Source organism: Equus asinus, chromosome 23 (genome assembly GCF_041296235.1).
Source record: "Equus asinus isolate D_3611 breed Donkey chromosome 23, EquAss-T2T_v2, whole genome shotgun sequence".
NCBI lineage: Eukaryota > Metazoa > Chordata > Mammalia > Perissodactyla > Equidae > Equus > Equus asinus.
In genome coordinates this window covers 68389788-68520000 of record NC_091812.1, presented here as the reverse complement: position 1 = coordinate 68520000, position 130213 = coordinate 68389788, and the positions used below count along the sequence as shown (strand labels likewise).

Here is a 130213-nt window from a genome sequence, read left to right as displayed (position 1 = left end):
AATCATTCATTTTCTTCCTTTTCTTAACACCCATTTCTGATTCTGGAAGTGCTTCACATTACTGTGGTACTCACTAGTTGCTTATGACTTCTCAGAAACATTTTGCAATACTGAATGATACATTCTTGTTACATTTGCATGTATGTATGGCTAGATATAACAAGCATTACTGTCATCGCATCAATTATGAAAAATTGTTGATTATAATAACATAATTAGTGATTCTGCTATAATGATGCCCTAAAATAAAATAAATAAATACTTAAAAATAAGTAGTGCAATACTTATGCCTTTATTTTGTTGATTATAACATAATTAGTGATTCTGCTATAATGATGCCCTAAAATAAAGTAAATAAATAAATACTAAAAATAAGTAGTGCAATACTTATGCCTTTATTTTATTATTCATCTCAAAATCACCAGCTCATCATCAGAAAATTCAGACATGTGCAACTATAACTACAGTCAATCATCTTGATCTTTTGTCAATTTTCATCTTCTGAAAAACAGAGCTTCAAACCTCTTTTAAAAGTTTTAATGTCATAAAGTCATTTTTGTCCAGGTAGGATGATAGAGGATGTTTTATCCGACAGTTTGTAAGCTCAATTTGTAACTTTCATTACCTTGACATAAGGCATTTGGCCCTCCTTTCCATTCTTGCCCCGGGCCTCGAAGATGTTAGGGGCAGGTCTGAGCAACTCTAAGGGTTTGGTTTTAAATACCAAGGACCTCAAGATTTTTTAAGGCCTACTGGTTTATTACTTTTGCTCTGGAAATCTTTCAGACTGTTAAGGCCTAAGACCATTAACAGTTTTCTTGTTCAAAGGCATATGTTACTTTCACTTTATTTTCTATTTAATGCTTTCATTGTTTTGGATTTAGCAAACCCTTAGTCTTAAAAATATTCAACAATACAGTCAAGGGGCACAATGACGTTGCATGTGACATTGTAATGGTGAGTTTTCCCATAGAAAAGTGACCATATTTGAGGAAATTATTTAAGGTATAAGCATTTCCCTGGATTTGTACAGCAGCGATCTTTTTTGCAGCCTTTCTTAATAAATTTTCTAATAGACCTAGAAAGGATAAGAAAGAGTAACATCTATTGCAGAATCTCACTTTCGTGGAGGACAGAAAAGAGTCTGGAAGACAGATGACCTGCCCAAGCCACACACTGAATCCCTCTCTCTGTCAATCAGGTGCCATTTAGAATCTCTTTTTCATCTTAGTGGAAGCTCCATAGAAAGAATGAAATACAGACAGAATATCAAGCTACCTGAAAATACTATAACAATGAGAAAAAAGAGGAGTTGAAAATGTTCTCACAATATCCACACTGCCATCATCATCAGAGTCAGAATGCTGGTCAAAGGTGGTCCTTCACTAGTGTGAACAAGGTCAGTATAAAGGACGAAGTTTATGGACGTTGTCACACACAGATGATGCATAGGAGAATTTTCATGTCACACTTCTCTGTTTCACTTGATATTCCTTGCACTTTCTCCCCATTCTAAGTAACACTTCAATGTATTTTTTGACTGTATATTTTGTTGTGTATGTTTGAAAATGTTCTGTGTGATTAAATTTATTTTTTGCAAAACAACTTCTAGTTTCAAAATTCCTGAGCTTTTTTGCATTTTAGGCTGCAAGGGGTAAAGTGGTATCTTCATTCCTTCATCAAAAATTTATTGAGAGCTTGTGCTTAGTCCACAGCAGGCCCTGGGAATTTACTGAGTGCTTGTGCTTAGTTCACGGTGGGCACTGGGAATTAGACGACTGTAACATGGTCCCATCCTCCTCAACACAGGACCAATAAGACTGGGTCCACTGTGTTTATTTAAAAATGTATTTACAGGGGGCCAGCCCCGTGGCGAAGTGGTTAAGTTCACACGCTCCGCTTTGGGGGCCCAGGGTTTGCTGGTTCAGATCCTGGGCCCATCAGACCTTGCTTCAAGGGCATCCCACAAAGAAGAATTAGAATGACCCACAACTAGGATATACAACTATGTACTGGGGATTTGGGGAGAAAAAAAAAAGGAAGATTGGCAACAGACGTTAGCTCAGGGCCAATCTTCCTCACCAGAAAATAAACAAATCAATCTATTTACAATAGTAGTGATTCTGTTTGCAGCTATACATCTTACCTCACCCCTTCTCTAAATAAAAACTAAGCACTGTTCTACTTTAAGATTTACTGTAAAGCTACAGTAATCAAAACAGTATTGTATTGGTGAAGAGATAAACATATAGATCAATGGAAGAGAGTAGTCCTGACATGGACTTCACAAAATATGACCAAGTGATGTTTTTTAAATTGCAGTAAAACATGTAAATTTTGCCATCTTAATCATTGTTAAGTGTATAGTTTTAAGTATATTCATAGTGTTGTGCAATCTCCAGAATTTTTCATCTTGCAAAACTGAAAGTCTATTTTAAAAGATATAAAACTGAAAACCCCTTACACAGTAACTTCCCATTTCCCCTAATCCCCCAGCCCCTGGCAATCAGCATTCTTCTTTCTGTCCCTATGAATTTGACTCCTCTAGGGACCTCATATAAGCAGAATCATACAGTATCCTCTTGTGACTGGCTATTTCACTTAGTATAATGTCCTCAAGGTTCATCCATGTTGTAGCACGTGTCAGAATTTCCTTCCTTTTATGGCTGAATAAATATCCCATCGTATGGGTATACGACCTTTTGTTTATCCATTTATCCATTGATGGATACAGGTTGCTTCCACCTTTAGGCTGTTATGAATAATGCTATGAACATGGATGTGCAAATATCTCTTTGAGACCCTGCTTCCAATTCTCTTGGGTCTACACCCAGAAATGGAATTTCTGGACCATTTGGTAATTCTATTTTTAATTTTTTGAGGAACTACCATGTTTTCCATAGTGGCTAAACAATTTTACATCTTTACCAATGTCGAACAAGCTTTCCAATTTCTCCAAATCCTTATCAAAACTTGTTATTTTCTGTTGGTTCTTGTGAGAGTAGCCATCCTGATAGATGATGTGAGGTGATGGCCAGTTGGTTGTTAACAAAGCCGCAAAAGCTCTTCAAAGAGAAGGGAGAGCCTTTGCAAGAACAGTGTTGGAACACAGGACATGCTGCAAAAAAATGAACCTTGACTAAATGTCACTTTATACAAAAATTAACCAAAATTTCATTATATTTGTAATTGCAAAAAGTAAAATTATAAAAAAAATTTTAAAGAAAACAGAAGAAAATCTTCATGAGTTTAGGCAAAAACTTCTTAACTATGATGTCAAATTAATGATCCATTCAAAAAATGATAAATCAGACTTCACAAAATTAAAAACTTTTGCTATGCTTAATAAACTGTTAAGAGGATAAAGAGAAAAGCCACAGACTTAGAGAAAATGTTTGTAAATGTCTTATCTGACAAAGATTAGTATCCAGAGTATATAAAGAACGCTCAAAGCTCAACAGCAAGAAAACAAAGAGTTTAAGTAAAAAATGAGCAAAATATTTGAGCAGCCACTTGCTCAAAGAGGATATACAGATGGCAAATGAGCACATGATACAATGTGAATATTATGATAAGTGAAAGAAGCCAACCACAAATCACATATTGTATAACTCCATTTATATGAAATAATACAGGTAAATCCATAAAAACAGAAAAGCAGATTGGTGGTTGCCAGGGACTGAAGGATGAGGGAATGGTGAGTGACTGCTTGATGGGTATGGGGTCTCCTTTGGGGTGATAAAAATGTTCTGGAACTAGATAGAGGTGATGGTTGCCCAACCTTGTGGACGTACTAAATGCCACTGAACTGTATGCCTTAAATGTTTAATTTTATGTTATGTGAATTTCACCTCAATTTTTTAAAAAAATGCAGTAGAGGCTCCTTCCAGGTGAGCAAAGGCTTGGAGACCAATGTGTAGATCCAGAAAAAAAGACTGAGAGACCTATGGTGCAATACAGATGTGCAGGATAGGAGCTAGGAAGAGGCCCCTTGGTCAGCTGGTCTCCCTTACAAGGCAAGCATTGACCACATCATTGTGGTGCACTGGAATTGGCCACCCCAAGATACATCTCTTTGGCATGAGGATTATTTTGGGCTGGTTGCTTTTTAAAAATTACAGACATGAGAGAAACTCTGAGAAGTAGAAGTTACTCTTTCTTAAGACAAAAGTCATCCAGGACAGCCCTGTCCCAGCTGCCTAGCAGCAGTCACCACCAGCCCACAGGAAGTAAGAACGCTGGAGTTATGGTCAAGACATCTCCAGGCAGAGGTGGATGCCCCAGAGGCATGACCATCCCTTAGCACGCTCCGTCATACAGCTCTGTGACTGGCCGGGAGAGCCTCCCAAGCAAGCAGAAAAGTCCCAGGATAAAGACGTATGAAAGCCCCATATGTTTAAAAAGAACTAGAGGTCTATAGAAGACCAGCCATCCCTGTACCCTGGGCCTACCCTGGTTTTAACATTGAATGTCCCATGTCTTGGGAAACACACAGTCCTACGCAAGCCAGGCCAGCTAGTCATCTAATTAGAGGTTGTGAGGCAGGAAATGGATTTTAGCATCACCTTCCCCTTCCTGTTACACTGATATCTTGGGATGCTATTTAATAAACCTGATTTGGTTTCTACAAGAAAGTCAGACATTGAGTTAATAGATGCTGTTCATATTTAGTAGTTAAATACCAACTCATATTGATAGTTAAATGGGACTATATACAGTCTGCACATCTATCTTATTTCCATTACACAATGACACCAACTATCATGATGATCTTTATTAGATAATGTCTACTAGTGAATCACTAGGTGGTGAAATACCTTATAAGATACTCCTATGAAAACATTTGTACAAACAATTTTATCCTCCATATAATATCTTGAAAAATTTACTCTGAAATTCCACTACTGAGAATTCTTGGGTTTGGGGGAGGTGGGTGGCACTATCTTTGGAGCTGTTTTATTTCTTATAGTGTCAACGAACTACATCACTCTGAAAAATTGATAAAATCCCTAATAATCTCTCTGGCCATTCAATATTTTATTATCTATAATCTTTCAACATATCTATTTGGTTAAAGTGTATTCATTACTTGATGGAGTGCATATCTGTATGTTTTGGTGATTTATGCTGTATTTTCCTCTGAGTTCATCTTCTCTGCTTTGTGGGTTTCCATAGGGCCAATGCTTCTCAAGTTGGATTATAAGAAACCCTAGCTTTCTACACAGGGTACAACTGGCCATTGGTCTTAACTCAGGTTGTGGCAGTTCCCTTCTATGGAAACAAAGCTAAACTTGGAATTGCACTCTGACCAAAGGCTCACTAACAGCAAATAAATCATAAACTGGTAAGTAGTGTCTTAAAGGCAAACATACTACAGTAATCCACTTTGGGCATTTAAAGGGTCATGCCTCCTGTCATTGTCTTTGTGATTATGAAAGGATAGTAGAAAACAGCTCACTCTTATTTACTAGACGAGGACACTGTGTCCCATGGAGATGAGGGGGCTTGGTCAAAGTGACACTGGTTTTAGTGGCTGAACTTGTGGGAACTGGAAAATAATGGGAACATTGTTGAAGGTTTACAATGGAGTTGAAATCTGGTTTCAAGCCTCTGAGTCATCGTATGAGGACAAGGATTTCATAACTTCAACAGCAAAAATGTTGAAAGAGAAAATGAGACACTTTATTCGGCACTTTATTTTTCTTACAAAAAAATTAAAATAAGAGTAAATGGATGATCTAAGAAAACTGTAAAATACTTTCATAATTTCTTGAAGACTTGTAGTGAAACCAGAATATCTCAAGCTTTCCCAGCCTGTTAGTAACAGCACAACCACATGAACATGAATGTCACAATTCCACAGCTCTGATCGCCATTCCCTAATGCATCTGTTCGTGCTGGCACTCAGTTCCTACCACAGTGTCCCACTGTGCTTGTGGATAAGTCCCCAAGAACACATTGGTGAACTCGAGTGCAAGCCCACCATCCTCTGGGTCTCTCCCTGGTGCTGGTGCACTTTGAGCCCCTCCCTGCGGCCCCACAGCCGCCAGCTGCTGCTGCTCTTCTCCACCCCCTAGATAGGAAGAATTTTCTCTCTCCAGGTCAAAGTGGGTCACCTGAACCCTGATCCTCTCAAAGCCTATTGAAAAACCAAGTCAGTAACCTGAGGCTGTTTTGTTCATTACTCATACACTCTGACAAATCCAATTTGTGAGATAATATCAACTTGTGGTCAGGAACCCCAGGGTCATTCTGCCTCTCTGAATCCTGGCACCACCACTCACTGGCTGGGTGGCTTTGTGCACCATAACTGATCTCTGTATTTCTGTTTCCCTGCATTTAAAATGCAGACAACCCAGAGGTTTGTCCTGATGCACCAATGTCTGTGTATTAAAGCGCTTAGTACAGGCCTGGCATACAGTTAGCTCTCAGGAAACGTCTATTATTCTTTCTGTGTTGAGACTGGTTTACAATTGTGAATAAGACACAGACTTGTCCTCAAGATGCTTGCAGTTTGGTGTGCCAGTTGGGTTTATTTTGACTATTTGTTAACAGATGAATAATACAAAGTATCGTTCTCAAAAAAGATGAAAGTCTACAAAGAAAGAGAAGCTGTTTGGTACACAAATAATTGTAATAAGTACAATAAAAAAGAAGTGTGCACAAGGTAAAAGGTAGCAGACACAGGGAGAGTGACCAGGAGATTTAAATTTTATAGTAATGTAATCCAAGCTACTTTGGTTGGCCTGCATTTCCCAAACTCATTCCATCCGCATCCCTGGCACAGTGACATGTATTCCTAACAGAAAAACTTAGCTTTGCCCCACATCTAACACCTTCCTTTGAGATGTTTTTCAGCTGAGCTGGGCTTCCACCTCAGAGAAATTCCAAGAGCAAACCACTCTCAACCAGCTCTAACCTGACCAGGGAGCCGCGCCTGCACAGAGGGACTTGGAGGGGACCTGAAGTTGCCTCTGGTTCGTTACTACACAAAAATCTCCCCCCCCCCCACCACATAGCTTACTAGGGCACATTTTGTACCATGTGCAGAGTTTGGAGGACTATACATGCACCAACTGTGAAAAGATTGCTCTACGAAAACATGGATACTTTTGACCGAAGCAATTAGGTCTTTACAATATTGAAGTATATCTCTCTTTATCAGCTGTGGATCAAAAGAGGAAGGGGCCAGGTGCATTGGGCATTCTATGACTATCTCAAAGGGTGAGACTTTATGAGTTTTGAAGGGGGTAGATCTGAGATTTAGAAGAACCAATGGCAATGCTTGTGGTCAAGGTATTTGGAGGGTCACTACAAATTTTGCCAACTGAGTCTTAATAATGCCATTGGTGTATTCGACTAAACCAGAGGACTGAAGGTGGTCAGCAAAGTAAAAGTGTTGTGAACTAACCAAATAATGCAGATATGTCAAAGTACCTAACCAGTAAAATGAGTTCCTTGATCACTAGAAGTTTCAGAGGAGTTCCCCAGGTGGAATAATCCTTCCCAAAAGGACTTCAGCCACTTTTAGAAGAGGCAATAGCCTGTCTGCAAGAGAAGGCTTCAGTCCAGTGAGCAATTATACAGACCATGACTAAAACGTATGTATCTCCATGAGACAGGAGCAACTGTATGAAATCCATTTGCCAATCCCTAAAAGGCGATTTTCAACATCCAGGAGCAGCACAAACAGGTTTCCCTGGATTGTGTTTTGGACAGGTGGGACAAGTGAGGCTTTTTGTGGCCTTCTTAATATTCCCCCACAAATATTGATTCATAAATGCTATCACTTTGTCAGTGAACCAATGATTTCATATGTGTAGAGTGGTTAGGAATGGCAATTTTAGAGTCTTTGGTAGGACTGGGTTGTTATTTGGCCCAAACCAGAGTTTTCTCTTTTTATCAAACCAACAATTATTGAATTTCCAACATTGTGTTTCCTTTTCTGAGGCTGATTCTTGGGCCTCTATAGCCAATTTTTCAAAGTTATCATTTGGGGAAATATCCCCTTGCATCATGACAGAGTTTTTGCTGCTGTTGGTTCCTTTAAGGGCTGCATTCCTTGTGGAAATGTCAGCAAGTTGATTCCAGAGTCTTTAGCTACCAGAGAGTCAAATTTAGAATGCCCCAGGTTCTTAATAATAGCTAAAGCAGCAGGTAAAAGTATAGCACCCAATAATTCTTGAACACATGGGCCATTTTTAATTTTCTCTCTGCTGGAAGTAAGGACGCCACATTGCCTCCATGACATTTTAAAATCGTGAGCTACTATGAAAGCGTATCTACTATCAGTACCACTGTTGGCAGTTTTGCTTTTGGCTAGAGTGCAGGTCTGTGTGAGTGTGTATATTTCAGCTTGTTGGGCTGTAGAAGCCAAAGGTAAAGTTGCTGCTTCCATTAGATCAAAGGGTGTTGATATTTCATATCCAGGACAATATTTACCATTCTTGCCTTTTAAATAAGAACCCTCAATGAACCATGAGAAGTCAGTATCACTAAAGGGAGTTCCCTGCAGATCATCAGAAGGGGTCAGGAGGTGATCCATCACTGTTCACAGTTGTGAGGGGCTTCCTCAGCAATGGAGGGGAGAAGAGTAGCAGGGCTGGGGTTATTACACCATAGAAGAGTTATGTGAGGAACAGCTAGCAAAAGGATTTCATAGGCAGTGAGGCAGCTGACTGAAAAACGTTGAGTGTGATGAGAATTCAGGAGAGCTTCTACTGCATGAGCTACAAAGGTGGTTAAAGAGGATCACACAACTATTTTCTCAGTGGCTTTAACTGAAAGGACAGTGGCAGTAATGTCTCTAAGGCAAGGGGGTATCCCCATACCACAGGGTCCAGTTGCTGGCTATAATACCCTATGGGCCAATGGTGTCCTGTGTTTCTGGGTGAGTACTCCAAGGTCATTTCCTTCCTTTTTACATACAAAAGTGAAAAAGGGAATCTGATAATTGGGATGCCCAAGGGCAGATGGGTTCATTAGACTCTGCTTTAGGGCTGTAAAGCATATGTCATTCATTCTTCCTGTAAAATTGGGTCAGGGTTGTCGTTCTTTAGTAAGACATACAGAGGTTTGGCCATTACGAAAAAAATCTGGAAACCAAATTCAACAATAACCAGCTAGACTAAGAAAACGTCACATTTGATGATTAGTTTCCGGCTTTGGGAAACTTAGGACACCATAAAGCCTAGCTGGATTTAAGTGTAGCCCTTGTTCTGATGCCAGATGTCTTAAATATTGATGAGAGTTTGGACAAACTGCAATTTTTCACTGGAAACTTTGTTTCCCTTTAAGGCTAAAAGCCTTAGCAAGTGGATGCTGTCTTTCCGTGAGGAGGTTTGGAAGGGAGAGCAAAGAAGCAAATCGTCCACATATTGCAACAAAGTAGAATCCCTAGGGAACTTGATATCATCCAGACCAGCAGTTAGGGTTTCTGAGAAATAAAAAGGGCTCTTGGTGAAACCCTGAGACATTACTCTCCAGGTGAATTGTTCTTCTTCCAAGTAAAGGCAAAAAGGTATTGGCTAGCTTCAACAGGAATAGTAAAAAATGCACTGCTTAAATCAATTACAGTAAAGAATTTGCTTTCAGTTGGGATGGATGTTAGGAAGAACAGGGTGTTGAAAGATAACAATGTTGTTTACTGGAGGTCTGGACAAACCTCCACCCTTGGCCCTTGGTTTTTCTCACAGGTAAAATAGGAGTATTACACCGACTAGAGCAAGTGATCATGAGGCCCTGAGCCTTGTAATCCTGTGTTATGGGCTTTATACCTTGAAGGGTGTTCTGTGCCATGTCAGCCTATCAACAACCAATGTGTCTGGATGGGCCCCTATGGTTCTTATTATGATTGCAAGATGTCCTTCAGCCATAACCATCAGGAAACTTTGAAAAAAATAACGTTTATTAGTTGTAAGACCTAGAAATTACACAGCACACATAGGGCCACACAGTGAGGTCATGGGGGGAGAGAGAGAGAGAGCATGTGAGCCTGAGGTTCTGCTTTTAATAGGGTCAAGGGTGGGGGCGTAGTAGTTTTACAGGCTCACTCTTCATTGGTGAATTTAAAACGTAAGAGCAGTAATTTAAAGCATGAGAAGAAAAAAAAATAGTCCAAGTGGTCAGTTATTGAAATCAATCAAGATCTCTAAAACAAAGGCCCCTCAGTGTGGGGAGGCGGCCTGGTTCTTTATCTAGTCCTGTGGCTGGCAATGTGTTTATTCAAGATAGCCCTCTTTGCCGTGGACGCCCCTTTGAAATGAATGCCTCAGCAATCAAACCTTAAGTCAGGCACTTGCATTACAAAAAGGAGAACCAAGGCTGCCGCTACAATCGACCCTGTGATGTGGAGGCGGCAGAGTCAATGGAGGACACTAACTGCTGGGTAGCTGATCTGTTAAAGGTCAAGAATAGGGCACACGGTAACCCAGAAAGTACACATCTAAATAGGATTACAGAAGCAAATCCTATCATAATTATACAGGCAATAGTCTGAAATCTAGTCGTTAGCTATTGTCCCAAACTTGAAAGGATCCTTCAATGAAGCTAAGTCAGCGATCTTGGGGGCCCTAGGAATCTGTTCAAAGATTTGCGTAATACTGGGAAATATTTTAGCATCTTGGGCCATCTGGTGTAAGTAGGTTTGAACCTGTCCTGAGTTGCTAGATTGCTCCATATCTCGTTGAACCAGTTTCTTAGTCCTGAGGTTAGATCAGTTAAGTTAAAGTTTGTGTCTCATTTTAGAGGTGGTGATGCAGGTGGGCTCCCAAAATTAGGCCTATGGTACAAGCAATCAGGTATTTAATAAGACGCATTCCTATGGAAACAAAAGAAAAACAATGGCTAATGATTGGAGATGACTATAGTCTAAGTTTCTGAGTTCTGAAGGCAGCCAGTTTTCTAGTTGTTAGGGTTGAAGCATCTTTTGCAGTTTGAAATGTCTCTGATGATGTCATCAGGTGTTCAGGTAAACTTTCCGAGTGGCTTACACAGCAACAGGCACAAAGATTGTCTAAATATGGGCTATTGTGGTGATTTCTCTTAAGTTTATATCAAGTTGTTCAGCTTCAGTTTGCAGAGCTTCAGGAAAATGGTAGCTTTATTTTTCAATGATTCCAAGTCAAAAGTGGGAGAAAAATTGGAAGTATTAGTTTGGAGAGTTGTAGCCAAATATTTGTGGAAACTGGAAGAATTCAGCATCCAGTCCAATTTACAGGTGGGAAACAAAACCTCAAAGGCAATTAGCAGAACTAGAATCTAATATCTACAGTGTGTATTAGAGTTTCTATTGAAACATTAGACCCAGATATTTTACAGCCTTGTAAAGTTAGAAGTTATCCTATAAGAAACTGATGAGTTTTCTTTTCTGTGGTGAGAAAACAAGGTAACACCAAATGTTACAGTTTGATTGCCCTATAGGACATTAACTAGAACTGCATCCAATTTAGCTATCTTATTTCATTATTCATTTTTGTTCTCATTCACTGTAACAATCCTAGTTTTTCAAATTCTCTTTTGAACTTACTTTATGAGTTCTCTTTCTTTTAAATTATTTTATTTTATTTTATTTTTTTGAGGAAGATTAGCCCTGAGCTAACTACTGCCAGTCCTCCTCTTTTTGCTGAGGAAGGCTGGCCCTGAGCTAACATCCATGCCCATCTTCCTCTACTTTATATGTGGGATGCCTACCACAGCATGGCTTTGCCAAGCAGTGCCATGTCCACACCCGGGATCTGAACCGGCGAACCCCAGGCCACCAAGAAGCAGAATGTGCGAACTTAACTGCTGCGCCACTGGGCCAGCCCCTATGAGTTTTCTTATCACTGAGATAAATGAAATATTGTTATGTGCTCACTATCTCTTTGGATGAGAAATAGGTGTTTAACATTTAGAGAATTACATGTTCACAAAGAAATATACACAAGTTCAAAGAAGGCGCAAGGAAAGTGTATGTGATGCAGAAGAGGAGATGAGGAAGACCTGGTGGAGAGGACACCTGTGTTGGGGGGAATGAGAAGAAGCTATTCCAGACAGAGGAGGCTCAGGTATGGGAACACAATGACAGGGGTGTAGAAGGATGCCAGATTATGAGGCTGAGAGGTGGGCAAACGCTAGATACTGAGCTATGCATATCATGCTAATGAGCTAGAGCCTTATTCTGCATAACAACAGGAGACCTTGAGGAATTTTTAGCAAGGAAGTGACACAGTAAGATGGATTTGTATTATTAAGACCAATTTCGCTTAAAGGGAGTATGCATAGGTGGAAGTGAACCCAAAGACAAAGACGCTAAACTCCTGAGAGACGAGAAGCATATGAACTAAGGCAGTGGCAGTAGGATTGAGCAGGCACAGAATGATTTGAGATTTAGAATAAGCGAAGCATGATGATTGCTTGGATGTGGGGGTGGAGAGAGAGGTAGGAGGTGAGAAAAGCAACATGTGATAAATTATTATGAGGGGGCGGCAAGGAGATGGAGTTGACCTATATCAGCAACAATTCCTGCTTTAGGCATAGAGATTGTATCAGGTGGCAGCATGTGCATATCCAGCACGTGAAACAGAGAAGTAGGAAAAGGAAAAAAGTCCTCACATTCCTAACTTTTTACATAGTTCACACACATTGTAGAATAAACTCTGTCTGCCTGGCTCACTCAAAATTCCATCCTTCCTTATGAAATGTTTGCCCACTCAATCTGATTCTGAATCATTGTAGAATGCATAACAGCTTAACATACTTTTTTTCAGAAGGTAAGTCACATTTGCCTTTTAGCCTAGTGCTGGATGGAATGCAAATTGAGAAGATTCAGTAAGGATAGTTCTCCATTAAAAAAAAGCCAACTAAGGTGAATCCTCTGAAACAACAGACAGATATAGAAATAAATACAGATATGTGTATACATGAGAGGGTCTAGAAGCATCAACACCTCAGTAGCAACAAGCATACCCAGCACTCAAACGTTGGTCTCTAGTAAAAGGAACCAGAAATGGCTGATGATAGGGCTGGGCTGAGAAAATTCAAGATAAGATGAACCTGGAGTATCTCGTAATGTCAGAAAGTAACAAAATTATGAAAAAAAAAAAAGATTTCTCAAAAGGACACAGGATAAAACCTGAAAGAGCTCCAAATTTGAACAACAAAAATAAATACCAACAGAGTTCTAGGTTGGCCCTTTTCTTCTCTCAATGCTCTAAAGACGTAGGTCCACCATCTCCTACTGAAAACTCGGCTGTCATCCTTATATTTGTTCTTTGTATATTTCTTGGGCTGTTTTTTAAGACTTTCTGCTAACTACTTTTAAGCAAACTGATTATGATGTGCTTTGGTGTAGTTTTCTTCATGTTTCTTGTGCTTAGGGATTGCTGAGCTTCTTGGATCTGTGGGTTTATAGACTATGAAATTTGTAAAATTTTGACCGTTTCTTCAAACACTTTCTATGCTCCTCGTCATTCTCCTTTGGGAACTCAAATTATAGATTAGGCCACTTAGAGTTGTGACACACAAAATGAGGCACTCTTCATTTTTCTTCCAGTTTGTATTTCACTCTGTTTCATTTTACATAGCTTCTATTGTTGTTTCCAAGTTCACTAATCTTTTCTGCTAAGTCTGAGCTGTCATTAATCCTATCCAATGTAATTTTCATCTTAGTCACTGTATTATATATTAATAACAATGCCAATAGAAACCACAGCAGGATTTTCCTGGAAATCTTCAAAAGATCTGTCTTTGAATTTGCAGATTCTTTCCTCTGTGTGATTGAGTCTGCCGTTGCCTCTACTGCACTTTTCATTTTACTTATTCTTCAATTCCAAAATTTGTTTGATTCTATCTCTTTGTTGAACTTCTTGTTTTGCTCATGTATTTTTTTCTTGATTTCATTGAGTTATCCATCTGTGTTCTCTTGTAGCTCAACAAACTTCTTTAAAACAAATATTTTGGATTATTTTTCAGGTGATTCATAGGTCTCCGTTTCTTTGTGATCCATTACTGGAAAAGTACTGCATTCTTTTCATGGTATCATGTTTCCTTGATTTTTTTGTGTTCCTTATAGTCTTACATTTGTTGACACAAATAACTCAAAACCAATCTATAAATCAAAACTGGGGCGAGTTTATCATGAGCCAAATGTGAGGAACAGATAGCCTGGGAGAGTCCTTCCACAAAGAAATGGAGCACTCCAAAGAAGTGGGAGTGTATAGAGTATTCATATACCATCAAAGAGCATGTATCACACATGATTGAAAAGTCCCTTTTAGGGGTTGGCCCAGTGGCACAGCAGTTAAGTGCACACATTCCACTTCGGTGGCCAGGGTTTGCCAGTTCGGATCCCAGGTGTGGATATGGCACTGCTTGTCAAGCCATGCTGTGGCAGGCGTCCCACATATAAAGTAGAGGAAGATGGGCACGGATGTTAGCTCAGGGCCAGCCTTCCTCAGCAAAAAGGAGGACTGGCAGTGGATGTTAGCTCAGGGCTAATCTTCCTCAAAAAAAAAAAAAAAAAAAGATAATGGACTTAGGAGGTCCCAACTCTTGTCCCCCAACAAAAACAACAATTTAACAACTACTTACCAAAAAATATAGCTCTGGGGAGCTCTGGAGTACAATGAAGAAGCTGTAGGAGCCCAGCAGAACAAAAACACAGGATGTCTGTATAGAAAAGCAGAGGAAGCATTTTACCTGTGACACCCATCTCCTGGTGCAGTAAAGTTAGGCACCAAGAAGGATCTTCTCAGCTGCAGCCTCCTTCACTGGGGGAAAAAGCAAGCAAGAGGAGTCCAGCAGGCTTCACCTGTGCTACAGACAGCTGCAGCTTTTGTCACTGAGGATACCCACACTATTGGCCAACACTGACTGCCACTGATGGAGGTGCCTGGAGTCTGTGCCACTATGCTCCCCAGAGAAGGAGCCACTGCTTGACCCTCTGGTGCTGGAGCCACTCCATCCTCCTCAGCCCAGCGCCATCATGCACACCCCAGATTCTGGTGCTGCTGTGCACATGCCCACATCCCAGACCCCACACACCTGTGCCCAGGACCTCAGCACCAAGAGGGATCCCCTCATCCATAACTATCCCCTGCAGAGGAAAGGCAAGCAGGAGAACCTCAGCATTCTTCACCAAGAACCCCAGCAGCTCTTGCTGCCATCATATACACCTGCAGCCATTTCTGCCAAGGACCTCCCAAGTCTTCACCAATGCTAACCTTAGTTGTTGCAGCTGCCCAGAGTCCACCCTATTACACACACACACACATACACACACACACTCACCCAGAGCTGGAGCTGCTGCACCTCACCCAGCCAGCACACTCACACCTAACTGTAGGTGAAGGTCTTTCATCAGGGAAGCCAGTCTGTATAGTCTGGAAGAGGAGACTACTCCTTCAAACATGCAGCCAATCAATATGATAAAAATGGCAAGCAATAGGATATATTGGAGTATATGAGGAAGCCACTTGGTGCAAAGCTGATTTGACCTAACCTTATTTTTTTCCAAAAGGGCCTGGTGTGACCATTGAGCATGCATTATTTATCTGCTTTAAGCATTTGCTATGTCCCAAAGGCAGGAACAAATGCCCTTAAGATAAAGGTGCAACTTCTCCCACATTAGCATTTCCTTAAGGATAAGCATCTCTCTCTAGACTAGGAATTGATTGCTGTGCTCACCTGTGACCACCCAGCTCAAGACAACTGACCTACTTCCTGCTGTGTCATCAATCACTGTGCCACAGGGCAATCTTGTGACTATTGTAAAAGGGATTTTTTTTTTTTTTTTGAGGAAGATTAGCCCTGAGCTAACATCCACTGCCAATCCTCTTTTTGCCAAAGTGGAATGTGCACACTTAACCGCTGCGCCACCAGGCTGGCCCCCATTATCTTTTCGACATCCATCTCCTATAACATCTTTTTTGAATTCTGAGTCCTAGTGAGTCATTGAACCTGATGGTAGTCTTGGGAACACCTGGCTCCAAATTGTACCATTAAATACCTGATTTTAGTGTAATGCAGCATTAAGTTTACCTCAATTTTAAAATCCAGCTTTAAGACTACATGATTAATTCATTTAAATGGAAAGAAACTCAAGAAAAAAATAAAACCAAAATGAGCAAACTCTTGGATTTCTCCCCTTAAAAAAAGAGCACAGGAAAAAGAACTGTATTAGCACATTCTGCTCTGACATAGCAATATCTATCATCAATGATCTAATGGCATCCTTATCTTGCAATAATTTTAAAATTTGCCTTAGTACAATCACACCTTGTTCTATATATATAGTCATGCGTTGCTTAATGATGGGTTCTGAGAAGTGTGTGTTTAGGCAATTTTGTCATTGTGCAAACATCATGGAGTGTACTTACACAAATCTAGATGGTATAACCTACTACACGTCTAGGCTATGTGGTACTAATCTTATGGGACCACTGTTTATGTGTGGTCTGTCATTGACCGAAATGTCATTATGTGGCACACGACTGTACTGCCAATGTTATAGCAAACTTCGGTATAGGTTGTGATAAAGAAAAAACAAAATTCAAAAACCTCCTTGTTCCCTCTAGAACAACTCCACTGGGAGTTATCTTAAGAAAGTGCCTATAAAATTTTCTATTTTATGGACCCAGGAATCAGAAAACAATACTCTAGCTCATAATGAGATAACTCTTGGATTTAATCACGTAATGACATAATCATTACAATTAAATAGCATGGCATAAAGCATGTATTTACCTTTTTGTTCAGATAACTGTTGAAATAAAACATTCATTCACAAAAGTAGACAAATCACAAGTATACGCTTGATGAATTTTCACCAAGAGTACACATCTGTGTACTCAACTCCCAGATCCAGAAAGACAACAGCCTTGTAGAGACCTCTATGATAGTGATACCATGACTTTGATCACCACAAATTAATTTTTCCTATTTTTTCAGTCATGCAAAAGGAATCACATTGTCTATATTCTTTTATGTCTGGCTTCTTTTATTCAACATCACCTTGTGAGATTCAATGATGTTGTTAAGAATAGTTGTAGTTCGTTCATTTTCATTGCTGTATGGTATTTCATTGTGTAAACACATCATGATTTATGAGATAATGCATATATTTTATTTTGAAAAGAATACATGGACTGCATTACGTTATACAAATTCCTTTGTGTAAAGCAAGTGTCTCAAACCTCAGCAAAACTCACATTTTGGACCGCATAATTCTTTGCTGTTCTGGACTATCTTATCCATTATAGGATATTTATCAGCATCGCTGGCCTCTTAGCAACCTCTCCCTCCCTGGAGGTCATGAGAATAAAAAACATCTCCAGACATTGCCAAATGCCCCCTGGGAAGCAAAATCACCCCTGGCGGAGAACCACTGGTTTCAAGAATGAGACAATTTTCTAGAATCTTGGGATATGTACATGTACCATTATAACATGTCTAATCTTTTAAAAAAAAAAAAAGTTGCTCTTGTTTTCACTTAAATTTAAGGATGTGAGAAAAAATAGTCTACCTAGTCATAAGCAGTGCAACAAATAGCAAAACCCCAAACTATTTCAACAAGGGAGGAAGTCTACATTAAAAGAAGTAACAAAGTCAAAGACTTCTGCAAAGTGTGTGTATTTCAAATATTACTCAACTCTTCCCACAGTCAGTGAGTGGAGACAGAGAATATACAGGAAGAAAGAAAAATAATAGAAAACACAATGAGAGCTACTCTGCTAAGAGCTTTACATTAATTATCTCAACTAATTATTTCAATTAATTATCTGTATGTACATATAAGTAAATGATATGCTTTATGTAATTAATATCACAATAATCCTAATAAGCTAGGTATTATTATCCCAAATTTATAATTGAGGAGAATGAGGATTAGGAAGGTTGAACAACTTTCACAGGGTTCCACAACCTGTAAGTGGTGAAACTGAGGTTCCAGCTCAAGTTGGTCTTTCAATTACTACACACTACCACTTCCTTCTGTTTATTTCTTAAAAGTTGGGAATTAAAGAACTGCAGGTTTTTACTGTTAGATATCTGATTCACATGAACCTCAACTGACAATTCCAGTTAAAGTTCTAAAACCTGGCATAGACATAGGTAAGAACTAGAGAATTGCATCCTAACCCTTGTTTATAATTCTTTCAGGTTGTCACTTGTTCCTTATGTACCTATGAATGTTTCTGCCTTCTAAAACATGATCAACAATACCCATTATACCGTATGAGTCTAGGAAAATGAAGTAGAAAAGACTCCCAGTTTCACAGTTTGAGGCCCTCCTTCTTAACTACGCTGTTTGAAACAGTATTATCTTGGTTTAATTCTACAAGTGTTTACTGAGCATCTCCTCCATTCTGGGCAGTGAGCAAGACCATGGGACTACAAAGATAAGTGAGAGAATTTCCTTGTTCTAAAGAAGTGTATGGTAGGCAGAATCCTAAGATGGTCCCCAAGATTCCTATCCCCTAGTGTGCACACGCTGCATAATCCCCTCCACTAGAGTGCAGGGAGGACCAGTGAATATGATGGGATGTCATTCTGTGGTCAGGCTACTAATCAACTGTCTTTGGGTTAATCAAAATAGAGATTATCCTGGATGGGCCTGAGCTACTCAAGTGAGCTTTTTACAAGAAGGTAATGTGTCAGAGAGATAATTGAAGGAGCAAACTGTTGTGGAGAAGACTCCATGGCAAGGACCTGAGAACTGCCTCTAAGAGCTAAGAGAAGTAGCTGACTGACAGTGAGGAAGAATATGGGGCCCTTAGTCACAGGACCACAAGGAAATAAATTCTAGCAATAACTTGAGGGAATTTGGAAGCAGATCTTTACTTAGTTGACCCTCCAAATGGGAGAGTCAGCTCTCTGACATCTTAATTTAAGCCTTGTGAGACCCTCACCAGAGGACCTAATTAATATGTGCCAGTCTCTTGACCCACAGACACTGAGATAATACATTTGTGCTGATTTAAGCCACTAAGTTTGTGGTAATTTGCCACGTAACAATAGGAAACTAATAAAAAGTATATAATTCATTATACATATATGTACTTTTTGCTTTTTTCTCCCCAAATCCCCCAGTTGCACATTTTTTTTTAATTGTGGGTCCTTCTAGTTGTGGCACATGGGATGCTGCCTCAACATGGCCTGATGAGCAGCACCCTGTCTGTGTCCAGAATCTGAACCAGCAAAACCCTGGGCCACTGAAGTGGAGAGTGCGAACTTAACCACTCAGCCACAGGGCCGGCCCCATATTTTTTTTATAGATTGGAAAATATGTCTATTTTTCTGATTATAAAAGTATGCTATTACATATTCATAACAAAAAATCAGAAATTTATATGAAAAAATATTCTTAATTCTAGAGCTAACTACTGTTAAGAGAAATACTTTCATTCTTTTTCTATTAAAGTTTTTAAAACGATTAAACAATAGTATTGTTTTATAATTTTTCTATGCTACAGTATTTTATGCATATTGTTCTATAATATTTTATGCATCTTTCAAAATCAAAGATAAAAAGGAGCATTTCCCAAACTTCACATCTGCAAGATACTAATCAATGTTTCAAGAATAAAAATTTATGTTCAAGTAAGTTTAGGAAACACTGCTTACTATATTCTCTTCTTGGAAAATCACGATACTCATTAGCATATTAAAACTTGAGGAAATCTGGCAACAAAAAAAGAAAACACTTTAATTTTGTCATTTAACACACAAAGTTATTTCCTACCAGAGGAAGACTCTTCCTCTTGCACACCTATTAACATCCTGAGGAGCATCTTTTCATTAATATGAATTCAAATGATAGAGATATCTTAACCACTCTTGGATGAAACAAGGTAACACACACATCTTTCAGTGAGCGCCATTACCCTCCTAGAGTCTAGGATGTTGAATTAAATTATGTGGAATCCCAGGTCTTTGGCCCCCATTAGTGCAGAATTAATTAGAAGGTAAAGATAAGGGTCTATTTAATTCCTATGGTATAACTATCAACATAATGCAATAAACAATTCATCTCTCAAAAATCACTTTTATGACTCTACAGATCAAGGGACCAGACCTCAGAGTGATATCATCAAATATTATTTACAGTGTTATATTTTTGGCAATGCACCTTAACTGGGATTTTCACAAACTGGTATATATTTGGAGGATAATCAGGAAAGATAACAGGTTCATCTTGGCATTTTAAACAAGTGGAATTAGACATTTCTGTATAGGTATAGAAGGCAGAACCAGAATCAAAGCATGGCTGAAACACGCAGGCAGTCTTTGGCTAAATAAAAGAACATAATTTCAAAAAATGACAGCTATTCATAAAGGTACTGGGTCTGTTTAACACATCCTCTTCTCTGGCTATATTTAAGTAGAGGGTAGGAGACAATCTTCTGGGGTAATTGCCTGCTCTCAATTCAGGGCTGGTGGCTTCTACAATACTGTCAGTCTCCTACTGCAACTAAAGAGTCTCCAGTCAAGGCCAAGAAAGCAGTAAAGTTCCCACAATAATGGACAGTCTAGGTAGATCACTTGAACTCAAGAAAAGAACTTCTGTGTTCCCACAGGAAGGGACAATTTTGGACATCAACGTGCTTTGGGAAGCAATGTCTGAACAGTGAGTGTAAATTAATCTGTAACTCTGTACCCCAAGTGCTATACACTGAATTGTGTCATCTCAAAATTCACATATCAAAACCCTACCCCCCAACATGATGGAATTTGAAAATGAGATCTTGGGAGGTACTGAGGTTTAGATGAGGTCATGAAGGTAGATGGGGGTAAGTCATCATGATGGCGTCAGGGCCCTTATAAAAAGAGACACCAGAGAGCTTGCTCTCTCTTTCTCTCTCATATGAGGACACAGTGAGGTGGCCATCTGCAAGACAGGAAGAGAGTTCTCATCAGAACCAGACCTGCTGGCATGCTGAGTTCAGACTTCCAGCATCCAGAGCTGTAAGAACTCAATTTCTGTTGTTTAACCCATCCAGTCTGTAGTATTTTGTTATGGCAACCTGAGCTGACTAAGACACCAAGGTTATACCAGCCTAAGGCATGAGAGGGTCCTAAGCCAGCAGATACACTATAGCAGGGCACACAAGAATCTTTAGGATTATCTATAACCTTTTTGCAACAAAACTATAAAATGCAAATCAATAATGAACTGATCAAATTTATCCTATTCTCCAGTAAGTCCACCTGGGTGACTTTAATAAGGTGGAAGACATAAAGTCTTTACGGTCTCAAGGTATTCATCTTCTTTTGAAGAGGCACCGGATACTCAAACATCTAACAGGAAAAAATATTCTGGGGGTCAGCCCCGTGGCATATCAGTTAAGTTCACGCGCTCCGCTTCGGTGGCCCAGAGTTCACAGGTTTGGATCCTGGGTGCAGGACCTATACACTGCTCATCAAGCCATGCTGTGGCAGGCGTCCCACATATGAAAAATAGAAGATGGGCACAGATGTTGGCTCAGGGCCAATCTTCCTCAGCAAAAAGAGGAAGGTTGGCACCAGATGTTAGCTCAGGGGTAATCTTCCTCAAAAAAGAAAAAAAAATTCTGAGTATATTTGTACTCCAAACTTGTGGAGCAGGTCCTACCTGTTACCTTACCTTTATAACTAGGCAAATTGCTTACCTTTTGAAGCTTAGGTTGGCGTCTGCAAAATAGGATGTAATATCTCACAAGGTCCTTTTGGGCCCATAATAATAACAACTAACATTTATGGAGCCAGTATTAGTGGTAACTGATTTCTGTACACCATCATCTTACCCAAAGTAAGCTATTGTCTCCATTTTATGGATGAGGATCGTGACTTTGAGTAATTAGTTCATAGTCTTGGTGTTGGTATCATCAAGTAGTTATGGATTAGAACGTGGGCTCGTATGCTTTTTAAGACTGCCCTTTGCACTCATCCCATGGTAAGCTCTCCATCAGTTTCTCTTTAGATTTTGAAACAGAACATCCTGGTTATTGCATATGGCACTCTTGCAGTTCAGGATTCCAGACCAGAGGGCTCTCTTCCTGTGGTCAGAACGTGCCCATCTATATATAGATCTTCCTCCACTTACAATGAAGTTAAGTCCGGATAAACCCATAGCAAGTTGAAAATATCGTTGAGTCAAAATTGCATTTAATACATCTAACCTTTTGAATATTATATCTCAGCGCACCTTAAACATGCTCAGAACACTTTCATTGGCCTGGCTGTGAAAAATCATCTAACACAAAGCCTATTTTAAAATAAAGTGTTAAATATCTCATGTAACTAATTGAATACTGTACTGAAAGTGAAAACAGAATGGCGTCTGGGTACAGAACGGTTTAAATGTATCGGTTGTTTACCCTCCATCGAGTGGCCGACTGGGATCCCACGCTCGCTGCCGCTGCCAGCATCCCGAGAAAGCATCCAACCGCATATCGCCTAGCCAGGGGAAAGATCAAAATTCAAAATTTGAAGTACAGTTTCTACTGAATGCATATGCTGTCGCACCATTGCAAAGCCGAAAAATCAAGTCAAACCATCCTAAGTCAGAGGCCCTCTGTACTTGCTGGGGGCATCAGGAATAGTCCGTCTGGCGGTTTGGCGCCCAACCAAGACCAGAGGCGCCATCACTGCAAAACTCCCCTTACACCTGAGACTCCCCTTGGCTCTGCTCGCCAGACTCAGGAAACAGAAAAGGGCACTGGGACCGCGGGCGATGACGTCGTCCCGGCGCGACGCCAGGCCCCGTGCCAAGGCTGCCGGGACGTGGGGGCGGGGCCTGAGGTGGGCGGGGCGCCGGGAGGCTTCCGCCGGCCGAGCCGGAGGCGGGAGCGGAGCCCGGGGCGGGGCCTCCTGCCGGGCCGGTTTGAGGTGCTGCGGGGCGGGGCGGCCTTGGCCTCCGGACCGCCCGTGGGGCCACTGAGGCCGCTGGCAGCCGCGACGGGTGGCCCCCCGGCTGCGCTCCTCTCCCCGCCTCCTGGGGTCCAGCCTCGGCCGTCCTCACAGCGCTCGGCGTCGCCGCTGGCGCCGCAGCCCGATCTGCAGGCCGCCGAGGGGCGCGGAGCCCATGAGGGCGCGGGCCCCTCCGCCGCCTCCGCGGCGTCGCCGTCGTCCCGGAGCGCCCCGAGCCGGCGCGGGCATGACCGCGGCATGAGCGCGGAGCCGCCGCCGAAGCCCGAGGCGGGAGCCATGCCCGGAAAGCGCGCGGGCGCGCAGGCCGCGGGCGGCAGCTCGGTGAGCGCGGGCGCCGGGGCCGGCGGCGGGAGGCTGGGCGGGGCCGGGTCGGAGCCGCCGGTCGGCCCGGCTCCGGAGGGCGGGAGGGAGGGTGCCCGGCCGCGGCCCGGCCGCGGCCAGCGCCCTTTTCCGGTCGGCCCGCATTCGCCACGACCGGGCTTCCTCGGCTGCCCAGCGGGCTCGACTTGAGGGGGGCGTTTCGGAGGCGCCGGAGCGGGGCGCGCGGGGCAGCGGCGCGGTGCGTCCAGGGCCTCCGCTCGCTGCGGGCCGCTGCCGCCGGCGGATTGGGCGAGCCTTCTCGGGCGTGTGCGGCCTGGGAAGCGGCCGGCGGACCGGGAAGTTGGCGCGGGGCTGGGCAGCGCCTGCCCCCTCCGCCGGCGGCTGAGGAGCGTTCGGGCGGCCTCTGGTTCCAGTTTTGCCGGAGGTTCGGGCGCTTCTGAAGCGCTGGTTCCGTTGGTGGCGCTCAGTTACTTATGATGGAACACCATGGAGAGTCTGTCATTTCTTTTCTTTTCCTTTTTTTTGAGGAAGACTGGCCCTGAGCTAACATCCGTGCCCATCCTCCCCCACTTTATATGTGGGACGCCGCCACAGCCTGGCTTGATATGCGGTGCTAGGTCCCACCCGGGATCCCCGCGGGGAACCGGGCCTCCAAAGCGGAAGTGCGAACTCAACTGCTGCACCCCCGGCTGGTCCCGCGAGTCTGTCATTTCTTAAGGACCTTATTTTGTTGGTCTATTTAGGACATAAAACGTAGAAACGCTGCAGTGAATAGAAAGTGTAACACCAAGGAAACGTTTTTCCAAAGAAAAGTAGAAATTTTAGGAAAATTAAACGTCTGCTTTCGGCGTCAGCGCTTTAGCTCCCATGATGTAGATTTGCGTTTAGAGAATGCTGAAGGTGACGTTCGGTGGTGTGAGTCCCGGCGGTGGACTTGGGGTCGCGGGCGGAGCAGGAGGAGCGGCGGGCGGAGCAGGAGGAGCCGCAGAGCTGGCGCGGTCCTGGTCCCCCAGCACCCAGGGCGCCGCGCTGGAGGACGGCGATGCTGCAGCCTCCCCTGCCCGCGTGCTGCTTATTTTTGAAAAAGCGTTAGGGGTTCCTCACTTCAAAGATAAGGTTTCTGGAAAGTGGGAAGTTTATCTTGGTAGGGGGAGGGAAATTCTATGGAGTTGTTTTTTCTCATTTTATGTTTGATTATGTAAAAAGTGGACTTGTCATCTTCTGTCACCTAAACACAACCAAACTGCTCGCTCTTCCTTCTGTCTTGGAGTTGATGGGCAGTAATTACTAACAGTGGCCAAGCTGGTAACCTGAGAGGTAGCCGCCTTCATCTTTCCCATACCTACAGCATCCAGGATGTTACTAAGTCTAGCCAAGTTTGCCAGGTAAAGATTTTAGGTTTTTATCCTCTTCTCTGCATTACTAGGGTTCAGTTCCTCAGCATTTGTGACTTTGATTGTGACTATCTGTTGAGACTCTTGCTTGCCTCACCGTCAGTTTGCCCTCCAGAGCGTTGATCAAGTGTGATCCGACGTGGAAATATGATCATTACTGCTGGCCTTAAACTTTTTCATTGGCTCCCCTTGGCTTACAGGATGAAACAATAACCTGGGAGGATGAAGCTTTTTAGCATAGTGGTTGGTGAGCACGCTTGGGATCCCAGTCCCGCCTTTTATTACCTGTATAACTTTGGGCAATTTACATAACCTCTCTGAAGTAATAATAGTATTTACCTCAGAGAATTGCGTGGGTTATTGCAACCTGGCCCCTGGTAAATCTTCAATAAATATTAGCTGTTATTGTTCTTATTTCTCAATATTTTTGGCTTTACTGATTGGTCAGAATGTGTAGTTGAATCCTGACTGATAAAACTATTCAGTTCTCTCCCATTTACTAATCTATAGAGGAACTAGAATCTAACCTAAGAATTCAAGTTTCTGATTTTGTGTGCTTAGAGCAGGAACTTTTGAGGGATATTTACTCAGAGAAACCTAGACAATTTCCTGATTCCTTCTCCTGTGGATCCTGATCCCAATTTGAGCTCAAGTGGATTCCTGCCTAGTCTTATCTCTGAAGGTGCATCTCAGGTTCGTATTGATAAACTGCAATGAATAATGACTGTTTTGGTTTTTTTTTAAGATTGGCACCTGCGCTAATATCTGCTGCCAATCTGTTTTTTTTTCTTCTCCCCAAAGCCCCCCGGTACATAGTTGTGTATTTTTAGTTGTGGGTCCTTCTAGTTGTGGCATGTGGGATTCTACCTCAACGTGACCTGACAAGCGGTGCTATGTCTGCACCCAGGATCCGAATGGGTGAAACCCTCGGCCGCCAAAGCGGAGTGTGCGTGCTTAACCACTCAGCCACAGGGCTGGCTCCTGACTGAGTTTTTTTGGTGCTTGCTGTACTTAGTGAGATGACTAGGGGCAGAGTTCAGACACTGGTTCTTTTTGGAATGTGTGGTGGCTGGGAAGGCTAACTAACCCTTTAATCTTATATGTTCGTGTCATCTGCCACTATCCCCAAATTATGCATCTTTCGTGCTTACAGTTTCTGTCTAGTATCAGTTCCAGGTGCTATGTTCTATACAGCCTCCATGACTTGATTTCATTTTAATGTGTTGGAACTTCCTTATAGCTTGATTCCAGCATGCTCATGGTTTCAGCTTCTTAGATGCTACTAATAACCACAGGGAAGACTTCCCATGTATAGGGAATTGGCTGACAACTTTTTTCTGCCTTGTTTGGTAAAGAGATGTGTTGACCTGAATAATAGAAGGGAATCAAATATTTACTCCAAGAGATCATTGCCTTCTAGAAAAGGGAGGTGTGTCTAGCAAAAAAGTTGTTTTCTTGTCCTCTCTTTGCTCTTTCCCTCCCTAATTATGTGTGCACACACCTTGAGATGTTTCATCAGAATTATTTGCATTATCCTTGTGTGCATATTTTCCTATATTATACTTAACTTTCATTGCCAGGTAAGGGAAAAGTCCTTTTGGAGTCATTTACCCTTGAGCATCTGATGAGAGTTAAGGATTTGCTGCAAAGAAAACAAAACTAAGTTTAACATACTATTTCAGGATGTTCATGGACTCCAAGAAGCCACTACTGGGATACCAGTTAAGAGCCCTGATGTAGGGCCTTTCAGGATGCTGTATATGTGATTTAAATGTAATATAAATGTGAGTTCTTAAAAATTTTTTAAGTTTATAATTGTTTGCTGGCAATATATGGAAATAGTTGATTTGAGAAAAAGCTTTTTTATTTTTATTTTTCCTTTTTCTCCCCAGAGCCCCCCTGGTACATAGTTGTATATTTTTAGTTGTGGGTCCCTCTAGTTGTGGCATGTGGGACGCCGCCTCAGGATGGCCCGACGAGTGGTGCTGCATCTGCGCCCAGGATCCAAACTGGCGAAAGCCTGGGCCGCCAAAGCGGAGTGCAGGAACTCAGCCAGTGGGCTAGCCACGGGGCTGGCCCCAAGAAAAATTTTTAATTGTAGTGTTATACATGTAACATAAAATTTACAATTTTAACCATTTTTAAGTGTACAGTTCACGAGTGTTAAATCTATTTACGTTATTGTGCAACCAGTCTCCAGAACTTTTTTCATCTTGTAAAACTGAAACTCTATATCCATTAAACAGCAACTCTCCATTTACCCCATCCCCCAGCCCCTAGTAACCACCATTCTGCTTTCAGTTTCCATGAGTTTGACTATTCTAGATACCTCATACAAGTGGAATCATATGCTGTCTTTTTGTGACTGGCTTATTTCACTTAGCGTAATGTCCTCACGTTTGTTGCTGACACGTTGTCTTCAAGATTGTTGAAGACATGTGTGGCGTGTGTTAGAATTTTCTTCCTTTAAGACTGAATAATACTTCATTTTATGCATATGCCACGTTTTGCTTCTCCATTTATCTATTGATGAGCACTTGGGTTGCTTCTGTCTTCTGGCTATTGTGAATAATGCTGATGTGAACATGAGTGTACAAATATCTCTTTGAGACCCTGCTTTTAGTTCTTTTGGATATCTACCCAGAAGTGGAATTGCTGGGTCATTGCATAATTCGATGTTTAATTTTTTGAGGAACTGTCATACTGTTTCCTGTAGTGGTTGCACCAACAGTGCACAAAGGTTCCAGTTCCTCTATATCCTCATCAACACTCATTAGTTTCTGAAGTTTGTTTTTTGTTTGGATATTAGCCATCCTGATGGGTGTGAGGTGATACCTCGTTTTGATTTTGCATTTCCTTAGTGTTAGTGATGTTGAGCATCTTTCTATGTGCTTCTCGGCCATTTGTTTATCTTCCTTGGGGAAATGTCTATTTAAGTCCTTTGTCCATTTTTAAATTGGGTTATTTGGGGTTTTTTGTTGTTGACTTGTAGAAGGTCTTTATATATTCTGGATATTAGCTCCTTATCAGATACATGCTTTGCAAATATTTTCTCCTTAGGTTGTCTTTTCACTTTGTTGATTGTGTCCTTTGATGCATAGAAGTTTTAAATTTTGATAACGTCCAATTTCCATTTTTACTTTGTTGCCTGTGTTTTTTAGTGTCATATGCAAGGAATCATCGTCAAATCCAGTATCATCAAGCTTTTCCCCTGTGTTGTCTTCTAAGAGTTTTATAGCTTTAAGTCTTACGTTTAAGTCTTTGGTTCATTTTAAAAGTTTGTAATTTTGATGAAGCCCAATATCTATTTTTTCTTTTTTGGCTTATAGTTTTGGAATCATGTCTAAGAATCTATTACTAAATCCAAGATTCACCTCTATATTTTCTTTTAGGAGTTTTATTGTTTTAGCTTATTCATTTGTTTTGAGTTAGTTTTTATAAGGTGTGAGGTAGTATCCAACTTCATTCTTTATATGTAGAAATTCAGTTTTCTCAGTGCCACTTGCTAAATGTGTAAATTGGGCAAACTACTTAACTTCTCTGCATCTGAGTTTTGTCATCTATGAAATAGGGATAATAATAGTTCCTATCTCAAAACATTGTAGTGAGGATAAAGTGATAGTATCTGTAATGTCCTTGATCAGGGTTTGGCACAGTGTCTGTTGCTACTCCTGCTGTTATGGGATAGTTTTTGCCTGGATATAGCTCAGCATCGTTTGTAATAGACTGTCCCTGACCCGTGTCCTTGTCCTTCACAGTGTTTATTTCCATTTAACATTTCACATTCCGTGAAATGGGAGCGGGGATAGCTGCTACCATTGTTCCCAGCATCTAGTTGACATATAGTAGAACTCAACAAATATGTGTTGAATGAATTAATCAGTTGGAGTTGAATATTTTCATTCTTAAAGAATGTTGATAGAGATAGAAATATTTACAAAAACAGTTCTTGTCATCTAGGTTAGCTTTAAGTTGGGTGGTGGTTGGTAAATTAAGAGTTTGAAAAGTTGAGTGAAAAGCAGTTCTTTTACAAATGTTTAATGAATGCTTGGTCTATCCAAAATGGTAACCATGTCATTTATTCAACTATTAATGTAATACTGAGAAAGTTTTTATAGTTTTTGTGGGAAAGTTATTACATGTGGAGAAATAGGCAGTAAATTTTTTTTTCCTCCTTGCCTTCAAATGCTGTTAGGTTGGAGGAAGAAAAGCAAAGCCTTCAGGTATAGTCATTTCACAAAAACTGACAATGGATTTGGACTGTGGGCTGTAGTTTGCCAACCCCTGCTCTAATATTTAGTGGCACTAGTTTTTCCCCTACTCTTTCCTTTCTCTCCTTCAGGATGTTTTTGTATTCTTGTCCACTTACTTTTTATTTTATTTTATTTTATTTATTTTATTTTTACTTTTTATTGAGTTAATGATAGGTTACAATCTTGTGAAATTTCAGTTGGACGTTATTGTTTGTCAGTTGTGTTGTAGGTGCACCCCTTCACCCTTTGTGCCCACCCCCCACCCCACCTTTCCCCTGGTAGCCACTAATCTGTTCATATGGTAGTTCTATTTTTAATTTTTTGAGGAATCTCCATACTGTTTTCCATAGTGGCTGCACCAGTTTGCATTCCCACCAGCAGTGTATGAGGGTTCCTTTTTCTCCACAACCTCTCCAATATTTGTTACTATTTGTTTTAGTTATTTTTGTCATTCTAATGAGTGTAAGGTGATATCTTAGTGTAGTTTTGATTTGCATTTCCCTGATGATCAGCAATGATGAACAGCTTTTCATGTGCTTATTGGCCATCCGTATATCTTCTTTGGTGAAATGTCTGTTCATGTCTCCTGCCCATTTTTTGATTGGGTTTGATTTTTTGTTGTTGAGTTGTGTGAGTTCTTTGTATATTATTGTCCATTTATTTTTAAAGTAAGCTTTATTTTAGAATAGTTTTGGATTTACAAAAAAATTATGAAGATAGCATAGAGATTTTTTCCTATTATTAGCATCCTATTATTAACATAGTATGGTATATTTGTTGAAATTAGTAAATCAATATCCATACGTTATTATCAACTAAAGCCCTTACTTTATTCAGATTTTCTGTTTTTTACTGAATGCCTTTTTTTCTATTTCAGTTTCTCATTACATTTAGTTGTCCTGTCTTCTTAAGTTCCTCTGGGCTCTGGTAGTTTCTCAGACGTTCCTTGTTTTTGATGACCTTAATAATTTTGACGAGTACTGGTTAGGTATTTTGTAGAAAGTCTGTCAGTTGGGATTCATCTGTTGTTTTCCTCATGATTAGAGTGGAATTTAGGGTTTTGGAGAGGAAGCCCACAGAAGTGAAGTGCCATTTTCATTACATCATATCAAGGATACATAACACTGTTGATATTAATCTTCTGTCTGAAGTAGTGTTTGTCAGATTTCTCCACTGTAAAGTGACTCCTTTTCCCCTCTTTCTATACTGTACTCTTTGGAAAGGAGTCACTATCTGCAGCCAACAGTTACGGAATGGGAAGTTATGTTCCACCTCCTTGAGTACAGAGTATCTATGTAAATTATTTGGAATTCCTCAGCACAGGAGATTTGTCTATTCTCTGCCATTTGGTTATTAAATCATAAAAAATTACAAGTATTTTATAATTTGGGTTGTAATCCAATACTGCTTTATTTTTTCATTGCTCAGATTGTTCCAGCTTTGGCCACTGGGCTCTTTGACATACCCCAGCTCTCTTTTTTTGTGCACTTATATTCTGGCACTACAAGATTCGCCAGGCTCTTCTTGTATATTTCCTGCCCTAGTCCTAAGATTACTATTTCTCCAAGGAGCCTTGGTTCCTTTTATTGGAGAATGGTATTTGAAACCAAGACCTGGGCACTAGATCTTGGGCTTCCGGGGTGTCATTGCTTTTAACTCTCTCACCTGACAGGGCAAGGAAATATATGTGTGATACTAGCCTGTGTGTATACACATATCTATAAATATTTTTGTATGTGATGTATCTATGTATCTGTATCCATGTGATGCTAAAATGAGTTCATAATGATATCTCCAACTCTAATCCATTATTAAATGGCTCATTCTGGCTTCCTCCCCTTGTTTATTTGTAACCTTCCACTCTAGTAGTGAGAAAAGAGACTCCCACCATTTGCCGTCTGTTTACTTAATTGTTCAATTCCACTGTATATGTGTAGTGGTTTCAGAATTGTTACCTGTACCCTTGTGGGCAGCAACTTTATCAATTAGAATACAGTGCTTATATGCAGTTGCTTTTGCCTTCAGTCTTACAGACTCTACTCATTCCTAATGTTACTTGGATCACCAACTTTTCCCCCTACTCTCTTCAGTGAAGTTGACTCATGTATCTGTAATACAGTTGGTTTCTTTTTCACATTCTGCATTTCATGCTGGGATTCCCTGACCTCATAAACATTTTTTTAAAAATTAGCACGTACTAGCATTCTTCACTTTTTGTTCTTTGAAGATCTGTGAGTTTTGACAAATGTGTAGTGTCATTTATCTACCATTACAGTATCATACAGAATAGTTTCACTGCCTGAAAAAGTCCCCTGTGCTTCACCTATTTAACCCTACCCCCTCAATTCCTAGCAATCAATGATCTGTTTACTACATCTATAGTTTTGCCTCTTCTGGAATGTCATATAAATGCGATCGTACATTATATAACCTTCTAGACTTGCTTCTTTCACTTAGCAATATGCATTTAAGATCCATCATCCAAAAGTCTCATTTTAATTTGCATTTTTAAATGACATATGTTGAGCATCTTTTCGTATGTTTATTTGCCATCTGTATATCATCTTTGGTTAGGAGTCTGTTCAGATCCCCCCTGCCCATTTTACAATTAGGGGATTTATTAATTCATTTAACAAGAAGTCTGGTGGAAAGACAGTTCCAGGATTGGTTTATTTAGCATTTAAACAGTGTCATCAAGGACCCAGGTGCTTTCTATTTTCAGTGTGTTGACTTTTCTGGGTCTCATGGTCTCAAGATGGCTGTCTGGTTCCAGGCTTCACACACAGTCAGCAATGTCCAGAGGCAGAAAAGCATCAGAGTAAGCCTCTCTCTGCATCTTTTTCTCATCTCTGTTTTTACTATTGCATTTTTTATTGAGATATATTTACGTACCATAAAATTCACTTTTAAAGTGTACAATTCAGTTATTTTTAGTGTTTTCACAAGGTTGTGCAACCATCACCATTATCAGAACATTTTCATCTCCCCAAAGTGAAACCCTGTACCCATTAGCCGTCACTCTTCATTTTCCCATAGCTTCACACTCTGGTGACCACTAATCTGCTTTCTGTCTCTGTGGAGTTGTCTATTCTGGACATTTCACATAAATAGAATCACACTGTATGTAGCCTTTGTTCTGGCTTCTTCCACTTAGCATAACGTTTTCAAAGTTCATCCATATTGTAGCATGAATTGATACTTTCTTTTTCTTTTCACATTTTTAAAATTTTTAAACTTTTTATTTTTTGGAGGAAGATTAGCCCTGAGCTAACATCTGCTGCCAATCCTCTTTTTGCTGAGAAAGACTGGCCCTGAGCTAACATCCATTCCCATCCTCCTCTACTTTATATGTGGGATGCCTGCCACAGCATGGCTTGACAAGCGGTGCGTAGGTTTGCACCAGGGATCTGAACCGGCGAACCCTGGGCCACTGAAGTGGAACATGGGAACTTAACCGCTGCGCCACCTGGCTGGCCCCAATACTTTATTCTTTTTTATGGCTGAATAATATTGCGTTCTGTGGATGTACCATTATGTTTAGCCAGTCATCAACTGGTAAACATTTGGGTTATTTCCATGTTTGGATACTATGAATACTGTTACTATGAACATATGCGTATAAGTTTTTGTATGAACGTATATTTTCAGATTTCTTGAGTAACTGAGTTATATGGTAACTCTGTTTAATATTTTGAGGAACTGCCAAACTATTTTCCATTTCCTTGATCGCTAATGATGTTGAACATCTTTTCATGTGGTTATTGACCACTTGTGTATCTTCTTTAGAGAAATATCTATTCAGGTCCTTTGCCCATTTTTGAACATGGTTATATGTCATTTTATGAACGAGTTGTTAGAGCTGTTTATATATTCTTGATCAAGTCCCTTATTAGATATGAGTTTTACAAATATTTTCTTCCAGTCTCTGGCTTATCTTTTGATTCTCTCGACTGTTTTTCGCAGAGCCCAAGTTTTTAATTTTAATGGCGTCTAACATATCAACTTTTTCTTGCATAGATGGTGTCTTTAGTGTTGTGTATACAAACATGTCATGAAACTAAGGGACCTTACTTTTAGGTCTATGAACTATTGAGGTACTTTTTTCTATTGTGGTAAAATATACATAACATAAAACTTACCGTTTTAGCCTTTTTTTTAAGATTTTATTTTTTTCCTTTTTCTCCTCAAAGTCCCCCAGTACATAGTTGTATGGCATGTGGGATGCCACCTCAGCATGGCCTGATGAGCAGTGCCATGTCCGCGCCCAGAATCCGTGCAGCGCCAACTTAAACACTCGGCCACAGGGCCGGCCCCCATTTTAACCATTTTTAAGGGTATAGTTCAGTGACGTTAATGTTGTTGTGCAACCATTACCATTGTCCATCTCCAGAACTTTTCATCATCCCAAACTGAATTTTATCCCCATTAAACAATAACTCCCCATTTCCTTGCGCCGCCCCCCCCCCCCCAGCCCCTGGCAACCACCATTCTACTTTCTGTCTCTATAAATTTGACTACTCTAGATACCTTATATAAGTGGAATCATACAGTATCTCACCTTTTATGTTTGGCTTATTACACTTAGCATAATGTCTTCACAGTTTATCCATGTCCGTAGCATGTGTCAGAATTTCCTTTTTATGGCTGAATAATATTCCACTGTATGCATATGCCATATTTTGTTTATACATTCTTCTGTGGATGGACACTTTTGTGGCTTCCACCTTTTGGCTGTTATGAATAATGCTGTGAACATGGGTGTACAAATATCTCTTTGAGACCCTACTTTCAATTCTTTTGGATATATACCCAGAAGTAGAATTGCTGGATCATTAGGTAATTCTATTTTTAATTTTTTAAAACCCTGTACTGTTTTTCAGAGTGGCTATACCATTTTACATTTCTACCAACAGTGCACAAGAGTTCCAATTTGTCTGCATCCTTGCCAACAATTGTTATTTTCTGGTTAAAAACATTGTGTTTTTTTAATCGTAGCCATCCTAATGAGCAGGAGGTAATATCTCATTGTGTTTTTGCTTTGCATTTCCATAATGAGTAGTGATGTTGAGCATCTTTCCATGTATTTATCTGTCCTTTGCCATTTTTTAATCAGCTTTTTTTGGTCAAGTTGTAGGAGTTTTTATATATTCAGGGTATTTATGCCTTACCAGATAATTTGAAAATATTTTCTCCCATTCTGTGGGTTGCCTTTTCATTCTCTTGGTAATTTCCTTTGATGCACAAAAGTTTTTTCAGTTTGATTGAGTCCAATTTATTTATTTTCTTTTTCTTTTGTTGCCTGTTTTTTTGGTGTTGTATCTAAGAAATCGCTGCCAAATAGAATGTCATGAAGCTTTTCCCCTATGTTATCTTCTAAGAGTTTTGTGGTTATGGCTCTTACGTTTAAGGCTTTGATCCATTTTGGGTTAATTTTCTGTATCTGATGTAAGGAAAAAAGGTCCAACTTCGTTCTTTTTCACGTGGATATCCAGTTTTCCCAGCACCACTTATTGAAGAGACTGTCCTTTCCCCATTGAATGGTCTTAAGCACCCTTGTCACAAATTATTTGACCATTATGTGAGTGTTTATTTCTGGACTCTCTTATATTCCCTTGGTCTGTGTGTCTGTCTTTATGCCAGTACCTCACTGTTTTGAATAGCTTTTTAGTATGTTTTGTCAGGAGGTGTGAGTACTGCAGTTTCATTCTTTTTCTTCAAGGTGGTTTTGGCTATTTGGGGTCTCTTGAGATTCCATATGAATTTTAGGATGGATTTTTCTATTTCTGCAAAAAATGTCATTGGGATTTTTATAGAAATCTCATTAAATACGTAGATCACTTCGGGTAGTATTGACATCTAAACAGTATTAAGTTTCCTGATTCATGAACATGAAATGTCTTTCCATTTATTTATGTCTTCTTAATTTCTTTCAGCAATGTTATGTAGGTTTCAATGTATAAGTGTTTTGCGAACTTGGTTAAATTTTCCTGAGAATTTTATTCTTTTGGATGCTGTTGTAAATGTAATTGTTTTTGTAATTTCCTTTTTGGATTATTCGTTGTTAGTATATAAATGCAACTGATTTTTGAATGTTGATTTTTTTTTTTTGGCCTGCAACTTTGCTGAATTCGCTTATTAGCTCTAACAGTTTTTTTGTGGAACCTTTGGGGATTTCTATGTATAAGATCTTGGTATTTGCAAACAAACAATTTATCTTTTCTTTTCCAGTTGGATGCCTTTTATGTCTTTTTCTTCCTTAATTACTCTAGCTAGAACTTCCAATACTGTGTTGAGTAGAAGTGGTGAAAGCAGGCATCCTTGTCTTGTTCCTGATCTTAGAGAAAGTTTTTACAGCCTTTCACTATTGAGTGTGAATGATAGATGTGGATTTTTCATATGTGGCCTTTATTATATTGAGATAGTTTCTTTCTATCCCAGCTTTTAAAAAATTTTTTTAAATCATGAAAGGATGTTAATTTTGTCAGATGCTTTTTCTGCATCAGTTGGGATAACCATGTATTTTCTGTTCCTTTCATTTTAATATGATGTATTCCATTGATTGATTTTCATATGTGAACTGTTCTTGCATTCCAGGAATAAATCTCACATGGTCAGGGCATATCCCTTTTAATATGTTGCTGAATGCAGTTTGGTGGTATTTTGTTAAGGATTTTTGCATTGATAGCATAAGGGAAATTAATTTGTAGTTGTCTTTTCTTGTGGTATCTTTGTCTGGCTCTGGTACCGGTAATGCTGTCTTCATGGAATATGTTAAGAAGTGTTCCCTCCTCTTCTTTTTTTTTTTTTTTTAAAGGCAGACTGCCACATACAGCGGCTCATTTGGATGTGTCTAGAGTCTTGGAAGCTTGACTACCTTACGTTCTCCTACAACTGGACCTTGATAGCTTATTTGGAGGTTCTAGCAGGGGGGAGTGCAACTACTTCTATACCCTTGACTGAAGAATGATTGTCCTCTATCTGGGAAGGTCGTCCTTTTTGACCAAGGGTGCAGCTTTGGGAGCGAGGCACATGGAGCAGTGAGGGAGGAAGGGGATACCTGCTTAGCCAGCCAGATTAGCTGAATCAACCCTAGCAATCAGTGGGGTGACAGATGTCACAGCCAGATCGCCCTCACATTCCCTCCTCTTCATTTTTAGAAGGGTTTGAGAGGGATTGATGTTAGTTCTTCTTTAAATGTTTGGTAGAATTTACCAATGAAGCCATCAGGTCCAGGGCTTTTCTTTATTGGGAAGTTTTTGATCACCGATTCGATCTCTTTACTAGTTCTGGGTCTATTAACATGTTCTGTTACTTTATGATCCAGTTTTAGTAGAGTGTGTGTTTCCAGGAATTTGTCCATTTTATCTAGTTTATCCAATTTCTTGGCTTACAGCTGCCCGTAGTACTCCCTTATAGTACCTCTTTCATTTCCAATTTTAGTAATCCAGGTCTTCCCTCTATTTTCCTTGGTCAGTTTCATTAAAGATTTGTCAGGTTTTTTTGGTAGTTTCATAAAATCCACTTTTGATTTTGTTGATTTTCTGTGTTGCTTTTCTATTTTGTATGGTATTTATTTCTGCTCTAATCTTTATTATTTCTTTTCTTTTTCTTTTTTGCATTGTGTTTAGTTTGCTTTTTTCTAGTTCCTTATAGTAAAAAGGTACATTATTGATTTCAGATCTTTTATAATCCTCCTTTGTTGAAGATTAGCTGCCTAATATGTGTGGTTTTATTTCTGGGCTTTCAGTTCTGTTCCATTGATCTGTGTGTCTGTTTTTGTACCAGTACTATGCTGTTTTGATTACTACAGCTTTATAGTATATTTTGAAGTCGGGGATTGTGTGATGTCTCCAGCTCTGTTCTTTTTTCTCAAGATTGCGTTAGCTCTTTGGGGTCTTTTGTTGCCCCATGTGAATTTTAGGATTCTTTGTTCTATTTCTGTGAAGAATGTCATTGGGATTCTGAATGACATTGCATTGAATCTGTAGATTGCTTTAGGTAGTGTGGACGTTTTAACTATGTTTATTCTTTCAATCCATGAGCATGGAATATCATTCCATTTCTTTATGTCATCATCAATTTCCTTCAATAATTTCTTGTAGTTTTCATTGAATAGGTCTTTCATCTCCTTGGTTAAATTTTTTCTTTTTTTTTTAAAGATTGGCACCTAAGCTAACATCTGTTGCCAGTCATTTTTTTTTCCTTGTTTCCCCCAAAGCCCCTCAGTACACACTTGTATATTGTAGTTGTAGGTCTTTCTGGTTGTACCATGTGGGATGCCACCTCAGCATAGCCTGATGAGCAGTGCCATGTCTGCACCCAGGATCCGAACCGGTAAAACCCTGGGCCGCCAAAGTGGAGTGCACGAACTTATCTACTTGGCCACTGGGCTGGCCCCTCTTTGGTTAAATTTATTCCTAGATATTTTATTCTTTTTGTTGTGGTTGTAAATGGAATTGTATTCTTGAGTTCTCTTTCTGCTACTTCCTTATTAGAGTATAGAAATGCATCAGATTTTTTGTAAGTTGATTTGGTATCCTACAACTTTGCTGTAGTTGTTGATTATTTCTAATAGTTTTCTGATGGTTTCTTTAGGGTTTTCTACATGTAAAATCATGTCGTCTGCGAACAGCGAGAGTTTCACTTCTTCCTTTACAATTTGGACACCTTTTATTTCTTTTTCTTGCCTATTTGCTCTGGCCAAACCTCCAGTACTTTGTTGAATAAGAGTGGCAGGAGTGGGTGCCCTTGTCTTGTTCCTGTTCTTAGAGGGATAGCTTTCAGTTTTTCACCGTTGAGTATGATGTTGGCTGTGGGTTTGTCATATAAGGCCTTTATGATGTTGAAGTACTTTAGTTCTATACCCATTTTATGGAGAGTTTTTATCATAAATAGATGTTGGATCTTGTTAAATGCTTTCTCTGCATTTTTTAAGATGATTATGTGATTTTTATTCCTCATTTTGTTAATGTGGTGTATCACATTGATTTTGTGGATGTTGAACCATCCCTGTGTCCCTGGTATAAATCCCACTTGATCATGATGTATGGTCTTTTTGATGTATTGCTGTATTCGGGTTGCCAATATTTTGTTGAGGATTTTTGCATCTATGTTCATCAGCGACATTGGCCTGTAATTCTCCTTCTTTGTGTTGTCCTTGTCTGGCTTTGGGATCAGGATGATGTTGACCTTGTAGAATGTTAGGAAGTGTTTCATCATCTTCAATTTTTTGGAATAGTTTGAGAAAGACAGATATTGAATCTTTGAATGTTTGGTAGAATTCTCCAGAGAAGCCATCTTGTCCTGGACTTTTATTTTTTGGCAAGTTTTTGATTACTGTTTCAATCTCTTTACTTGTGATTGGTCTACTCAGATTCTCTGTTTCTTCTTCTTTCTGTTTTAGGAGGTTGTATGAGTCTAAGAATTTATCCATTTCTTCTAGATTGTCCAATTTGTGGGAATATAGTTTTTCATAGTATTCTCTTAGAATCCTTTGTATTTATGCAGTATCCATTGTAATTTCTCCTCTTTCATTTCTGATTTTATTTATTAGAGCCTTCCTCTTTTTTTTTCTTAGTCTGGCTAAGGGTTGTCAATTTTTTTAATCTTCTCAAAGAACCAACTCTTAGTTTAATTTATCCTTTCTACTGTTTTTTTTTTTTTGGTTTCTATTGTATTCATTTCTGCTTGAATTTTTATTTCCCTTGGAAGGAAGACTGATTTATTTTTGTCACCTTCTTATATCCAGTTACCCACACAAAGTTCCCACCATACCAAGGCCCACCTGTCATGCCATGTTTCTCTTATGTATCATTTGTGTTGGCCAGGGATGAATGATAGTTCAATTAAAGTAATTTATGTTGATGTGAGAGTAAGAAGTGTCTGCATTTCAGAAGAGATGTTTATTAGTTTAAACAGTTTCTCATTGATATATCTAAACATGTAATATGTAAACAGATAGTCTTTCTTTGCAAGATGCTGAAAATAGCATAATAGTGTAAAGATATGTTCATCTGTCACTTAACGACAGAGATATTTTCCGAGAAATGCATCGTTAGGTGATGTCATCATTGTGAGACCTTCATAGTGTGTACTTACACAAACTTGGACAGTATAGTCTACTATACACCTAGGCTATATGGTACTAATCTTATGGGACCACTGTGGTATATGCAGCATGCCATTGTATATGCACAATCTAAAGTGTGTGTACCTGTTTTTATATTAATCAGCACTGCAGCCACACGGATCTCTATCCCAATGGTCTCCATAAATAGAGATTCATTGCCTGGGAAAGAGCACCAAACCACGGAAACTGCAAAGAAGTAATAGGGTAGCCCTCCTGTGCTTCTTACTGTGAGCTGTTTTGAGAGGTTTTTGAGATTCTTGTATGCCATGCATGATAAAAATAAAAGATTCCAGAGGAATAGTTGGGCTTTTTGTTGACATATTCACCCGCTGTTTGGAAGCAATTCCTTTCAAATGTGAGGTGGTTGACTATCAGAATTTTCACCCAAATAATTAGGAAATTATTAGTAAATGCATATAGGCTATTTACTTTTTAAAATTTATTTTTGCCACCATTTCTCCTACTTTTGGGTTTTTTTTGCTGTAGATTTTAAAACAGATTTCAGACATCTTATTTCACAAATAAATATATTGCTATGTATCTCTAAGAGATAATGACTTTTTAAAAAATTATTACTTCAGTGCCATTATTTACAATGGATGTAATTTTTTTTTTTAGGAAGATTAACCCTGAGCTAACTGCTGCCAATCCTCCCCTTTTTGCTGAGGGAGACTGGCCCTGAGCTAACTTCCGTGCCCATCTTCCTCTATGGATATAATTCTTTAGTGTCATCTAATACCCAGTCCATTTTCAAATTTCCATGATTGACTCAAAATTTTCTTTTTTCTAGTTAGTTTATTTGAGTCAAAACCCAAAGTCCACATATTGCTTTCAGTTAATATTTCTTAAATTCTTATAATCTCTATACTAACATAGTTCTCCCTCCATTTTTTTCTTTGCCCATACCATTTCTGTGTTGAAGAAACTAGGTCATTTGTTTCAAAATTTTTTCTACTTCTGGATTTTCTTGTTTAAAAGAACAGAGAAAAGATGTTAGTGTCAGAAGAGATCCTTTTTCCCTCTCACATGTATTCTGTTGAGTGCTTTGTTACTAGAGTGGGGTGAGAGAAGGGCACTTTGGGATACATCATTGAACAAAAGAGACAAAAATCCTTTCCTTCATGGCATTGACGTTTGCATTCCAGAGAAGGTGGACAGTAAACAGAAATGAATGGTAAAGTTTGTTAGAAATTCTCTAGAAAACAATAGAGCATAACAAGGGGATAGGGAGGTGTAGGACTTTGTTGGATGTGTAAGATGTGTGGCTAAGTGTAAGTTGTGTCAGAATGTGGTAGGAGCCAAGGAGGGTGCAACAGAGGAATAACATGATCCCATTTACATTTAAATCATTTAAATTTCATTTAAATACATTTAAATCAGATTTCCATTAAATCTGGCTGCTGTGCAGTGGGTGAAGAAGCAAGGGTGGAAAGCTGCTCTGTAATGTGGGCAAGAGATGGTAGAGGATCAGACTGGGGAGAGCTAGCTAGCCAGAGAGGAGTCAAGGACAATGGCAAGTGTCTGGCTCCAGTGGCTGGAAAGATTGACGCAGACAGCCTCAGAAGGCTTAGTCACAGGCAGAGGCTGAATAGCTGATACCATTTCCATTCTGTATTCTGTTGGTAAAAGATTTGTAAAAACTGGTACATTTTGAAGGTTATGTTATGTTAAAGGCCTTTTGATCGTTTTTTTTTTGAATTGTTAGATGGTTCTTTTTTTCCTCTTAATTTGTACAATGCTTTCTGTTTTGCAAATGTCTTATTTAATGGCATTTAAAACTCCTTATTATTAGACATTGCAAAAATTTAGAAATTTATAAGTTGGATTTTTAATAACAATTGTTCTTGGCTCTTTTTGAAAAATTTTAAAGCTACAGAAAATTAAAAGAATAGTAAATGTTCCCTTCATCTAAATTCAGCAATTAACATTTTGTGACATTTGCTTTAGAAAGTAGCTATGTACCATTTTTTCCCCCAACCTATTTGACAGTGAGTTGCAGACATCAAGAACACCCATGAAATTTAACATTAATGCCCTATGGTTATCTAATATACAGTCCATATTCATGTTTTTTCCTTTTGTCCCCTTTTCATCTAGGATCTAGTCTAGTATCCTCCATTTGGTTGTCAGGACTCTCATCTCCTTTAAACTGTACAAGTCTCCCTACCTTTACTTTTGTCTTCTATGACATTGACACTTTTTTTGAGGAAAATTAGCCCTGAGCTAACATACACTGCCAGTCCTCCTCTTTTTGCTGAGGAAGATTGGCCCTGAGCTAACATCTGTGTCCATCTTTCTCTGTTTTATATGTGTGATACCCACCACAGCATGGCTTGATAAGCGGTGCATAGATCAGTGTGCGGGATCCCAACCGGTGAACCCCGGACCGCTGAAGCGGAAGCGGAGTGCGTGAGCTTAACTGCTATGCCACTGGGCTGGCCCCAACGCTGACATTTTTAGGACACCAGGCCAGTTGTCTTGTAGGATGTCCCACGATGTGGATTTGTCTGATCAATTCCTTATGATTAGCTTTTAGTTAAAGCATGCGGAGGTACTTTTACCTTTTTTTTTCATTAAGATTATGATAGATTACAACCTTGTGAGATTTCAGTTGTACATTATTGTTAGTCATGTTGTGGGTACACCACTTCACCCTTTGTGCCCTCCCCCCACCCCCCCCCCTTCCCTGGTAACCACTGATCAGTTCTCCTTGTCTATATGTTAACTTCCACCTATGAGTGGAGTCATATAGAGTTTGTCTTTCTCTGTCTGGCTTATTTCGCTTAACATAATACCCTCAAAGTCCATCCATGTTGATGCGAATGGGACGATTTTGTCCTTTTTTATGGCTGAGTAGAATTCCATTGTGTATATATAGCATATCTTCTTCATCCAATCATCAGTTGCTGGGCACTTAGGTTGGTTCCACGTCTTGGCTATTGTAAATAATGCTGCGATGAACATTGGGGTGCATGAGACTCTTGGAATTGCTGATATCAGGTTCTTAGGATAGATACCCAGTAGTGGGATGGCTGGGTCATAAGGTATTTCTATTTTTAATTTTTTGAGAAATCTCCATACTGTTTTCCATAGTGGCTGCAACAGTTTGCATTCCCACCAACAGTGTATGAGGGTTCCTTTTTCTCCACAACCTCTCCAACATTTGTCACTCTTGGTTTTGGATATTTTTGCCAGTCTAACGGGTGTAAGGTGATAGCTTAGTGTAGTTTTGATTTGCATTTCCCTGATGATTAGTGATGATGAGCATCTTTTTCATGTGTCTATTGGCCATCCTTATATCTTTTTTGGAGAAGTGTCTGTTCATGTCCTCTGTCCATTTTTTGATCGGGTTGTTTGTTTTTTTGTTGTTGAGATGTGTGAGTTCTTTATATATTATGACAATTAACCCTTTGTCAGATAAGTAGCTTGTAAATATTTTTTCCCAATTAGTGGGCTGTTTTTTTGTTTTAGTCCTGTTTTCCCTTGCCTTGAAGAAGCTCTTTAGTCTGATGAAGTCCCATTTGTTTATTCTTTCTATTGTTTCCCTTGTCTGAGGGGTTACGGTGTCCGAAAAGATTCTTTTGAAGCTGATGTCGAAGAGTGTACTGCCTATATTCTCTTCTAGAAGACTTATTGTTTCAGGCCTAATCTTTAGGTCTTTGATCCATTTTGAGTTTATTTTTGTGAATGGTGAAAAAGAATGGTCAATTTTCAATCTTTTACCTGTGGCTGTCCAGTTTTCCCACCACCATTTGTTAAAGAGACTTTCTTTTCTCCATTGTATGCCCTCAGCTCCTTTGTCGAAGATTAGCTGTCCATAGATGCGTGGTTTTATTTCTGGGCTTTCAATTCTGTTCCATTGATCTGTGCAACTGTTTTTGTACCAGTACCATGCTGTTTTGATCACTGTAGCTTTGTAGTATGTTTTCAAATCAGGGATTGTGATGCCTCCGACTTTGTTTTTCTTACTCAGGATTGCTTTAGCAATTCGTGGTCTTTTGTTGCCCCATATGAATTTTAGGATTCTTTGCTCAATTTCTGTAAAGAATGACATTGGGATTCTGATTGGGATAGTGTTGAATCTGTAGATTGCTTTAGGTAGTATGGACCTTTTAACTATGTTTATTCTTCCAATCCATGTGCATGGAATGTCTTTCCATCTCTTTATGTCGTCATCAATTTCTTTCAACAAAGTCTTGTAGTTTTCGTTATATAAATCTTTCACTTCCTTGGTTAAATTTATCCCAAGGTATTTTATTCTTTTCGTTGCGATTGTGAATGGGATTGAGTTCTTGAGTTCTTTTTCTGTTACTTTATTGTTAGTGTATATAAATGCTACTGATTTATGTATGTTGATTTTATACCCTGCAACTTTGCTGTAGCTGTTGATTGTTTCTAATAGTTTTCCTATGGAGTCTTTGGGCTTTTCTATATATAAGATCAAACAGCGAGAGTTTTACTTCTTCTTTGCCTATTTGGGTTCCTTTTATTTCTTTTTCCTGCCGAATTGCTCTGCCCAACACCTCCAGTACTATGTTGAATAGGAGTGGTGAAAGTGGGCACCCTTGTCTTGTTCATAGGGATGGCTTTCAGTTTTTGTCCGTTGAGTATGATGTGGGCTGTGGGTTTGTCATATATGGCCTTTATTATGTTGAGGTACTTTCCTTCTATACCCATTTTATTGAGGGTTTTTATCATAAATGGATGTTGGATCTTGTCGAATGCTTTCTCTGCATCTATTGAGATGATCATGTGGTTTTTGTTTCTCATTTTGTTAATGTAGTGTATCACGTTGATTGACTTGCGGATATTGAACCATCCCTGTGTCCCTGGTGTAAATCCCACTTGGTCATGGTGTATAATCTTTTTGATGTATTGCTGTATTCGGTTTGCCAGAATTTTGTTGAGGATTTTTGCATCTATGTTCATCAGTGATATCGGCCTGTAGTTTTCCTTCTTTGTGTTGTCCTTGTCAGGTTTGGGGATCAGAATGATGTTGACTTCATAGAATGTGTTAGGGAGTGCTCCATCTTCCTTAATTTTCTGGAATAGTTTGAGAAGGATAGGTATTAAATCTTCTTTGAATGTTTGGTAGAATTCTCCAGAGAAGCCATCTGGTCCTGCACTCTTATTTTTGGGGAGGTTTTTGATTACTGTTTCTCTTTCTTTACTTGTGATTGGTCTATTCAGATTCTCTGTTTCTTTCTGATTCAGTTTGGGGAGGTTGTAAGAGTCTAGGAATTTGTCCATTTCTTCTAGGTTGTTCAATTTGTTGGCATATAGTTTTTCATAGTATTCTCTTATGATCCCTTGTATTTCTTTGGTATCCATTGTGATTTCTCCTCTCTCATTCCTAATTTTATTTATTTGAGATTTCTGTCTTCTTTTCTTAGTGAGTCTGGCTAAGCATTTGTCGATTTTGTTAATTTTTTCAAAGAACCAACTCTTTGTTTCATTGATCCTTTGTCCTGTCTTTTTTGTTTCAATATTGTTTATTTCTACTGTAATTTTTATTATTTTTCTCCTTCTACGGACTTTGGGCTTTGTTTGTTCTTCTTTTTCTAATTCTGTTAGGTGTTGTTTGAGGTTGCTTATGTGAGATTTTTCTTGTTTAGTGAGGTGAGCCTGTATTACAATGAATTTCCCTCTTAGGACTGCTTTTACTGCATCCCAAATGAGTTGGTATGGCGTGTTTTCATTTTCATTTGTCTCCAGATAATATTTGATTTCTTCTTTAATTTCTTCAATAATCCATTGTTTGTTCAGTAGCGTGTTGTTTAGTCTCCACATTTTTGCACCTTTCCCTGCTTCATTCTGGTAATTGATTTCTAGTTTCATAGCCTTATGATCAGAAAAGATGCTTGATATTATTTCAACTCTCTTGTATTTATTGATGCTTGCTTTGTTTCCCAAGATATGGTCTATCCTTGAGAATGTTCCATGCGCACTGGAGAAGAATGTGTAACCTGCTGTTTTTGGATGAAGTGTTCTATATATATCTATAAGTCCATCTGGTCTAATTTTTCATTTAATTCTATAATTTCCTTGTTGATTTTCTGTCTGGATGATCTATCCATTGGTGTTAATGGGGTGTTGAGGTCCCCTACTATTATTGTATTGTTGTTGATGTCTCCTTTTAGTTCTGTTAAGAGTTGCTTTACAAATTTTGGTGCTCCTCTGTTGGGTGCGTAAATATTTATAAGTGTTATGTCATCTTGGTGGAGTGTCCCTTTTATCAGTATATACTGTCCCTCTTTGTCTTTCTTTATCTGTTTTGCTTTGAAGTCTGCTCTGTCTGATAGTAGTATAGCGACACCTGCTTTCTTTTGTTCATTATTAGCTTGGAGTATTGTCTTCCATCCTTTCACTCTGAGTCTGTGTTTGTCTTTGAGGCTGAGGTGTGTTTCCTGGAGGCAGCATATTGTTGGGTCTTGTTCTTTGATCCATCCTGCCACTCTGTGTCTTTTGATTGGAGAGTTCAATCCATTTACATTTAGAGTGATTATTGAAATGTGGGGGCCTACTGCTGCCATTTTATCTCTTGTTTTCCGGTTCTCTTGCATTTCCTTTGTTTCTCATCCCATGCTTTTGGATTACTAATTCAGGTATGTAAATTTCTGTATTGGGTGTCTTCTTATTTGTAATTTGTGTCTTTATTCTTGTTATTTGTTTAGTGGTTACCATATGTTTAGTATAAAACATCTCATAGATGAGATAGTCCATTTTCTGATAGCCTCTTATTTCCTTAAATTAAAACCTTCTATCCTTTTTCTCTTCCCCTTCTAGGTTGTTACTGTCAGATTTTTTTTCCCCCTTCTTTCTTGTGTTGTGAGTTTGTGGTTAAAATGACAGGGTTATATTTATTCTTGCTGTTTCCCTTCCTTTTATCTTTAATGTTTTATTTAACTTTTGCTAACCTGTTCTGATGGAGAGCTGCTACTTCCTGTTATTGTCCTTCTACTTATCTCCTTTGCTCTTGGTTTTGTAGCCCCTTTCCTTTTTTTGATTTTTCAGGAATGAGGGTTTTCCTGAGCATTTCTTGAAGAGGAGGTTTTGTGGCAATGAACTCCCTTAATTTTTGTTTATCTGGGAAAGCTTTTATTTCTCCACCATATTTGAAGGATATTTTCGCTGGGTAGAGTATTCTTGGCTGCAGGTTTTTGTCCTTCAGAGTTTTGAATATATCATTCCACTCTCTTCTAGCCTGTAAAGTTTCTGCTGAGAAATCTGCTGATAGCCTTATGGGGGTTCCTTTGTATGTTATTTTCTTCTGCCTGGCTGCCCTTATTATTTTCTCCTTGTCATTGACTTTTGCTAGCTTCACTACTATATGCCTTGGGGGTTGGTCTTCTTGCATTGATAAAGTTTGGAGATCTATTGGCTTCTGTCACATGAAGTTCCATCTCTCTCCCCAGGTTTGGGAAGTTCTCAGCCATTATTTCTTTGAACAGGCTTTCTGCCCCCTTCTCCTTCTCTTCTCCCTCTGGTATACCTATAATCCTTACGTTGCATCTCCTAATTGAGTCAGATAATTCTCGGAGAGTTTCTTCATTTCTTTTTAGTTTTAGTTCTCTCTCGTCCTCTGCCTGCAGCATTTCTATATTCCTATCTTCCAAATTGCTAATTCTGTCCTCCATATTATCGGCCCTACAGTTCAGTGTGTCTAGGTTTTTCTTAATCTCCTCTGTTGTGTTCTTCATTTCCAGTATTTCTGTTTGGTTCTTCTTTATAGTATCAAACTCTTTTGTGACATAGCTCCTGAACTCGTTGAGTTGTCTATCTGAATTCTCTTTGAACTCATTGAGTTTTTTAATGATGTCTGTTTTGAAGTCATCGTCATTTAGGTTATATATTTCATTGTCTTTGGGACTGTTTTCTGGGTATTTGTCATTTTCCTTCTGTTCTGGAGATTTAATATATTTTTTCATATTGCTTGATGGTGTAGATTTGTGCCTCCACATAGAGATAGAGTTTAGTTACTGCTTCCACTTGTTTCTACTGGCGTGGTGGGGGAACAGCTGTTTATACTGCACCAACCAGGAACCCTATCAGCTGTTGCTAACTGGGCCTGGGCCCCTCCTCGTAGTCACTGTGGTCCTGTGGGGTCCCTCTTCAGCTGTGGGGGCAGTCACAGGGGCCTTCAGGCCGCTGGTGCCTACTGTTGCAGACCTCCTAGACATGCTCCCTCCTTAGGGTCGGCAGTAGTGTTATGGGCTTTCTCAGTGGCCAGGGGCAGGATCACCTGTATTTGCAGCTCTGTCACTGTTGGCGCCCACAAAATCTCACCTGTCCACTATAGGTCACAGCAGAGCTATGGGCATCTTCTGCAGTCTGTGGTTAGCTCACCTAGCTATGCTGCTTTTGTCCCAGGGTCTTCCAGCCTTGTGGTTGCCGGGCGGGGGCTCTCTACTAGTGCTGTGCAGAGGCTTTCACTGAGGCTGCTGTGAGACTGTAGAGTTTCCCCCTGGGCCACGGAGCCAGGCCGCTGGAACTCCACCCAGCCCCAGTCCTTTCCCCCAGGATCTCGGGGAGCCCCTTGCCCTGTCTGGGGGACAGCCGGAGACCGTGAGTTCAGTGGCGGCTGGCCGGCTGCTGCCCTGCCTGGGATTCTCCTCTTCGGGACCCTCCCAGCATTCTGAATGCTGGGAAGAGCCTCTCCACTAATGGCGAGTAGAGGCTTTCCCTGCTGCCAGAACGGGACCCCGGAGTTTCCCCCTGGGCCGCGGACCCAGCCACTGGAACTGCACCCAGCTCCAGTCCTCTCCCAGGAGATCTCCGGTAGCCCTGTACCCCAACTGGGCAACAGCCGCAGTCTGTGAGACCGGTGGCGGCAGCTGGCGGGCTACTGCCCCATTCAGGATTCTCTCTGGGAGCCTCCCGGCGTTGTGGATGCTGGGAAGGGCCTCTTGGCTAATGGTCAATAGAGGTTTTCCCTGCCGCCTCTGGTGTGGGACTCTGGTGTAATCACGGGGCCTTAGGTAGGGCTGTGGTCACCTGTTTCCACCGTCACTCCTCTGGTGTGCGCACCCTCCTGCCCTTGATGTGTGGTGATGTTCTGGGGGCGTCTGCTGGAAGAAAGCCGCTTGCAGGTACTAGGCTGTTCGGGGGTCAGGGTCGGAGAGTTTTCACCTATCTCCACCTTCTCCTGGGGGGAAGTCCGTCTGCCTTCCGATGTATAGCAACATGGGTCTCTCAGGCATCCTGAGATGCTATATGGATATCCTTTGTTAAGCGATGACTGTCCAATTAGTTGTAGATTCGAAGGGAGAGAGATGGTACTTTTACCTTTTGAAGATTTAAAAATATAAGCATAAGAATAGTATAGGTTTTACAAAGTCTTTTCAAACTATCACTTCCAGTTACTACCAAGTGCTAGTTAGCAAAGCATCTGATCCTGTAATAAGCATTGTCACAGAATCAAAGAAGATTAAATTGAGGGGAATTTTAGATTTCATCTCCAGAAATCACAAAGTGCAGAAAACTAGCAGAATAGACACAGTCTTAACACAAGTCAGAAACAGAAAGCTGGATTTTAACACCTTTAGGTAGGGAGTGTGGTTTCGGGTTTGACCTAGTCCTTATTGTTCTTCCCCCACCCCCTATCATATAAATCATCTAGGCTGCCCCTGAAGCTTTTGAGCATATGACCCTGATGCCCACCTCTCTCATTATGTAGCTAGGGAAACTTCAGGCTTCCAGGCCAAGCTGCTGAGGAATACATAGTTAATGAGAGACAGAATAGTCAAGTTCTGGAACTTCAGTCTCTGGAAAACTCAGGTGATTTTCTACCAAAGCTTCAGTGATTTGCACTGATGAAACTTTTATACAGTTTCTTTTTACTTTTTTGGTGTTTGATACCATTTTGGGATAGTGGATCTCTTATATCTCTTTACTGTGTTTCATAATAACTTTCTTCATTTTTTAGCTACAAGGCTTTGGCCGACCGAGTGTATACCATGCTGCTATTGTCATCTTCCTTGAATTTTTTGCGTGGGGCCTATTGACAACTCCAATGTTAACTGTAAGTACTGCTGAACTGGGTCTTTGAGAGCAAAAGAGAAGTTCTTAAGCATATATATGCCCAGGGCTGTATGTCTAGGTATGTTTGAGAGTAACTCTTGACAGTGATTTAAGGCTGCTTATTCCATTGGCTTGTTTCCACTGTGTGGACTGTGAACTACCTGCCACAAAACACCTAGGCTGCTTGTTAAATATTCCTGGGTAGCATTGCCCTTCCACTGAACCAGAATCTTGGGAGTGCTGTGAATGAACTATATATATTTAAGAAGATGGTTAAGATGCCCTAGAGGAAATTATCGCGAAGCTTTATTGAAGTTTGTAACTTACTTTGTATAGATTATAATGGCCTTTGACTTAAGAATATAGTAAATAGGAGATTGGTAAGTACTTTGTAACAATGAAAGTGATGATTATAGGAATGTCCAAATTTCCATTTTTGGTAGCTTAGCTGCAATCATTTCTTTGCAGAGGCTGTACTGAATTTCTTAGCAAGAACTTGGATGTTTGATGTATGTTGTGGTTAGAGGAAGGGGAAATGCTGAAGAAAAGATGAGGGTGTAGGTTTTAGGTACCTAGTGAATATTTAACACTTAATAAAGATATTTTTAAACTGGCCTTAAATTTCAGTTGTCTTAAATTGTGCTTTAAAAATCATTGGTGGTTAACTCTTCCCAATCACCATTTTGCCTTACCAAAGAATTCTTTTGCATACAGATAAACTTTGTTCCCAAATTAGGTTTAGAAAGTAGAGAACTTTAGAGGGTGGCTGTTGGCCTTATATAAGGCTTTGCTATACACTTTTTAAAGTTTTTAATTCTTCTGGCACATTTAAAATACAATTTGATTTAATTAAAATTACAACTTGGATAGAACAGTAGACCTAAAAAGTTGCCTGTTGGTTTTTCCCTAAAGATTGGAACCTGAACTAACATCTGTTGCCAATCTTCCTTTTTTTTCCTTCTTCTTCTCCTCCCCAAAGCCCCCCAGTACATAGTTGTATATTCTAGTTGTGAGTGCCTCTGGTTGTGCTGTGTGAGACGCTGCCACAACATGGCCTGACAAGCCATACCATGTCTGTGCCCAGGATCTGAACCGGTGAAACTCTGGGCCCCTTGAAGCAGAGCGTGCGAACTTAACCACAGGCCCCCAAAATTGCCTGTGTTTTTAATCCTCTGTTTTATTCTTTCTCGTTGTACTGCCTTTTTCTTCTTAATGCTTAACTACAGAAGGTAACTGGTTATTAGTTAATGAGGATACATGGTCCTCATTTTAACTTTCATGAGATCCTGCCTGCCATGTTTATCACTGTGTCCCTGGTGCCTAGGGCTACCTGGGACACAGTTGGAGCTCAATATGTATTTTCTTTGAACAAATAGATGTGTTGCAGTCACACGCACATGCATCCTCGAGTGATTGTTTCTTCAAGACATATTTTTAGTATGAGTATAGACGCACAAAGCCACTCATTTTAAGGAACTGTGTTATTATTTAATTTTTGGCCATAGTTCTCTGAATTCCGCCCCCCCCAGCTTCTTTAGGTTGCGAAGTTAAGAGTTTCAAAATAGTGTTTTTCTGATGCAATCACTTGCCTATAATCTGTTATACTGGTTCAGCAGGTTTCTCAATATAGAAGTATTCTTGTAATTATTCTTTATTTGGTAAGAATTCAAATTGAAATGAAGAATACTTTAGTGTTTCTGATGGCCTGTCGGAAATTCTGAAACCTTCTTCCAGACAGTTAAAATCCTTTCACCTTTTTGACCCTAGATCAGATTGTCATATCCCTTTTATGTTTGTTTCTTTGTTTTTGATGAGGAAGATTAGTCCTGAGCTAACATCCACAGCCAATCCTCCCTTTGGTAAGGAAGATTAGCCCTGAGCCAACATCTGTGCCCACCTTCCTCTATTTTATATGTGGGACGCCTGCCACAGCATGGTTTGATAAGCGATACACAGATCTACAAACCCCGGGCTGCTGGAGCGGGGTGTGTAAACCCAACCACTATGCCACCAGGCTGGCCCCAAGATCCCTTTTAATTTTAGTTAATTAGTTACTTAATTTTAATATGCCCCAGGGACTGATGCACCTTCCTTCTTATTACCCAAAGCAGGTAATTTTCATAGGGTTTATATATCTCTGTTAGACCCTGGAATGCAGTCTTAGAAGCTAGCTAAAATGTTTCTCTGCTGCCTTTTTGCAGTTTCCAAGCAGTTCTGCTGCTTGCAAAAATTTGGTTAAAATAAACATTTATGTGAGAGGAGTAAAGAGTTGTTAGTGTAGGGGAGGAAGACATTTCCTCTATCCAAAGTGGGTTCGTCTGGCCAGAGAACGAATTAAATTCACATGAGACAGAATAGCAAGAGAAAATTAAACAAAGCTTTATGAGGACCATGGCCCAGGACCTTTCTTCCCAAAGGAAGAAAGGGCACCGAAGAAGTGGGGTGCAGAGTGGTTATATACCCCCAAACAGGATATTTCACATATGATTGAAATGTCCCTCCCACAATAGTCACAAGATTGCCCTGTCAGCCCGGCACTTGATGGACACAGCAGATAGTGGGTCTGCTATCTCGGTGGGTGTAGCAGGAGGCAAGTCTATTGTCTTGAGCTGGGTGGCCACAGGTGAGCGCAGCAATCAGTTTCTAGCCTATGGAAAGATGCTTAATCCTTAAAGAAATGCCAATGTTGGGAGGGGGAGGGAAGTCAGTTACAGGAGGTTACCAGAGAAGCACAATAAAATGCAGATTTAAGTCCTTGCCTTCCCCATTGATTAAGAGTTTTTAGAGAGATCTTTACAGATGGATAGGTCCTTTACAATGTAAATGTCTCTTACAAAGGGTAAGTAAATTCTACTTTTCAGTTTCTTTCCTGTCTGCAAAGTAACTAGCCTCAAATAATCATCATGCCAGAGACATATCTTGGGGTGGCCATTTCCAGGTCCCCACATTAGCATTGATGAGGATTTTTAGGCTGGTTAATTTTAAAACAGTTTATGATGAGGATTTTTAGGCTGGTTAATTTTAAAACTACAGATGAGAAGCGGGCTCCCCACCGAGGAGTGGAATTTGCTTGCCCTTTGATCAGAGACAGTTGCATTTGTGAAGGAAATCTCCGTGCCTCCCTCTCTGTGCCAGAAGGAAGGGGGGATGGCCCTATCTCTGGAAACTCTTAATGGGGAAGGCAAGAACTTAAGTTGTTTGCTGTCTGGCAACCTCATGTAACTGACCCCACCCCCCGCCCCCCAAAATCCTCGTTTGTCTTTGGCTGAGGATAATATTTAAGCGGTGACTTCTGCCATTTACTCAATCTGGTTTGATTCTTATCTAAAAGTTGTGGGACCACCAAATAGCTGGACCCTACGGGCACTGATACCGTTTTAACTTTTTTACATATCCTTTGTCTTATAAAGAGGTAGCTCACATACCTATGCCTTAAATTTAGCTCTAACCCTCAACTTGGGGCAGCAGCAGAAGTGGCAGCAGCAGCGGCTCCTCCTGCCCATGGATCCTGTCCCCACGCAGCAGCTCTGCCTGCCCATGGGTCCTGTCCCCATGCCAGCGGTGGCAGCAGCAGCTCCCCATGCCAACAGCATCTCTGACTGCCCGTGGGTCCTGTCCCCACGCAGCAGAAGCTCTGACTGCCCATGGATCCTGTCCCCATGCTATTCTATTCTCTAAATAAAAGAGCACTACTGCCAGATCTTAAGAGTCTAAGAAATCTTTCTTTCGACTCCTCAGCTCACCAACCCCGCATCAGCATCACACTCTGATGTCATACAAGTGTTGCTGAGTTAGTAGGTGTGCTAATCCCCTTTTTTGGAGTTCTTGGTGTTGCTAAATTATGCTACAAGTCCTTTACATTCCTATTTTCCCCAGCCTTTACACCACTTTGCTATTTTCTTTTTTGATGTGGGGGGACTGGTGCACTCCACCTTTTGAAAAGATTTTCCCTGGTATATCCCTTCCACTTTCTGACTTTTGGACGGCGAAGTGGTAAGTTAGGTGATTTGATAAAGAAGGGACAAAATTAGGGTTTATTTCATTACAGCTGGAGTTCATTGATCCTCTTCCTTTATGTTGGGGTTTACTATTGTCTGATTTCTAGTTGTTAGCATCATTAATCCTTCACCCACCATGGTGTAATTATTAGGATAATGGTTCATGTGTGTTCTTTTTTTTTTTCCTCACTCTGACTGGTGAACAGCGCTCTGTCCTGTTTCCATCAAGGTGAGAAAAACAGTCTTGAGATCAGGATTTGAAGATAGAGAACCGTACATACCTATTAATATTTTATCTAATCTTGACTATCTCTGCATCCTAGCACTCCTTAGAACACTCCCTTGAAAGTAGTTTAGAACAATTTACTACTTCTTAGTCATTTTCTCTGTGAGATTTGTTGCCTATCTTGTGTAGCCATGTCCTAGATTACAACTTTAATTTGTTAATTAAGCACCATCAGAAAGGTCTTCACTCCAATACACTGAAGCAGATTTGTAAAGTTGGCTCACACAGTGGCCTTAGCTTCTAATAGTAGTAGTTTGTACATAAAAATGACCTCTTTTGTCTTACATCCCTGCCTGACATTCTACCCTCTAGTCAAAACGTGCATTGCTTTAGAGGGCTTGGTCTCATTTTAATGTAAATAAAGTAGTCTGATTAAACTAATTTAAATGTCTTCAGATATATTTAAATAGAACACTTATTTCAATAAAGATATACTTAATATTAGTTCCTGTGAGCGAAGGATTTTATTCTTGTAATTTGCAGATTTGATTTTGTAAGCTGACCTTCCTGAAATCCTGCTAGAGATTCAAGGACTCAGTATTCCCCACTATGCCATCCTCTCCATATGGTGATCTAATAACGCAAAGAATGCTCTTTAAACATTTTCCTGTCACATTTAATTTTCTTATTCCTTTTTCCTTACTCTCAGAATATGTGCCCATTCATTCAACAGATGTATTCTATCTTGTCGGCCCGTATTTGCTCTGCGGTCCAGCCCTTCTGTCTTCTTCACTTAACCACTGTTTCCTCTTGGGAGTTGGGGTGGGTGGGAGGGGACAGGACTGTTTGGCAGGCATTTTTGACATAATATACAGGCTCTTTGTTAGGTGATTTGCTCTCACATGAAAAGGAAATAAGGTTCTAATTATAGTCACATGGAGACTGTCTTGCTTTCTGGAATCACAAGATGTTCCAGGCTCATCTTATGATTTTGATAGTTTTCTAATGGCATTTTGACCAAAGTACTCAGAACCTGCCCTCTTGTGTGCATTGTAATTATTAAAATGAGGTAGATAGCACTCACTAGAAGTATCTATAATATATAACCACAATGTATTAAATCTTTGCTTTCTCTTGCACGACTATTATGATATAATGAGCATTAACTACGTAGATGCAATGACCTTTGCTTGGAATTTCTTTCTCTCCTATTATTGTGTGTTATATGTTGGAGTCTGTAGCATACTTTTATATTAATAAACTTGTGAATGCTTAAAAAATGCTAGTTTCCAACTTCCCTAATCAATACAATTATAGAAAAAGTTGACATAGAAATATAAAGTAACTGTTGGTGGCTCTCCTTGTCTTAAAATTTGGTATATAAAACATTTGGTGTGCATTCTGATTTTTTTAGCACTTTTAATATATCATCATATTGCCTTCCAGCATCCATTATATCTGATGGGCAGTCAGCTGTTAGTAAGTATTGTTCCTTTTACATCAGGGGTCTGCAAACTGTGGCCCACAGGCCTAATCTGGCCTACTGCCTGCTTTTAAGTGGTCTGTGCACTAACAATGGTTTTTACATAGTTAAATAGTTGGAAAAAATCAAAGGAAGGTATTTGGTGACACAAGAAAATTATGTGAAATTGAAATATAAGTATCCATAAATGAAATTTTGTTGGATCACAATGATGCACATTGAATGTGGCTGCTTTTGTGCTACAATGGCAGAGTTGACTACTTACAACACAGACCATGTACCCTAAAATATTTACTATATACTATATGTCCCCTTACAAAATAAGTTTGTCAGTCCCTGTTGTATGTGGTGATTCATTTTCTTTTCCTTGCCGCTTTAGAGATTTTCTCTTTGTCTTTCAACTGTTTGTGCTATAATGTGTCTAGGAATGGATCTCTTTGTGTTACTTGGGGTTTGTTTAGCTTCTGGGATATATAGATTAATATTTTTTATCTAATTTGGGAAGTTTTTGGCCCTTATTTCATCAAATATTTTTGCTGCACCTTCTCTCCTTTCCTTTTAAACTTGTCGTTATACATGTCTTTGCACTTGATAATATTTCTCAGATCTCTGAGGCGTTCATTTTTTTCCCAAAAGTTACTGTCAAACTTCTGACTTTTAACATGACGATATAAGGAGGTCAACAAATTCTCTCCAAATAGAGCTGGACAAAACAGTCAAAAACAATAATTTCAGTGCTCTGGAATTCAGTGAAAGGCATACAACAAACTGAGAAGCATTTATATATTAAGCTACTGAATGTTAGGCAAGAAAAGTAAGTTTGTGGTTCTGAGCTGTATCCTTCTGCTATAGTAAATTGTAACTGTGAACATAACAGTTTCTGAATCCTGTTAATCCTTCTAACAAATCACTGAAATTCATTCTATTGTTGATGAGCATTCGGGTGTCCAGTTTTGCCTATTACAAATATTGCTGTTGTGATATTTCTTGTATATGTCTTTTGGTGACTGTATACATGTTTCTTATAATATATACATAGGAGTAAAATTGCAGAGTTTTGATCATCTTCAGTATATACTGCCAAAAGTTTCTCAGAGTGGTTGAACCAGTTTACCCTCCAGCCAGCCAGGCTCCACATCTTCACCAACAATTGGTATTTCGTTTTAGCCATTCTGATGGGTACAGGGGTCTTAATTTGCCTCTTCCTAATAATCAGTGAAGTTAACTCCCTTTGCATCTATTTATTGGCCATGTGAATATCTTTGTGATGTGTCAGTTCAAGTGTTTCGTCTATTTTAAATAGTTAGTCTATCCTTACTGTTTGTAGAAATTCTTTATATGTTCTGGACATATGTTCTTCTTTTGCATGTATGTATGTGTTTGTGTGTGTAAAAATGCACATATTTATTGCTAATATCTCTCCCCCTTCCTTGGATTGCCTTTTCACTCTTTTAATGGTGTCTTGTGATGAACAGAAGTTCATCATTTTTATGTAGTTCAACTTATTAATTTTTTCCTTACGGTTAGTGCTTTTTAAAAATCTTGTTTAAGAAACTTTCTTCTCCCTCAAACCTTATTTGCTTTATTTTTCGTGCATAGATCTACCATCCATCTAGAAACAATGATTGTGTTTTCTGGGCTCAAGATTCATTTTGGTTCCATGTGGATGTATAGTTGGACCAGCATCATTTATTGAAGAAAATCTTTTTCCCACTATGTGTGTCAACTTGGTGATAAGTCAGGCAACCATGTATATATGGATTTGTTTCTAGGTTTTGTATTCTAAATTATCTGTATGTCCTGTGTCAGTACCATGCTGTGTTGATTTCTATAGCAATATCTTGATATCTTGTGTAACATCGGTTGCTTGGTTCTTCTTCCCCAAGATTGTCTTGGTTATTCTAGGCCTTTTATAGATCCATGTACATTTTATAATCAACTCTTCAATATTCACAAAATTACTTGCTGGAAATTTTGATTGTGATTGCATTGACTATAGATTAATTGGGGGAGAACTGACATTTTTAAAATATTTAGTCTTCTAATCTATATGGCATATCCTCCTTCTATCTAGTCTTTAAAAATTGCTCTGGATGACTCAAAAACTGTAGGGAGCAAAATGGCAGGGTGAGCTGACCCGGGATTCTCTCCCCTCCAAAATACAACAAAGGATTGGAAAAACTGAATTTCAGAGAATAAATCTAATGCCAACACGTTAGAGACCTACAATACCAAGAAGGCGGAGATCATAAACCTTACTAACAGCCTCGGAGGCGCTGGAATGGTAGGAGAGAACATCACTCCCTCCCCTAGAGTCTGCAATCGCTGCTGCGCCGGTCGGGAAGGAGCAGGGGAGGGGCCGCACGACTGGGGATCATCCAGGACTCTTGCCGCTGGTTCAGTGGAAACCCACTGATGGGGGGAAAGCTTCCATCCGCGGGGACCCCATAAACCCAGGGCCTCGGGAGACCAGAGAACATAACTGATCTGAATCCAGGTTGGCACGTGAGAATAGCAGCCCCTCCCTCCCGGCAAAACCACTGGGCGCAGCCATCTTGCCCCAAGGCAGAGAGCTCATAACATGCCGCTCTCGACCCCCATCTGGCGACAGGCTGTAACTGTAACCGAATTCTACCACCATATGAAAAAACCGCTCCTCTACCATCCAACAATTTATAAAAGCCCTAGAGCAGAAGGAAAACAATAAAAACATAGAATTAAGTCCTGAGGACTTGGAATTAGGTAAGCTAAGTGATAATGAGTTCAGAGCAGCTATAATCAAAAAACTCAATGAGGTACAGAGAAAGAGAGAGAAACAAGCCGAGTTCTGGAGTTACTTCACAAAAGAGACTGAAATCATAAAGAAGAATCAAACATAATTACTAGAGATGAAAAACACAATGGACCAGATAAAACAGAATACGGATTCCCTGAATGCCCGTGTAGACACCATAGAAGAGCAAATTAACATAATTGAAGATAGACAGGCTGAATGGCTCCAGACAGGAAGAAAGAGAACTAAGAATTTAAAAAAACGAGGAAAATCTCTGAGAGATAGTGGATTCAATGAGGAGTGAGAACATAAGGATCATAGGAATTCCCAAGAACGTGGAAAAGGAAAATGGAGCAGAAAGTGTGCTTAACGAAATTATTGAAGAGAACTTCCCAAATCTAGGGATTGACGGAGAAATGTGTGTAGAGGAAGCTTTCAGATCTCTTAGATTTGTCAGTGTAAAAAGACCTACTGCAAGGCACATAGTAGTAAAATTGGCAAGAAGGAAAGATAAGGAAAGAATACTCAGGGAAGTAAGAAAGAAGAAGAGAATAACCCTAAAGGAGCCCCTATCAGACTGTCAGTGGATTTCTCTACAGAAACCTTACAAGCTAGGAGAGAATGGAGTGACATATTCAAAACTTTAAAAGATAAAAATCTTCAGCCAAGAATGCTCTATCCAGCAAGAATTTCCTTCAGATATGAGGGAGGAATTAAATCTTTTCCAGACAAACAAAAGTTAAGGGAATTTGTAACTAAAAGCCCTCCACTACAAGAAATCCTCAAGAAGGCTCTCATACCTGAAAAAAGAAAAAAGGGAGAAAGGGGCTACAAACCACTGACTAGGGAGACCGATGGATAGAACCAGAACAGGATAGCAAATGTTCAACTATAGCATTAGGGTAAAGGTAAGGAAACTACCAAAGCAAGGACGATCTTATCACTCTAACTACAAATTCATAACACGAGTTGGAATAAGAAATGAAAATAATTATTTAGGAGGGGAAGAGCAAAGAGTCTAAATCAGTATTGGACAAGTAAGTAAGAGACCACCAGAGAATAGACTATATTATACACGAGATTCTAAATACAAACTTCAAGGTAGACACTAAAATAAAATACAGAACAGAGTTACAAATCATAAATAAGGGAAAATCTAAGAAACCCCGCATAAGAAATTGCAGTATTAAATGGGTAGTCTAAAGCACACAGGAAAAGAAACACAGGAAAACAAGATAATGAGCGACAGATTCACAGCATTAAGTCCACATGCATCAATAATCACTCTCAATGTAAACAGATTGAACTCTCCAATAAAAAGACACAGAGTGGCAAAAAGGATTAAAGAACAAAATCCAACAATTTGTTGCCTCCAGGAAACACACCTCAGCCCCAAGGACAAACACAGGCTCAGGGTGAAGGGGTGGAGGACAATACTTCAAGGTAATAGCAAGGGAAAAAAGCCAGGTGTTGCAATTCTTATATCAGACCAAGTGGATTTCAAAATAAGATAGGTAAAGAGAGACACAGAGGGACAATATATAATGATCAAAGGGACACTTCATCAAGAAGAAATAACGCTTATAAATATCTATGCACCCAACACAGGAGCACCAAGATTCATAAAGCAACTATTAACAGACCTAAAGGAAGATGTTAAAAACAACACAATAATAGTAGGGGACCTCAACACCCCACTCATATCAATTGACAGATCATCCAGACAGAAAATCAACAAGGAAATAGTGGAGCTAAATGAAAAACTAAAACAATTGGACTTAATAGACATATATAGATCACTTCACCCTAAAAGAGCTGAATACACATTCTTCTCAAGTGCACATGGAACATTCTCAAGGATAGACCATATGGTAGGAAACAAGGCAAGCCTCTACAAATTTAAAAAAAATGAAATAACAACAAGCATCTTCTCCGATCAGAATGCTATAAGCCTAGAAATTAATTACAAGAAAGAAGCTGAGAAAGGCACAAAGATGTGGAGACTAAACAACACACTACTGAACAAGCAATGGATCATTGAAGAAATTAAAGAAAAAAAAATACCTGGAAACAAATGAAAATGATAGCATGCCATACCAACTCATATGGGATACAGCAAAAGCTGTGTTAAGAGGAAAATTCATCGCAATACAGGCACATCTTAACAAACAAGACAAATCCCAAATAAGCAATCTTAAAGTACACCTAACTGAACTAGAGAAAAAAGAACAAATAAAGCCCAAAGTCAGCAGAAGGAGATAAATAATAAAAATCAGAGCAGAAATAAATACTATTGAAACGAAAAAGGCAGTAGAAAGGATCAATGAAACAAAGAGCTGGTTTTTTGAGAAGATAAATAAAATTGACAAACCACTGGCCAGACTTACAAAGAAAAAAAGAGAGAAAGCTCAAATAAACAAAATCAGAAATGAAAGAGGAGAAATAACAACAGACTCTGCAGAAATACGACGGATTATATAAGAGAATACTACGAAAAACTATATGCCAACAGAATGGATAACCTAGAGGAAATGGATAAATTCTTGGACTCCTACAATCTCCCAAAGCTCACTCAAGAAGAGGCAGACAACTTGAACAGACCAATCACAAGGAAAGAGATTGAAACAGCAATCAAAAACATCCCAAAGAATAAAACCCCAGGACCAGATGGCTTTCCTGGGGAATTCTACCAAACTTTCAGAGAGGATTTAATACCTATCCTTTTCAAGGTATTCCAAAAAATTAGGGAAGATGGAACACTTCCTAACACATTCTATGAGGCCAACATCACGCTGATACCAAAACCTGACAAGGACACCATGAAAAAAGAGAACTACAGGCCAATATCACTGATGAACATAGATGCAAAAATTCTCAACAAAATTTTGGCAACCAGAATTCAGCGATTCATCAAAAGGATCATACATCATGATCAGGTGGGATTCATACCAGGGACACAGGGATAGTTCAACATCCACAAATCAATCAACGTGATACACCACATCAACAAACTGAGGAATAAAAACCACATGATCATCTCAATAGATGCAGAGAAGGCATTTGACAAGATCCAACAGCCATTTATGATAAAAACTCTGAACAAAATGGGCATAGAAGGAAACTACCTCAACATAATAAAGGCCATATATGACAAACCCATAGCCAACATCATACTCAGTGGGCAAGAACTGAACACCATCCCCCTGAAAACAGGAACGAGACAAGGATGCCTTCTATCACCACTCTTATTTAACATAGTACTGGAGGTCCTGGCCAGAGCAATCAGGCAAGAAAAAGGAATAAAAGGAATCCAAATAGGGAGGGAAGAAGTGAAACTCTCACTGTTTGCAGACGACGTGATCTTATATATAGAAAACCCCAAAGAATCCATTGGAAAACTCTTAGAAGTAATCAACAACTACAGCAAAGTTGCAGGGTACAAAATCAATTTGCATAAATCAGTAGTATTTCTATACTCCAATAGCGAACTAACAGAAAAAGAACTCAAGAACACAATACCATTCACAATCGCAATAAAATACCTTGGGGTAAATTTATATAATGAAAATTACAAGGCCTTTTTGAGAGAATTGGATGACGACATAAGGAGATGGAAAGACATTCCATGTACATGGATTAGAAGAATAAACATAGTTAAAATGTCCATTATACCTAAAGCAATCTACAGATTCAGCGCCATCCCAATCAGAATCCCAATGACATTCTTTACAGAATTAGAATAAAGAATCCTAAAATTCATATGGGGCAACAAAAGACCCCGAATTTCTAAAGCAATCCTGAGAAAAAAGAACAAAACGGGAGGCATCACAATCCCTGACTGCAAAACATACTACAAAGCTACAGTAATCAAAACAGCATGGTACTGATACAAAAACAGGTGCACAGATCAATGGAACAGAACTGAAAGCCCAGAAATAAAACCACACATCTATGGACAGCTTATCTTTGACAAAGGAGCTGAGGGCATACAATGGAGAAAAGAAAGTCTTTTCAACAAATGGTGGTGGGAAAACTGGACAGCCACATGTAAAAGAATGAAAATTGACCATTCTTTTTCACCATTCACCAAAATAAACTCAAAATGGATCAAAGACCTAAAGGTGAGACCTGAAACCATAAGGCTTCTGGAAGAAAACATAGGCAGTACACTCTTTGACATCAGTATTAAAAGGATCTTTTCGGACACCATGCCTTCTCAGAGAAGGGAAACAATGGAAATAATAAACAAATGGGACTTCATCAGACTAAAGAGCTTCTTCAAGGCAAATGAAAACAGGATTGAAACAAAAAAACAACCCACTAACTGGGAAAAAATATTTGCAAGTCATATATCTGACAAAGGCTTAATATCCATAATATATAAAGAACTCTCACAACTCAACAACAAAAAATCAAACAACCCAATCAAAAAATGGGCTGCAGACATGAACAGACATTTCTCCAAAGAAGATATGCGGATGGCCAATAGGCACATGAAAAGATGTTCATCATCGCTAATCATCAGGGAAATGCAAATCAAAACTACACTAAGATATCACTTTACGCCCATTAGAATGACAAAAATATCTAAAACTAATAGTAACAAATGTTGGAGAGGTTGTGGAGAAAAAGGAACCCTCATACACTGTTGGTGGGAATGCAAACTGGTGCAGCCACTATGGAAAACAATATGGAGATTCCTCAAAAAATTAAAAATAGAACTACCATACGATCCAGCCATCCCACTGCTGGGTATTTATCCAAAGAGCTTGAAGTCAGCAATCCCAAAAGTCCCATGCACCCCCAATGTTCATTGCAGCATTATTTACAATAGCCAAGACATGGAAGCAACCTAAGTGCCCATCAACAGACAAATGGATAAAGAAGATGTGGTACATATATACAATGGAATACTACTCAGCTGCAAAACAGAACAAAATCATTCCATTTGCAATAACATGGATGGACCTTGAGGGAATTATGTTAAGTGAAATAAGCCAGCTAGAGAAGGATAATCTGTGTATGACTCCACTCATATGAGGAATTTAAAATTATGGACTAAGAACAGTTTAATGGATACCAGGGGAAAGGTGGGGTGGGGGGTGGGCACAAAGGGTGAAGTGGTGCACCTACAACACGAATGACAATCATTAATGGACAACTGAAATTTCACAAGATTGTAACCTATCATTAACTCAATAAAAAAAACTGTAAATAACACTCTGGTGCTCGAAAAGAGCACAGTTTCAACATGTTCAGCTGACACTCAGGTAGCAGTTCTCTTTTTACTCAAAGGTTCCCGGCCACTGTGTACTGTCTTTCCCGCAGGACTTTAACGAACCTGGAAACCTGTTGGCCAGGGGCGCGTGTTGAGCCAGGACGGTGGGGATCTGATGGAGCTGTGTGAAAGGTTTGAGGGAAGAGGTGGGGTGAGGACTAGAGATGGACACTGGGCAAAAGAAAGAATTATAGCCTTCTAGAAGCTTCTAGCTCCATTGTTCCTTAGATTTTTTAACGTTACAAACATGATCCTATAGTGAGGGCCACCGGAAAAAACAAAATTCATTTCTACCACTGGGAAACTATCTAATCCAAGTGATACTGCAACTTTTCTTCTAAAAGCCTTGAAAAATATATGGCAGTTAGAAATGCTAATGTTTACACTTCACTGTTTTAATAAAGAGTTGCATATTTTCAACTCAACAAACATAATGAGACTTACTCCATGTTAGACTTTGAGTGCACTTTGTGGTTGCCGAGTGCCAATTCTTGGACTGGCATCCAGTCTCTGCTGAAGGTGTCAGTCATCTGCAGAGAAACAAGAATAAGGTGATGTTTGCAGAGAGCTAATATTCGCTTTAAAAGAATAACCTTTACTTTGAGGTTCTGGTCTTTTTTCTTATGTGTTAAAATTTGAAATATCTATTCTTTTAGAATATAACGATAGCTAATATTTAAACTGATATTTCTTGGTGGTTAAAATGTTGGATATTATTTAGGATTCTTGGTTACAAGAAATAGAAATCAGCTAGGCTAACTTCAACAGGACAGGAGCCTTTTGGAAGAAGATCCCACAAAACTGATAGGAGAACCAATTTCATTAATAATCAAAACTTGCACCCGGGGCTACTTGTATCATTAAGTGTGTTTTCTAAGTTTAGAAAACATGTGAATAGCCAACCTTGTCCCAAACCTGTGGGATATATGTCAAGGAATAGGGCCCTTAATAGGGGAAAAAAAGATTTAAATGAAAATTAAATTAAGTACTATCATGTGATTTGTAACGTGTGACTTTTATGATAATTTTTTGTGGCAAAGCGAAATAAAACACTTAGCTGTAGCCTTGGGAAAAAAAAATTGCTCTGAATAATATTTTATATTTCTCAGTGTAGAGGTTTTTCACTAGATTTATTCATAGGCATTTGATGGTTTTTATGCTATTGTAAACAATGTAGTTAATGGTTCATTTTTTTATTGCTGATACGTAAAACAACAGTTTGTTTTTGTGTTTTGACCTTGTGTGTAATGATTTTGGTAAATTCACTGATTAATCCTAATAGTTTAATCTGTAGATTTTTATACACACGTTCATATCTTTTGTGAATAATGACAGTTTTTAACTTCTTTTTCTTTTCTTATTGCATCGACTATGACAGTGTTGAATAGAAGTAACCATAGTGGGCATCCTTATCTCATGGATGATCTCTGGTGGAGAGCAATGTAAAATTCACCACGAAGTATGATGTTTGCTGTAGATTTGTCTTTGTAGGTACTCTTTATCATAGGAAGGAAGTTCCCTTCTCTTCCTTTGTTAGAGTTGTTTTCATGAATGAGTATTAAATTTTATCAAATGAAGTTTCTGCATATAAGCAGATAATAATTAGATTTTTCTCTTTATCCTGCTAATGTGGCCAGTTATATTAACTTTTGAACGTTAAGCCACCCTTGAATTCTTGGAATAGCTTTCACTCACTTAGTTGTGATATATATATTTTTTAGATATTGCTGGGTATGATTTACTAGTATTTTGTTAGTGTCCTTGCATCTATGGTCATAAGATAGTGGTGTGTGATTTTTCTTTTCTTGTAATGTCCTCATCATGTTTTAGTATTAAGATTTTTCTTGGCCTTATAAAAATTAATTAGGAAGTATCTCTTTCTAGTCTCTGGAAAAGTTTGAATGAAATTGCTGATATTTCTTCTTTAAATGTTTGGAAGAATTTGCTAGGGCTGAAGGGTTTTTTTGTTTGTTTATTTTAGCAAGGATTTTTAATATTTAATTTTTAAAAATGAATTGTGACTATTTAGATTTTCAGTTTCTTCTAGTGTCTGTTTTGTTAACTTGTATTTTTCAAAGAATTTCTTCACTAAATATATAAGAATCTAGTTTATTGGCAAAATGTTGTTCATAACGTCTCCATTCTTTTTTTTTAATGGAGGTATAATTGACATATAACCCTAGTTTTTTATATATATATATATAATATATATTTACTATATAGTATATAAATAATATAATTTATATTAATAATTACATGTATATTAATTTCAGGTGTACATCATGATTCAGTATTTGTATATATTGCAAAATGATCACAATAAGTCTAGTTAACATCCATCACCATACATAGTTACAAAATTTTTTTTTCTTGTGATGAGAACTTTTAAGATCTACTTTCTTACCAGCTTTCAAATATGCAATACAGCGTTATTAACCATAGTCACCATGCTGTACATTACATCCCATGACATGCTTATTTTATAACTGGAAGTTTGTACCTTTTGACCCCTGTCACCCATTTCACCCAGCCCCACTCTCCGCCTCTGGCAATCACCAATCTGTTCTCTGTATCTCTGAGCTTGGTTATTTTTTTTTAGATTTCACATATAAGTGAGATCATACCGTATCTATCTTTCTCTGTCTGAGTTATTTCAGCTAGCATATGCCTTCAAGGTCCATCCATGTTGTTGCAAATGGCAAGATTTAATTCTTTTTTATGGCTGAATGATATTCCGGATCTGTAAATAAATAGAATAAATGTATATATGGAGATATATATTTATATATAAAACACAATTTCTTTATCCAGTCATCCGTTGATGAATACTTTGGTTGTTTCCATATGTTGGGTGCTGTAAATAGTGCTGCAGTGAACATAGAGGTGCATGTATCTTTTTGAGTGAGTGTTTTTGTTTTCTTTGGATAAATACCCAGAAGTAGAATTGTTGGATCATATGATAGTTCCATTTTTAATTTTTTGAAGAATCTCCTTACTGTTTTCCACAGTGGCTGCACCAATTTGCATTCCTAGCAAGAGTGCACAAGGGTCCCTTTTCTCCACATCCTTGCCAACATTTGTTATTTCTAGTCTTTTTGATAATAGCTATTCTAACAGGTGCGATATCTCATTGTGGTTTTGATTTGCATTTTCCTGATGGTTAATGATGTTGAACATCTTTTTATGTACCTATTGGCTATCTGTATGTCTTCTTTGGAAAAATTTCTGTTCAGATTTTATGCCCATTTTTTAATCAGATGGTGGCTCTTTTTGCTGTTAAACTGTGTGAATTCTTTGTATATTTTGAATATTAACCCCTTATCAGGGATATGATTTGCAGATATTTTCTCCCATTCACTTAGTTGGCTCTTCATTTTGTTGATAGTTTCTTTGCTGTGCAGAATCTTCGTTCTTTTCTTCCTCCCTCCCTCCCTCCCTTCCTTCCTTCCTTATCTCCCCTTCCCTCCCCTCCGAGGAAGATTCACCCTGAGCTAACATCCACTGCCAGTCTTCTTCTATTTTGTATGTGAGCCACCATCACAGCGTGTCCATTGATAGACAAGTGGTGTAGGTCCGCTCCCAGGAAACGAACCCTGCACTGCCAAAGTGGAGCACGCTGAACTTAACCATTAGCCACTGGGGCTGGCCCTCCTCATTCTTTTTTTTTGTGTTTTCACTTTGCTTTACTAATTTTATTCTCATGAATACAATAGTTGTTTTTATATATGTATTTTTTATTGATGTCATAATAGTTTATAACATTGTGAAATTTCAGTTGACATTATTGTCAGTCACCATTACCCTCTAGTAACCACTAATCTGCTCTCTTTGTCCATGTATTTGTTTATCTTCCAGATAGGACTGAAATTATATGACATTTGTCTCTCTCTGTCTGGCTTATCTCACTTAACATAATACCCTCAGGTTCCATCCATGTTGCTGCAAATGGGATGATTTTGTCTTTTTTTATGGCTGAGTAATGTTCCATTGTATATATATACCACATCTTTTTTATCCATTCACCTATAGAAGAGCACTTGGGTTGCTTCCACTTCTTGGCTATTGTGAATAATGCTGCAATGAACACAGAGGTGCATAGGTCTCTTTGTATTGATTTCAAGTTCTTTGGATAAATACACAGTAGTGGAATAGCTGGGTCGTGTGGTATTTCTATTTTTAATTTTTTGAGAAATCTCCATACTGTTTTCCATAGTGACTGCACCAGTTTGCATTCCCACCAGCAGTGTATGAGGGTTTCTTTTTCCCCACATCCTCTCCAACATTTCTTGTTTTTTGTCTTAGTAATTATAGCCATTCTAACAGGTATAAGGTGATATCTCATTATAGTTTTGATTTGCATTTCCCTGATGATTAGTGATATTGAACATCTTTACACGTGCTTGTTGGCCATCTGTATATCTTCTTTGGAAAAATGTCAGTTCATATCCTCAGCTCATTTTTTGATCAGGTTGTTTGTTTTTTTGTTGAGTTGTGTGAGTTCTTTATGTATTTTGGAGATTAACCCCTTGTTGGATATATGATTTGGAAATATTTTCTCCCAGTTGATGGATTGTCTTTTTGTTTTGTTCCTGGTTTCCTTTGCCTTGTAGAAGGTCTTTAGTCTGATGTAATCCCATTTATTTTTTCTTTTATTTCCCTAGCCTGAGTAGATATGGTATTTGAAAAGATCCTTCTAAGACCAGTGTCAGAGAGCATACTGCCTATATTTTCTTCTGTGAGTTTTATGGTTTCACATCTTACCTTGAAGTCTTTAATCCATTTTGAGTTAATTTTTTTGTATGTGTATGTGAGGAAGATTTGCCCTGAACTAACATCTGTTGCCAGTCTTCCTCTTTTTGCTTGAGGAAGGTTGTTGCTGAGCTAACATTTGTACCAATCTTCCTCTGCTTTATGTGGGATGCTGCCACAGTGTGGCTTGATGAGCGGTACTAGGTCTGTGCCTGGGATCTGAACCTGTGAACCTTGGGCCGCCAAAGCAGAGCATGCAAACCCAACCACTATGCCACCAGGCTGGCACCTATTTTGAGTTAATTTTTATGTATGGCAAAAGGTAATGGTCTACCTTCATTCTTTTACATGTGGCTGTCCAGTTTTCCCAACACTATTTATTCAAGAGACTTTCTTTCTACATTGTATGTTCTTAGCTCCTTTCTTGAAGGTTAGCTGTCCAATACATGTGGTATTATTTCTGGGCTTTCAGTTCTGTTCCATTGATCTATGTGTCTGTTTTTGTACCAGTACCATGCTGTTTTGATTACTATAGCTTTATAGTTTTCTTTTGAAGTCAGTATTGTGATGCCTCCAGTTTTGTTCTTTTTTCTCGGGATTACTTTAGCTATTCAGGCTCTTTTGTTGCCCTATGTGAATTTTAGGATTCTTTGTTCTGTTTCTGTGAAGACTGTCATTGGGATTCTGATTGGGATTGCATTGAATCTGCAGTTTGCATTGGGTAGTATGGACATTTTAACTGTGTTTATTCTTCCTTTTTTTTTTCTCCCCAAAGTCCCCCGGTACATAGTTGTATATTTTAGTTGTGAGTGCCTCTGGTTGTGCTGTATGGGACACTGCCTCAACATGACCTGATGAGCAGTGCCATGTCCAAGCCCAGGATCCAAACCGGCAAAACCCTGGGCTGCCGAAGTAGAGCATGTGAACTTGACCACTTGACTGCTGGACCAGCCCCCTATTCTTCATTCTTGATATTAGTAATTTGTGGGGGTTTTTCTTGGTCAGTCTTAAGAGTATATCAATTTTACTAATCTTTTCAAAGAAGTTACTTTTGGCTTTGTTGTTTTTCATTATTGAATGTTTACATTTTATTTCATTGATTTCTGCTTTTTTAATACCTTATTTCTTTGGGTTATTTTGCTGGTCTTTTTTCTAGAGTCTTTAAATGGAAGCTTAGAACGTTGATTTCAGCCCTTTTTTGGTTTTCTTCTTCTTCTTCTTACTTTTTTTTGAGGAAGATTAGCCCTGAGCTAACATCTGGTGCCAATCCTCCTCTTATTGCTGAGGAAGACTGGCCCTGAGCTAACATCTATGCCCATCTTCCTCTACCCCATATGTGGGACGCCTACCACAGCATGGCTTGCCAAGCAGTGCCTTGTCCACACCCAGGAGCCAAACCGGTGAACCCCCAGCTGCTGAAGCAGAACGTGTGCACTTAACTGCTCTGCCCCCGGGTCAGCCCCCCTTTTTTGGTTTTCAACTGCATGTATTTAAAACTTTAAATTTCTCCATCAGCATTGATGTAGATATAACTCATGAGTTTTGATATGTTGTGTCTATTGCTTTTAGTTCATTCTTTTTTCTAATGTTCCTCGTTATTTCGTTTTTGATTCCCAGGTTATTGGAAGTATATTGTCTAATTTTTAAACATTTGGGGGATTTTTTAGCTTACTGTGTTGTCAGAGATCATATTATGAATTATTTCAAAGAAACTTTTTCTTCTTCTTCTCCCCAAAGCCCCACAGGACATAGTTGTATATTCTAGCTGGAGGTCCTTCTGGTTGTGCTATATGAGATGCCGTCTCAGCATGGCCTGATGAGTGGTGCCATTTCCACCCCCACCATCCAAACTGGCAAAACCCTGGGCTGCCGAAGCAGAGTGCACAAACTTAACCACTCTGTCACAGGGCCAGCCCCTGTGAATTATTTCAGTTCTTTGAAATTTGTTGAAGCTTGCTTTATATCCTAGTATGTGGTTAATTCTGATAAGTGTTCCATATGACCTGAAAAGAAGAAATATCCTGTGATGTCTACCTGTTCTATCATCTGTTGAGAGAAAGGTATTTCTCTTCTACCTTTTGCATCATGGTTGTGATGAAATTCTATATATTTTTAAACACTACAATACATTGTTGTATCTTACACAGTCAGTGTTCAGTTAGGTTTACCCTAATATTTATCCATTCTTGTGCTCTTCTTCCTCTTTCTTTGTGTATTTCTGTGTTTTCTTCTGTAGTCAGTTCTTGAAGACTTTCCTTACCTGTTTTCTTTTGCTTTGTTTGGTGCTGGTCCCTGTGCAGTGCGTTGTTTTTAAAGCATGTGGCATCTTGAATCTGTTGGAGGACACTTACACTTATTTTAAAGCTCTCTTCTGTTTCCTACCATAATTTGGTTATTTATCAGTAAGATAGATTATCCTTTTCTTTTTGTGTTCTTTTTTGTGGCTTTCCTCAAATTTTTTGTTGAGTTTTATATGTGTATATTTACAAATGTGGGAGTAGATCAGGGATTGTAAAAACAAATGTCTTCTGGGTGTGCAGCTCAATAAATGCATACTCTGTCATTCATACATGGATACAGTTTCACCAAATTAAAGAGGTTGTCTCTTATAAGTAATTGTGTGTTTGGATCATTTTGAGTGTAGAATTGTTTTAGGAGAGGTCAGAGGTTGGTAATGTGAGGATGGAGCTGGGTGCAGCGGAGGATCGGCACTCCTGACCCTTTTCCAGCATAAGGGCAGCCCTGGAGTTGTTGGTGCAGTGTTCACTGGCACTCACCCAACCCTCTGTTTCCCACTGGCAGGAACCATGAGGAAGCCTGTGGGCAAGGAGAGTTTGAGAAGTGTCTGAGGGTTCTCAGCCTTGGTCTGACAGAGTACAGAGGGAGAGGATGGGGCTGAGACAGTGGATAAGTAACTGGAACACCCAGGATCAGAGAAACGTGCTTAAAAATATACTGACTTTTGTGTTTTGCTCTTTCACCATATTTTTGTGATGCATGTGACAAATTAAGTTATTAAACAATTATCATAATGATTTGTATTCCTTTTTCTTTAAAGAAAATTTCTATATCTCTGTATCCTATGAAATTTTTTATTGTTGGATGATTTTTCTGAGAACTATTTTTCTTTATTCTTTATTACATTTTGTATCTTGGACCTTACATGTGGATTATTTTCTTTCTTCCAGAAATCTATTTTTTATATTTCATTAGTTGGAGTCTATAAGTTAAGAAACTCATTACTATAAGTTAGTAAACTAGTTTTTGCTAGATCAAAAACTGTGTATATTTGCCTTTGTCCTCAAAGGACATTTTATTTTTATTTATTTATTTATTTATTTTAAATCAGGGGAGGTCTTTTTTAATTTTAATTTTTTTTTATTTTTTTTGAGGAAGATTAGCCCTGAGCTAACATCTGCTGTCAATCCTCCTTTTTGCTGAGGAAGGCCAGCCCTGAGCTAACATCCATGCCCATCTTCCTCTACTTTATATGTGGGACGCCTGCCACAGCATGGCTTGCCAAGTGGTGCCATGTCAAAGGACATTTTAACTGGGTATAGAATTTTAGGTTGGCATTTGTTTTCCTCATTACGTTGATGATAGAATAGCATGTTCCTTGTTTGGGTTCCATGGTTACTGTTATGAAGCCATCTCTTAGTCTACCTGTTCCCCCTTTGAAGGCAGTCTGTCTGTATTTCTCTTTTTGCTTTTAAGAATTTTTCTTTGGTTTTCTGCAGTTTTATTTTGATTTTGAGTGTGGATTTCTTTTTATACTGCTTAGAATTTGTTAGGCTACTTTAATCTCTGCATTGATGTCTATCATTGGTTCTAGTACATTCTCAGCAATTAACTTGCGAAATACTGTCTCTGCCTCAATCTCATTACAGGACAAGTTTAATTGAACTTGTATCACACTTTATATTAGATCCTCTGTGTCTCTTACTTTCTCTTTTGTATTCTTTTTGTGTCTCCATGCTGCCTTCTGGATGGATTCTTTTGACCTACGTTTGGGTTCAGTAATTCTTTCCTTAACTTTGTCTAATCTTGTTAATCATATCAATAAAGTTCCTAAGTTAATATATTTTTTCTCTTCTGGAATTTTCTTTTTTCCGTCTGCTGTGTACCTTTTTACAGTTTCTAATTCAAAAGTTTCAAGGTTATTTTCTACACCTTGGAACAAAGTAAGCATATTGATTTTAAAGTCTCTGTTGAATAATTCCAAAATGTCAAGTATTTTGAGAGTCTGTTTCTGTTCTGTATTTTTGTTTGTTTGTTGCTATTTCTTGCTCATGATGTCTTATTTCCTTTTGTATCTGATTACTTTTGATTATGTGGTGGTCATTATATTTGAACAAATATATGTATAATTGATTTGAAGCCTAGATGATCACCTTTTCAGAAGTGATTTTAGATTTTTTCCTGCTAGGCATCTGGAGGTGCTACCAGTTTGGAATCACTGTAATCCAGTTTTAAGACTTAAGGTTTCCTGGACTACCTAGGTCACATGAAGCTGGGCTGCAGGTTTATACCTGAGTTTGTATAACCCTTTGGTGGTACCTGCTTAAAATTGTTGGTGATTGAAGGGGGAGCCAGTTAACAATTTATTTTTGCTGCAAACGCTTTTATAGCAAAAGCAACTGAGTGCTGGGCATACGTTTTTAGGTTGTTGCCTTATTTAGATTTCTCCCTCACTATGTTCTTACCTTTTCATACTTTTAGGGTATTTTGCATATTTCATTGATACTTAAAAATTTTTTCAATCCAGAGTTCATCTTATTTTTCTATCCTGCCATTAACAGAGGCAGAAATCTTTGTTTAATTTGCTTTTGAATTTGTCTTGACATTTGTTTGCTTTTTGTAGGTTCTACATGAAACATTTCCTCAACACACATTCCTCATGAATGGTCTCATTCAAGGTGTAAAGGTAAGAACAAATTTTTGGGTGGTTCGTGATGAACCAAAACCAGGAATCCATAGTTTAACTCTGAAAGTTTAAATGGGGCTTATGGAAACAATTATTATTTGTTCTGGAGACCTAAATCTAAATTTTTCGCTGGATTATCAAAGTCGAAATAAAATACAATGCAAATCCACAAAGCATAGAATGGTTTACTGGTAAAAAACAGTCCTTCATTTTTATTAACACGTACATAGCAGTTTAAAAGGGTTTAATTATGTGAACTTTTAATTGCTCTGCCTGTCAACAAGAATAAAATGGGCAAGTGTCAGTGTCTTCTTTTGAGATAGACTTTGAGATTGAGGAAGAAGGAAGCATCAAGATTTACTTGAGTATGTATATTTTTTTCAAGGCTGGTGTTCTAGCCACCACTTTCTGAGTTGTCAAATACTTGACTTAGTTAGCCTTAATTCATTGTTTAAATCTTAATGTGATATTTATCAGAAAAGCTTATAAATAAGAGGTTAAAATATAGTGTTATGTTCCAGTCCTATTTACAGTGAAGTATACAGGTATAGCATCTAATTTGCCCTTCCCAGCTCAGATAATATCAATCTGTGCATAATTTTAGTTTGCGCTGAACAGCATACTTAAGATTCAGATTATGCCCTAGTAATTTGCTGAATTCAGCCGTAGGAATTTGTTGAATTCATAGCTTTAATGAATACTACTTATTATTTACCTATTTCAAAAAGAATTTGGGAATGCTTACAATAATAACATAAGTAAAACAGGGCAATTTAAATAAAGGTTAAAACAAGAAGCTTTTAATATTCTTTGAGAAGAAGAGGAATGTTATCAAGAATCTGGCATGTGGTCGTTTAAGCACCAATTTGTGAGCAGCATAGATAAAAAGAAAAACTAAATAAATGAGAGAGAGCATTGATAAAAATATAATGTAACTATATCCTTACAGTAGATTTTTGGAGAAGCTACTCCATAGATCTTTTGTCTTGTGGACTAATAAAATGTGTTTTAGTCTGGTTCTGCAAAATAAAACTAACTATGTCTATACCCTACAGCCAAGCAGCCTGTTACACTTTCACCTAGAGTCATCCACAATGTTATTCTAAAAAAACATAAAACAAAAAGTATTTGGAGTGATTCAAGGGCTTAGGCAAGGACTTATTTAACTTCAACAACGATTAAACTTTAATGAAGACTTTAATAATTGGTTATTATTTCAGGGATTCGCGTATCATGAAAGAACCCTACAGCAAAACATAGCTCTATTAAGTTATCTTAATATGCATGTGAGTACAGTGGAATCAATACGACTTCAGATTGCTTTAGCTTTAAATCTCTGTTCTGAACTTATTAACTATGTTACTTCGGTTGTATAATTTAACCTCCCTAACCTCAGTTTCATTATTCATGAAATGAGAAAGATAAAAGATCTTTTTAATAGGATGATTATGAGGATTAGATGAGCTAGTATATGTAAAGCTATTAGCACATATTCCATGTGCTAAATAATAAATGTTGCAAAGAAAAATACGTAAAAAACAAAAATATTAGAAGAAAATCTTCTGAAAGAAAAATGGTGGCCATTTTTCTTACCAGTTTGGGGGAAGATTTTCTTTTTTTAGAAAAAGAATTCATAAAGGAAAAGATTGAGTCATTTACATCAATATTTTAACTTTGCTAAGTCCAAACCACGATCATAAAAATTAAAAGACTAATGACAAAATGTTATTTGCAACCTGTGTAGTAGAAGGAGGAATACATAAAAGCTCTCTCAAAGCCATAGGAAAGTGATATCTCAGAAGGGCAAAGGAGGGTGAAAGCTGTCAGTTTACAAAAGATGTCAGTGTAAAAATAAGTTTGTCACTCTTAGGCAATGAATCCTAAATTAAATGCGATAATATTTTCACATATGCATTGGTAGAAAGTTTAAACTGACAAGAACTAGTTCAGTGTGTGGTAAATTGGGTCCCCATGTACTGTTAATGAGAGGATAAATTGGTATAGCTTTTGTGGAAGGCAGTATTTTAAAAGCCTTAAAAATATTCACATATTTTGACAGTAATTCCATTTCTAGAAAATTCTTCTAATCAAATAGAGTTATTCAAAGTTTCAGGTAAAGGACTATTTGTAATAGTAAACATGGAAACAATTAAAATGCCTTAAATTTAAAAGAATAAATATGTTGTGGTACAGCCGTAGGATGTAATACAGGCACATAAAGAACACATTTTTGAAGAACATCATATAATTTTTGAAAGGAAAAGGATATAAAGCTATGCAGTATGATTCCCGTTTTGTTTTGACCAGAATACATGTATATAAGCAGGAGAAAAAAAGAGTTAATAAGAAGGAATCATCTGAAGTTTGAAAGTGTGGATTTATGGATGATTTTTAGTTTTCTTCTTTATATCTTTTGTTCATCTTTGTAGAATTTCTGCAGTTAACTTTTACTTTGTAAGTTTACTATCATAATTCTGTGGAGGAGAAGATTTAGATTGGGGTGAACATCATTAAAGCTTACAAGAGTAAACTGTTCTGTGAATTCTCTGGTTTTAGTTTCTTTTTTGCAGCAGCAGCAGCAGCAGTAGCAGTTTTGTTGAGATATAATTCACATACCGTGCAAGTCCTGGATTTGAAGTGCACATTCAGGGGCCGGCCCTGTGGCCAAGTGGTTAAGTTCTTGTGCTCCACTTGGTTGGCCCAGGGTTTCGTGGGTTTGGATCCTGGGCCATGGACATGGCACTGCTCATCAAGCCATGCTGAGGCGGTGTCGCACATAGCACCGCCAGAGGGACCTACAGCGAGAATATATAATTATATACTGGGGGGCTTTGGGGAAAGTAAGAATAAAAAGAAGATTGGCAGCAGATGTTAGCTCAAGTCCCAATCTTTAAAAAAAAATAATAAAGTGTACATTCATTGCTTTTTAGTATATTCCCAGAGTTGTGCAGCCATCAGCATATAATCAATTTTAGAACATTTTCCTCACCTTAAAAAGAAGTTCTGTACCCATCAGCAGTCACTCCTCATTTCCTCCCAACCTCCTCAGCCTTAATCAAGCGCATATCTACTTTCTGTCCGTATAGTTTTGCTTTTTCTGGACATTTCTTATAAGTGGAATCATACAATATAACAGTCTTTTGTGACTGGCTTCTTTCACTTAGCATAATGTTTTCAAGGTTCACCTGTGTTGTAGCACATATTAGTGCTTCATTCTTTTTGTGGCCAAATCATATTCCGTTGTATGGCTCTACCATGGTTTATCCATTCATCAGTTGATGAACATTTGGGTTGTTTCCACTTTTTGGTTACTATGAATAATGTTGCTGTGAACATTTGTGTACAATTTTTCATGTGGACATATGTTTTCACTTAATCCTAGGTATATACCTAGGAGTAGAATTACTGAGTCATATGGTAACTTGATTTATTTTTATTATGTTTTCAAATTAACTTCTTTCTTAACCCTGTTTTTGACAAGTAGTATGTGTTCCTCATCTCCTAGACTTCTGAAAGATAGGTGGCTGAAGCCTTCAACAACGATTTCTTTTATCTCTACAGTCACTCCCTTGATGATATCATCAGACTTATCACTTTCAACTCTGAAATAAATATCTTCCTAAACCTTGGCCCAGAACTCCAGAATAGTGTATCCAGTTGCCCAATTGACCTCTCTATCTCCTTGTCTGATAGGCATCTCAAAGTTAAGGTCTCCAAAATGAAGCTCCTCATCTTCCCCTGCAGCCTGACCTCCTCACAAGTATTCCTCATTTCACTTACTGATCATGCCATCCTTGCTGAGACCAAAATCCTTGGAGTCAGTCTTGACTCCTTTCTCTTCTACATCCCAAACCCAATACATCAGCAAATTCTGTGGTTCTACCTTCAAAATAGATCTATAATCAAAACACGTCCTCGTTCCCCTTCAGCAGAGATACTCATATACACCAGATTGTCGCTTAACCAACTCCACCAGACCCTGTTTTCTCCTCTGGCAGCATCCCTGTTCTCTTTTCCACCACTCCTTGCTGACCTCACTCCAGCCACAACTTGCTCAGCCTGTGCTTGCCTGAAAGCTTTGCAGGGACTGTTTTTTCTGCTTGGATTGCTTTTCCCCAGATATTGGTGGGCCTCACTTCTAACTCTCAGTTCTTCACCCAGATGTCATTTTTCAGTGAAGCCTTCACTGGCTACTGTCTCGAGTAATGTATCCTGTTCTCATCACTCCCAGTCCCCCTTTTCTGCCTTGTTTTTCTCCAAAGCATTATCATCTCACCTCTGACATGCTATAGATTTTGCTTTATCTTTATCTTGTTATCATGTGCCTTCCTCACTCCTCCTCTTTTAGACTGGAAGTTTCTTGAAGGCATGGATTTTTGTTTGCTTTACTTACTCCTATCCCCAGCACCTAGAACAACAGTTCTTGGCACACAGTAAAGATAGGTGCTCAGTAAATATTGTCATATTAACATTTGTTTCCAGTCTTTCTCTATGGTTGTTTTTTTTTTTTTTTTTTTGAGGAAGATTGGCCCTGAGCTACAATCTGCCACCAATCCCCCTCTTTTTGCTTGAGGAAGATTGTTGCTGAGTTAAAATCAGTACCAATCAGTGCCAATACAAGTTTTCCAAAGAGGCAAGTATTTTGTTAGGTTGTATTTTAGCATCTTAATAAAAAAGTAGGTCCTTCCCATATCTATCATTGTTACTGAGTGTTTGATTTAAATAATATCATTTAATGAATGGATTTGTCAACCAATTATGAGGTAGGCTCTGACAGACGTAAACAAAAAGAAGTTTATTTGGGGTTTGTTAAGACTGCAGCCCAGGAACACAGATTCAAGCAGTACTTGAATTGTGTTCCAGCCATTGAAGGGAGAAGGAAAGTTTTACAGTCATGGCTAACAAACACAAATAAAGAAAAAAGGGAAAGGAATATCTTTTAACAAATTCCAAGTGCAAGGTAGTCATGGAGTGAGGGTCGACTGAAACAATCCATTAAAACTTAGAGATGTAGAAGAGGACTTTGACAGAAATGAGGTCTCTGTCCTGATAATCTTGTCTTTCTTGAGAAGACTTGCAGATGCATTTCAGGCATCTGATGAGTTCAAGAGTTCATCCTGAAGGAAGAGTTTGTTCTTCTCCTCTTCATATCTGCCTGGCTCCATTTTAGTGTCTTAACTTGAGAGACTACATCTTTTTTTCAATTCCACAGATTAAATTACAATTTAAATCCATAGTCTAGAAGACAGTACCATTTTTCTGTAAAGACTGCATTATTTTAAATGTAACTTTAATGCTTGGCGTTCTCATATCCTTTATTTAAAAATGGCATACATTCCATATTTTTTTTTTTTAAAGATTGGCACGTGAGCTAACATCTGTTGCCAATCTTCTTTTTTTTCTTCTTCTTCTTCTCCCCAAAGCCTCACAGTACATAGTTGTATAATCTGGTTGTAGGTCCTCCTGGTTGTGCGATGTGGTATGCCGCCTCAGTATGTGCTGATGAGTGGTGCCATGTCTGTGCCTAGGATCTGAACCAGTGAAAACCTGGGCCCCTGAAGTGGAGCACGTGAACTTAACCACTCAGCCACGGGGCTGACCCCACATTCCGTATTTTAAAGCATTGTGTGAAATCAGAAATCAGAACTGTCCAAAAACTTTCCAGGGTTCTTTGTGTTTAAAGAGTTTTTGTTACTGTTTTTGTGTTGGTTGTTATTTCTACTGTCTTATCCTCTTAAATTTCTTTACATACTTTTCTTGACCAGTTCTATACGACTCAGGTGCTCAGAATTTGCTATTTTGAGAGAATTTTGAAGCAACATGAAACATTTTCTGTTCTAAAATTCATGAAGCTGTCATTGCAAATAATCCATAACCAATCTATAAATCAAAATTGAGGTGAGTTTATTATGAGCTAGATCTGAGGGCTAACCCAAGACTTTCCTTCCCCAAAGAAGTGGGGTGTACAGAGTGGCTATATACTGTCTTGGAACAAAGAGCATACATCACGTATGATCAGAGTGTCCCTTTTATAACTGTCATGAGATGCTTAGCTGCCACAGCAGATCAGTGGTCAGCGGGTCAGTGGTAACAAGGTGAGCATAGAATTAATCCTTAGTTCCCAGGAAGAGATACTTATCCTTAAAGAAATCTCGATATTGGGGGAAGTTACATTCCTATTTTTAAGGGCATTGTTCTTGTCTTTGGGACATAGTAAATATTTAAAGCAGATATACAGTGCTTGCTCAACAGGTCACATCAGGCCCTTTTGGAAAAACAAGGTTGGGCCGAATTAGTTTTAACCCAAATGGCTTCCTCATATACTCCAGTATATCCTGTTGCTTGTCATTTATTTATTAAAGCTGATCATCACAAGTCCTGGATTTAAGCCCTGCTTCGCCAGTCATTTAGATGCTTGTTAAAGGAAATCATCTAATACTTGATCTGTTACCGAATGCCCTAGAATCCGCTGTGGCTTAGAAATGACAAGGTTTGATCCATGGGCATGGATTAATATTTTATTTCAGAGGAGCCAAAAAGCGTTTCTCCTGATCCTGCCTGCCCTCCGTTGAGTCTTTCTCTCACCTCCCCTCACTTCAGTTTACCTGTCTCCTGGCCCCTGGACTTTTCTTCCCAGTGATGTGACCTTGGAAACTACTGTGAGTTGGTTTCCTCTTAAAAGTTCTGTTCAATTCAGCAAACCTCTTTGAAAGTCCTTATTTTACCAAGCCCTGTGATAGCACCAAGAATACAGAGATGAAAAGAAGTCATCTCTATACTCTAATTTCAATTTCTAATCCAATAGAGAAGATAGACAAGTAATTGTAATAGAATGTTACCATATAGGAGTTACATACCAAATGTAGGGGGTTTGTTTTGCATCCCCCAAAAAATGGTGTGATTAATTCTGCTTGAGTAGCTAAGAGAATAAATAGAGGAGGAGGTGCTCCTTGCCTGGAGTTGTGAAGAATGACTAGCAGGTTACAGGGTCCAGGTGTGGGAAGTGCACGCAGGCACAGCAAGGGCCTGTGCAAAGGCCCATTGACACAAAGGAAAGTGGTATCTTCAGAAAACTTAAGTATTGTGTATAGCCAAAGTGTAAGATGTGTATTAGGTGCCAGATTCTGGAGGGTCCTATTTGTATCATATGCTGAGGAATTTCTTAAACGTGTTATGAAAATTCAAATACACAAAAGTAGAGAAAATATAATTAACACCCACATACTCATCACCCAGTTTCATTATTTATCAACATTTTCCCAGTCCTGTCTGAGTCAACCCAGTTTTCCCCCACTTGTGTTTATCTGTCATATTTAAAAGCAAAGTTCACTCATTATTTCACCCATAAATACCTGCTGAAGAATTTAAACTGCACAGTGGAGACCATTGCAAGATTTTAGAGAAAGGATCAAAGAGCTGAGGTTCGCAGCTCATCAAGGTTGCTCTTGGGGGTATGTGGAGGACATATTGGAGGAAGGGAGGACCCAGGTCAGGGACCAGTGAGGAGATGGTTTTATTTAATCTAGACAAGAAATGCTGAAGTGTGTTACAGCAGCAAATGGATAGAGAGTAGTCATTAAGAGAGAATAGTCTGGAAAAATCGCCTTGGGGTGGGGAGGGATGGAGGAAAAAGCTTTGCATGGCTTCTTAGCTAAGGTGGGAAGTATGGGCGTTTGGTCAGGTTTACAGAGAACAGTGTGCACGTTAAATGTCCAAGTAGAAAAGTCCATTTGGCTGTAGATACAGAGCTCAGAATAAAGAGACTGGAAAACTGTCCATAATGTAGGCAGTGGTGGCCGTGTGTCTAGACAGAGCATGTGACGTGAGGACTATGGTACCAGCAGGGTCTGAGGGGCAGACCTGTGGCCACTGAGCCATGAGATCAAACAGTGATGTGAAAGTGACCAGCCAGCGGAGTAACTGGCAAATAGTGGGGAAGCAGTAAATGTGTTTCTTTACTTCCTTTGCATGTGTGTGGTGTTCTGTTTTTTGCTTCCTCTTAGCCTCAATACTGTTGCTCAAGTTGCAGTGTCTCTGTTATTATTCTGTTTGGGGGCTGGTAAAATGAATTGGGGCATTTAGAAAACAAAAATTACAAGTAATTGGAGGATCACATTATAAATCTGACCTTTGCTTCTGTTTTCTTCTCCAGGGCCTGCTGTCTTTTCTGAGTGCGCCACTCATAGGCGCTCTGTCTGATGCATTGGGGAGGAAGCCCTTTCTCCTTGGCACTGTCTTCTTCACCTGCTTCCCAATTCCACTGATGAGGATCAGCCCGTGGTGAGTGGCTCGGCCTTCCACCATCATGACTGACTGTTTTGGGTCACATATTTAAAATACATCTGCAGAGCACTTCTTAACCATTTTGAAGCAGTTGTACCTGTGTTTTCATTTGATCTCTTTGGTAATACTGAAAGCCAGTTTGGGCAGTTGTCTATATGCCCATTTTATAAATGGGGAAATGAAGACATCATAGAATTAAGTCAAAGATAAGTTACTTAGGTAAAGAAATAGAAATACAAGATGTCTTTAAGGGCAACTGCTGTTGCCATGAGGTCAGTTACAAGATTGGGTCCTGGGAGGGGGCTGACGATCTCTACTCCCTTTGCGCACCACTGTGGCTCAGCTGACTTTGCAAATGTGCTGTTTTTGTCAGCTCATTGCTCTGGGATGCCAACAGCATAGTTTATATCAATAGGTAGGAGTCACTTTTGTGTATCCTGTAGTAAGACCAATAGTCTATTCTAAATCATGATGTGAATTTTAATTTGATTTCATTTTTTCATGATAAATAGAGAATATTTAGCATGTAACCAAGTCTATTTAGTTACCAAAGATAGGTTGGAATTTGCTCCTAAGCTGTAACTCAGTTGTTTTTCTATGGTCCAGAGGATGATATTGGCCAAAATTCCTGTTGCTGAGATACTCTTCCCATGTGAAGAACACACCTTAAAATGGAAGGGATTTGTTTTTGTTTTTGATTTTTTGATTTTTAAATGCAAATAGTAGGTTTTCTTTTTTTTGGCTTATATAAAAATATCCTCATTTGATGTCGGCATTTTATTTTATGTCAACAGTTGTCACATTCTAAATTTGTTGGGTACCCATAATGGATCATTTTATTTTCTACCAGATAATGAGTTTTTCTAAAATACTTTTTTGGTATTGAGTCTTTCTGTCTAACAACAAGTCATGCTTTTCCAATGAATTAGGGCTTCTTTAATGTCCTCTCAATACCTTAAAGTTTTTTTCTTTAGATCTTTAAATGATTTTACCTTTTCCCTTCCAGTTTTCATGGTGCTGTGTTTGCTATTTGTATTGACCAATGAATAATGTTAAATAAAAGTGATGATTGTTTATATAAAGGAAACGTCATAATGTTTCATCATTAAGTGTTAAGCTAGCTTTTGGGTTGAAAAATACTCACTCATATTTTATCCAGAGATTTTCTTTTTTAAAATCAAGATTGGATGTAAAATTTTATTAGATGACTTTTTGCATCAATAGAGATCATTTGATTTTTCTCCTTAGATCTATTACTTGGATGAATTGTATTAATAGATTTTCTAATATTGAAACATCCTTATATCCTGGGGTAAACCCTACTTTTTGTTTTATGAGATTCTGTTACCAGTATTTTAACTGGATTTTTTTAAAGCATCTGTGCATATGATAGAAATTTTGGTCTTAATTACATTAATATTTTTTGCTACGCTTTCTGCTTTTGTGTAGCCATCTTAAAGTCATTTTCTGGGCCGGCTCAGTAGCTCAACAGTTAAGTTCACACATTCCACTTCGGTGGCCCAGTGTTCGCTGGTTCGGATCCCAGGTGCAGGCATGGCACCACTTGGCAAGCTATGCTGTGGCAGGCGTCCCACATATAAAGTGGAGGAAGATGGGCACGGATCTTAGCTCAGGGCCAGTCTTCCTCAACAAAAAGAGGAGGATGGGCGGCAGATGTTAGCTCAGGGCTAATCTTCCTCAAAAAAAATAAATAAATAAAATAAAGTCATTTTCTATACAAGTCTTTTCTTTGGCTAAAGCTAGGGAATTTAGAACGTTTTTATTTCTCTGCTGTTGGCTACCTTTAAAACTATAACTTAATCCCCTTATTCTTTCATGTTTTAAATTGCACATACTGACGCTCTTTGAGCAGTGGCAGAATTAATATGTTTCTACTTCTTCCTCCCCATCTTGATTATAATTTTATTAGTTGTCCTTTATATCTTGAAATATACGTATTCATGTATTTTTTTTATTTCTTGGTTTATAATGTTTACATTGTATCTCTTTGGCTCTTTACCTCTCTCCTGGGTAATTAAAATAATCTTTTTATTATAGGTGGTATTTTGCTATGATTTCTGTATCGGGAGTCTTCTCGGTCACGTTCTCTGTGATATTTGCCTATGTAGCTGATGTCACTCAGGAGCATGAGCGAAGTACTGCTTATGGATGGGTAAGATAATAGAGTATGTTTTTTAGCCAGAGAAATAATTAACATTCTATTAAAAATTCACAGGAAAATGAGATTTTTAAATGTTGTAAATATTGACATACATAAAAGAAAATCTAAAGCAATTGAAATAAAAAGGGAAACTTACAAAAAGTTAAAAATAGCAAGATAGGGGGCTGGCCCAGTGGCACAGCAGTCAAGTGCGCACGTTCTGCCTCGTGGCCCAGGGTTTGCCGGTTCGGATCCCGGGTGCGGACATGGCACCACTTGGCATGCCATGCTGTGGTAGGCGTCTCACATGTAAAGTGGAGGAAGATGGGCACAGATGTTAGCTCAGGGCTGGTCTTCCTCAGCAAAGAGAGGAGGATTGGCAGCAGTTAGCTCAGGGTTAATTTTCCTCAAAATAAATAAATAAATAAATAAAATATAAAAGGATTTTAAAAAGATCATTTTTTTAAAAAAAGCAAGATAGAAATTGCTAGTAATTTATTATTGTTTTTAGAGTTGGAAGATTGGCAGGAATGCATAACAAAAGTTATAGGAGACCCCTTTTTGGATAATTGAGTATTAGGCAATCATCTCTAAGTTTTCCATGCATGGCAATGGCATTGTGGTTATGTAGGAGAAGAAATACCCATAGAAGATGGTAGACTGAAGCCCTTTAAGTCAGACTGCCATGACTCTGAGAGCTCCTTAAGTGGTTCAAGGGGGGAAAGATGGCATGTGAGCATGTGTGTGCATGTGTTCAATATGTGAACCTGTTGGAGGATTTATTTGCCAATTCATTACAGGATTGTCAATCCAGTTTAGCTGAGGTTCTTAGGAGCATTTTGAGATATGTTAAAGAATATATAAAATATGCACATGTTCCTTACTGAAACCCCTCCAGTAAACCAAGAAAATGGTAATTCTTTCAGAGACATGGCAATCAGTAGTCATATTAAGTAAGTCAACATTCATTGAGTGATTGTTGTGGTGAAGTCATCCTTCGGGTTTGTTCACCAGAGACATAATGTTGAGCGTTAAGTGAAAGAGGGGTTTAGATAAATATGCACACTAAGCAAGTAGGCTACTTTAAGTTTTAAGAAAGACACAACATTTTGTATAGCATTTGTTGAGATCATAGATCCCAGATACTTTAATTTTCATATTCCACATGATTAAATTGGCTCCTAGAATAGTCCCTATTATATAGTTTAATAGCAGAGATTTTCCCACTAAATTCCTATTATTTCTCACTATTGCTACATATGTATATAATAATGTGTTACTTTTTGCATGCTTTAGGAAACTAAATTGATCTCCCAGGTGCTATACCTGCTTCCATGTACTGTACAGGAAATGGAGGGAGGAAGATTAGGGTATTATAGGTGGGCAGTAGTAGAGAGAGAGTTGGGAGGAGGGAATCCTGAGCACTGAGGGGCCTAACTGAATTGGGCTGTGTTAGGAGGAGGGGGTGGGTCTGCCCCTCTGTCTGAGAGCATCTGCCCTGCTGTGCCATCTAAGTCAGTTATGAGGCTTTTGGCTCTGCATACATAGATTTGTAAATAATAATACTCATTTCTTCCTCTGTTTTGCAAGACTTAAAGATTTCATCAAGATTTCTGCCTTTGCTAATTTCAAGTTTTCTCCATGTCAGTTTACAAATGTTTAAATTATGGAAATACCAGAAAATACTCAGAGCACTTCTTCCTCAGAGCAGTGTTGCAGGGAGTGTCACATGTATGGGAAGGATGAATTTAAAAGTATACCATGGTTTGGAGTACATCTTTTATTAATGAGCATTCATCTCATAGTCAGTCTTTCTTTGTCCTTTACATCTGAAAGAGCTATTGTATCCTCTCTAAATTTGGGGGAATGGTGTTTAGTAAAAGGCAGCCATTTTTATTCAAAACTCATGTATCAAATGTATTCTTATATATTAAACCATTGTTATGTAGATAATAATTTAATTCCATTGTTCTTAATGACCAAATTTTGAGTTATTGAACAATTTTTATCTTGGAAAATGTCCAATTGGTTAGAAGGCAGTTATGATAGAATTAGAAATGTCTTTTTGATGAATAATGAAATAAATGATTGAGTGCTTTCTTCTGTACATGCCATGATCTTTAGATTCTTTACACTTGGAATGCTGTCGGATTATAAAAGCAATTTCAGCTGAAATTTAGCAGCTCTAGGTCTGACTGTACATTTTTGTTGGGAAGATTAATTTGAGAGATTGGAAAATGGCTTTAAGTTCTTGCTCATTATGTGAATTTAAGGTAGTTGTTTAACTTTCTATTGCTGTTTCTTTATTTGTACATTGAGTAGTAGAGTATCTTCTCAATTTACATACAAAAAGGTGGTGAGGAGGCAGATCAGCCACTGCATGGATGCCCCTACCAAGCCCAGCAGCCCAGGCAGGCCACCAGTAAGTGCAGTGCGGACTTGCACATGCAAGAGAAAGCACCCATCCCCTCCCACCTGGTGCACCAGCTTGGCCAGTCAGTCAGAGCAGCAGATTCACACCAGGATGCCTGCACCTGTGTTGGTGACCCACCAAGCAATAGTGATAGACAAGCCCTATCAGCACAACTTCAGAAAACATAGTTCCATGGCTCTCCCCAATCCCCTGCTAAAGTGGCAGGTGGAATCTGCAACCAGATCCTACCGCTATGCAGCGGCCAAGGTTCACTTCATCAAACACCATGAAAAAATACATTAACACTCCAGATCAGCAGGAAAATTATAAGTCTCCAGAAACCAATCCTGAAGTCACAGAAATTTACAATCTAAATGACAGAGAATTCAAAATACTTATCATAAAGAAACTTGACGAGTTACAAGAAAACTCAGAAAGACAGTTCAGTGAGCTCAGGAATAAAATTAATGAGCAGAAGGAATTTTTTGCAAAAGAGATTGAACCTCTAAAAAAACCAGGGCCAGCCCTGTGGCCAACTAGTTAAGTTTGCATGCTCTGCTTCGGCGGCCCAGGATTTTGCTGGTTCAGATCCTGGCTGTGGATATGTGGATATGTCACTGTTCGTCAAGCCATGCTGAGGCGGCGTCCCACATGGCACAACTAGAAGGACCTACAACCAGAATATACAACTATCTATTGGGGGATTTTAGGGAGAAGAAAAAGGAAAAAAAAAAAGAAAAGAAGATTGGCAACAGATATTAGCTCAGGTGCCAATCTTAAAAAAAAAACCATAAATATTGGAGATGAAGAACACAATGAATGAAATAAAAAACAATCTAGAAACCTTAAAAAACAGAGCTGACATTATGCAGGACAGAATTAGCAATTTAGAGGCAGAAATGTAGAAATGCTTTAGGTGGAGGAGGAGAGAGAACTGAGACTAAAAGAAAAAATGAAGAAATTCTCCAAGAAATATCTGACTCAAGTAGCAAATGCAACATAAGGATTATGGGTATTCAAGAAGGAGAAGAGTGGAAGAAAAGAGCAGAGAGCTTGTTCAAAAAATAATAGCTGAGAACTTCCCAAACCTGGGGAAGGAACTGGACTTACAAGTACATGAAGCTAATAGAACTCCTAATTTCATCAATGTAAAAAGACCTTCTCTGAGGCATAGAGTAGTAAAACTGGCAAAAGTCAATGACAAAGAAAAAATATTAAGGGCAGCAAGCAGAAGAGAATAATCTACAAAGGAACCCCTATCAGGCTTTCAGCAGACTCCTCAGCAAAAACCTTACAGACTAAGAGAGAGTGGAATGATACATTCAAAAATAATGAAAGACAAAGACTTTCAGCCAAGGAAACTCTATCCAAGGAAACTATCCTTCAGATATGATGGAGAAAAAAAAAACTTTCCCAAATAAACAAAAGCTGAGGGAGTTCATTGCTACAAGAGCCCCCCTACAAAGATGATCAAGAATGCCCTCATACCTGAAACAGAAGGGAAAAGGTTTACAAAGTCTTGATCAAAGAGATAGACACAATCAAAAAATTGCAGCTCTCTATCAGAACAGGTTAGCAAACACTTTATAACATTAAAGATAAAGGGAAGGAAAGCATCAAAAGTAACTATAAATACTTCATTTTAATCACACACAACACAAAACAATAATTTGTGAGAACAATAACTTAGATGGGGAAGAGGAAAGGGGTGGAACCTGCTTAGACTAATGGAGGTAAGAGGCTGTCAGAAAATGGACTATCTCATCTACAAGATCTTTTATACAAACCTCACAGTAACCACTAAACAAAAAATCAGAGCAGAGCCACAATTCATAAAAAAGAAGAAAATTGAGAAAACCTTCACAGAAAACCACCAAACTGAAGTGACAGAAACACAAAGGAAGAGAAACCATAGAAACCAGAGAAAACAAGAAAAAACAGAAAACAAGAGATAAAATGGCAGTATTAAGCCCTCATATATCAATAATTACTCTAAATGTAAGTGGATCAAATTCTCCAATCAAAAGACACAGAGTGGCTGGATGGATTAAAAAACAAGACCCAACAATATTCTGCCTCCAGGAAACACATCTCTGCTCTAAAGACAAACGCAGGCTCAGAGTAAAGGGATGGAAGACGATACTCCACGCTAATGGCAAGCAAAAGAAAGCAGGTGTTGCCATACTTATATCAGACAAAGCAGACTTCGAGATAAAAAAGACAATGAGAGACAAAGAGGGGCAGTATATGATGATATAAGGAATGTTCCACCAAGAAGACATAATATTTATGAATACATATGCACCTAATGCAGGAGCACCAAAGTACATAAAGCAACTATTAACAGACCTAAAGGGAGAAATTACCAGCAACACAATAATAGTAGGGGACCTCAACAACCCACTTACATCAATGGATAGATCATCCAGACAGAAAGTCAACTAGGAAATAGTGGAATTAAATGAAAAACTAGAACAGATGGACTTAATAGATATATATAAAATATTTCATCCAAAAACAGCAGAATACACATTATTGTCAAGTACACATGGAACATTCTCAAAGATTGACTATATGTTGGGAAACAAGGCAAGCCTCAATAGATTTAAGAAGATTGAAATCATATCAAACGTCTTTTAAGACCACAATGCTATGAAATTAGAAATCAGCTGTAAGAAAAAAAACTGGGAAAGTCACAAATATGTGGATACTAAACACTGTTCTACTGAACAATTTGGATCAATGAAGAAATCAAAGGATAAGTTAAAAATACCTGGACACAAATGAAAATGCAACATACCAACTCTTATGGGATCCAGCAAAAGTGGTTTTCAGAGGGAAATTCATAGCAAGACAGGCCCACCTCAACAAACAAGAAAAATCTCACATACATAATTTTAAACTACACCTAACAGAACTAGAAAAAGAAGAACAGACAAAGCCCAAAGTCAGCAGAAGGAGGGAAATAATAAAAATTAGAGCAGAAATAAATGAAATAGAGAGTAAAAAAACAGTGGAAAGGATCAGTGAAACTTAAGAGCTGGTTCTTTGAGAAGATAAAAAAAATCGACAAACTCTTAGCCAGACTCACTAAGAAAGAGAGAGAAAAGATTCAGATAAATAAAACTAGAAATGAAAGAGGAGAAATTACAATGGATAACACAGAAATACAAAGGATTATAAGAGAATACTATGAAAAACTGTATGCCTGCAAATTGGATAACCCAGAAGAAATGGATTAATTCTTAGACTCATACAACCTCCTAAAACTGAACCAAGAAGAAACCGAGAGTCTGAATAGACCAATCACAAGTAAAGAGATTGAAACATAATCAAAAACCTCCCCCAAAACCACATTCCAGGAATAGATGGCTTCTCTGGAGAATTCTACCAAACATTTAAAGAGGATTTAATACGTCTCCTTCTCGACATATTACAAAAAAATTGAAGAAGATGGAATGCTTCCTAACTCATTCTGAGGCCAACATCACCCCGATACCAATACCAGACAAGGACAACACAAAGAAAACTATAGGCCAATATTGCTGATGAACATAGATGCAAAAATGCTCAACAAAATATTGGCAAACCAAATACAACAATACATTAAAAGGATCATACATCATGATCAAGTGAGATTTATACCAGGGACACAGGGATGGTTCAGCATCTGCAAATCAATCAGTGTGATGCACCACATTAACAAAATGAGGAATAAAAATCACATGATTATCTCAATAGATGGAGAGAAAGCATTTGACAAGATCCAACATCCATTTATGATAAAACTCTCCATAAAATGGGTATAGAAGGAAAGTACCATAACATAAAGGCCGTATATGACAAACCCATAGCTGATACCAACCCTGATATCAGTTTCCCTACATTAAACCCAGCATCTATGGGGTTAAAACCAAAACACTCATTCCCTGCTTACTCCCTGGCTTCCTAGCTCCAGAATCCACTATTCTCCATGGAGACAGACTGCCAAGGACAAGCACCTGGATTCATTATCTGCTCCCCACAAAGAGAAACAGGCTGGTGGGAAAGCTGCTGACCAGCAAGGTCATAGGCTCCCTCTTCTCTGCAAGTAGTCTCAAGGCCAAAGACAGACTGGTGGGAAGGCTCCGACCAGAAAGGCCATATGCTCCCCCTCCACCACCTAAAACCCCAAATAAAAACCCTTCCTTTTAGCTTTTCGGGGAGTTTGGGATTTCAGCATTAGCTGCCCTCTCTCCTTGCCCAGCACTGTGCAATAGTAAAATTCCTATTATTTTCCACTACACCCAGTGTCAGAGATTGGCTTGCTGCGCAGTGGGTGAGTGAACTCACTTCAGGTTCGATGTCACAGCCAACATCATACTCACAGTGAAAACTGAAAGCCATCCTTCTGAGAACAGGAACAAGACAAAGGTGTCCACTCTCGCCACTCTTATTCAACATAGTACTGGAGGTTTGGCCAGAGCAATTAGGCAAGAAAAAGAAAGAAATGGTGTCCAAATTGTAAAGGAAGAAGTGAAACTCTCCCTGTTTGCAGATGACATGATTTTACATGTAGAAAACCCTAAAGAATCCATCAGAAAACTATTAGAAATGATCAACAATTACAGCAACGTTGCAGGGTACAAAATCAACTTACAAAAATCTGTTGCATTTCTATACTCTACTAAGGAACTAGCAGAAAGGGAACTCAGGAATACAGTCCCATTTACAATTGTAACAAAAGAATAAAACGATCTAGGAAGAAATTTAACCAAGGAGGTGAAAGATCTATACACTGAAAACTGTAAGACATTATTGAAAGAAATCGAAGATGACATAAAAAAATGGAAAGGGGCTGGCCCTGTGGCTGAGTGGTTAAGTTCACGTGCTCCGCTGCGGTGGCCCAGGGTTTCGCCAGTTCGAATCCTGGATGCAGATATGGCACGGCTCGTCAGGCCATGCTGAAGTGGCATCCCACATGCCGCAACTGGAAGGACCCACAACTGAAAATACACAAGTATGTACCTGGGGGCTTTGGGGAGAAAAAGGAAAAATAAAATCTTTAAAAAGAAAAAAAGGAAAGAGATCCCATGCACATGGATTGGAAGAATAAATACAGTTAAAATGTCCATACTACCTAAAGCAATCTACAGATTCAATGCAATCCCAATCAGAATCCCAATGACATTCTTTACAGAAATAGAACAAAGAATCCTAAAATTTATATGAACAACAAAAGACCTCAAATAGTCAAAGCAATCTGAGAAAAAAGAACAAAACTGGAGGCATCACAAACCCTGACTTCAAAATATACCACAAAGCTGTAGTAATCAAAACAGCACGGTACTGGCACAAAAATAGATACACAGATCAATGGAACAGAATTGAAAACCCAGAAATAAAACCACACATCTATGGACAGTTAATCGTCAACAAAGGAGCCAAGAACATACAATGGAGAAAAGAAAGTCTCCTCAATAAATGGTGTTGGGAAAGCTGGACGGCCACATGCAGAAGAATGAAAGTAGACCATTATCTTTTGCCATACACAAAAATTAACTCAAAATGGATTAAAGACTTGAATGTAAGACCTGAAACCATAAAACTCCTAGAAGAAAATATAAGCAGTACACTCTGACATCAGTCTTAGAGGCATCTTTTCGAATACCATGTCCGCTCAGGCAAGGGCAACAAAAGAGAAAATTAACACATGGGACTACATCACACTAAAGAGTTTCTGCAAGGCAAAGGAAACCAGGAACAAAATGAAAAGACCACCCACCAACTGGGAGAAAATATTTTCAAGTCATATATCCAACAAGGGGTTAATCTCCAGAATATATAAAGAACTCACACAACTGAACAGCAAAAAACTTGATCAAAAAATGGGCAGAGGATATGAACAGACATTTTTCCAAAGAAGATATACAGATGACCAACAGTTACATGTAAAGATGTTCAACATCACTAGTCATTAGGCAAATGCAAATCAAAACTACAACGAGATATCACCTTACACTGGTCAGAATGGCTGTAATTACCAAGACAAAAAATAATAAATGTTGGAGGGGATGTGGAAAAAAGGGAACCCTCATACATTGCTGGTGGGAATGCAAACTCGTGCAGCCACTGTGGAAAACAGTATGGAGATTTCTCAAAAAATTAAAAATAGAAATGCCATATGATCCAGCTTTCCCACTACTGGGTATTTATCCAAAGAACTTGAAATCAACAATACGAAGAGACCTATTCACCTCTGTGTTCACTGCAGCGTTATTCACAATAGCCAAGATGTGGAAGCAACCCAAGAGCCCATCATGTGATCATTGGATAAAGAAGATGTGTATATATATATATATATATACACACACAATGGAATACTACTCAGCCATAAAAAAGACAAAATCATCCCATTTGCAACAACATGGTTGGACCTTTAGGGTATTATGGTAAGTGAAATAAGCCAGAAAGAGAAAGACAACCACTATGATTTCACTCATCTGTAGAAGATAAACTCATGCACAGAGAGAACAGATTAGTGGTTACAGAGGGGAAGGGCTTGGGGGTGGGTAAAAGGGTTAAAGGGGCACATAAAGGGGATAAAAATTAGACTATTGGTGGTAAGCACAATGCAGTCTATACAGAAGCTGATAAATAATAACGTATACCTGAAATTTCACAATGTTATAAACCATTATGATCTCAATAAAATAATTTTTTAAAAATATGATGAAGATTAAGATAATGGAAAACTCTTTTATGAATGAATGACTTATTTTGTGCAGATACAAGATCGTCACTGTTAGCACCAGAGGACCCTGCATCAGTGCTCCCCTAGCGCCTAGGAGCCCTGGATTCAGCTTGGAAGTGTGATCAGTTGGCTCTGTGGTCTCTAGTATTAGATGGAGGTTGGGGGTGACAGCATGACAGAAATCCACAGCCCAGGGAACTTAAAAAGTGTCGACATCTCTCAACAAATCTTTTGGATTTATTGTTATAGCTTTTTCTCTTTCTAAGAATATCAGGGATTTTTTTTTTCCCCTTCTCAGAGCTAATGAAATGATTACCAAATAATAAAATGGTGAAACAGTACATGTTTTTGGAAGATGAAATCAAGTGTAGTCCCTCATTGGTTTGTAGATTTTGTCATCAGCCCTGCAGAAATTTTTTTCATACCTTTCTCCTCACATCCCCATTCCTCAATTAAAGAAAACTAAAGTGCATGTGTTTTATTTATGGGGACACACAATTTTTATTTCTAATAAGATCATCATTTTTTACTCTTACAGCTTTCCAGGATATCTCCAATTGGCTAATAGTTTGTGAACAAATTCTTAAAACACAATTATTTTAATTCTTTCATTCTTAAAATTTATGTGCAACACATTCCTTTTGTCTTGTGTAAAGCCAGGGAAAGATGGCTGTAGGTATGCACCTGTAGGACCCTTGGGTGAGAACGGGAACATAGGTGTGCCCCTGCAACAGGTGGGACTAAGTGAGAGTGTGCTTTTGTAGGTGTGCACCTGCAGTAGATGGGACCCTTGGTGAGAATGTGCTTTTCCACAGGTCTCAGCCACCTTTGCAGCCAGTCTGGTCAGCAGCCCGGCCATTGGAGCATACCTCTCAGCCAGTTATGGAGACAACCTCGTTGTGCTAGTGGCCACAGTGGTCGCTCTTCTGGACATCTGCTTTATCTTATTGGCTGTTCCAGAGTCTTTGCCGGAGAAAATGAGACCGCTCTCTTGGGGAGCTCAGATTTCTTGGAAACAAGCAGACCCTTTTGCGGTAAATAAAAACAAAACACTTACTTTCCTAAATATCTTTCTAAGCCGTGCAAACAAAAGAACACTTCAAGCATCCCAGCAGTTGTTGATCCATTTCTTTCTCCAGTAAAAATAGAAAAAATTTAATTGCAAGTGAGAGACTGAGGTAGTCTGTGTACCAAGAAATATACAGAATTGATACTTCTTAAGTCAAGCATGTGGTTATCATAAGGGAAAAGAGAAACATGTCCAGTTAATCCCTGATAAAGGGTTTGAGAAGGAAGTTGGGTTGTTTTTGTTTTCTTTTTGCATGGTTGTTTTCATCCTTTTTCTTTGACAAAATAAATGAAAGTGGCTGTTTGAAGTGACTGTTTTCATTTACTTAAATTCAGAAAGGATAAATGTATTTGGTCTGACTAAAGTAGTTATTTTCTAAATTCTTAGTGTACATCCACTTTGACCAGAGGCTTTGAACTTATATTTTTACAGATTGCATGGATTGTTTTCTATAATTTATTTTTTTGCATGAGGAGGATCCCATTAACAACTAGAAAAAGTACTGAGAAGAAGAATCTTCTCTCCCCTTCTCCCACCTTATCTGGTTTGCACTTGTTCCTAAGAAAATTTGTACGGGAAAAAATAATCAGAGATTTGATTTTTGCTTTTTCCCCCCAAGTCTACCTTTTAGGAAAAATACATATAATAGGAAAACTAACTTAGAAATTCTTTTCTAAAAAGCCCCCCCAGGGCATGACCTGGGGGCCCTGCCCATTCTGTTGGTGCATGATGTCAGACATCTAGAAGGAGGTGCTTGGAGAAGGAAACCAGGTGTGAACCCAGCAGTGGGTGAGACAGGGAAACTCCTCTGTGATGGGAACGACTGTGGCTTCCTTTTCAGGGCTGTTGTGAGGGTTACAGTGATTATATGTAAATTAACTAGTCTACAAGGTGTGGACTAATGTAGCAAGGTCTCAATAGACAGCTGCTTTTGCTGTTAGTTAAAATAAGGTTACAGTTATGGTGACTAGAATGCTCTGCAGCACTCTCTACTCCTTAGAAATGATGCACTTTTTGGTCTCCTCAATGATCCTGTATAGAAAGGAATGTAAGAAAGAATTTTGGACAAAATTGTAACATTTAAAAAGTTACTAGTCAGAGAATCTTGTTACTGACCCCATGGCTGGGACCTACTTATTTGTCTACCAGTTTTACAGCCAAGTTGAATATTAACGTTGTAAAGAATATAGTGAATTTGCGTGTAATGAAAACCCCATACTGTTTATGGCTTTAAAGGAGTTATATTATGAATGAAAGAGAGAGATGAGATATTCTTAAAAGGTATCTGGAGCAGTGTTTTTCAGGATCTGTTCATAGGCTGTTTCAGGATGTGAACCAGTATTATTAACAGAGATGAGCAAGTGTTTTTTTAAAAAAAAAAAAAAGCCTGTAATATTTGAAATACATACCTCTGAAATTAGAACTTCCATAGACAGATGAAAATAGATTTAATATTAAGGTTCACGTCCTTTTATCCATTCAATTTTTGTTATCCACCTTAATACATCAAAACAGTGAAGCCAATGTCCCAGAGTAGCAGTGACATTAGTGTGTATTTGCTTTTTATGTGTTTCTCATTCTGCTTATTCCTAGTCACTGAAGAAAGTTGGGAAAGATTCTACCGTCTTACTAATCTGCATCACTGTGTTTCTTTCATATCTTCCTGAAGCTGGACAGTATTCAAGTTTTTTTCTCTATCTCAGGCAGGTGAGTAGTAGATGCCTAGTAGCTTTTGAACAAGAGGAAAATCAAAGGTTGGGAGAAAACAGTGTAGAGAAAAAAGGTGTATATTTGCTTCTGGTTGCAAATGTAGGTGCTGACATACAGTTAGTAGTCAGGAAACCTTTAATTCAGTGATGCTTTAAAATTTAGTACGATGTTTACTGTGGAAAAAATATACAGAATGAGAATTAGCAGAAACAGGATTTATCATAATATTTTAAATCTTTAATAATATCCATTAAATTTCACAGAGAGGTAAAGTTTATTTCAGAAATGCCCTGCCCTGAGTCTGAACACAGCCAGCCTGCTAAGCCATCTTTGGTAGGCCAGAGCTCAACACCACTGTAAACTTTAAGGTGGCTCGCAAACAATAATCAAGATAATCTTTTCTCTCCTCTGATTTTTTCTCTCTTTAAAAATTTACACTTTACTTTGTCCCCCAAAAGGCAATTGACTTAAGGCAATTAAAAGAAAGTTCCTTTTTCCGACTGTTGTTTCAGGTCTCTGGATTGCTGAGACCTGAGTTGCCTTCCATTGCAATCCTGCCTTGGTCTTTTACTGATTTCACTGGAAGTCCTTCTCCTAATGGTTTACTCCACTTTGGAAGGGCAAGCCTCCTCCCAAGATAAATTTCTGTATTTCTGGAGATATTTTTAAATAAACTTGTTAAACTTGCCATCCTTAGAGTTGTCCTAAAAGTATAAGACTGTAATATTTTATATGGTGGCATAGAAGTAAAACATTTTTTCAAGCAGCTCTATTTTGGTTTGGCTCATTTTGGGTGGGTGGATGCTGGAGATTTAAAGGGAAGCGTGGTGAGGTAGTGTGTTTAATGTAGAAAATTATATATGCATTTAATGTAGAAAATAATATAGGAAAAATAAGAAAACTCAAGGAAGAAAGTGAAAAATCTTATCCCTTTGCATGGATGATAAACAACTGAATATTTTCCTTTTTTACCCTTTTTTCTATACGTATACTTATGCCACCACCACCAATTATGAAAAATCAGAAGCATTCTGTTATTTTCTATTTGTGCTCACTTTTAAGAGAGGTTAACACACACATTTTAGTTAAAATTGCATTTGATATTTGTAAATTATATATATGGTGAGGAACTTGTGTCCAGTATATATAGAGAGAACTCTTATAATTCAACAGCAAGAAGACAACCCAAGTGAAAAAATAGGCAGAGGATTTTGAATAGATAATTTCTCCAAGGAAGATATACAATGGCCAATAAGCACATGAAAAGATGCTTAACATCATTAGCCATCAAGGAAATGCAACTCAAAACAATGAGAGACCACTTCCCACCTGCTCAGGTGCCTGTAATCAAAAAGACAAGGATATAGAGAAATGGGAGTCCCTCATACGTCCCTGCGGGAATGTAAAATGGTGTAGCCACTGTGGAAAAGAGTCTGGCAGTTCTTCAAGGTGTTCAGCATAGTGTTCCCAGCAGATCTATTCTTAGGTATATAGCCAAGAAAAATGAAAACATGTCTACACAGAAACTTTTACCCAAATTATTATTTATTATAGCCAAAAAGTAGAGACTGCCCAGATTTCTATCAACTGATGAAATGGATCAATAAATGTGGTATAGCCATACAGTGGAATGTTATTATTTAGCAATAAAAAGCAGTGAAGCACTGATGCATCCTACAACATGGGTGAACTTTGGAAACATTATGCTAAGTGAAAGAAGTTAGGATCATATATTGTATGATTCCCTTTATATGAAATGCTTGGAATAAACAAATCCATAGAGAGGGGAAGTAGATGACTGGCTGAACAGAGGGGTAGGTGGGGGAATGGGACTCCTAATAAGGTCCATGTTTCTTTGAGGAGTGATGAGATCTTCTAAAATGGATTGTGGTGGTGGTTACCCAACACTTTGAATATACTAACCATTGGATTGTACACTTAAAATGATGAATTGTATGATATTTAAATTCTATCTCAATAAAACTATTTAAAATACATACATACATAGATATATGTGTGTGTGTATATATTTACAAATATAGGCTGATAAATAATTCCTAAAGCTACATTTTCAGGTTCTAATTTTTTTTAAAAAATTGCATTTGATTAGAAAGTAATAGAACATTGTTAATGTCAGCAGCACTGATTTGGGAACCAGAGGTTAAGCTCTAGTTCTTTTATTAGCTAGTTGTGTGACTTGAAGCAAGACAGTCATTTATGAAATGAGAAGAATGTATACAGTAGTTTTTAAGTCCTTTTTCTGAATTTTATAAAAGTTCAATAGAGGTCAAAATAATTTAACTTTTTAAAAACTTGATATTTAAAACTTAAAAGTTTTAGGCATTTCAGAGCTGCTGTTAAGGTTAAAAGGCTTAGAAATCATTGCCAGCTAACTTGGGCTGATCATTAGAGTCACCATGGAAGCTTTTTAAAACATACCTGTGCCTGGGTCCAGAGAGTCTGCTTTAATTGGTCTCAACTGGATTCTAGCATCTCATTGCTCCCCTCTTCTCTCTCCCCTTTCCCCACCTTCTCCGTTGTCCACATGATTTTAATGTGCAGCCAAAGTTGAGAGCTACTGACTTTGCTAGTAAGCAAATTCTGTATTGGCAGTCTCAAAAGTCAAATCATTTTCTTCATGTTCTCTCTAATACTTGATAATGTTATATTTGTGTATTGATGAGTTGGGGATGCAGAGGGATAGGAAATAATAGGTAGACCTATAATAGAAAATATTACCTTAAAAGTTAAATTAAGTTGTACCTGCTTGTAATGATTTCTTATATCATGTTTAGATATAAATTACTGGTTAAATGGGTTCAGCTTTCAGCACTGCCTTAATTTGCTGTTGTCAAGGTTTTATGAACTCAGCTATTTTATCCTATGGCTTTAATAGAACATAACACATATTATATTTATAATATCTGTATTACGAAAGAGTTTTCTTTCCGTTTCCACAGGTCATAGGTTTTGGATCTGTTAAAATTGCAGCATTCATAGCTATGGTAGGAATTCTGTCTATTGTGGCTCAGGTGAGTGTCGTTTTACCCATTCTCTGTTTTTTTAACACTTGTTCTGAAATAACTGTAGATTCACTGGAAGCTGCAAAGAATGTTCATGGAGGTTCCCAGCACCCCCACCTCAGCCCCCCTCCTCCCCTGCCATGGTAACATCTCAAACAATATCAGACCCAGTAAACTAACTTGCATATGGTCCATAGAACCATTCCATTTTGAATAGAATGTTGAGGTTATGATTTAGGAGGACTTTAGTACAACCTTTCAGTACTTTTTAGAATACTTGTTGTTACCTCTACTGGGTCAATCAGCAAATAAAAATTTGCTTTTACAGCTACCAACCACAATCTGACTCTAGATAGTACAAAATTAACTTAACCTGGAGAATATTTCCATATTATTTTAATGTTGAAAAGTAAGTAGAAGTGAAAAGCAGAAATAAAAATCAGTAACTGTTTCAACCCCTGCTATCGCCAGGACTGAAGAAATGTGGAAAATCAGTGCATTAGAATATATGTGTTGAGTAAAGAGCATTAAACATTTCCCCATCTGTTACAGTTGTATGTTGCTTAATGATGGGAATACAGTCTGAGAAATGCATTGTTAGGCAGTTTTGTCATGCGAACATCATAGAATGTACTTAAACAAACCTAGATGGTATAGCCTACTACAGCATACCTAGGCTTTGTGGTACTGATCTTATGAACCACCATCATATATGCGCTTCATTGACCGAAATGTCCTTCTGCAGTGCATGACTATATAAATATAGGATGACAAAAAGTAGGGCATATGTTCTTTAATTTACTGATGTGCTTAGGTGCATTCACCATATCATATGGGACTGCCTAGAGGCTATTTCTCTGAAACAGCTACATGCTGCTCTAAAGCATGGTAGCCCAAGTGGAGTACTCTTCTGTGATAACTCTCAAGAAATGAGACGGCTGTGAAACTGTTTACTCAAAAATTAGAATTGACAAGATCATAGGAACGCGTCAAGGCAAAGGCCTTTTATTTTTTGTTGAACTGTATCAGCAAATGTAAATTATGTTAAACTTTCAAGTTGCTCATGATTTTGGTTTGTTTTTTATATTAACTCTGGTTAGTCAATTAGCACAAACTCATCTTTTATCCTGTGCCTTTTCAGACTATCTCAGCTAGTTTTTTAGCTGAGTATATGTTTGTTAAAATCAAATTTATGTCAATCCAACTTTGTGAAACTGTTAACCTCCAGCAAAATCCCACATATTCTGTAAATGTTCAGCAGGGGTTTGCTGTTCACTGGTGGGTAAGTGATTGGTGTTTCTCCAAAGAGACTGAGGCGTCTCCCTCTCAATCATGGTAACTGGTGAATGATCTTTTGGGAAGTGCTAGCAAAGCATCAGACAAACAATCTTCTGGAGACGAGGCTGAAGGCCCCGAGCTCCAGGTCAGTCTGGAGCCCCTGAAGCTCTACCCTTTAGAACTGCATCAGTTCTGCATGACTTCAAAGTCTGAGGTCAGGCAGTGTGCCCTTAGAGGTCCCTGGTCATCATTAGTGGGCTTCCCTCAGAGAGCTTGCCTTAAATCTGTGTGTTCACATGGTTTCTCAGGATTGTCTCCTTTGCTTTACAGACAGGCTTTCTTACCATCTTAATGAGATCATTAGGGAATAAGAATACCGTCCTCCTTGGCTTAGGCTTCCAGATGTTCCAGTTAGCCTGGTACGGTTTTGGATCTCAGGCCTGGTAAGCCTCTCCCCTGGATTCTCGTGAAATAACTGACAGACGCATCTTTTAGAGGAGCTCAAGTTCGTTGAGTGTGATGTGAAGCAAGCAAGGGTTATTTTACTGGTTTGGTGTATTCTGCATTTCAAAAACTGTTTAGACTTAATTTGAGGAAGGGTGGAGCTCGGTGATTTAGTATTATTAGTGAAGATTGCCTTCATCTCAGCAGGCTTTCAGTGAGTTGTTACCTAATTGAATGTGCCTCCTCCTCCAACCCCCCCAAAATTTTATGTCTACTTTTTAAACACATTTGTCAGTTTTTAGGGACATATCACATGTAGTCAAAAACCAAACAGAAAGACGAGGAAAAATGACTGATTATGGCAGAGTTCACTGCCATAATTAGCTCAGTGACTGTAGATAGTGACATAATCTTTATAACATAAAACGTTTGTTAGATGAACACTAAAATCTCTTCCAAAATCATGTGTATTGTGAGGCAGTTATTACTGAGAGCATATTAGATTCCCATAAACAGGAAGGAAGCTCAAAATAAGCCGTATAGAATACAAATAAGTAAAAAGAATCTCAAGTGCTGTTTTGTTATGTGGCAAGTTTCCTTATGTGCCTGGTTACCAAATACCAGAGTTCATATCTCCATTTTAAATATTAGCATTGTTCCTCATTTTGCGTACACAGATGGTTGACATAATTTAGAGAAACTAGAAATGCTTTAGCAGCTTAGTGGTCAGTAGTTAATTATTCTTGTTCTTTAAGATTTTAGTCCTAAGTGCTGAACTTTGGTTCAGTAGCTGATTCAGTCAAACTCATGCCACGTTAAAAAGATTTTGTTGAGCTGAAGGGTTTTTCTTTTTCAGTAAGGGCATATGTGCATGTCGGCCATCCCCAAGGAAGTGTGGCCAAGCAAGTTTTAAGCCCACTTGGGGTCTCACTTTCCTCACACTCATACTTAATACTGACATACACTTAAACCCCTTTCATTGAGAAAAGGACAAAGGTCTAAAGGAAGCAGCCTTGAAAGTCTACAGGATGTCATCCTGAACTTCAGTCTCTGTTTTTTGCATTGGTGGCACATGACACGTTGTTGAGGGGTATCAAACTAAGCAGCAGGAGGGCAGTGTGAAGGTGAGCCTTTGAGAAATAGAAACACAAAAGTGGAAAATCGGTGGGAAAAAGGTATTTATAGACAAGAAACGGTTTTGAACTTCACTGAGCTTATATGGAAAAAGCAGATTTTGAAAGATTTTTTAAATTTTTATTTTATTCAAAATAAAATAAAGAAACTTTCCCAGCCTGTGAAGTGATCAGTATTAACAATGTAACGTATAACCTTCTGGGTTAAAAAAAAAAATCCATTTTTAAAGAGGGAAAAATAAACACAACTTACACGAGAAAACAGAAAGCATTTTGTGCGTTTGCCACTGATTGTACTCTGAACAGCAGGCTCCTTGGAGCTGGCCTACTGCCTGACCGCAGCCTGTCCTGTCATTGCAGGATGATGTGGGCAGCAGGGACCGTGGCTGCCATGTCCAGCATCACGTTTCCAGCAGTCAGTGCCCTTGTCTCTCGGAATGCAGAGCCAGATCAGCAAGGTGAGGTCACTGTCCCCTCACTGTTTTCCTCCTTCAGCTGAGAGGTACCTGTCGGAAGTATGAGCAGCTCTGAGCATCTCTCCACGTCAGCAGAGCAGGAGGTGACAACCATGTGGTCCCTTCTCAACAATCGTACCTATTTACTTTGGCAAATAAGAAAATTCTGTTTTCCTCTCTGCTTTGATCTTATACTCCTATTGTTAAAATCCAGACTCAACAGTTCAGAGTACTAAGAATCGGCACTAGAGCTATCCATTTTCTCTTTTCAGTTTTGACTCCTCTTTTGTGTGTTACCATCAGAATTAACTAGACTTTGATCATATTTTAACAGATATCTGTTAAATAATGATAGACTAGTTAGTCAAGCAGTGAATTCTTTATTTAATCACTAAAATTTCTTTAATTTGGAATCACGTAAAGTCCATTAGCTTAATTTAGGAAATGATTCTTTGAGAGGATAAAGAACAAATAAATCTATGTAGTTGTTGATAATAAGATTCAGAGTGAAAGACAAAATTAAGACAACTATGTGGAGAGTAGCATTCTACCACTTCGTCCTTCTGGTGCCTCTGGCTTCCCTGTCAGGCAGTTCTCACCTCCAGAATTGATCCTTTTCCTTCTCCGTCTCTTAAGATGACTTAAGACTTACAGTCAGGAAGGAGTGAATTTTAGAAGGAAAATGTTTTAAACATCTTAGAGCCCTTTAAAAAGTTCCAATAAAAAATTAGATTGGAAAAGAGAGTTTATTCATTCTATCTGTTTTCCCATATCAGAAATTAGCCATCTTATTCATATCCATTTTTAAATAGTGTCACTTGAGGACCACAGATTCTGTGTGTCACCCTGGCTATGGTAACTTCGCTAGCTGTGCGTCCTTGGGAGGTGTTGTTTGGGGTGAAGGCGTGCGCCATCTGTGGAGATGGGCACTGCCTTGGTGTCTGACAGACACTGTCCTGTCTTTCAGGACATGAATTTTCTTTGGCTCTTTTTATGCTTTCATATATTAATACAGATGTTTTCTAAATGTCAGCAGACAAAATTAATAGAATACATTGTGTTAGATTGAATTATATTTGACCATTTTTGACTTAAAAAAACATCCATTTCATATGGTTCAAGCTAATTTTTTACCTGCTGTCTTAGAAACCAGAGATATCTAGAAATTGACTCTTCTAAGGTTTTCAGTGCAGGTCTGTAGAGAGATGCACATGCAACGCAGAGGTCACCATGAGGGATGGAGTCTGCCCAGAGGTGCCAGGAGCACACAGCATCAGGACTACTGTGGACTCATCTGCGGGCAGGGCTGCAATTGCAGAGGCAAAGAGCAGATTTTTATTGTAAAAGCACCATTAAATGAGGAGGAAAATCTCAATCCACAGAAAAGTGGAAATTGCCTGTAAATGGAGAATATTAAAGTTTTTTTCATTTTATTATTCCCTGTTTATAGGAAGATTTAGCTATTATGGGAGAAATTCATCCCCAAAGGGATTTCAGAAACATCACTGTCATTTCATCTCCTTGTAGATCTTAGGGCAGAGAGTGAGGACAGCATTAAAAGGACATAATGAAAGCAAGAAAACATTTGTGCAATGAATGAAGATATGATGGGTGAGGTCCCTGATCTACTTTCCTCAGCACGGACTACTCGTTGCAGCTGAATCAGTACATACATCATAGTTTGTAAGAAAGTACCGTTAAGTCCCCAATCTCGAGAGGCTTTTCTGAGAAGACTGGCTCCCTTCTCTTTGTTCTGATTTAGGCGTTGCCCAGGGGATCATAACTGGAATAAGAGGACTGTGTAATGGCCTGGGGCCAGCACTGTATGGCTTCATATTCTACATGTTCCATGTGGAACTGACTGAGTTGGAACCGGAATTGAACTCTAACAATGCTGCCCTACAGGTAATTTGGTGATAAGTCTAGTTTTACAACAATTGTGTCTGATTATAGCAAATCTTCTGACCTTAAACTTGGAAAGTGTTATTTGTATAATATTAATATTGTATGTGACAGTAGTAAGTGCTGTGTTCAGTGCTTCTTGGGACTGGGGAGGGATTGTTTCAGTGATTTAATACCTTGTGGAAAGGATTTGTCTTATCTTTGTTCAGATTCTATTTTCACATACACAATTACTCTGATCAGAATGCTGTCCCTTGGAGAAGCCCAGGGCAAATAAAATATGAAATGACCTAACATTCCAGCTAGAAATTGAGCTAGAGTGCTTTTTCTACTATTTCTTTGATATTTCTTCCCTCCTTCTAAGCGGTATTTAGTGTAGATTTCTTTACAAAACTGAAATTAATGTTTGTGTACGGAGTGCATGATCTCAGGTCACAGGATGGGATTAGAGATAAACTCGTGTCGCTTACAGGGTTAGTTAAGCTGTTGAGAAGAGGTGCAAAAAGCAGTGATTAGCTGCCCTCTGTCATATTCCAAACACAGGCTCTATTGGAATTTGCCTTGACACTTAATGAAGTGTTTGCTTATGACAAAATGGTTCTTTTTTTTTCCTGGCATGGTTTTTTGGGTCATCCAGGACTAATTTTGGGTTGAAAAGACTAACCAAATTCTTCATCTCCGTTTGTTTCCCACACCCATCAGGAAGCTGTCATCCCAGGCCCGCCGTTTTTATTTGGGGCATGTATAGTTTTTATGTCTTTTCTAGTTGCCTTATTCATCCCTGAATACAGCAAAGGCAGTGGAATTCAAAAGCATAGCAACAACATCAGCGGCAGCCTGACCAACACCCCAGAACGGGGGAGTGATGAGGACATTGAGCCACTGCTGCAAGACAGCAGCATCTGGGAGCTCTCTTCCTTCGAGGAGCCTGGGAATCAGTGCACTGAGCTATAAACTCAGCAGAAAGGAGGATTCTGCAGATGCTGTCTCTGAGAGCCGGGGGGAGCCACACCACATGAAGACATCATGGTGCTGGAGGGGAGATGCTAGTGGCACCCTTCAGGGCCAAGTTTGAGAAGTGACCCCTTCCATCCCTCTGCCTTCCTTTTCTTCCTCCTATTCCTTTTCTTCCATTCTTTTTCTTCCTGTTTGTACATTAGAACCAGTTAAGATTTGAAATATTTTCCTGCAAATAATAGCAACTCTCAAAGTTATCTGGAATTCAAACTTTGAAACTCAAATAGAAAAAGTCGTAACTCTGGTAGAAAGGATGGCTTTCCTTTAATAACTGGAGTAAGAGTGACAGCAGTCTTTCCATGTCCTTTTCAGTATGAGGTGCAGGACTGTAGTGGGACTGCCATCTCTGGCAAGATTTGTCGTAGAGAATCCTTTTTTATTTTCTTCCTTTCTGTGTCGGGACTGCCCGCTTAGCCTGCAGGTGTCTATGAGTGGCTGCTCCAAGAGTCACTCAGTATCAGGGATCTATTGCCTCTGTTCAAAGGTCAAACAAAATCCTAATCTTACTCTCCTTTTCTCCTCTCAACTTCCTATTCTTGGCTAGAGTAAAATTCAGCATATACACCTCTGGAAATTAATAATATTGATCAGTGAAATCCTTTACCAGATGAAGGAAAATATTCTTATAAATTTAAATCATGAAGAACTAGCAACTCAGATTCCTGGACCTAGTGTCTTGGTCAGATTCAAGGTGATTTTACAGAGGAAAAACACACATCGAGCATTCTGGTGGCAACATAGAAATTGAAGGGTGCTTCTAAGAAAGTTTTCAACAATGTAAACATTCCTAAGTGAGGGTAAGAGTTGTAACTGGATACCAGTGGAGTTTATATCCAAGTCAGACTTATGTAATGTGTTATTACTATTTGCTCATCTCCACCTCTACCATGTCCTACTTCTCAAGCTTTCTCATTCATCACACTCCTGCCTTAACTGCTATGTAATATGCATTTGTTTTCAATCGGTCTTTGTTTCCATCTGTTTATCTGACTTTTGAATCTCATGGGAATATGCACATCAAATTCCTTTTTAAAATATGATGGTTTAGGAAGCCCAGATCCACAGTAAGTGTCTTGCTAATTTTTTGAGATGTTTTATGGACAAAGAAAACTTTACAGATTTATATGTATTTTGCTGCACCAGTAAATGGACCATTAACTAGGGCCCATCTTTAACAGAGCACTCCTTTGAAAGTTTTATAGGTATGAAATATATGTAGATATTTGTAAGGAATTAAAATTTTTTTTTGATGGGGTGCTGTGTAAATCTTGTATTTATAAATGTAATGAAGATGTTGACAGAAAAAAATATATACAACTTTTATAAAGGATTGTGTACTGACTGAATACATTTAAAAGAAAATATATTTTGAAACCTGTTCTGCTATGAACAGAGATAACATATCTTTTTACTATGCTGTTGGTTTTTAAGTTAAGCTTCCTAATGCATAATAAATTTGCAATGGATACTTTTATGTCTTTTGTATTTCTTTAAAGCAAATAGTATCATTGATCTTTGGGTTCTCTTTTGGGCAGTTTCCAACTAAAATAATTTCTTAATCCTTAAGCTAATGCAAAAGATTTGTATGTTTTCAAAGAAGTTTGACTTTTAACAAACTTCTTTCCAAATCTCCCTTCAAACACAGACCATAACTATTTTTTATTTTCTAAAAAAGCAACAGAACTCACAACTAGAATATAGAACTATGTGCTGGGGGTGCTTTAGGGAGAAGAAGAAGAAGGAAAAAAAAAAGATTGGCAACAGATGTTAGCTTGGGTGCCAATCTTTAAGAAAAAAAGAAAAAAGAAAACAACATAAACATATTTGTATACCCATGTTTATTAGCAGCATTATCCACAATAGCCAAAAGGTAGAAACAACCTATATGTCCACTGTTAGATGAATGGATAAAGAAAATATGGTATATACACACAATGCAATGTTATTCAGTCTTAGAAAGGAGGGAAATTCTGACACATGCTACAACATGGATGAACATTGAAGATATTATGCTAAGTGAAGTAAGCTAGTCACAAAAGGACAAATACTGTATGGTTCCAGTTACATGAAATATCTAGTCAAATTCATAGAGACAGAGAGTAGAATAGTGGTTGCCAGGACTATGGGAAAAAGGAAGTGGGAAGTTACTGTTTAATGGGGTAGAGTTTCAGTTTGGCAAGATGAGAAAAGTTCTGGAGATGGATGATGAGGTTGGTTGCACAACAATGTGAATGTACTTAATGCCACTGAAACTACTTAAAAGTGGTTTAAATGTTCAATTTTATATTATGTATATTTTGCCACAATTTTTTAAAAACACTCATGATATCTTTGTTCTATCTTTGTTCAACATCCTTGCATGATTTAAAAAAATTCAACAAATTGGGTATAGAAGAAACATGCCATGACATAACAAAGGCCATATATGACAAGCCCATAGCTAACTTTATACTCAATGGTGAAAGGTTGAAAGCTTTTCTTCTAAGATCAGGAACAGGACAAGAGTGCCCACTCTCACCACTCCTATTGAACATAGTAGTGCAAGTTCTAGCCAGAGCAATCAGGGAAGAAAAAGAAAGAAATGGCATCCAAATTGGAAAAGAAAAAGTAAAGTCTCTGTTTGCAAATGACATGATCTTAGTATACAAAACCCTAAAGACTCCACCAAAAAACTGTTAGAACTAATAAACAAATTCAGTAAAGTTGCAGGATACAAAATCAGCATAAAAAATTAGTTGGATTTTTATACACTAACCACAAACTATTTGAAAAAGTGGAAAATCCCCTTCACAGTGGTTTCAAAAAACAATAAAATACTTAGGAATAAATTTAACCAAAGAAGTGAAAACTCTGTACAATGAACACTATAACTTTGATGAAGGAAACTGAAGAAGATACAAACAAATGGAAAGATATTCCATGTTCATGGATCAGAACAGTTAATACTGTTAAATTGTCCATACTACCAAAAGCAATCTACACATTCAATGAAATCCCAATCAAAATACCAATGGCATTTTTCACAGAAATAGAACAAACAATCCTAAAATTTGTATAGACCCACCAAAGACCCTGAACAGCGAAAGCAATCTTGAGGAAGAAGCAGAAAGCTGGAAACACCACACTTCCTGATTTCAAACTATACTACACAGCTATAAAAATCAAAACAGTATGCTATTGGCATAAAAACAGACACATAGGCCAATGAAACAGAATCAAGAGTCAGAAATAAACACCTGCACATATAATCAACTAATTTACAATAAAGGAGCTGAAAATACACAATGGGAAAAGGATAGTCTCTTCAATAAATGGCATTGGGAAAACTGGATAATCACATGCAAAAGAATGAAACTGGACCCCTATCCTACACCACTCATAAAAAATAACTCAAAATGGATTAAGACCTGAAATCATAAAACTCCTAGAGGAAAACATAGAGAAAAATCTCCTTGCCATTGGTTTTGGAAATAAGTTTTTTGGCTATGACACCAAAAACACAAGTAACAAAAGCAAAAATCAACAAGTGGGACTACATCAAACTAAAAAGCTTCTGCACAGCAAAGGAAACCATCAACAAATGAAAAGGCAACCTGTGGAATGGGATAGAATATTTGCAAGACATATATCGAATAAGGAGTAAATATTCAAAATAAAGAACTCAATAGCAAGAGCCCCCAAATAATCCAATTAAAAAATAGGCAAAGGATCTGAATAGACATTTTTCAAAAAAAGACACACAGATGTCTTGTCCAACAAGTACATGAAAAGATGCTCAACATCACCAATCAACAGGGAAAAGTACATCAAAACCACAATGAGATATCACCTTACACCTGTTAGAATGGGTACTTTCAAAAAAGACAAGAATATTGTGTCAGTAAGAAGGTAGAGAAAAAGAGAACCCTTACTGTTTGTCGGAATGTAAATTGATGCAGCCACTATGAAAAACAGTATGGAGGTTCCTCAAAAAATTAAAAACAGAACTGTCATATAACCCAGCAATCCCACTTCAGAGTATACACCTGAAGGAAATTAAATAATTACCTAGAAGAGATATCTGCACCCCCCCCCCCACCCCCACCATGTTCACTGCAGCATTATTTACGATAGCTAAGACCTGGGGACAACCTAAATGTCTGTTGATGGATGAATGGATAAAGAAGTTGTGAGATATATATACATATATATATAATATTAATATATTACAATATTATTCAGCCACAAAGAAATAAAGAAGAAAATCCTTGCCATTTGCAGCAACATAGATGGACCTTAGGACATTATGCTAAGTGAAATAACGCAGAGAAAGACAAATACTGTATGATTTCACTTATATGTGGAATCTAAAATAAAACTCAACTCATAGAAATAATATATTTGTGGTTGCCAGGAGTGGAGGGGCGAGGGGTAGGGAAAATGTGTGAAGGTGGTCAGATGGTACAAACCTGCAATTATAAAATGAATAAATTCTGAGGATCTAATGTACAGCATGGTGACTATACTTAACAATACTGTATTGTATACTTGAAAGTTGCTAAGAGAGTAAGAAAAAGCTCTCACCACACACAAAAAAGGTAACTATGTGAGGTGATGGATGTGTTAACCAACTTTATTGTGGTAATTATTTCACAATATATAAATATATCAAAAAATGTTATAAGTCAGTTATAGCTCAGTAAAGCTGGAAAATAAATGTCAAAAAAAGGAAGATGTTTATCCAGTAGAGCAAGGCTGAACAGAGTGAAACCCCCTGGCTCCTTAATTGATTTCTCCAGTGGCCTCAGGCAAGACACTTGATTTTCTCTAAGAGGTGTTGGTCTCTTATAGGAAGGACTGTTTTAATGCATGTGAAGATTGATCTTTCTGACTTATGATGTTAGTTTTGCTTATGCATTGGGGTATAATTTTTTTCCAAGTAATTTTATTGAGATTATAATGGTTTATAACATTGTATAATTTCAGGTGTACATTATTGTTTATCAATTTCTGAATACACTTCATCATTCTCACCCCCAGTAGTCTAATTTTTTTTTTTTTTTTTAGGAAGATTAGCCCTGAGCTAACTGCTGCCAATCCTCCTCTTTTCTCTGAGGAAGACTGGCCCTGAGCTAACATCCATGCCCATCTTCCTCTACTTTATATGTGGGACACCTACCACAGCATGGCACGCCAAGCAGTGCCATGTCTGCACCCAGGATCCAAACCAGCAAACCTCAGGCCGCCAAAGTGGAATGTGCACACTTAACCACTGCACCACTGGGCCAGCCCTCCAGTAGTCTAATTTTTATCCATCACCATACATATGTGCCCCTTTATCCCTTTTGCCCACCCCCAACCCCCTTCCCCTCTGGTAACCACTAATCTGTTCTCTTTATCCATGTATTTATGAGTGAAATCATGCAGTATTTGTCTTTCTCTGTCTGGCCTATTTCACTTAACATCATACCCCGAGGTCCACCCATGTTGTTGCAAGTGGTATGATTTTGTCTTTTTTTTGGCTGAGTAGTTATTCCATTGTGTATATATTGGAGTAGAATTTTAAAAGTATTTTATAACTGTGTCTCTAGTATACGTTAATGTATTCTACTTCAAATATTTGGAAACTAATGTTATCTGAGACCTTCGACCATGATCTCTCCAGCAAAGTCAGTCAGCTTATATGGCAGCTCAGAGCTTAAGAAAGAGTGTTCCCAGGAACAAGGCCAATGGCCTTTAAGTCACAAGGCATTACTTCTGCCATATGCACTATTTGAAGTAGTCACAAGCCCATCCAGATTCAAAGGGAGGGGGTCATAGAGCCCACCTCTCAATGAAAGATGTGTCACTTTGCAGCTAGATTTGAAAGCCACCGAAGGTGGTAACAGAACTGTTTTGAAATGGGAACAACTGGATTTGCATTTTAAATAGATCTGGCTGTAATGAGGAGCATGGATGTGAAGAGACCAGCTGAGAGAGAGAGATATGGTAGTAGTGGGGATACAGAGACCTGAATGGATTCAGGAGGTATTTAAGAGGTAAAATCAAGGACATAAAGCAATAATTGTAATACTATTGTTTGGTGTATAACATGTATAAATGCAATATACTGGCAGCAGCACAAAGGAAGAGGAAAGAAATGGAGCTTAATTGGAGTAAAGTTTCTGCATTTTATTTGAATTAAGTTAGGATTAACATGAAGTAGATTGTAGTAAGTTAGGGTACATTCCTAGAGCAACCACTAACAAAGTAACACAAAAATGTTTAAAAATCAACACAGGAATTAAAATAGTACACTACAAAATATCTATTTTTTAAGGTAATAAAGAAGGGATAGAGGAACAAAAAAAGACATGAGACATATAGAAAATAAATAGCAAATGGCAAACATAAAATGCACCATATCAATGACATGACATGTGAATGGACTAAACATTCCAATCAAGGTAGAGATTACACAACAAAGAAAAGTCCAGGATCAGATGGCTTCACTTATACCAAACGTTTAAAGAAGAATTAATACTAATCCTTCTCAAACTCTTCCAAAAATAGAAGAAGAAGGAACACTTCCAAACTCATTTTACAAGGCCAGCATTACCCTGATACTAAAACCAAACAAGGATGCCACAAGAAAAGAAACTCACAGGCCAATATCCCTAATGAAGATAGATGCAAAAATCCTCAAAAAAAATATTAGCAAACTGAATTCAACAATGCATTAAAAGGATCATACACCATGATCAGTGGGATTTATTCCGAGGATACAAGGATGGTTCAACATCTACAAATCAATCAATGTAATTCACCACTTTAACAAAATGAAGGATAAAAATTGCGTGATCATCTCAATAGGTGCAGAAAAAGCATTTGAAAAATTTCAACATCCGTTTATGATAAAAATTCTCAACAAAGTGGGCTTAGAGGGAATGTACCTCAACATAATAAAGGTCAGACATAACAGCTTGCATCATACTCAATGGTGAAAGCTGTAAGCCTTTCCTCTAAGATGAGGAACAACATAAAGATGCCCACTCTCACCACATTTATTCAACATAGTTTTGGAAGTCCTAGCCATAAAATTTAGGCAAGAAAAAGAAATAAAAGGCATCCAAATCAGAAATGAAAAAGTGAAACTGTCAATATTTACAGATGACATGATATTATATATAGAAAACCTAAAGACTCTACCAAAAAACTATTAGAACTAATAAGAAAATTCAGTAAATTTGTAGGATACAAAAATCTGTTGCATTTCTACACTAATAACTATCAGAAAGAGAAATTAAGAAAACAATCCCATTAACAATTGCATCAAAAATGATACCTAGGAATAATTTAACCAAGGAAGTGAAAGACCTGTACACTGAAAATTATAAGACTTTGGTGAAAGAAATCAAAGAAGACACAAATAAATCAAAAGATATTTCACGCTCATGGATTGCAAGAATTAATATTGTTAAAATGTCCATGCAACACAAAGCAATCTACAGATTCAATGCAATTCTGATCAAAATGCCAATGGCATTTTTCACAGAAATAGAACAAACAATTCTAAAAATTTTTTGAACTACAAAAGACCCTGAGTGGCCAAAGCAACCCTGAGAAAGAAGAACAAAGCTGGAGGCATCATGCTTCCTGATTTCAAACTATATTACAAAGCTATACTAATCAACACAGTATATTACTGGCATAAAGGCAGACACATAGATTAATGGAACAGAAAAGAGAGTCCAGAAATAAACCCACACAATTAATTTATGATAAAGGAGCCAAGAATATACAATTGCAAATGGGCTGTTCTTCAATAAATGGAGTTGGGAAAGTTGGAAAGCCACATGACTATATATATATATTCACGTATATATAAGTATATGTATATATAATGGAATATTACTCAGCCATAAAAAAGAAAGAAATTTTGCCATTTGCAACAACATGGATGGACCTTGAGGGCATTATACTAAGTGACTAAGTCAGACAGAAAAAGACAAATAATGTATGATCTCACTTATATAGATACAGAGAACAGACTCCTGATTGCCAGAGGTGTGTGTGGGGGGGGGGGGGGCGGGGTGGTGAAATCGGTGAAGGTGGTCAGAAGGTACAAACTTCCAGGTATAAAATAAATAAAATATAAGTCCTCAGGATGTAATGTACAGCATGGTGACTGTAGTTAATAATACTGTATTGTATATCTTAAAGTTGCTAAGAGAGTAAATTTTAAATGTTCTCATCAAAAGAAAAAATTAGTAACTATGTGTGGTGATGGATGTTAACTAGACTTATCTTGGTGATCATTTTGCAACACACACAGATAAAGATTACAGCCACTCTGGGAAAAAAGTTTGGCACTGTCTTATAAAACTGAATATGCAAGTGATGTCAGCATCATGGCAGAGTGAGCTTCCCTGGTAATCTCTCCCTTCCAGCATACAATGAAAAGGACATTCATACTCCAACAGAGGACATCCAAACGCAACACAAAAAACGTCATAGAGACCCACACAGCCACACGATGGAAGGCGGAGAGGCTGGAGACCCCTTCAGAGGAGGTGGAATGAATAAGAGAAAACTTTGTTCCCTCCCCAAAAGACTGCAATCTGGGACAGCAAGCAGCCTCCAAGAGAGAAGAAACAGGGGAGGGGACATTCATTCATGGGAACATCAAAGATCTCTGAGGGCCGTCACAGCCTAAGGGAAAGCTCCTACCAAGATGAAAGCTAATGCAGGGTGACTTTATCAAGCCAACACCCCAGGAGTGCAGATAGTGAGGGCAGAATGAGAAAACCCTGAGTGCTCGCAGAAGAAAGTGCCCATCCCCCCCACCAGCCCAGCACCAGCTCCAGTGCCTGGGATCTCAGTGGAACGCAGAGGGCTCAGAATACGTGGCTCTTTGACCCCCAACCTGTGGTGACAGGCAGTAACTGCAACCAAATAATACCATGATGTGCAAAAACAGAACCACACCTTCTAGCAGTGATAAAAATTATATTAAATCTCCAGACCAGAGAGAAAATGACAAGTACCCAGAAATCAGTCCTGACAACACAGAAATACGTACATGACAAAGAATCCAAAATAGCTATCATAAAAAAACTCAACGAGTTAAAAGAGAATGCAGAGAAACTATTCAATGAGTTCAGGAGCTACTTCACAAAAGAGATTGAAACTATAAAGAAGAACCAGTCAGAAATATTAGAGATGAAAGACACAATGGAAGAGAGAAAACAAAATATGGATTCCCTGAACACTCGAGCAGACATCACAGAGGAGCGAATCAGCATAATCGAGGATAGACATGTTGAAATGCTCCAGATAGAGGAGGAAAGAAAACTAAGACGAAAAAGAAATGAAGAAAGTCTCTGGGGGGCCGGCCCGGTGGCGCAGCAGTTAAGTTCGCATGTTCCGCTTCTCGGAGGCCTGGGTTTCGCTGGTTCGGATCCCGGGTGCGGACATGGCACCACTTGGCAGCCATGCTGTGGTAGGTGTCCCACATATAAAGTAGAGGAAGATGGGCATGGATGTTAGCTCAGGGCCAGTCTTCCTCAGCAAAAAGAGGAGGACTGGCAGTAGTTAGCTGAGGGCTAATCTTCCTCCAAAAAAAAAAAAAAGAAAGAAAGTCTCTGGGAAATATCCGAATCAATTAGGAAATGCAACATAAGATTTATAGATATTCAAGAGGGAGAAGAGAAGGAGGATGAAACAGAAAGCTTGTTCAAAGAAATAATAGTGGAGAACTTCCCAAACCTACGGAAAGAGATGGAAATCCATGTGGAAGAAGTTACCAGATCTCCTAAATATATCAATGTAAAAAGACCTACTGCAAGGCATAAAGTAGTGAAACTGGCAAAAGTGAATGACAAAGAAAAAATATTCAGCGCAATACAGCAGAAGAAAATTACCTACAAAGGAACCCCTATCAGGCTTTCAGCAGATTTCTCTGCAGAAACCTTTCAGGCTAGGAGGGACTGGAATGACATATTCAAATCTTTGAAAGACAAAGACTTTCAACCAATAATACTCTATCTAGTGAAAATATCCTTCAGATATGATGGAGAAATAACTTTCCCAGATAAACAAAAGCTAAGGGAGTTCATAGCAACAAGACGCCCCCCCCCCAGAAATTCTCATGAAGACCCTCATACCTGGAAGAAATAAAAGGAGAAAGAGGTTACAAAGCATGGAGTAAAGAGATAAATAGGTAGACAAAATCAGAAAATTGTAGCTATACATTAGGTTAGCAAATACTCAAGAATAGCATTAAAGATAAAGGGAAGAGGAGGCCGGCCCCATGGCCAAGTGGTTAAGTTCATGCACTCCACTTTGGTGGCCCAGGTTTCGCTGGTTCAGATCCTCGGTGTGGACATGGCACCGCTCATCAGGCCATGCTGAGGTGGTGTCCCACATAGCACAACCAGAGGCACTGTCAACTAGAATGTACTACTATGTACTGGGAGGTTTTGGGGAGAAGAAGAAGAAGAGGAAGAAGAAGGAGGAGGAGGAGGAGGAGGGGGAGGGGGAGAAGGAGAAGAAAGAGAAGATTGGCAACAGATGTTAGCTCATGTGTCAATCTTTAAAAAAAAAAAGACAAAGGGAAGGAAAATACCAAAAACAAAGATAATCATGTCGCTTTAATCACAAACTCACAACATAAGATCAAATAATATGTGAGAAAAACAACTTGGGAGCGGAAAAGAAAAGGGACGGAATTGGTTTAGTCTAAGGAAATAACAGGCCATCAGAAAATGAACTATCTTATCTATGAGATTTTGAATACAGCCTCATGGTAACCACCAGACAAAAAAGCAGAGCAGAGACACAAATAGTAAATAAGGAGAAAACAAAGAAACACAACATAAAAAACTACATAACTAAATTGGTAGACCAAAATACACAAGTTGAGAAACAAAGGAAATGAAAGAGAACTGGAAAATGAGTGACAAAATAGCAGCATTAAGCCCTCATATATCGATAAGCACCCTAAACATAAATGGATTGATTTCTCCAATAAAAAGACACAGAGTGGTGAGATGGATTAAAGAACAAGACCCAACAACACACTGCCTTCTGGAAACACATCTCAGCTCCAACGACAAACACAGGCTCAGAGTGAAGGGATGGGAAATCATACTCCAAGCTAATGGCAAACAAAAGAAAGCAAGTGTGTCAACACTTATATCAGACAAAGTAGACTTCAAGATAGAACAGGTAAAGAGAGACAAGGGCAGGCAGTATATAATGATCCAAGGAACACTCTATCAAGAAGACATAACACTTATAAATATCTATGCACTCAACACAGGAGCACCAAAGTATATAAAGCAACTATTAACAAATCTAAAAGAAGATATTAATAACAACACAATAATAGTAGGGGACCTCAACACTCCACTCACATCAATGGATAGATCATCCAAACAGAAAATCAACAAGGAAACTGTGGAATTAAATGAAAAGTTAAACCGCTTGGACTTAATAGACATACATAGAACACTCCATCCAAAAACAGCAGAATACACATTATTCTCAAGTGCACCCAGAACATTCTCAAGGATAGACCATATGTTGGGAAACAAGGCAAGCCTCAATAAATTGAAGAAGATTGAAATAATAAGATCTTTTCTGATCACAATGCTATGAAGCTAGAAATTAATTACAAGAAAAAAGGTGAGAAAGGGACAAAGATGTGGAGACTAAACAACATGCTATTGAACAACTAATGGATCATTGAAGAAATTAAAGGAGAAATCAAAAAATATCTGGAGACAAATGAAAATGAAAAGATACCATACCAACTCATATGGGATGCACCAAAAGCCATACTAAGAGGAAAATTCATTGCAATACAGGCACACCTTAACAAACAAGAAAAATCCCAAATAAGCAATCTGAAACTACACCTAACTGAATTAGAAAAAGAACAAAGTACAAAATCAGCAGAAGCAGAGAATTAATAAAAATCAGAGCCAAAATAAATGCTATTGAAACAAAAAAGGCAGTAGAAAGGATCAATGAAACAAAGAGCTGGTTCTTTGAGAACATAAACAAAATGGACAAACTCCTAGCCAGACTTACAAAGAAAAAAAAGAGAGAAAGCTCAGATAAATAAAATTAGAAGTGAAAGAGGAGAAAAACAATGAATACCACAGAAATACAATGGATTATAAGAGAATACTACAAAAAGCTATATGCCAACAAAATGGACAATCTAGAGGAAATGGATAAATTCTTAGACTCTTACAACCTCCCAAAGCTGAATCAAGAAGAAATAGAGAATCTGAATAGACCAATTACAAGGAAAGAGATTGAAACAGTATTCAAAAGCATCCCAAAGAATAAAAGCCCAGGACCAGGTGGCTTCCCTAGGGAATTCTACCAAACTTTCAGAGAGGATTTAATACATATCCTTCTCAAGCTATTCCAAAAATTAGGGAAGATGGAACAGTTCTTAACACATTCTACGAGGCCAACATCACTCTGATACCAAAGCCTGGCAAGGACAATACAAAAAAGGAGAACTAAAGGCCAATACCACTGATGAACATAGATGCAAAAATCCTCAACAAAATATTGGCAACTTGAATACAGCAATACATCAAAAAGATCATACATCATGATCAAGTGGGATTTATACCAGGGATACAGGGATGGTTCAACATACACAAATGAATCAATGTGATACACCACATTAACAAAATCAGGAATAAATACCACATGATTATCTCAATAGATGCAGAAAAAGCAATTGACAAGATCCAACAGCCATTTATGATTAAAACTCTTAACTAAATGGGGATAGAAGGAAATTACCTCGACATAATAAAGTCATATATGACAAACCCACAACCAGCATCATACTCAATGGGGAAAAAGTGCACACCATCCCTCTGAGAACAGGAATGAGACAAGGATGCCCGCTATCACCACTCTTGTTCAACATAGTACTGGAGGTTTTGGCCAGAGCAATTAGGCAAGAGAAAGGAATAAAAGGGATACAACTAGGGAGTGAAGAAGTGAAACTCTCGCTGTTTGCAGATGATATGATCTTATGTATAGAAAACTCTAAAGAATCCATCAGAAAACTGTTAGAAATAATTAAAACTACAGTAAAATTGCAGAGTACAAAATCAACTTACAAAAGTCAGATGCATTTCTATACTCTAATAATGAACTTACAGAAAGAGAACTCAAGAATACAAATCCATTTACAATCACAACAAAAAGAATAAAGTATCTAGGAATAAATTTAACCAAGGAGGTAAAGGCCGTATACAATGAAAACTATAAGACATTATTGAAAGAAATAGATGATGACATAAAGAGATGGAAAGAGATTCCATGCACAGGGATTGGAAGAATAAACACAGTTAAAATGCCCATACTACCCAAAGCAATATACAGATTCAATGCAATCCCAATTAGAATCCTAATGACATTCCTCATGGAAATATAACAAAAAAGCTAAAATTCATATGGGGAAATCAAAGACCATTAATTTCTAAAGCAATGCTGAGAAAAAAGAACAAAGATGGAGGCATCACAATCCCTGACTTCAAAATGTACTACAAAGCCATAGTAATCAAAACAGCAAGGTACTGGTACAAAAACAGGCGCACAGATCAATGGAACAGAAGTAAAAGCCCAGAAATAAAACCACACATCTACAGACAGCTAATCTACAACAAAGGTGCCAAGTACATACAATGGAGAAAAGAAAGTCTCTTCAATAAACGATGTTGGGAAAACTGGACAACCACATGCAAAAGAATGAAAGTAGACCATTATTTCATGCCATACACAAAAATAAACTCAAAATGGATCAAAGACTTGAAGATAAGTCCTGAAACCATAAAACTTCTGGAAGATAATATAGGGAGTACACTCTGACATCAAACTTAAAAGGATCTTTTCAATACCATGTCTTCTCAGACAAGGGAAACAAAAGAAAAAATAAGCAAGTGGGACTTCATCAGACTAAAGAGTTTCTACAAGGCCAAAGAAACTAGATCAAAACAAAAAGACAACCCACTAATTGGGAGAAAATATTTGCAAATCATATATCCAACAAGGGGTTAATCTCCATAATATATAAGGAACTCACACAACTGAACAACAACAAAAAAACCCACAAACAGCCCGATCAAAAAATGGGCAGAGAATGTGAACAGACATTTTTCCAGGGAAGATATGCAGATGGCCAAGAGGCACATGAAAAGATGTTCAACATCACTAATCATCAGGGAAATGCACATCAAAACTACACTAAGATACCACCTTACGCCTGTTAAAATGGCTATCATCACTAAGACTAAAAATAACAAATGTTGGAGAGGGTGTGGAAAAAGGGGAACTCTCATGCACTGCTGGTGGAAATGCAAACTCGTGCAGCCACTGTGGAAAACAGTATGGAGGTTCCTCAAAAAACTAAAAGTAGAAATACCATATGGCCCGGCTACCCCACTACTGAGTATTTACCCAAACAACTTGAAATCAACAATCCAAAGTAACATATGCACCTCTATGTCCATTGCAGCCCTATTCACTATAACCCAGGACACAGAAACAATCCAAGTGCCCATCAACTGATGTTGTCTACAAGAAACCTACTTAAATATAAAGATACATATAGATTAAAAGTAAATGGATGGAGAAAAATATACCACACTAACACTAAGCAAAATATACAGATGGTCAACAGGCACATAAAAAGATGTTCAACATCACTTATTATTAGGGAAATGTAAATCAAAACTACAATGAGGTATCACCTCACACCCATCAGAATGGCTATAATTAACAGGACAAGAAATAATTGTTGGAGAAGATGTGGGAAACCCTCATACACTGCTGGTGGGAATGCAAACTGATGCAGCCACTATGGAAAACAGTAAGGAGATTTCTCAAAAAATTAAAAATATAAATACCATATGATCCAGCTATCACACTACTGGGTATTTATCCAAAGAACATGATTTGAAAGAGATTTATGAATCCCATTGTTCATTGCAGCATTATTCACAATAGCCAAGATGTGGAAGCAACTCCAGTGTGCATCAATGGATGAATGGATAAAGAAAATGTGGTGTGTATATATATATATACAATGGAATACTAATCAGCTGAAAAGAAGACAAAATTGTGTCATTTGTGACAACATGGATGGACCTTGAGGGTATTATGCTAAGTGAAATAAGTCAGACAGAGAAAGACAAATACCATATGATTTCACTCATATGTGGAAGATAAACACAAAGATAAGGAGAACAGATTAGAGGTTACCAGAGGAGAAGGGGGTGGGGGGAGGGTGAAAGGGATAAAGGGACACATATGTATGGTGATGGATAAAAACTAGACTATTGGTGAACACAATGCAGTCTATATATAAACTGAAATATAATGTACACCTGAAATTTACACAATGTTATAAGCCAATATGACCTCAGTAAAATAATTTTAGAAGAGATAGCAGGAAGACCTATATGAATTTCAGACAGAGTAAGGAAAGTTAACAGGATAAAGAAGATTATTACACAATGATAAAGGAGTCAATTATGCAAAAAGACATAATAATCTTTAATGTGTGTGTGCCTAATGACAGAGAGTCAAAGTATGTGAGGCAGAAACTGATAGAACTGCAAGGACAAATAGATTAATCCATTATGATAGAGACTTCCACACCCCTTTTACAGAAATGGATCGATCTACCAGGCATAAAATCAGTAAGGGCATTGCTGAGCTCAACAACATCATCAATCAACTGGATATAGTTGACATCCACAGACTTCTTCATCCAACAAGAGCAGAATACATATTCTTCTTGAGTTCACATGGAACATTCACTAAGATAGTTCACATTCTGGGCCATAGAAAATACTTTGACAAATTTTTTAAAAATGGAAATCATACAGTATCTGCTCTAAGAACAGGAAGGGTTAATCTAGAAATCGATAACAGAAACATAACTGGAAAACCTCAAAATACATGGAGATTAAACAGCTCACTTCTAAATAACACATGGATAGAAGAAGAAATCTCAAGAAAAATTCTAAAATATGGTTAATTAAATGAAAATGGAAACACAACTTATCAAAATGTGTGAGATGCAGTGAAAGCAGGGCTTAGAAGGAATTTATAGCACTAAATGAACATATCAGGAGAAAGATCTAAAATCAATAATTTAACAATGTGAGAACTAGAAAAAGAAGAGTAAATGAAATCCAAAGTAAGCAGAAGGAAAATAATAAGAGTTAGAGTAGCAATCAATTAAACTGAAAACAAAGTAAATAGATAAAATCAATAAAACCAGAAGCTGCTGTTTTGAAAAGATCAATAAAATTGATGAGACTCTAGCCAGACTAACAGAAAGGAGAAATAACACAAATTACTAATATCAGATATGAAAGAGGGTACATCACTACAGATCTGGACATTAAAAGGATAATAAGAGAATACTATGAACAATTCTATGCCCACAAATTTGATAACCTAGATGAAATGTACCAATTTCTTCAAAGACACAATCTGCCAAAACTCACTCAAGAAGAAATAGACAATCTGATTAGGCCTATATCTACTAAAGAAATCGAATCAATAATTAATAACATTAAAAAACAAAGCACCACACCAGATGGGTTCACTGGTATATTCTACCAAACATTTAAGGAAGAAATCACACCAATTCTCTTAATCCTTTTCAGGAGATAGAAGCAGAGGGGATACTTCCTAACTGATTTTATGAAGCCAGCATTACCCTACTACTGAAACCAGACAAAGACATTACAAGAAAGGCAAGCTAAAGACTAATATCTCTCATGAACACAGATGAAAATTTCTCAAAAAAAAATTAGCAAATCTAATCCAACAAAGTATAAAAAGAAATATAGAGTGTGACCAAGTGGAATTTGTCCCATACATGCAAGGCTGTTTTGACATACAAAAATAAATTCATGAAATCCATCATATCAACAGGCTAAAAGAGAAAAATCATATGATCATATCATTTTAGACATACCTCTGGTTTTTGACCTTAACTTAAAACTATTCTTTGGACCCAGGATCTTGGACCTGAATTTAGACCTGACCTGGATATAGGAACTATAATTTGAAATAGGACCCACTCTTGGATCCTGACCTTGAACGTCAAAAGTTGACATAGCCCTAGCCCTAAATATAGCCCCAACCCTACATCTAGCTGCAGCTCTAGCTCTAGCCCTAGTCCTAGCACTCGCAATAGCCCTAAGATTAATCTTAACCCTAGCTTTAGACCTGACCTAACCTTAATAACAACCATAACCTTAACTTCAACCACAAACCTAACTCTAACCCTAAACCTAGCCCTAAGCCTAATTGCAAATATAACGCACAATAAGATGGTTATTTGAGTTCAATGTGTGAGAAGGGACAAATTTTCCTTAGAAAAGAATTCCAAATAATAGGTGGATATTCCTCTCTCCAGGAGATGGAACTTAATTTCCCTCTCCTTATGTCTAGATTGGACTTAATGACTCACTTCCAAAGAAGAAAGTATGGAAAGGGAAAAATAGCGATTTTACAGTAGAGAAACCTGGCATACCACCTTAACCAAACGATCAAGGTCAACATCACCAGTGATGTCATGTTATCACGTATCCCTCACATGTGATGAAAAGGGGAATACACCTCTGTGGAATTCTTCCCCCAAGCCCATAATTCCAGTCTAATCATAATAAAACATCACACAAACTCAAATTGAGGGACATTCTACAAAATGCTTCATTAATACTCTTCAAAAAGGAGTCTCAAAGTCATGAGAAACCGGGAAAAACTGGAAAACTGTTACAGATCAGAGGAGACTAAGGAAATGTGATGACTAAATGCAATGTGGTGTCCTGGATAGGATCCTGGGACAGGAAAAAGGACATTAGTGGAAAAAGTGGTAAAATCTAAAAATCTATAGTTTACCTAACAATATTGCACCGATGTTAATTTCAGTTTTTGACAAACGTACCATAGTTATGTAAGATGTTAACATTACAGGGAACTGGGTGAAAGGAATACTCTTTACTATCTTTGCAACTTTCTTGTGAATCTAAAATTATTCCAGAAATTTTAAGGGGAATTATCAAGCTTTTATTTTACCTATTAATAACTGTTTTAGAGAGTAATTGAAGAGATCCAATTGATGAATGACAGCTCTTCTTGCTAGATGAATTCTAACTAGAAACAATGATGGAATTACAAATTCACTGCTTTATAACTACTAATGAAATAACTGATGCAAGCAATATCATTACAAGAAAGTTTGATGGAGGCCTGGATATTTTATTTCTTGGTCAAAAATGGAAAAATGCACTTTTACAATGAAGAAATCATGTGATAACTCCACCTGAGCCTGATAATCAATTTTAGCATCAATATTGGTGATATGAACAGTCACTCTTTGAATTTTGTGATGCAAGATAAAGTTCACAGCATCCCCTATAGAGCATTCTTTTTTAAAAATAAGTGTCACTTGAAACTAATCAAGCACACATTATTGGGGGAGGGCACTATTTTAGATTAAATGAGACTGAAGAGATGTAACAAATAAAGATAATGTATATGCCTAGGTTAGATTCTTGTTTGAACAACAGCAAATAACTATAAATATCATTCTGGAGACATTTAAGGGGAAATTCAAATACAGACCAGATATTACATGATATTGGGAAATTATTGTTAATTATCTTGGGTGAAGTAATGGTATTGAAGTTTGTAGGGAAATTTTCTTATTTCTGTTTAGGGATGAAGTGTGATATTAGCCCCTCTCCAAAAGAAAAGCTATGTATAGAAATTGGAGGATAATAAATAAATGGCAAATTTTTAACAACTGTTGATCTAGGTCAGAGTTTCTTAACCTTGGCACTATTGACATTTTGGGCAAGACAATTCTTTGCTGTAGGGGGCAATCCTATCTATGCATTGTAGAATATTTAGCAGCATCCCTGATCTCTACCCACTAGATGCCAGTAACACCCCACCCTACCCGCTCAGTTGTAACAATCAAAAATGTCTCCAGATTACCAAATGCTCCCTGAGAGAAAAATTGTGCTATTGAGAACCACTGATTTAGATGGGGAGTACTTAGGAATGTACTCTTCTATTTTACCCTGTGTTTGAAAACCTCCATACTTAAATGTTTATAAAAACTCATTTTCTTCCTCATTCCTTTCTTTCCTTTTCATTTCTATTCTTTTCCATATTTCCCTCAAGATCTTGTGGTAGACTAAATAATGCCTCCAAAGATCTCCGCATCCTAATCCCTAGAATCTGTGAATGTGACCTTATATGACAAAAGAGATGGGAAGATTATCCTTAATTTTCCAAGTGGGCCCTAAATGTAATCACAAGTATCCTTATAAAAGGAAGGAAGAATGAGATTTGGCTACACAAGTGATGTGATGACAGAAGCAAGAAGTTGGAGTGAAGCAGGAGGCTGGAGCGATACAAGGAAAGGACTACTAGCTAAGTAATGCAGGTGACCTCCAAAAACTGAAAAAGGCAAGAAAATGGATTCTTCCCTGAAGATTCTAATACCCTGACTTTAGACCTCTAGAACTGGAAGACAATAAATTTCTGTTGTTTTAAATCACTAAGTTTGTGGTAATTTGTTATAGTGGCAATAGGAAACTGATATGGTTCCCTCACAGGAACTGTAAGGCCATGACCACAGCCTAGGAGGCACTGGGACCAAAGAGTCAGTGGTGGAGCCGGTAGCCAATGAGACTGAGGGTCAAGGGTTGAGGATCCACCAGGCCTGAGGAGGACATGATGGATCCAGAGACTGCAAGAGCCACCAAGCTGTGGGAGCAGGTAGTAGTATGATTGGGGGGCAAGGGAACTATATTCCCAGGGCTGTGGCACAGAAAGTACAAAATAAGTCTGGATGTTTTATGTGTGCCAAAAAGTATAAATGCTCAAAGTATGATAAAGACAAGTAAAAAGGACAGAGAAACCAGTTTGAAATGGTTCAAACTGGCAAAAGAAAATTAGGAAAATTTTAGCGTCAAAATAAATAATGATAGTAATAGATTACAGACATTGAATATAATAGGAATCCATGGATCTATATTGATAAAAATAAATAGAAAGATAGATAGATAGGCAGAAAGGGAAAGTTCATTGTTATAGTAGAATGACAACCAACAAAGATAGAAAGAATGATGGTAATAGAAAATCACCATTTGGCAACCATCTTAGGAGCAATTGATTCAAGTAATCTATTTGTGTCTTTGGATCTCAAGTGATCCTCTTGTAGACAGCATATAGTTGGATCATGTGTTTTTATCCATTCTGCCAATCTCTGTCTTTTGATAGAAAAGTTTAATCATTTACGCTTAAACTAATTACTGACAAGGAGAGACATTTCTGTCACTTTGCTGCTTGTTTTCTATATGATTTATAGCTCTTTATTCCCTCATTTCATATTAATGTCTTTCATCAAGTTTGGGAAGTTTTCAGCCATTATTTATTCAAATATTCTCTCTACTCCTTTCTCTCTCTTCTCCTTCTGGGACTCCCACAATGAGTATGTTACTTCACTTTATAATATCCCACAGGCCCCTTAGGCTCTGTTAACATTTTTTCGATCTTTTTTCTTTAAAGATTTTATTTTTCCTTTTTCTCCCCAAAGCCCCCAGTACCTAGTTGTATATGTTTAGTTGTGGGTCCTTCTAGTTGTGGCATGTGAGACACCACCTCAGCATGACGTGATGAACAGTGCCATGGCTGTACCTAGGATCCAAACTGGCGAAACCCTGGGCCACCAAAACGGAGTGCACAAACTTAACCACTTGGCCATGGGGCCGGCCCCTCAATCTTTTTTCTTTGTGTTCCTCAGACATGATAATTTCCATTGTCCTATCTTCAAGTTTGCTGATTCTTTTTTCTGCCTACTCAAATCTGCCTTTGAATCCCTCTAGTGAATTTTCCATGTCAGTTATTGTACTTTTTGGCTCTAGAATTTCTTTTAGGTTCCCTATCTCTTCATTGATATTTCCTTCTTTCTTTCTTTCTTTTTTTAAAGATTGTCACCTGAGCTAACAACTGTTGCCAATCTTTTTTCTCCCTGCTTTTCCCCCCCAAAATCCCCCCAGTACATAGTTGTATATTTTACTTGTGGGTCCTTCTAGTTGTGGAACTTTATTGATATTTCCATTTGTTCATATGTCATTTTCTTGACTTTCTCCATATCTTCCTTTAGTTCTCTGAGCATCTTTCAGATGGTTTTTGAAGTCTTTGTTTAGTAGATTTGCCATTAGGTCTTTTTCAAGGATCTGTTTCTTTGTATGCCTTTCATTTTTTTTTGTTCAAAATTCCACATTTGAATCAAATAATATGTAACTCTGGAGATAAGACTCTCCCCCTTCCCAAAGGTTTGCTGTTTTTTGTTATTGTTTATTATTATTATTGTTATATGTTGTCTCTGTGTCAAGGATCAGCTTGAGGTGTAAACTTAAGGCCTTTTGAGGTCTTTTTTGAGCCTGTACCTTTCCCTGGGCATGCATTATGTCTTCTAAATTTTCCTGTTGATGCAGTTGCTTTTGAAAATCTTAGTCTTTAGTGCTTATCTCCCAAAAGGGAAAAAAGAAAAATGGAGAGGGGGTATGAAAAGGGTGCCAGCCCTTTAAATCCTTTGGAAGTTATTTCAGCCAGAGGGGGTGGGACTTGCAAACGAGGAGAGGTGCAGCAATGCCTGCCTACTCTTTGCACCTCTGTGATCAGAAGCAGCAATCAACAATCAGAGCACTGATTCCCAACATTTGGAGGACAGGGTCTTTTTTGCCCACCCTGGCTCTCACAAGCTGTGTGCAAGTTGCTCTAGAAAAATATGCACAGCTGCCAGGTGGGGATAAAGGAGGAGTACCTGCTGCTGTGCTAAGAGCTGAAATTGACCAAAGGTAACAATTACCATCCAAGCCTTCCCCTGGAGGTTATTTTCTTACTTTTATGGATGGTTATTGGTACTATAAAGAAATACAATTGATTTTTTTATGTTGATGTATCCTGTAACCTTGCTGAACTCATTTTTTATCTCAGTAGTGTATGCGTATGTTCCTTAGGATTTCCTAGATACAGAATATAATCTTTTACCTCTTTGTAATCAAGATATCTTTTATTATTTTCCTGTCTGATTGCACTGATTAGAACCTCCAGTACAATGTTGAATACAAGTAGTGAGAGTAGACATCATTGTTTTATTCTTAATTTTCAGGGGAAAAGATTCAATTTTTCACCACATCAGATGTAAGTTTCTTTGTAAATGTTCTTTATCAAGTTGAGGAAGTTCCCATCTATTCCTAAATTGTTTAAATATTTTTTATCACGAATGGCTGTTAGGTCATTATATAATGATAAAGGGGTCTATTCATCAAGAAGATATAACAATTGTAAATATATATGCTCCCAAGATCAGCACACCTAAACATACTAAGCAAATACTAACTGATCTGAAGGGAGAAAGAGACAATATAATAAAAGTAGGGGACTTTAATACCCCACTTTCAACAATGGATAGATCATCCAGTCAGTGGAAAGAGTGGACCTGAACTATACTTTAGACCAAACGGACCTGACACACATATACAGAACATTCCATATAACAGAACCAGAACACACACCCTACTCAAGCACGCAAAGCACATTCTCCAGTACAGATGAAACGTTAGGTCCCAAAACAAGTCTTAGCAATGAAGAAGTCTGAAATCATATCATGTATCATTTCTGACCACAATGGTATGAAACTAGAAGTTAATAACAGGAGAAAATCTGAAAAATTCACAAATATGTGGAAATTAAACAACACAATCTTGGACAATCAATGGGCCAAAGAAGAAATCAAAAGGGAAACAGAAAATATCTTCAAACAAACAAAAACAAAACCACAACATACCAAAATAGGATGAAGCAAAGGCAGTTCTAAGAGGAAAGTTTATAGCAAGAAACACCAACATTAAGAAAAAAAGGGGGGCCAGCCCCGTGGCTGAGTGGTTAAGTTCACGCACTCCGCTTTGGCAGCCCAGGAGTCACTGGTTTGAATCCTGAGTGTGAACCTACACACCGCTCATCAAACCATGCTGTGGCGGCATCCCATGTAGAAGAGCTGGAATGACCTACAAGTAGGATATGCAACTATGCACTTGGGCTTTGGGGAAAAGAAAAAAAGATCTCAAATAAATGACCTAACTTTACACCTCAAGGAAATGGAAAAAGAAATAACAAAAACCAAAGTTAGCAGAAGGAAGGAAATAACAAAGATCAGAGCAGAAATAAATGAAATACAGACCAGAAAACCAAAAGAAAAGATCAACAAAACTGTGAGCTGGTTTTTGAAAAGATGCCTAAAGTTGACAGATTTTTAGCTAGACTAACAAAGAAAAAAGAGAGAAGACTAGGTAAATAATATCAGAAATGAAAGAGGAGACATTACAACTGACACCAAAGAAATACACAGGATTATAAGTGGTTACTATAACAATTATACATCAACAAGTCGAATAACCTAGAAGACATGGAAAATTTCTAGAATCATACAATTTATCAAGACTGAATCATCAAGAAATAGAAAATCTGAACAAACTAATACAGTTTGTTATTAAGGAGATTGAAGCAGTAATCAAAAACCTCCTAACAAAGAAAAGCCAAGGACCAGATGGTTTCACTAGTGAATCACAACAAACATTTAAGGAAGAATTAATGCCAATCCTTCTCAAAGTCATCCAAAAAATAGAATAGGAAGAGAACACCCTCAAAGTCATTTTATGAGGCCAACATTACCCTAACACAAAAGTCTTATAAAGACATGACGAGAAAACTAAAGACCAATGTCCCTGATGAATATAGATGAAAAAATTCTTATAAAAATATTAGCAAACTGAATTTAACAACACATTGAAAGGATCATGCACCATGATCAAGTGGGATTTATCCCTGGGATGCAAGGATGGTTCATCATATGAGAATCAATAAATGTAATACACTACATTAGTAGAACAAAAGATAAAAACCATATAATCCTCTCAATAGATGCAGAAAAAGCATTTGAAAAATTTAACATCCTTTCATGATAGAGTCTCAACAAATTGGGTATAGAAGGAATGTATGTCAGCAAAATCAAGGCCATATATGATAAGCACACAGCTAACATCTTACTCGATGGTGAAAGGTTGAAGGCTTTTTCTCTTTCAACCTTTTCCCCTTTTGTGAAGGAACCATAAAAGATCCTGAATAGCCAAAGCAATCTTGAGAAAGAACAAAGCTGGAGGCAGCATGCTCCCTGATTTCAAACTATATTACAAAGCTATAGTAATCAGAACATTATGACATTGACATCAAAACAGACACATAGATCAATGGAACAGAATTGAGAGCTTGGAAATAAATACCCATGCGTATTCGGTAAAATAATATTTGATAAAGGAGTCAATAATATTTACTGGGCAAAGGATAGTCTTCAGCAAATGGTGTTGGGAAAACTGGATAACCACATACTGAAAAATAAAGTTGGACCACTCCCTCAAGCCATTCACAAGAATTAACTCAAAATGGACTAAAGACTAAACATAAAACCTGACACCATAGAATTCATAGAAGATAAGAGAGAGAAGAAGCCCCTTGCCACAGGTCTTGACAATGATTTTTTTAATATGACACCAAAAGCACAAGCAACAAAAGCAAAACTCAACAAGTGGGACTACATCAAACTAAAAAGCTTCTGCACAGAAAAAGAAACAATCAACAAAATGAAAAGGCAACCTACAGAATGGGAGAAAATATTTGCTAGTCATATACCCAATAAGGAATTAATAGCCAAATTACATAAAGAAGGCATACATTTCAGTAGCAGAAAAACAATTATATTAAAAAATGGACAGAGGTTCTGAAAGATATTTGTCCAAAGAAGACATACAAATGGACAATAATTACATGAAAAGATGATCAACATCACTTATCATCAGGGAAATGCAAACTGATACCACAAGATATCATCTCCCACCTGTTAGAATGGCTATTATAAAAAAAAAAAAAAACAGGAGATAAGTGTTGGCAAGGATATGGAGAAAAGGAAACCCTCATGCACTGTTTGTGGGAATGTAAATTGGTACAGCAACTATGGAAAACAGTTTGGAGCTTCCTCAAAAAATTAAAAATACAACTATTATACAACCCAACAATTTCACTTTTGGGTGTATATCCAAAGTAAATGCAATCAGTATCTCAAAGAGATATCTGCACTCGCATGTTCATTGCAGCATTTTCACAATAACTAAGACAGGGAAACAATCTAAGTGTTCATCAATAGATCAATGATAGAGAAAACATCACACACACACACACACACACTGGAATATTATTCACAAATAAAAAAGAGGGAAATCCTGCCATTTGTGGCAACATAGATGGAACTTTAGAGCATTATCCTAAGTGAAATAAGCCAGGCAGAGAAAGACAAATGCTGTATGATCTCATTTATATGTGGAATCTAATAAAGCTGAACTCATAGAAACAGAGAGCACAGCGGTGGTTGCCAGGGGTTGGGGCAGGGAAATGGGGAGATTTGGTCAAAGAGTATCCACTTCCACTTGTAAGAATAAGTTCTGGGGATCTAATGTACAGCATGGAGACTATAGTTAACAATACCATATTATATACTTGAAAGTTGATAAGAGAGTAGCTCTTAAATGTTCTCACCACAAAAACAGGTAATTATGTGAGATAATAGATGTAATTAACCTTATTGTAGTAATCATTTCACAATATATACGTGTATCAAATCATCACATTGTCCACCTTAAACTTATGCAATGTTATATGTCAGTTATGTCTCAATAAAGCTGGAAAAATAAAATATGAATTTTAAAAAATAGGAAATCCTCTAATATATTATGAGAAATATGGAATTAGAAAGTTATTTTGCGGCCATCAGAATAATAATTGATTCAGGCAAGAAGCATCAGTAAATGCTAAGCGTAGTGGATGAATCTTTGAGGAGTTAAAGGATATTTACACAGTCCCAAAAAGTCTCCACCCCAAGGAACTTATCATATTAGAGGAAAACAGAAACTTTACAGGGGACAACCTGGCAGACACCACCCTTAACGAGTGATCAACGCTAATATATAGCCAGTAATGAAGTAAATCAGTATCTCATGCATCTTAATA

The 130213-nt window shown here is 38.2% G+C and overlaps 1 protein-coding gene and 1 long non-coding RNA gene across 3 annotated transcripts; one reads left to right on the top strand and one right to left on the bottom strand.

Moving 5' to 3' along the window:
* Nucleotides 1–9892: 9892 nt before the first annotated feature.
* On the bottom strand, nucleotides 9893–22473 carry LOC106842334 (uncharacterized). The gene is made up of 3 exons (XR_001400896.3): nucleotides 22335–22473; nucleotides 14572–14649; nucleotides 9893–11099 (listed from the first exon to the last, which is right to left on the bottom strand). It is a non-coding gene; the product is annotated as an uncharacterized lncRNA (long non-coding RNA).
* MFSD14B (major facilitator superfamily domain containing 14B) lies at nucleotides 19263–105530 on the top strand. 2 transcript variants are annotated; one of them, XM_044756580.2, is made up of 12 exons: nucleotides 19263–23208; nucleotides 48910–49005; nucleotides 72373–72435; nucleotides 80588–80715; nucleotides 82777–82891; nucleotides 92841–93059; nucleotides 94688–94801; nucleotides 97765–97836; nucleotides 99436–99548; nucleotides 101043–101140; nucleotides 102900–103042; nucleotides 103742–105530. In XM_044756580.2, the coding sequence occupies exons 1-12, from the start codon at nucleotides 22465–22467 to the stop codon at nucleotides 103991–103993; spliced, it is 2157 nt and encodes a 718-aa protein (XP_044612515.2). In that variant the 5' UTR covers nucleotides 19263–22464; the 3' UTR covers nucleotides 103994–105530. The 2 variants fall into 2 exon arrangements, with proteins under 2 accessions (XP_044612515.2, XP_044612516.2); XM_044756581.2 differs by lacking the exon at nucleotides 48910–49005.
* The last annotated feature ends 24683 nt before the right edge of the window (nucleotides 105531–130213 follow it).

Excerpts from the sequence above, each read along its gene's own strand:
- MFSD14B (XM_044756580.2), top strand. The coding sequence starts at position 22,465 with ATGCATATGCTGTCGCACCATTGCAAAGCCGAAAAATCAAGTCAAACC. Across the intron at positions 72,436-80,587 it reads GTCTCATTCAAGGTGTAAAG|GGCCTGCTGTCTTTTCTGAG; the intron begins GTAAGAACAAAT and ends TTTCTTCTCCAG. Across the intron at positions 97,837-99,435 it reads TTCTGTCTATTGTGGCTCAG|ACAGGCTTTCTTACCATCTT; the intron begins GTGAGTGTCGTT and ends TTTGCTTTACAG.